The sequence below is a fragment of the Pholcus phalangioides genome, unplaced genomic scaffold (assembly GCF_987345545.1).
Source record: "Pholcus phalangioides strain wild (caught in Gottingen) unplaced genomic scaffold, Ppha-v1.0 ptg000014l_1, whole genome shotgun sequence".
NCBI lineage: Eukaryota > Metazoa > Arthropoda > Arachnida > Araneae > Pholcidae > Pholcus > Pholcus phalangioides.
The window spans coordinates 3727552-3839947 of NW_028301607.1; the positions used below are offsets into that span (position 1 = coordinate 3727552).

General features: G+C 41.8%; 2 protein-coding genes across 2 annotated transcripts; both read right to left on the bottom strand.

Moving 5' to 3' along the window:
* Positions 1–406: 406 nt before the first annotated feature.
* Positions 407–52678, bottom strand: LOC149077993 (uncharacterized). Its single transcript, XM_089241551.1, has 3 exons — positions 52526–52678; positions 2684–3102; positions 407–1181 (listed from the first exon to the last, which is right to left on the bottom strand). Exons 2-3 carry the CDS (start codon positions 3070–3072, stop codon positions 635–637), a joined length of 936 nt encoding a protein of 311 aa, XP_089097677.1. The 5' UTR covers positions 3073–3102; positions 52526–52678; the 3' UTR covers positions 407–634.
* An 11368-nt stretch (positions 52679–64046) lies between these two features.
* On the bottom strand, positions 64047–69912 carry LOC149077994 (uncharacterized). Its single transcript, XM_089241424.1, has 3 exons — positions 69514–69912; positions 69086–69143; positions 64047–64487 (listed from the first exon to the last, which is right to left on the bottom strand). Exons 1-3 carry the CDS (start codon positions 69910–69912, stop codon positions 64129–64131), a joined length of 816 nt encoding a protein of 271 aa, XP_089097550.1. The 3' UTR covers positions 64047–64128.
* Between the last annotated feature and the right edge of the window lie 42484 nt (positions 69913–112396).

Sequence of the window (112396 nt, forward strand, 5' to 3'; positions counted from 1 at the left end):
TGGGTATAATAACACCTTAATGTCTTCGATAGATAATTATAATAGTTCAAATGATGTAAAGGAATTAAATATATCAAAGTTCAGTTACAACTATCATTTTCTTTAAGGTGTTATTATCCATGATAAAGATATATAAATGGACTTGGTGTACTAAGGTTGTGAACCCCTCAAATCATGGCTCAAGGAGGAAAGCCCTAAATGGTTCTGGGTCCCAACCCAGGTCGCTGAAATCGTCAAGATGTCCCTGAAACCAGCGGCACAAAAAATGAATGCACTACCGGATTGTATTAGGATCTGCACGACCCATCTCAGAATCCCCTGCGTCCCAAGTTTGGGTCACGACCCATGGGTTAGGAACCCCTGATCTAGGCTAATGACTGAGAGAAGTAATTCCAATGTCCACAACTGTTATTTAATTTTTTTTTATTAATTATTGTACATGAATATAATAGAAAGAAATTTGTTTTATACTGTAGAATGTTCTTTTAGGCACGTATGTGAAAATACACAAAGAAACATCCATTGATTAGGCACATCATAAACCGCCTCCTAACAAAGGCAGTGAGTTCGAATCCGTCAAAAAGTGAAAAGTCACAACTTTGAGCATTTTGAGTCACGGTTTGTTTTCCGGATCCTAAGCGATGGTGACCCCGAGCACGATCCCTAATATGACACCGATCGTGACGACGGCCAGGATGATCCAAAGCACTATGAGATGTCCCTTGCAACACACCTGGTCGACGCTGTAAGGATCCTCTATGTTAGATCCGGCGTATCCGGAAGGCGGCGGCGTCCTCTTCTTGAACGGGTCCCGTACGGGCAAGGGTTCGACCCCGGCCGGGAAAACGAACGGCCTCGGCCTCATCATCGGCGGCAGGAAGTGTGGCGGGAAGGCCCCGTTTGGCGCGGTCAACATCTGCATGGAGCCGTGGAAGGACTTCTTGTCCATGAGCGGCGGCGGAGGCGGCGGGCCCATCAGCAGCGCCGGGTGGGGCGGCGGCATGAGCCCGCTGTGCGGGAAGAACGGGCTCCTCATATCGAACAGGGACCCGCCCCGCCTGAGCGAGCCCGGCGCGTACGGCATCGGCGGTTGGTGGTAGAATGGCACTCCGTGTCCGTGGACTGGGCAGGGCTCGCCGTCCCAAGTGGCCAGGGCCAGCGCTGGCACGCTTCTGGTAGACCTAGATGGTAAATGAGAAAACAAATTATGAAATCTGGAGGGGGAAAGCACAGGACACCATAATAAGTTAGAGCAGCGGTTCTCAACCTTAGCCCATATGGCTCCCCGAGGTCCTCTGATAATGTAGGAGGGGGGGGGGCATGGGGGAAAATCAGAGAAACAGGAAGAGTGGAAAAATAGGGGGGGGGGCGCAGAGAGCTGTGAATAGAGAGAGAAAGAAAAATAAAGTTTTTCACGTGACCTATGTTTGAGAAAATATGTGACTACTTTTTTCTTCCAGAACTGTCCGTGGAACCAGGGGGCTATCTCAACCCATGTCTCCATGTGGGCCTGCTCTCCCCCCCAATTCTGGGAAAGGGCCCTCCCCAGGGTACTTCACCACACACCAACTCCGGTCATACCGACATGCAGCAATTTTCAACCAGTGAATTTGGGTAGGAAATGAAGGCGTCATCTATCGGTGGTCACCCCAGGCTCGGTAGGTAAGGAACTTGTTTCCGTTGTTCTTTTCCCGGATTCAAATCCATGAACCTTGACATTCACTCATTCATTCAAACCGAGCACAACTCCGGTGTATCGCCATAGGCAATTTACTACCGATTGAGTTGTGCCGGAAGTATGAGTGTGTGTCCCCCCCCCCATCCCTCAAAGTCCAGCCGCTCATCCGGCATGGTTTCAAGGGAGCTGCCTCGCGACCTTTGCCTACAAGGAACAGCTTTCGCCCTTATTTAATTAAAGACTAATTCATGACTTCCTGCCTTCCTCCTTCTTCGCCTCGTCCTCATTGGAAGTCGGAGTCGGGATCGTCTGCCTCTCATGAACCTTGACAGTGGAAGACGATCATCTTACCACTGCACCACTCGAGTGCAGCACCCTAGGACCTATGGCGCGCCCACGAACATAAATTTTTACGGGCCCCCCTCTTCAGTGAATTTTCAGGGTGAAAAAAAAATTAGAATCGTCCCTGCTCCTAGGGCTGGAGTCCTGTCAGCCCCACCATAGTGGGGGCCATAGCCCTGGGGGCCTGATGTCCAATGGGGGGGGGGGCGTAAGTGATGAGATTTGGCTCGATGACTTTCGGGTATAAGTATGTAAACAAGTAAGCTGAGTAAGTATCAATCCAACTAAGTATGAGACCCGCAGAAAATCACTTTGCCCGGGAACCCATAATGGTGAGACGGTCATGCATGAAACTCCCACAAACAGAAAGCGGCACCTATGGGGGGGGGGAAATCTCCCCTTCTCTTCTGGATTCATGCCTTAACAGGGTCCCAGAAATCTATCTTATTTATGAAATTTTTGCTTATTATATAAATTTTGTTTTGCTAAATTCAATTCAGTAAGTAGAGAGTCTCACTCCTGGATGAGGGTAGGGGCCCTGGGTGAGACAGAAGGGCCACGAGAAGGAAATATGGTCCGAAGGGCCATTGGCTAAAAAAGTTTGAGATACGCTGTGTTAGATGCATCGTCTTATTGACAGTGTGTGTGTGTATGTCCTCTTACCTCAGTGTCCCACCATTCCTGTATGGTCCACCTTCGGCACCGGAAAACTGGGAATGCTCGTCCCTGGCTTGTTGGTGCGACGACGAATTTCTGGACCGGCTTCCGGGCCGCCCCCTCTGTTGATTATGGTGGTTGTGGTTATGATGGTTATGGTGATGGTGGTGGTGGTACGGCGTCCCGTGCCTGACCATCGGAACCTCCTCGCGCTCGTCGCCGGAGGTCGTCGTCGTCTCGGACGGCGTCGGGGGTCGACGGTGGTGGTGTTGGTGGTGGTGATGATGGTGCTGAGACGGGATCTGGCTGCCGCCCCTCGTCGGTGAAACGTGCAGAGTGGTGTCCCGGTGGCGCCATGCCAGTGGCGTGCGGTGATCGCTGTTGTACGATCTCATCACAGGATTCGCAGTGGACGACTTCGGAAACTGAAAAGGCACAAAAAAGGTACGATCCTATCAATAAAACTTTCTCTAACGTTCACTAAAATATTAACAGTTGGAACGGACATTCATAAGTCGAGGTCTCAGTTCAAGACCATCAGCAATGACCATCCGGAATGTACTTCGTGACTTCTCGCTCAAAACGTGACCGAGTCCCGACTGAAGGAAACATCAGTTTAGATAAACAGGTCCGTCTTTAAGAATCAGCCAGAGGAGGATTTACGATAAAATTTCTCACGCGGTGATGTCCCTTTCATTACCGTGATTCGTCCTTTCTGAATTCCTTACCAGGGAATACACATGTCTCGCACACTCTACGAGGAGTATACGTGCTTTGCGTACGCTTTACATGGAGTACATATATCTCGTACGCATTACAAGGAGTGCACATGCCTTGTTCGATTTGCATGGAGTACACATGCCTCGTACGCTTTACAAGGAGTACACATGTTTCTTACGAATTACAAGGAGTACACATGTTTCTTACGAATTACAAGGAGCACACATGCCTCGCACGCTTTACAAGGAGTACACATGTTTCTTACGAAATACAAGGAGCACATATGCATCGCACGCTTTACAAGGAGTACACATGCTTCGTACTGATTAAAAGGAGTACACATGTCTCGTACGCATTACAAGGAGTGCACATGCCTCGCACACGTTTCAGAAGGAGTACATACGCCTCGTACTCTTTAAACATGCTTCGCATGGATTACACGGAGTACACGTCTCTTACTCATTACAAGGAGCACACGTCTCTTACTCATTACAAGGAGCACACGTCTCTTACTCATTACAAGGAGTACACATGTTTTGTACGCTTTACAAGGAGTAAACAAATCTCGTTGTACTGTATGAGCGTAGTACTGCACACTATACGAGAGCAGAGTACGTGCTTTCGGAAGCACCAAGAGTGCTCAAAGTTTGTACCTGATTTCGCGATCGCGAGCACTTGATTAACTTTTCACTTGAACACCTTGTACAAATTGCATTCAAGGATTGAAATCATCTTGATTTCAGTCATCATTCATTCGTCTATCAAACTTGCCATGAGGGTGGCCCTCTTTTGATGATGGGTACAGGCAGTGCTCCCTAGAGAAAAGGGTTGGAGACATCTGTCGTACCCCTTACCAAGGGCACACAAGCCTCGTCGTACGCATGCGCGTCTAGTAATACTCTTACGCGTGGCCAGACGTACAGAAGCCTCGTACGGCTGTGCAGAGGATGAATAATTAGAAAGAATGAAACGGTAACTAGAGCCGTTTCTCACGTTCGAACATTAAAATGATGCTTTTAAAAAAAAGAACACGAGTCAACGAGTGGGTTAAGTGTGAAAGCTTTCATCCCATTCTTGAAAACGCATTTGAACCACCCACTGAAAGCCAAGAAACAAAATCATTTCACCATTCGGGTGGGCCAATTTGAAGCGATGCCAATATTCTACAACTTCCCGATAGGTAAGGTCAGCAAGCGTGGGCGGCAGAGTCCGTTTTGCATGCACGCTCACTTTCGTTGAGAATGAAATTACAACCTATTAAGTAAACTGAAAACATGGTCTGTGCAGTTGATATCAGATCAAAATGATGCCACTCGAAAGTCCGTCATCACCGACAAAGGATACGCTTCACCAGTATTTTGGTGCATTGTCACGACATAACCATTTCATCGTAAGCTTAAAACCGATTTCGATATGATGGTTGTACGCAGAGGCGGAATCCTGGTTCTGTCGCCTGAGGGCTGTACAAATTCAACCACTTTTCTCCCAATCTAGTCTAAATTTTTTAGCCACTCATTCCCCAAATTTTCTAACTTGGGTTACAGCCACTCAGTCTCTCTCCTCAGTCACTCACTCGCTAATTCATTCTTTTGGTCGCACCCATGTTTACACACTCTCTGGTTTACTCTCATGCTTACACGCTCTCTCGCTTACTCCCATGCTTACACACTCTCTGGTTTACTCTCATGCTTACACACTATGGTTTACTCTCATGCTTACACACTCTCTGGTTTACTCTCGTGCTTACACACTCTCTGGTTTATTCTCATGCTCACACACTATGGTTTACTCTCCATGATTACGCACTCTGTGGTTTACTCCCATGCTTACTCTCATGCTTACACACTGTGGCTTACTCCCCGTGATTACGCACTCTCTGGCTTACTCCCATGCTTACACATTCTCTGGTTTCCTCTCATGCTTACACACTATGGTTAGGCACAAGGTTAGGCACTCCCCATGATTAGGCACTCTCTGGTTTACTCCCATGCTTACACGCTCTCTCGCTAACTCCTATGCACACACACACTCTCTGGGTTTTTGGCCTTTCTCATTCCTCTTTTGGCCTATATATCATGCTTACACACTTTCTTCGGTCACTCTCATACTCATACACATTCTACAGATCACTCCGATGCTCGCACACTCATAGAGTATCACTCTGATGCTTGAACACTCATAGAGTCACTCTTTTGATCATACTTCCATGACCACACACTCTCTGTGTCACTCTTTTGGTCACAATCCGATATTACATACCCTTCAAATCACTCCTTTGGTTGCTCACCTACCTGGTTCCTCACTCTTTAGATCACTTTTTTTGGTCTTCTCCCATGCTTACACATTGATTTGATCACTCACATGCTTACACATTGATTTGATCACTCACATGCTTGCACATTACCCAAGTCACTCTTTCGGTCACACTCCTTTGCTTGCGCACTCTCTAAGTCACTCTTTTGGTGTACAGGTGTACATTTTCTGACCTGGTTACTGACTCCCGAGGTCGCTTATTGTTGATCTTTCCCGCGCTTACTACACATAGTTTTGGTCACACTCCCATACTGAGAATGTGATTTCATTTTTGGAATTTGTCTCCCTTCCAAATTAGCCACCCTGGGCATATAGCGGGCTTAGCTCCCTATTCCGTAAATAATCTTACTCCTCCTCCTATCTCTGATTGTACGCAGTGCCATCTTAACGCATGGGCCGTGCCCGGAGAAGAGGCTCGTTATAATGATATTTCGCTGAGATTTTTGAGATTTAGCATGTAAATAGGCAAGGAGTCATTCCTAGTCAGGTAGGGGCCTCGGGAAAAGCAGTTTGCCCGGAGACCCATCAGTGTCGTCTTAACCCGTGGGTTCACTCGGGCACTGCCTGGGGGCCTTGCAAAAATGTGAGTTGGTTGAAATTTTTGAGAACTAGACAATTAGGGCCTCAGAAAAATCACTTGACCCAGGAGTTTGAAACCACGCGAGAACGCCCCTTTGCCAAGATCTCTTCTAGTTCGGCTGTTTTGGCGATATCCAGGGAGAAAAACTTAAGAATCTGGCAGAACTCTTCTGGTTCAAAGGTCGGTTACCAGATGGCTTTCAACTGGGATATTCCTTCCACCAGTGTGAGACTACGGGTTATCATTCTTTCCTTGAAAGGATGCCTTTTTTTTTTGAATGATCGGCGCCCTTGGAGATTTGCTCGTCCTTCGACCTTCCTTTCCCTTTGTTCTGTTTGGTATTTCTTTTCTTTGTCTCTTAATGTACCGCAACATATAACGACAACAGCAGCAAGTCGACGACGATTGAGTGACCCCGATGGCAGCTAGTCCATTGTGTTTGGTAACTCACCTGAGAAGTAACCTCAGCGCTCCTTCAACACAATGTCTGAGCTAATTCAGGAAGACGCCACCAACACACACACACAACGCGTGTTTTTTCCCCCATCTCTTTCTCTGTCTTTAACACGCTGCATGATTTTGACAAAATCCTTTCTTTTATTGAATTTTCCATGCTTGTTTTATATTGTCTATATAAATAATGGGGCTTTTTTTGCATGTCCTTGCTGCTTGTTTGAGAGCCTCTCAAAGTCTCTCAGTATGTGAGTGTGGATCCAATCGAGGCCATTTCAACTGATTAACGATTTGTTCCTTATGGTTCATTCGATACTTTTAAGTGATTCTTATTCAGATGACTTTTATTCAGAAATTCTGAATCAAAATCTACGCGGCCGAAAGAAGGCGTCAACTGAAAGGGGCCGATTTTTTAGGGCGCTAACTGAAGGAAGGGGCAGTGCCGTCTTAACGCATGGGCCCCACCCGGGCGCCTCACAAACATGAGAACTAACTGAAATTTCCGATAATTTTCCAGATAGGGCCTCAGAAGAACCAATTGGCCCGGGGGCCCCATGATGCTCTTAAGACGGCCCTGGCGGGGGGAGGATTTTTTTTATCACCAAAACATCCTTCACTTACACTTGAAAAATGTCCAGAACCGGCCCTGATGGTTTTTAGTCGTTTTTATAGTTTGACAGGTTCGAAGTGTAAACCAGGGGCTCCCAATCTATTGGTCGTGACTTAGACTTGGGTTGCAGGGGCCTCCAATGCATGGGTCGTACAAATCAACTTAACGACAGGAATTCTTAAGCTATGAGTCACGACCCAAACTTGATTCGCACTGAGATGGGTTGTAAACATTTACTCGGGGATTTCTGAGCTATGGGTCGCGACCAACGCTTGATTCGCAGGGCCTTCCAACATGTGTCGTACAAATTTACTCACAGCCAGGGATTCCTAAGCTATGCGTCACCACCCAAACTTGATTAACAGAGCCCTTTTTTAGATGACTCGTACCTGGTCGTACAAATCCTCTTGCAGTCCTGTTATAAATGCACATATTGCGTTACTTGTTTCACTAATTCCGTAAAACAAACAGTCCCATGGGTCACGGAGCTGATCTTGTTGCTGTTTTTGGGTCACGGATGAAAAAGATTTAGAACCCCCATCACCAGCTGCAACAAAGTTCGTTAATCCTTTCAGACCCTGATGCCGCAAATGTGGGGGCTGCTTTTTCTCACTGTATAGTTTTGTTTTGACCTCAAAAATGTAAGCTCTGACTTAAAGGATTGTGTAAGTTTTGAGTTAGAGATATAGTGAATATGAACTTCGTGGGCTTTCGTCAGAGGGCAGCACTGTTGAAATTTCGGGGGTGGGGGAGGTTTAAGATGGCTTTCAGGAGAAAGTGCCTCCGGGAAAAGTATGATTTATTACATAAAATTTGATAATAAAATGATGGAAAAAATTGTACGTGGGGATGAATATACCCTCCATCATCTTGGTTGAAAAAAATTGAATGAAGTGAATTATTTCTTGACAAAAATAAATTTGAAAAAATAAAGATTTGCTGGCATTTTTGTTTTTAATGCATTTTTCGAGTATCAGAAATGCAAAAACATTTTGAAAATCCCAAAACATGAATTCTCGGGTCTGGAAGACCCGGCTTGGGGGTCGGGTCTGGTCCTCCCCCCCCCCCCCCTCGGAATGTGAGAAAATGACCGAAACAAGGGATTTGCATTGAACAATGCATTGTTCTGTCACTTTGGTTTCCCCTCCCGAACGTAATTTCCGGCTACGCCCCTGATAATTCCACATGGAACCATCACACCTTATAAGCAGACGGGATTCAAATACAAATACAACGCCACAACAGGCAAATTGCCCACCCAACGAGGTGGCTGACTTAAGAACATCATGGATCCCCCACGAGCCATTTTTTGGAGGCCCTACCTACTACTGCTACACCACACATGCACCCCCCCCCCCCCTACGCGGAACCCCCATCGAATCGGTACATGCGGGAATGTGCGTGTAGTGAAACCTGACGTGAAGTTTTTTTTGTTTCTCTGTAATGCTTGTTATGTGTAGTGCTGCCATCAGTTTCTCTAACTATGAGTGAAGTGTTATGATTGAATGATTTATCGTTGTAGGACTGTTGCTCTCTGTGGCGAGACTTTTTAACGGGGAGATCGGCTCGCATCGCGAGTCCGTCACTATAACTATTCACTTCCACTTAAACTAAATAAAATTATTAATATAGTTCAATTTACTTTTAATAACAATAAATTTACATTAAATCTCATATTTAGTAACAAATTTTAAAAAAATTACATTTTTTTTCATCATTTTATATGATATTGAGAATGATATACTAATTTTGGAATCAAATTTGAATTTAATTTTTGGAGTTTGTTTTATTGTGTATTAGATGGCGCTGCAAACAATCACGTAGAAAACATATTTCAATTGTGGATTTTGTCGTAACTCCGTGAATAGAGCATGCAATGCTTACTCCACGGCCCGCAGGCCAAATGTTTCCCTCAGAGCCATCTGATGTGGCTGACTGATACCTATTTTTAAAAAGTGAATCAAGCGACACATTACCAATATAAGTAAGGGCCGTATTCACCGACGGGGTTTAAACTTATCCCTCAAGGGACAGAGCCGGGGTGTTGTCTGGACTTCAGAGGTTTAAACTGTAGCCACAATTTTTTGGATAAGAGAGATCAACATCGATTGGTTAAAAACCTGGATTTAACCAATCCATGTCGATCTCTTATCAAAAAGTTGTGACTAGTTTAAGCCATGACGGTGAATACGGCCTTAAAAAAGGACCCACAGCGTCTCACAGACCACTTGAGCGATGCTCCATATCACTTCAGGGGGGTCAGCCATGGCTCCCACAAGGGGTGGGCTGACAAGGCTCCAGCCCTGGGGCCCGGAATGATTTTCATGATTTTTTTTTTGTTTTTTTCCACGCTATAAATTCATCATAAAGTCTGGTCCTTGGCCCATAAAAGATCCACGCCTAGGGGCGATGCTTCAGGATGTGGGGGCCATGGGGGGCCAGCAGTATTTCACAGATCGCTTGAGTGATCCGCGGCACAGTTACAGATTACTTGAGGACCCACACCATTTCATAGATCATTTCAGTGATCCTCGCGGTGCAATTCCAGATCATAATTCAAGCCCGTAGATGACCCCCAGAAGGGTGGGTCTAACAGGTGGGATGATTCTCATCATTTTTCGTTTTCTCGCGCTATAAATTCCCTATAGAAGGGCTCGTGGAAAGACTGGTCTCAGGGCCCGCCAAATGTCTCAACCTACTGGCACCTGGTCCAGGATGTAGGGAGGGGGCGCATGCCCTAAAGAGATCTTAAATTGAATAAGTGACCCACTGCGCAGTTTCACCGCATTTAACTTTAAGACCAGTCGAAGCCCAGGCTCTGTCCCTAGTGGGATGTAAGCCTTTCACCCCGAAAGGTTGGATCACGCTGGAAAGACCGCATTTAACTGGCAAAATCATCCCGGGCCCCAGGGCTGGAGCCTTGTCAGCCCACCCAGCTCATATCCAGATTATTTCAATAACTCGCACATATCCCGATCACTCAAGTGACCAGGCCAGTCATTTGGAGGGTCGGGGGGGGGGGCAACCACCCCCTATAGCTTTTGAAAATACACTAAAAATAGTATATATATATATATATATATAATTATAAATACATTGAGTACATGTACTTTGCCCCCTGGAAAAAGTTGAAATGACGGCCCTGCAAATGACCCAATTAAATTCAGTTCAATTCGCTGACAATAGCCCCGGCAAATCGTCTGGGGGCAATTTACGGCCGAAACCCTTTCGAGGGGAGCTAATGTGGGTTCTTTTATTGTATATGATAAATACATTTACAAAACAAAGAAAATTTGCACATGATATATGTACATAAAGATAGGACGCAGCTATGTAAACCGACGGTTTTTACGCACATCATTCAAAGTCACAGTTTGTCCCGGGGGGGGGGGGGATCTGGGGACGTGAGGTGGTCGCTCCCTTGTTGTTCTATGTGCCGCCTGTGCTGCCAGTCTGCTGGATGTTCTCGTAGGCTGCTGAGGTCTAGTCGTCTGGTGGCCTGGCACGTCCTTCTCCTGTGCAGTTTCTCGATGCCCTGAATGACGTCGCACCCAGTGCAGGCTGACATTTCTGTTGGTGGTCAGGCGGTTGCGGATCTGTCTGGCATTGTTGGTGTCGTGTGAGCGGGTCTCTTACCGCTTCGCCAGGCTAACTCTGCTGTCCGTGTTAGATCCTTACTCTGTCCTCTGTTTTGCTTAGAAGACACTGCAACCATCCTGCAGCCTCGTGGCCCATTGACTGGTAGTGATTCCATCAATCAGCCATATCTGGGCTGCTGCTGCTGCGCCGTCCGCTGTTTGGGAGACGTTTGTGTAAATTGCTTTGCCTTTGCAGTCCACAAGTTTGCTCATCATTAGCTATCTGGGCATCGATGGGCTTACTGGTAGGGTATTGGGTCCATCCTATCACATTTGTCTCATAATTGGTTAAGTCAAGATGCATTCCTGCAGACGTGATGTTTCTTCCCAGCCTGGTGAGTCTGGCAGTGCCGTCTTAACGCATGGGCCTACCCGGGCACGGCCTCAAGAGAAGATGGGCCTCACAAAATAAGATTTGGTTGAAATTTTCTGTAATTTACCCGGTAGGGCCTCAGAAAAACCACTTGGCCCCGGGGGCCCATGGTGCTCTTAAGACGGCCCTGGAGTCTGGCCGATTTTGCAACGAATTGCGTGAGCAAGGCTAACGGAGTAGCACCAGCCAACACCTACATTGCCATGGTAGACGTCGCGCGGTAACATCCAGATCATGTACAGGAGAAATCCTCTTTGCGCAGAATTCAGCATGCGCTGCGTTCTAACCGTCATAGTTCTGCGTTCTAACCGGTACGGCTGCTCCATATGTTATTATCTTAACCGCAACTTGTCTGTAGAGGATCCTTCGGTATTTTGGTTTGAGGCCCCACTACTACTACTAAACCAGACATGCACCTCGCCCATATTCCTCGCCCATTTTCCCGAACGAATTGGTACATGTCGGAATGTGTGTCTATGTATAGTGAACCTACCGTGAAGTTTGCTTCTGTGTAATGCCTTGTTATGTGCAGTTGTGCCATCTGCAATCAATTTTTTAAACTATGAGTTTTTTCTCAACTCATAGTGAGTGAAGTGTAATGAATGAATAATTGTAACGTTGTGTATATGCCTGTTGCTCTCTGCGGCGAGACTTTTTAACGGGGAGATCGCGAGGTCCCACTGCGGTCCCGCTGTAGGGTCCTCATTGCCTTTGCCTTTTGCTCCTTCATGTGTGCTAAAAAATTTAGTTGGCCATCGATGGTTAGGCTTAGGCACTTGAAGGTAGCTGTATGTTGGGTCCCCATTGGGTCTGAATTGTCGTACAATTGGTCCCCTGCAAATATTCCGCGGGTCACGCGGAATATTTACAGATCCATTGAGTGATCCGCGACACATTTCCTACCCCGTAAAGCTTGGCGGAGATAGACAGGAAAGAATGGGGAATCATGACGATGATGATGATGATGTGAATTCATATATATGCATATACATTAGATCAGTTGGGTCCGTCATTTTTGCTGGGGGGGGGGTGTCATTTCCTTCCGTATCTCCGCCCATGGGCTCAAGCGTCCCGAGGCACATTTACATATCACTTACAGGAACTGCGGCGCAGTTCTAGAGCACTTAAGCTGCTCGCGGTGCAGTTCCACATCATTTTGAGTTTTCGCGGTACATTTAAAAATCACTTAAGTGACCCTTCGGCGCTGCTCCACTTGAGTCGCCCGCGATTTAAGTTTCCAAACCAACGAAGAGTCCCACGCTCTATCTCTCTCAACGTTTGAGCACCCTCGCAATAAGGCAATTTCATAACATGAACTAATTAATGCATATATCTTTCAAGTTACATCTTAGATAAAGGCCAAATCTTTCCCAAACAGCAGGTCGCGGATATAACGGCATGTTACTGAGAAAAACAACTGACCTACAAACACAACCTAACACTTAGGATCCGAGATTTAACATGACTGAAATCGTCGAAGGCCTAGTTTCTAGATAACTTACTTGCATGATGAAATTTTTGGACCGCTTTCGTGTACGGTACCACACTTTCGCTGACCATAAGCAGTCGATGAAACCACGTTCCCACAGAGAGGAACGTTTCCCAAGGCTTAGTAACAAAAAAAAATAAAGCGGCTTCTTCTCACGGCTCGGATCGGGCTTTTGTGAAAGGGTAATTGTTTTTTCTAAAGGCGCATGAAAAAGAGGATAGGGATACATCATTATATAGGCGGCCTATGCTTTTACACGTACCGTCGACGAAACAAAGAAAAGGGTGGACGGAACTCGATGGGTTGAGGACCCGACCGGCTTGGAAAACACCAGAACGTGATGGGACTTGCAAATGGCGCTGACCTTTATATTACATACATAACGTGATATGTTTTATTGTTTCTCTTCTTGTCTCGCTGTTGATGGCGATTTGCTCACGTGATCCAGTCACACAATATCTTTCGAACAAGGGAATAAGTTATGACCATTCTAGAAACAGTCATGTTCTTTTTTTCTTTACTTATCTCTAACTTTGCAAGTCCTCCATTGTCGGAAAGATAGAGACAGTGGCGTATCCATAGTGGGCTTAGCGGGCTACAGTCCGGGGGTCAAGTTCGGAGGGGCGGCAAATTTGAGGCATGAGTGGCCAAGGAAATTAGTAGAATGGGCGAGAAGCGTCAAAATTTTTTATAACTCTCCATAAATCCACCTCTGCCTAGGCAGCTAGCGTCAGCGAGTAACCGAAAAAGTGACTTAGAGAGTTTGCAAGCCCGTGAGTGAGTAAAAGGGTGACTTAGATCGTGAGTAAGCGTATGAAGGACCCACAGAACGAGGGACCTAGTCAGTAAGAGTGACCTAGATAGCGTGGAAGCATATGAATGACCAAAAGAGTGATCCAGAGTGCGTGTAAGCATACGAATGAAAAACAAAAGTGACCTACAGCGCGTGCAATCATGTGAATGGCCAAAAGAGTGATCTAAAGCGTGAATGACCGAAACAGTGACTTAGAGAGTGTGAAAGCATGTGAATGACAAAAGAGTGGGTCTAGAGAGTGTGAAAGGAAAGACATGAATGACAAAAAGAGGGGGGGACTAGAGCGTGCGTTAGAGAGAATGTGAATAACCAAAAGAATGACTTAGAGCATGTGTAAACGTGTAATCAAAAGCGTGGCTATGTCAGTGAGCAACTAAAAGAGTGACCTACAGGGCAAAGGATCACATCAGGGAGTGACCAAAGAGTGACCCAAATTAGTCCAAAGCTATTGGAGACATTGGGAGGAGTCAGTTTCAATGAAAGACTTACCCAATCGATCATTGTAGTGGAATCGTCGCTATAACGGGGGGGGGGGGGGCAGCGCCGTCTTAACTCATGGGCCCACCCGGGCACAGCCCGGGGGCCTCACGAGGAGAGGGGTCTCAGAAAGATGAGGATTAGTATTTAAATTTTTTGCGAATTTCTAAGGTGGGGCCTCAGAAAAATCACTTGGCCAGGGGGCCCATGATGCTCTTAAGACGGCCTTGCCCGGGCCCTAGATTATTCTCATCGTTTTTGTTTTTCACACTATAAGTATATAATAGATAGAGCCCGTGAAAAGTATTACCTGAAAGCCCGCCAAAGATCTTAGCTTAGAGGCCCTAACGCATGGGCCTACCCGGGCACAGCCCGGGGGCCTCAAGAGAAAAAGGGCCTCACTAAAATTATAACTGGTTGAAATTTTCGAGAGTTTACCAGGTAGGGCCTCAGAAAAATCAGTTGGCCCGGGGGCCTCCGATGCTCTTAAGACGGCCCTTGCGGGGGGAGGGGGTCGTTGTACCGAGCGGCGACAGTATTTTTCACCGCTGTCCATCACCACAGTATTTCTCACAAAAGTTGACTACATACTGGGGGACATGCCCACCCCCCTCTACACCAAGGGTAGGGCTGACAGGGGCTCCAGTCTACAGGCCAGTAACGATTCTCATCTCGTTTTTTGTTTTGTTTTTCCACACAAATCTACTCTAGGAAGGCTCGTCAAAGATCTCAGCCTAGGGAAGCCTTGCCGCAAGATGTGGGGGGGGGGGGGCAGCTGTGTTTTGACAGAACCACGCAGGTATTTCCGCTCATGGGGGGTTTGGGGACACTTGCCCTGAAGTTATGAGCGGGGTCGTTCAACATGAAATTTTGCCACTGAAATCATCTTTCATGCATATTTGTGACTAAAATTGGGGGGAGGGTTTAAATAGGTTAAATTTAAAAAACTGCGATATTAATACCGCCCTTATATACAGTCGAATCCCGTTTTAACGAATACCGTTATAGCGAAAATCTCGTTTTAACGAATACCGTTATAGCGAAAATCTCGTTTTAACGAACACTTTTCTAATCTCCCAGATATAAGTTTACTTAAGATCAATGCTAGGTAACCTGTGGAATTCTTTTATAACGAAATTTCGTTTTAACGAAGTGATTTCTCCGGTGTCTTGGCGTTCGTTATAACGGGATTCGATTGTGTTCACTTTTATCGAGTTGAGGAAGGGGGAATAAAAGAAAGTACGGGTAGGATAGAAAGAAAAAAAAGAAGAAATTTAAGAAAAAGCTCTTGGTTGTGCGTAAATGTCTCCAAATTACGCTTGTGCGGAAATGACGTCGTGAGTATCTGCCGTCAAACTGTCCGGGGAAAAAGGCCATGCCCCCCCCCCCCACATCCTAGAGCAATGGTTCTCAACCTGGGGCCATATGGCCCCCTTGTGGTCCTGGGATATTCTAGGGGGCCACAGGAGGAAATCAGAAGAAAGTTGATCCACGACAGGTGGTGAAGGGAGTCATAGAGAGCTGTGAAGAGAAAAAGCTTTAAAAGTGAAACATAGTTGAAACATATTACTACTTTCAGAATTCATCAGCTCCGTCCATAGAACCAGGGGCATCTTAACCCTTGGGTCTATGTGGGCATGACCCGGGTCTTCATGTCTGTAGTGGAGGGAGGGGGACCGCTCTATATGGGATCTGGTACTATGATTTTCATACGTAAGCTGCTACTTCCAGCTAAGTATGGAGGGCCGCCAGAGCAACGGTTGATGTGTTGGAAGGGCAGATTTATCGTGCATGTTCGTTGGATCGTCCCGTATTTTACACTTACCATTTTTTAACTTAGAATTTGACTCCTGGGAGAGATGATAATCCACCATTTGAATCCGTGCTTAGCCAGGATTCCAGAGATTTATTTGATTTATTAAAATTCCTTATTCATAATAAAAAAATAGAAAGTATCTCACTCTTGGATGAGGGTAGAGGGGGCCCTGGATAGGACAGGGGGGCTACGAGAAAAAAATGTGATCCATAGGGGGCCATGAGCTTAAAAAGGTTAAGAAACACTGTCCTAGAGCATGACCCCTAGGCTGGAATCTTTTGCACTCCCCCCAGTCCTCCGATTAGACTTTTCACGGGCCTTTTTTAGCTAATTTATAGCGTTAAAAAGCAAAAAAATGGTGAGAATTGTTCCGCGGCTCAGGGCTAGAACCCAATCAGCCTCGTCCTTGTGTGTGTGTGGGGGGGGTATGCTTGGGAAATCTCACAGTTCCGCGGAACTTCGTTTGAGAAACACTAACGCGATCCATTTTCTATTGTTCATTGTACGAAATCGGTCACTGGACTGCAACCTTCATTCATCATGGAGAATAAAAATAGCAGTAGCAAAAGAATGATATAATCAACTCCATCTTTACATGGTCATTTGTTTACCCGAAAAAATAAATAAACAAAAATATTTTACTTGTGGGCTGTGGCCACCTTTATAACAACTTCAACAACAACCATAATACAAACCAGTTGCTGACCCGGTATTTTACGAACTTGAAATTTTTTTATTTCAGTTACATGAACTTCAAACGCACAAGAAGCCGGTGCAAAAAACAAAATGGTGGATAGGCCTAAAATGAAACAGGAAGGAGGAGAAAGAAAAGCAAAAAGAAATGGGGCCCCGTTTCGACGTTGACCCTCTTATTACGGCATTTTTTATTTTGTTCTTTTGTAGCAAATGGTCAGAAGCCCAGACAGAGAGAGAGATCTCTCAAGATCAGCTGGAACTTGAAAATCGAGTTTGTGCCCTGAGCAACCTCTCAATATACGCATTTTGCGTAAAAGGAAGAAGAAGAACAACTATTTCGGCATTTTTAAGAGGGGAAAATACGCGGATTCCAGGGTAAAACTGGAATTTTATACAATGATGTAAGGCGTACGAAATGAATTTACTCTTGCGTTTGATTGGCTGTCACCTACTTAATAAGCCCTTGTCGTCTTGGTGTATATTCCATGCGTTATGTCAGGGGTTCTCAACCGGTGCTCCGTGGGCACTTCCCCAGGGGCTCCGCGACGACTCTAGGAAAATAATATAAATCAGTAAATTTGGTAGATAAATAAATAAAACAGGCCTACAAGGTTCTGAGACAAGAATGGGCTCTTTGAGTCAAACAAGCCTCCGCCATAGAAATTACATTCTGGATGGGGCTCCGCCAGTGAAAAAAGGTTGAGAACCGCTGCGTTATGTCAGTGTTTTTAGCACATGGTCTACGAAAACTGGGACGAGAAAGGAATCGAAATAAGAGGAGAATTTCTCAACCATTCGCGTTTTGCCGACGGCATTGTTATTATCAACAGTAATCCAGACGAATTAGAAGAAATGATACAAGAACTGGCGGAGGCAAGTATTCAGGTGGGCTTGAAAAACGAATCTGCAAAAGACTAAAGTTATATTCAATCCCTTTGAGTTGAAGAGGACAATCTTGCTCAACGACACAGAGATAGAAGAAGTAGAAAGCTATGTATACCTGGGGGACTACGGAATCATTAATGAAATAAACAGAAGGATCAGGATCGGAATTTTGGCAAAAAACCTGTGTAATTCCGAAGAGTCACATGCCATTGTGCCTGAAAAGAAAAGTGTTTAACTAGTGTGTGCTCCCAGCACTGAGTTATGGAGCTGAAACATGGGCACTCACATACAAAGGCTACAGACAATACAAAGGAGATGTATGTTAGGCATCACAAGGAGGGGCGGAAAACAAATAACTTGGATAAGAAGCCACACAAAGGTATATGATATCAGAAAGAGAATTAAACTTTTAAAATGGAAATGGGTTAGACATATTGCAAGACGACAGGACACCAGATGGACCACAAGTATTCTGGATTGGTGAGTCCAAGAAGGCGTCCCCCACTCTAAAAAGTGGCTGGAGTCAACTGGATGGCTAAAGAGGGAACATTGCTACTTTTGCTAAATTTACCGTAGAAGTAAAAAACGTATTCCTCTCTGGAACACGTTTGCTTTGCAAAAGTAGAAAATATCCCAATAAGTAGCAGCATATAGGAATGGTAGAAGAATGTTCAAATACTACGTTTCTTGATCAAAATTAGAGGGAATTTGATCATTCATATGCATTTGAATTTTGGAAATGTTCCGTTTTGTAAGAAAATTTGTGGAAATGTTACCTTTTGATTAAAATTGGAGCCGGTCCAAGTCTTAAAAATTGGAAATTTCTACGTCCCCCCGTTGATTCCGGAAGGGTTTTACCTAGCTCAGAGAGGTGCCGTTATCGCCCTCTCGTCATCAACATCAGAAACAGGATCATTCTACAGTGGAACCTCCCTCACTCCCGTTAGCGGGCAACTCCACTAACGGACACTTTTTTTTGAATTACGTTGACGGGATTCAATGAATTTTAATGTTCATTAACGGACCACTCCTCGTAAGCGGACAAGTCCCCATGGTTATGGCCCATACCGAGAAGTTCTACCAAAAAATACCGAAGTGAATGGATGATGTGGATATGTTTGTTCCCTTTCGGTACAAATTCGTTGTACCAAAAGGGATTGTAATTTCTGCCAAAAATATTTCCGTTGGAATAATACCCGTTGCATAATAGGATGGAGCTTATCCTAAAGATTCAGAAACTGTTGAAAAATGAATTTCGAAAATGAGAATGTGTCCCCTTTTGAAAATGAGATCCTCACATGTCGAACACTGGTTTTACAGATAATTTGTGAGAAAAATGCACCCGGGTCGCCCGTATGTTGGACGAGTGCACTACCAACTAAGCTATAGAAACAGGTGGAATAACCCTTCCTTGGGATATTTTTCATTTCTCAGCCAGTTTTCCCTGTAGCAGGGGTGGCCAACTTCTTTCTGTTCGCGGGCCGACATAATGGTCAGCTATAGCGTCGCGGGCCGCATCAGTGGTGCAACTTCGTTGTATAAGCCGCTCCATTATTAATCGAATTAATTAGTTAGTTATTAAATTAACTTCGTCACTAGAAATAAGAAGTTTGGAAGCAGCTTGTTAATCAAGAAATCTTCTGTTGGAACCCGATGGTTCAAAGAATGATCACAAATTTAATTTTTCACGGTACTTTTACCTTGTCACGGGCCGGCCGTTGGCCATCACTGCCCTAGAGTATTAACAAGTGACGATTATATATTCTCTACATGTGTCGCCATCTGATGGCCTCGATATCATTTGCGAGCTTTAACTAATTACTGTCACGGTCCATCGCACGGTACCATTTAGTACAGGGGCGTAGCCAGAAATTTCGTTCGGGGGGGCGACCACTTTCATTTCGGGGGGGGGGACCAAAGTGACAGAACAATGGATTTGGCCGTCTTTTTCCCTTTTTTCGGTCATTTTCTCACATTTCGGGGGGGGGGAACTTGGGGGGTCTGGCCCCCCCCCTCGCTACGCCATTGATTTAGTATATACATATACTTCAAGGAAGAAATATTCTCTTATCTATCTGTTTCTATAGTTTAGTTGGTAGAACACTCGCCCTGCACCCGGGTTCGAGTTCCAGTAGCGGCGGGGATAAACCTGTATATATAACAAGATATTCGAATTCGAAAAATGGAGGAAAGTGGTGGGAAACAGCTCTAAAAATGCGGAGAAACCGTTTCACCCGCTTTTAACGCAGGTTTTTTTTTTCTCTTGCAAATTACCCCCGTTTTCCGAATTCGGTTATGCCAGTGAATATTGCACTTAGAAACGCGGAAATGTTTTTGATGGCATCAGGACAGACAGGGCAACAACTTTCTAATTGGGTTTCGGGGCACACGGGGACTGTATAACAAGATATTTTTTATTATATATATACATACAGGGTGATTCAGAAAAGATGGGAAAAACTTCAAGAGGTGATAGTACATACAAATACGAACAATTGTCATCGAATAATGCATGGTTTAACATGAAACGCAAATGCGGTAGCACGTTTCGAAACGGCCGCTCCGCAAACGTAAAAACAGCATTCCTGTTGAAATTTATCGGGGGGAAAAAGAACACCACATGCATGCAAATGTAACCTGGGGAAGAAGAAGAAACCACATGCAAATATGCGTCACAGTAAATGAAAGGTATGGACGCCAGCCCTGTGAAGTGTGTTATTCCAGCCCGCAACCGTTCTAACAGTTGTAACGTACGTGATAATGGCGCAGCACTTCAGTAATACTGAAGAAAGTAGACACGCGTTTTTCATGTACGAAGCTGCAAACGGAATTGGTGTGCTGTGCAAAACGCGCTCTTTTTTTGCTTCCTGGTCTTGATGCACTGTGACGCAGATTAGGGGCCGTTCAAGTATTACGTAAGCAAATTTTTAGCCATTTTTGACCCCTTCCTCCCCCTTGTCAGCAAAAGTCAGCAAAACGCTGACCAGACGTGAGAGGAAACTTGTGACTGACGTTGCATTTTTGCGCGTAACGCTTTGTAAATAAACGAATAATTTCAATCAATTTTCGTACCAATTTTTCTGGGAAATTAACGTTTTTTTGGAAATTGGAAGGTCTAATGAGAGCATGATTGTGTTTTTAAAAATTTGTTTGCGAAGAACAAGTTTGAAAACATGCTAAATTTATACCAATTTTTTGAAACTTCTCAAATGTGTTACTTTAACCATTAAAGCGGCAATGACGAGATATCTCGCCTCCATACAAAAAAACCTCTTATTCCAGCGTTGACGAGCCTAATTTCTCAATGGAAAACTTTCCCCCCCACCCCTTAGTTAGCACCAGCTGGAAATCGGATTTAGTGATTTCTAATTGCCGCTTATAGGGTTAAGAAACCAGTTACCACGCATAAAAAAAATTGCGCAATTTGGTCATGAATTGGTGGAGCAGTCCATAATGGGTTCAACGAACATGAAAGATAACGGGACAGTCATGCCAGTCTTAGAACATTCGAGTGTGCGTTCAAATCCAGATAAAGGTGCCAAATTGTTTTCCATCCGGGGAATACCAGTGACGTCAAGAAAATGTTGAAGAAAGCATGTCGAAAGAATTTTTCACCCTGAGCAACATCCAAGACCGGTCGGCCCCCATGTGCGGATAAAGCGAAGAGAGAGACTAGCTCTTCCTTTTCCCCCCCTCGTCTGTCTACGAAGAATGATTAGATGACCCATAGATTATATACGTACATATAAAAAGGGAAGATAATATATTGCGGCTATTATCTAAGGCCCTAAGGGCCATCCGAGAAAGAAAAGTTGTTGGCTTTTACCCCCTCCGTATTTGACCATGTTCAGAGAGTTTAAGCGGGAAAAAGAAGAAGCCGTTCCTTGGGCAATTTATGTAAGAATGGTTGGGGCGTCCAACCAATCCGGAGACAGAGGAAAGGAAAACGACATTCAACAACTTTTTAATGTCAGGGTTAGCGGGAACCGTAAGGGTCGATGACATCAGTTTTGCAAGTGGCGGGCACTTCCGGACATGTTATAATGGAGGACGTTTTTATCATCGATTGGCTCGATCTGTGTCTCTTGTAAAAACGATCGCGATTCTTCGGGTTACATTAGCATTCAATGGGAAGCTGGGGATTATGAGTGTCTAATCGAATTCTGTGGATATATCGGCTTATATACCCAATGAATATGTTACGGTAAATGTAACGAATCGCTTATTAGACATGATAACCGGTTATTATGCATACTTACCTTGGTCTTGGTAAGTTTGATAAATTAATCACTTTTGTGCCGGTGAATAAGAAAAATCAACCATTGCCGCTCACTGCTGGCAAGAGGGCCATAGATTCAAATTTCGGGAAGCGGAAGTCTGCGGCCGATTGAGATATTGTAACGAAGGCACGTACATTCGGGCTTTCAAAAGGGGCTTTTTATGGAAGCGAGATATCTCGTCATTGCCGATTAAAGGGTTAATGGGAAAGAGAGCCATGAAGGTGATTACGGAGGGGGGGGGGAGTGCACTGAGAGCTGTTAACCGCTTACACACTGTATCGGGAGGTGCCTATCACGATAATATTAAGAACTTAAATAACATCTATAATCGCATAAAACGTAAGGTAATGTTATTTAATAATCCAGTGGCTCCCGCCCTTTCTGCTTCTACTCCGCCTTTTCTTATGCATGACGTCAACTGATGACCTCTTGCGACAGTCATCGGAGAGCTATACACATGCAATGCAGTCTAGTGCCTGTAACTATAATTGCTGTAACGCCTTGAAATCTGTAGATATAAGGCAGAACGCATATTTGGTCTTATCAGTCCAATGCGTGAGCGAGACATATAATGTGAAGCATGTGAAAAAACGAATTTCTAGTTTTCCTCTGCTCGTCTAACTGAGAACTACACACACTCCCACGTTAACATTCTAACAGGAACCCCTAACGCAGTGTTTCCCATAGTGGGCAATATCACCCCCTGGCGGGCGATGGAAAGGTCCGGGGGGGGGGCAGTAGAAGATTTCGATTTAGTATAGGATCCTATGGGTTAGCTTGATTTGTGGGGCGATGAGAAGGAAAATTCTTTGAAGAAGGGGGCGATGGAACAAAAAGTTTTGGAAACTATTCTCTAACGTATAGGGATCATGTAGGAAAGTAGTCAAACGTCCCACGGAGGCGCAGAGCACCCCCATCTGCTCGTTTAACATGCGCTGCGTTCATCTGAAACAAAATTATTCACGTCTAACACCATCTGGTCGAAGCAGAGTTAATGCACGCGATACCGAAAGTTCCCGTCTCTCAGATCACTTATTCGAGTTTAAATGGGGCTTTCGGATAAAAATCAGTAAAGGGAGTTTGAAAACTTTAAAAAATAATAATGATAATGAATTCTTTCATTCTCAATGCTTGAAATATCCAAGTTTGGTAGATTATATTGCCTTTGAAATTCACTTATAAACTTAAAAGCCTGTCAAAATAGGCATTTTTGCAAAGCTTGAAAACAGGCAAGAAAAAAGGCACTTATGGCATTTTGCCTGAACTTCCGGGATCTAGTTATAGCTAGCCCTCGTTATAAAAGAACTTCAAGGGATCAAAAACTTAGTTCACTGTATCCAATCTAATAGGATAACATCCTGTTAGACGACACCAAGAATCTCGTTCGTTGCATCTGAAGTTTCACTATAATAGTGTTCGGCCGTATTTGCATTTGTTTGAGTCCCGTGTACGAATCGCGTAACGATCAAGGGTTTCGTGTGGATTTGAAACATTTGAAAACACCACTTCATTGATGCAAGGAGGGTGTGGAGGTGTTTCATTACGGCACAATTTGAACTTGCCCCAAAGCGGAACACGCCGGAAACCACGACAAAGAATCTGGAAGGATTTTAAGGAAAGTGTAGAGAGGGAAACACTATCTCGTGGGCATTTTTACCGCAGAACATTTCCAGTCAGCTTAGGGCTCGTTGCAGAACAATTCAAAACACTGTGCTTTGTGGGTTCCCTGCTACCGATGTTGATACCAGCGAAGTTCTACCGCTACTGTGGTGGTAGTGTAGTCACGGTGGCGGATTCTCAACGCGAGGACGCCGGGTTCGAACCCCACCAGGGCCACCGTGGTGGTCGACTGAAGTTGGTTTTCTGTTTTTTTCCAACTTTGAGGTGCGAATGTCTGACCTGACCTAAATAGGACGATTTTTGACTGTACCGTGGGAACTAGGAAGTTCTGCCGTACTTATTAAGCAGTCCAATAGGCGTGGCCTAATACAGGTGAGTCGATCTCCCAGTTAAAAATTCTCGCCCTAAAAATTCAACAGGCCTACAACGGTACAAATACTCAATCATTACACTTCACTCATGGTTCGAAAAATAGATAACAGCACTAAAACAAACATTACACAGAAACAAACTTCGCATTAGATTCATAACGCATTCCCGCACAGTCTAACACAGGGATTCTTAACCTATGGGTCACCGGGGCTTCCGAGATGGGTCGTTCAGATCAACTAACAGCCAGGGGCTTTTGAGTTATGTATCCCGATTCAGACTTCATTCAATTTATAGCTATTTATAGCCAGGGATTCTTGAGCAATCAGTCACGACCCCAGACTTGACTCGCAGGGGCTTCCGAGACGGGTCGTACAAATCTACTTACAGCCGGGGATTATTCAGCCATGATTCACAACCTAGACTTGATTCGCAGGGGCTTCCTAGATGAGTCGTACAAACTCACTCAGTCCTGTTAGAAATGCATTATTGCATCACTGGTTTTACCAATTTCGAAAAATAGTCCCATGGGTCGCGAAGCTGATTTTATTGTTGATTTTGGGTGGCGGCTGAAAAAAAAGGTTAAGAACCCCCTGGTCTAACACGTACTCATTCTTTGGAAATTCCATAGAGGAATATGGACGAGGTGCATTTAAGGGAATCTATTCATAATTCCATTACCGGGTGAATCGACCCGGAAATTAATAAAGCCCTCTCGAGGCGAACCACAAAAAGTTCATACAATTTGACTAAAGAGAAATCTATACATTTCTTATCTCTCTCTATTGAAAGGAAGTTTTTCTTGTAAATAGTTAATAATATCCGGACTGTTCAGGTACCGGGAACCCCTTTAATCCAATGGTGCATGTCTCAAACCTTGCGCGGAAATACTTTCCCAAAGTTCTGACATCGCCACCATCCGGACTTTGGGGTGGTTATAATCCGAGCAACGGAACACGATCCTCGGAAACAATTTCCGTGTTTCTGGAGGAGGTTTCCGTACTCCCCAAGAAAAGATAAATCTTGTAGGGGGAAAAGACGAAGAGGGTGCAGCAGCAGCAGCAGCATTCAGAAAAGACAAAGAAGAATGCTGTTCATTTTCTCACAAGCCGGAAAAACACTACGGTTCGGGGCCACTGAACCAAACTTTGTTTTTTGGCTCCACTCTCTCTCTCTTTCTGTCAATCTGGAAGTCATCCACGTCCTCCTCATCCGCATGGTTGGTCATCCGCATTCCGAAGAAGAAAATAATAAGAAAACTTCCATCACATCGTTCTTATAACCCCGGTGAACGGATCTTCTCGTTATCGTTCTTAAACGATTCCTGCTTGGATGTTGAAGCGACACACATACACCGTACGCATCAATCAATCGAGCCCGATCCCCATCCGGGCCTGTAATTTCGCAGACGGGCCTGTATACATTTCCCAACATTTTCATCACCGTTCGTGATCGAATACGTGAATACATGCTTTTTCGACGATTTTTTTTTTTGTTTATTTCGTTGTATAGCGTGCTTATGCGTGTTCGAGGAATTATATCGACTCTTACAAAACGGAATGTTACGTCGGTTCTCTACCTCGTTTCGTGACGATTTAGGAAACAGGTCACCTGATGAATGCAGTACGTACTTTGCAATGGAAAAATATATGTACGAAATAATAATGGTGAAGAATATATATATATAGATCTATTCAAACAACGGAGGTCTTTGGCAATAATGTCCGTTTGGAACTGGGATTGCTTGAATTAGTCCAATGTCCGCGTCGCATGTTGTCGCTGTATATTTTTCTGAGAATATTTTCGAGGATTCGGTGATGACAGCCGTTTGTCATTGTGAAACTGGACCGATGAATTTTCATTCTTTATGCTGATATACCACAGAGCTAATGGAATTAACGAATTGGTACGGAGCCGAAGGAAATCAAAATCAAGTGAAATTTCGTATTGGAATTTTCGGGAGAAATTCTCAATGAAAATAAACTTGATGAGTTTTTTGACTCGCTGAAATATCTGAAACAAACTTCGCGGTTTATGGAAACTTGATTCCCCGCCCCCGACATTTCGCCCCCTGGCACCGGTTCGTCCTCGACATTTCATCCTATCACGTTTCGTCTGCAGTACATTTGACCTCTAACTTTCCTCTCCGTCTTACTTTCACCCCTGACTATTCGCCCCCGTCTTGCTTTCACCCCTGAATATTCACCCCCGTCTTGCTTTCACCCCTGAATATTCGCCTCCTTCTTGCTTTCACCCCTGAATATTCGCCTCCTTCTTGCTTTCACCCCTGACTATTCACCCCCGTTTTACTTTCACCCCTGGCTATTCGCCCCGTTTCACTTTCACCCCTGAATATTCGCCCCGTCTTGCTTTCACCCCTGACTATTCACCCCCGTTTTGCTTTCACCCCTGGCTATTCGCCCCGTTTTACTTTCGCCCCTGAATATTCGCCCCCGTCTTGCTTTCACCCCTGAATATTCGCCTCCTTCTTGCTTTCACCCCTGACTATTCGCCCCCGCCTTGCTTTAAGCCCTGACTATTCGCCCACGTCTTGCTTTCACCACTGACTATTCACACCCCCGCTTTACTTTCACTTCTGACTATTCGCCCCGTCTTACTTTCACCGCTGACTATTTGCCCCCGACATTTCACCCCCTTACTTTTTCCGAATCATTCGTATGGCCATCCACTTGACCGCTCACTCAGTCGGTAACTCAAACCGAGAAATCTATCACCCAAGCTGATTTCAGGACATTGTCCCTTGGGAAATCGAGTGCCTCCGGAGATTTATTGAATCAAAACTCGACTCAACAATAATTTAACCACTGAATCACAGACTCGGTAATTCATGCTGTCTCCCACCCACTCACTGACCACCACCATCTATAGTGGAAGGCCTCCGCGCGAAGCTCATGACGTCACCGAAGAAGATCACCTCACCTATAGCCATTGGGTATTCTACAAAAAAAATGTAAAGATGGTGCAGGCGTCGGCCTGCTATATCCAAGGTGACCTCCTTCAGTGACGTCACGAGTTTCGCGCGGAGGTCTTCTGCTATAGATGGTGTTGTATTGACTCGCTCAATCATTCGGTCATTCAACCATTCACTGGTGCACTCATACAGTTATTCACTCAATCGATCCTAGCGAAATATTCAGGGCCAAATGCCGAAATATCAGGGGCGAAACATTGAGGCATGATGATGCTGATCATCATGACGATGATGATGATGATGATGATGATGATGTCAATTCATATATGCATATATACATTAGATCAGTCGACTTCACCTTTGACGCTGGTATCTCCGCCCATGCATTGAGGGTCAGATGTCAAAATGTCAGGGGCGGAAAGTACCAGAAGCGAAACGTCCGGGGTACGAAATAGCGAAGACGAAACATTGGGGGCGAAGTGTCGGAGTGGAATTTTCTGGATCCTCATTATTCACGGAAACTACATAGCAACCAAGCATGGGTACCAGTACCTGAGGAGTCAGTGTACCTGAGCACCCTCCCTGATATCATGAATATACAACTCACGAATTTCCTTGTGCACGCCCTTGAATCCCGTATATGGTGGACGTCTGGCAACCAGCGGCCCACCAACGCTTTTTTTTTTCGTATCGATGTTTTGCAATCGAGTTCAAATTCCAGCTGAAAGTTGGAAAGACCGAAGTTGATAGAAAACTGAACTGAAAAATGTTTTTTTTAAACTCATGTTTTCAACATGAAAACAGTGGAAAAACTGAAATTGACTAAAATTTAGAATTGACATTGAGTTGAACTTTGATTTCAAATTTTGAGGGGAACTCAGGATTAAAATTGAGGTTAAAATTATAATTAAATTCAGCAAAAATTTATATTAAATTCAGAAAAATTCGAGACTAAATTCAGAGAAAAATCTAGATTAATTCCAGAAAAATAGATATTAAGTTCAGAGAAATTTCATTCAAAATGGAAATTGAATTGCAAGGAAATTTCATTCAAAATGGAAATCGTATTGCAAGGAAATTTCATTCAAAATGGAAATCGAATTGCAAGGAAATTTCATTCAAAATTGAATTGCAAGGAAATTTCATTCAAAATTGAAATTGAATTGCAAGGAAATTTCATTCAAAATTGAAATTGAATTGCAAGGAAATTTCATTCAAAATTGAAATTGAATTGCAAGGAAATTTCATTCAAAATTGAAATGCAAGGAAATTTCATTCAAAATGGAAATCGTATTGCAAGGAAATTTCATTCAAAATTGAAATGCAAGGAAATTTCATTCAAAATTAAGTTTAAATTTACATAGATTCGAAAAGAAATAGAGGGAAATTTCACCCAGAACTCAGCAAAGTTCCATTGAAAATTGAGGATAATTTCATTCAAAATGTAAACAAATTCGAACTTGAATCCAAAGAAGTGTAATTGGAATAAGTAGAGATGTGAGAATATTCTCCTGGATGTAAAAATTGGAAAATAATCGAGAATATTCTCTGGAAGGACTATTATTTTAATAACTTCAGAATAATTCAGGATATTATATGTAACTGTATTATAAATCACAGGAGAAAATTCTCATCAAGAACTTATAAGAATATTCTCAAGTTATTTATAATAGTAGTCCTACCGGAGAATATTCTCGAATATTCTCCTTGATGAGAATATATATTCTCAAGAATATTCACCGAAAGATTATTCTCGAGAATTTTACATCTCTAGAAATGAGTGACATTATGACTAATATTCAGGAAATTTACCTTAAGTTCAGGAAAAAGTCTGAACTCAGATTCATAAAACGTTGAGTTCAAGTTGAAAAAATTTAAAACGATAACAAATAATGGAAATTGAATGAAATTGCAAATGAAATTCATAAAAAAATATGTTTAAAAAGTTTCAACTGATATTTATGAAAATTAAATTTAGGAAAGTTTCCACTAAAATTTATAAAAAATTAACTTTCGTAAAATTTTAACTAAAATTCATAAAAAAAAAATTAAATTTAGGAAAGTTTCAACTAAAATTCATAAAAAAATTAACTTTCGGAAAATTTCAACTAAAATTCAAAAAAAAATTAAATTTAGGGACTTTTCAACTGAAATTCATAAAAAATTAAACTCAGATTCACGAAAAATTGAGCTGAAGTTCAGAAAGATAAAGTTTTGAGTAAAAATTAGCAGAAACTTCAATCTTAAATTTTCGGATAAATTTCGAAAATTTGGGAAAACATCGAACAAATATTGATCGGAAACCCTGAATAAAGCTAAAATGCACATGCATTGAAAATATTTACATCCAACACACACACAAATAACACTGTCCATCCCACTGAACCATGGCAGAAAAAAAAAAAAACTGGCCATATTTTTTAACGGCTCCATTCGACATGGTTGGCATATGGCCTACGCGATATGTCTTGTTCAAAACATCCTCCTAACAAGCGTATCATTTGCACCGGGGTATTAGAACGGGTTTCCGGACATATGGAGTAAATATCCTCGTCGCCAGCTTTTCCAAGCTACAGGATAATAATAATGATGAAGATTATAATAATAATAACACCAACAAATGAACGGAACAAACGATATGGAAGTAAGTTTTCCGTCGTCTAGTGTTATTCGAAGCGTGTCTGGAGGCTTCCGTTAGCGTGGCTCAAACGCTAATGGTTTAGCGTATTATTACAATAACGCTAAAAAAAGAAAATGGCGCTGGAGATTGAGCACACGCTGGTTTCCAATAACGCGTAAGTCACGCTCGCATTGAAAAAAAGGACAGTAATATAGGAAAGTGAGGATCTTAGACGCAAAATGGCCGAAACACGAATGTAAATTTAGATAGGAAATAATGGCATAAGCTTTTGTGAAGGTGAGTAAAATATTGCTGGAACGACAAATTTGTCATTCTCAAGCTTTTTTTCGATTAACGTTTTGATAGATGCTATTTATATCCTTGAGAAAAGACACGAAACTGTAATATGTCACGTGGAAGACGGTCTCAAGAAACCAATGTAATAGATCTGTATAATACCGGAAATTTCATTGCTATATCCTGCCAGGAGACGAAATTCCACGATCACAAAAATTTCATTGTCGTATCTTGCCCGAAGACGAAACTCCCCCCCCCCATAGCAAATATTGCATTGCTATACATCCTGTCAGGGAATGAAACTCCCCCACAATAGTGAAAATTTCACTGGCGTATCCTGCCGGAAGACAAAAGTGCATAATAGCAAAAAACTTCACTGATGTATCCAGCCAGAAGACGAAACTCCGCGATAGCCAAAATTTCCTGCCAGAAGACCACGCTGCTGAAGAGCTTAGATATCTTGTCATTCGACGAAACTCTGTAAAAGCAAAAATATCCTATCAGAAGACAAAACCCTGTAAAAGCAAAAATATCCTATTAGAGGACGAAACCCTGTAAAAGCAAAAATATCCTATCAGAAGACGAAACCCTTCAATAGACAAAATGTGCGGCCAGAAGACTTAATTCCTCAATAGCCAAAATATCTTGTCATTAGACGAAACTCTGTAATAACCAAAATATCCTGTCAGTGGACTCTGAAATAGTCCACTTCTCTATAGCCAAAATATCCTGCAAGAAGACGACACTCCGCAATAACCAAAATATACTGCAAGAAGACGAAACTCCGCAATAGCCAAAATATCCTGCAAGAAGACGACACTCTGCAATAACCAAAATATCCTGCAAGAAGACGAAACTACGCAATAGCCAAAATATCCTGCAAGAAGACGGAACTCCGCAATAGCCAAAATATCCTGCAAGAAGACGACACTCTGCAATAACCAAAATATCCTGCAAGAAGACGAAACTACGCAATAGCCAAAATATCCTGCAAGAAGACGAAACTCCGCAATAACCAAAATATCCTGCAAGAAGACGAAACTACGCAATAACCAAAATATCCTGCAAGAAGACGAAACTCCGCAATAGCCAAAATACCCTACCAGGAGAGGAAACTCTGAAATAGCAAACATTTCATTGCTGCGACCTGTCAGTAGATAAAACTCTGCAATAGCAACTTGAAGATGTCCGGCATGAGATTCAGAGATCGACAGATCTAAGAAGAAATATCAAAGATTCTCGCTTAAGTCGAAGTCAACTACTATCGCTGATACATGCTACCCTAGGATACAAGAAATCCTATTAAGCATGGAATTAGAATGCGCTTCTAGAAGATTACTGGCGTCTCGTATGGTGAAAAACCTCGAAAAAAGGATGATCTTTAACCATTAAAATGCACAGTTCGGGAATCACTTCTCTATAGAAAACATAATATATGACGAATTCGGGAAAAAATCAAAACTCAACACATGCGTCTCTGATAGACATTTCTGTCAAGAAGCACTTACCAGAAACATCTGAAATCATCCAGGGATTGCTATAAACAAATATTGTCCTTTAAATGTCCGGAAAGGTAACTAATAGAAATCGACTATACAGGACAAAAACATTACATAACAATTTGCTTTCGTTTCCATCAATCATGCAAATTCATAACTTTTCACCGTAATGCTTGGATTAGAATCAAAGCTGTTCGATTAGACGTCAGATATTAAACCTATATTACTATAAACCAAGATTAATTGTTATCAAGAGGATTACTCAAGGATTCCATTAAGATAAACGTTCTCACAGAGCTTTCTAATTCAATAACCTTCTTCATTCAAGAAAAAAAAAAAAAGGAAAAATTTCACTACTATTCTATAGGAGAAATGGGTCATTGGAACGAGGATGACGCCATGTTTGTTTAGGCCAGACCTTTACACAAAAACCAGAGGATTTCCTTCGAGTAAATCTGGCCATAAATCTTTTTTTTCAATTTATAATATCTTTGAGAATGAAGTATATTCCCAACTTTTTCTTCTCGTGAAGTCAAGAAATTGAATCGATTCAAGCGTGAATCTTTGTGAAACCATTTCTTTTGCAAGATCTAAATATAACAAAATATTTTCAATTTACTTAAGAAATCGCATTAAAAATTCTTCAACTAATCGGATTTCGATTTTAAAAACTAAAAATAGCGTAAAAGCATCAATATTTTCTGTGTTGTATCACGTCAGATTACATCTTCTGACTGACATCACATTCATATTATCATGTATTTATTATATACATTTTTCCTGTTTCAAGATCGTCGAAATATTTTCCTTTTGCTGACAATATGCAGTATGGTAAAATGAAGAAATTACATCAAATATTATCATCACCTATGGATATTTCTGAACCAAATCCGCATTAACATGTGCACTTTTTTATTCAGATCATTAAATAGGATCTCCAAGGTCATGCAACTAAATGCCAAGGACTTCTCGTTCGTATTCGTTATGATAGAATCGGGATGGATGGTATACGTCGACAGTATTAGATAGTAAAACTTATATAACTGTCAAAAAAATGCCGATAGTGGAAAACATGCTGAAATATCAACTCAAATAGCGTCATACAAAATACTCGTATCCTCAGAAATGATATCAGTAAAGATTAAAAATCCATTGCTGAAATGTTTGTATACATGAACATCATCAGGGCAAGGGGCATCAAATAGATTTTTCCTTTGTACGTGTTATTGTGGTTTCCATATCAAGTACGAAACAACTACACTGGAATCTGAAATTTCGATGTACACAAAACTGAAGACAAAAATATCGAAGGGCATAGTACCGGCCTCGAAATGTTACTTAGCTTATAGATGTTGAGAAAGGAGCAACAGAAACACTGACATCAAAAACACTGATAGGTAAAACACTGACATCTGGAACTAAAACTCATATATTTCAGAAACACAGACATCTAAGACAAAATGCAGATATGTAAGACATCTCAGACAAAATGCAGACATCTCAGACAAAATGCAGATATCTAAGACATTTCAGACAAAATGCAGACATCTAAGATGGAATACAGATATCTCAGACATCGCTGACAAAATACAGTCGCCTAAGACATCGACAGACATGGTAATAATCAGTAACGGCATTGTACCGAACGGCATAAGCATGACATAAAATATTTACACTAGGGGCCTTCAACGCATGCTCCGCGGGACACAAGGGGCCCTCGAATTTCTTCTCAGTATCCCAACTGCGAACAGGGTTACAAAATTACACAGATTTTATAGAAAGAAATTCTGAAAAAAAAAAGAAAAATGTATTCCAGAATTAGTGAAAAAAAAAGAAGTATAATTTCAAAATTAGTTTTGAAACTTTTCAGAACTATTGAGGGAAATAATTTCATAATTATTGAGAGAAATAATTTTAGAATTATTTTAAGAAATGTTTTCAATATTTGTGAAGATTCATATGTGATGAAAAAATAATTTCAGAATATAAATGAAAAATTATATTCAGTGGGGAGAAAATAGTTTCAGAATTAATAAAAATTCGTATTCAATGAAAAAACAATCTTAGCACATGGTTAAGAATCTCAAATAATACAAGGCTCCCTGCTTATCTCGGAGCTGCTGTGGTTCGAAATGTGGAAAACTTGCTAGGTATAGTCTTAATGACGTTACAGATGAACTAGGCAACCCTTGCGGAGGAGGCCTTCTATCTCTAGGAGGTGCTGATTAGAAACAGAGTTCGACACGTGCGATTCCTTCCGGAGAATCACATCAGAGAATTCTTTTTCCACGCAAAAAAACTGCGAATAATCGTCTTTTTTCTTACGAATTGGTAAAAAGAAATAAAAGCCTTTCTTGTGTGCAAGCTTTCAGTCCGTAGTTACTCGGGCCCCATCAATGAAACTTTTACTAACAATCGCTAATCTTTAAGTTCTTCCAGCCATTTCATGGCCAGGCATCGAAGTTTCTTCGAGAACAAGCCTTTCCGATGACCAATAAATATGTTGTCTTTGGCATTTTCACAAAAAGAAAACAATGATTCAAATGATTTCTCTCACACACAGTGCATGACTAATCGGAATAGTCTCGGCTGTTACGCCAATATGAGAAAAATGGAAATTACTTTCTTCGAACGTCAGAAACAACAACAACAACCACGTGTGTGTGTGTGTGTGTGTGTGTGTGTGTGTGTGTGTGTGTGTGTGTGTGTGTTTACTTATACTTTTTTCACAGGTTCTTTTTACCTTTTTACTACAATTTCAACAATGTTTTCTTGAAAAGAGTGCAGCAACCATCGAGATTATATTTAGTGGTTAATGTGTTTTTAGTTCCACTTGTTTAGTCACTCTAAAATGTTGATGCACCTACAAGCAAAAGATGTAGCGGTTTTTTTTTTCTCGGTTGTCTTTAAACTTTATCCCAACACCTTGAGAGCATCGATGTTTTGTATTTTTCTGACCTCCGAAAGTTATAATGAAGTTGCCGTATTGCCATTTTCCATGGTATGTGTACGGGAAGTTACTTCACAGGGTGGAAGAACAACCTGAATTTTATCAAGAGATGGGTTTTCGACCCGAAATCCTTATAGCGGAGTGTGTTTCGCATTGTTCTGCAACGAACCCTGAACTGGAAATGTTTTGCAGATACAAATTTCTATATAATAGCGTTTTCCTGCATTTTTCTTAAAATTCTTCCGCAGTGGCACTAATTGTTCTACAACGTACGTCACAGATTTTGGCATATTATGCTTCGGGGCCCGAAATATACTGAGAAATAGGACTTTTTGCCGAAACGAATCTTTGAAAAAAAGCGATTTGTCCCCTTGTGTAACGAGCAAGTGCTCCGTTTGGGCCCATAATTCGTTTCGGCGTAACATCCAGAAAGTCCTATTTAACTTAATTTTATTCGTCAAGTAATTAATTAGAATTTCTTTTGCTGCAGAATAAATACTAATAAATGCATTTCACCGTGGTATAATAAGAACTCCTATTCAGAAATGACTCTAAAAAAGTAGAAATTTGGTGATATAACGCCAAATCTCGATAAAACGATAACCCCTCCGCAACGATATTTTTTTCTTGGTTGAGAGTATCGTTGTATCGAAGTTTCACTGTACACATGAGTGTAGAATAAATACTCGTTAAATTTATAGACCGTTATTCAAATTAACCAATGAAGATAACCAGGGCCGCAACTAGATGCTTGGTCACCCGGGGCAAGTGCATAATTCGCCACCCACTTGTAATGTTGAAGGAGAGGTTTGAGAATAAAACCAGCGCCCCGGGCACGAGACCCGCCTGCTCCTCCCCCCCAGTTGCGGCCCTGAAGATAATCGGCATTTTGAAACTCGAGATAATAACCGTCAATACTGCGCCATGAGGACAATTAAGAAATATTTTTCTCGTTAACAAATAGCACCTAATAATAATAATAATAATGACGCAATATTGTATTACGTCGATAACGAAAGGACCAAAGAAAATTCTTTTCTTAATTCCTTGACTTATTATTATCTTATTATCTTATTTTATTTTTCTTCGCAAGGGTCAAAATTCTCTTGATTCGGACCATTGGCCATGCGTGGCCATTCCATTCCTTACATTATTTATATACAGTATTTTATTTTTTTTTTTGCTCCTTCAATATTATCATTATTGAAGTGAAGATTATTATTAGCGGTAATACATAGAAAGTATAGAGGGAAAAAGTAAGACTCTCTCTCTCTTCGAGAACCTTTCTATGCACTGACCATTCCTTTGTTGATTTTAGTCTCCTTGACCTACGTAGGAGAAGAAAATCGGCATCAATGTAGAAAATGTACAAACTGGTTCGACTGGTCATTGAAATGTTTAAAACAAAAAAAACTGGCTGATTTATTTATTATTCAATTCATAAATTTCATTTGAAAATTTTTGTTGACGCGAAACATATATTATTACGCCCTATTCAAATTTTACCACACCCGAGTGTTCTCCGACTTCTCTTGGGGCATTTTTTTTAAAAGTTTAATAATGACAACACAATGGAAACTGCCCAAGGGCTATTCTTCGTAAATGACCTTCCTTCGTTTTCCTAGATCACTAAAATAGATAAGATTTGAGGGAGGTTTTTGGGCTTGACAAATCCCAGGTAACAAGTGACTATAGTGATTGAAAAAAAATGGCAATGACACCTAAAATTTTATTAGTGTGACTACTGAAGTCTTAGGACTACCTAAAATTTTTTACTAATTATTAGGGCTGGTCCGATTAATCGGGTCGGTTAATCGCAGTTAATAATTTTAGTTGAGTTAATCGACTCGATTGATTCGATTAAAATTATATTAAAATCTGTTTAAAAGTTTGAAATTTAACTGGGTTTCAAGGAAACAGTTATTTTCCGGATATTATGCTGAGGTGAGCTCGGAAAGAAAAGTCATCACGTCTCCGCCGGGACTCGAACCCAGGCCTCTTGCATACCGGGCAAGTGCCGGGTATGCTTGCCCGGTATGCAAGAGGGCCTGGGTTCGAGTCCCGGCGGAGACGTGATGACTTTTCTTTCCGAGCTCACCTCAGCATAATATCCGGAAAATAACTGTTTCCTTGATATCTCTGGCTGAGAAAAAAAGCCATCTATATCTCTCTTAACTTGGTTTGTTCAGCGAAACCGATCGCATGTGTCAAATTATGTACCTACGGATAGTATTTTGGAAACGTGGATCATATTTTTGACAAGGGAAAATGCAATTAAATTTCATGAAAGCTGATGACTTCAGTTTCGAATTCAGTTCAAGACTAAAATTTATGGTCTCCACTATGTGAACAGTAGTTTTTCCTATTTTCTTGGCAGCATCAGCTCACATGCAACGTTTGAGGAAGGTTCTATGTAATAAAACAAGTAACAGTATATATAATCGAAAGTAGTTTCGAAATTAGTTACCGATAAAAACGGCAAGATCCAAGGGAAGAAACACCAGAATTTGACAAAATATGTTAAGCATTTTAAATTACGTACTTCAAGTATGCAGTTAATTAATCTCTTAAGTTAATTTCTTAATCTACGTATTAACACATTTGCTTACATCTGGTGAATGGGTGCATGAAATCCATAAGAAAAATATTTTTTTATATCATCAATTAATATTATATAGTTACGACAAAAAATTCGATTAATCGATTACAATTTATTGATTAACCAGATTTAAAAATTTTAATCGATTCCCAGCCCTACTAATTATGTAGGTATGTCAATGGAAAAAGGCAAATACCGAAAAGTGAGTAAAAGCCGACAACTCAGTTATTTCCATACCTATTGCGTAAATTTTCAATAAAAGTCCACTTGTACCTTTTGCGTATTCCTAAGGCCGGTATCACACAGTAAAAGTTTGATAAAATCCCTTTTATAAAACTTGATAAATCTAACCAATAAAGTTATTGGTTACATTCTAGAAAATGCAACCGGTGACCTTAATGGCTGCATTTTTCAAATTTCATAAAAGTACTTTTACCAAACTTTTATAGTGTAATACGGGCCTAAGACAAGGGTGCTCAACTTTCAGGAGACTGCGAGGGGGGGGGGGGAGGCCTTCATAATTTTCGAAAACATGTAACGGGCCATTTCATTAGGTGATCCGAAGCAGCGCCGCGGGGCCACTTGGGTGACCTGCAAATGTGCCGCAGTCCACTTAAGTGATCTGCGAATGTGCCGTGATCCGCTTGAGTTATCTGGAACTGTGCCGTGGGTCCCTCAAGTGATCTATAAATGTGTCGCGGGACACTCAATTGATGCGTAAGATGATTAATTCACGAATTTCGGGTCATTTAAGTGAACTGCTACGTTTCCACTCTGGGCCGGTTCACTCCTCCTTAGAAATCGTATTAGGCCGGTTTTACATTGCAAAAGTTTGATAAAAATTGTTTTATAAAACTTGGAAAAATGTAACCAATAAGCACATCTGTTACATTTGAGCGAACTTGACTGATCCGCCTATTGGTTGCATTTTTCAAATTCTCTGGCAGTAGCTTCTTTCACCTCCCCCCCTGGACTATTCCATCGCCCACCAGGGGGCGATATTGCCCACTTTGGGAAACACTTGGTGTAGAGGAACTCAGTTATGTCTGCAAGTATCTGTACACACCGCGAGTTATTTCCGGTTACTAAATAGCACTCAACAGGGATTTACAAATTGAAGTCAGTTTAGTTGCCGGTTAGATCTTTTAGGAGCCAAAAAATCCCCCCTTCCTGAAGAAAATGGTAAAATAATTGTTTTCGTTTTTTCCGGGCTTATTGACCTTTTTCCACGTTAGTACAGTCAAACCTCGTTAGTGCGTCACCCGGTTAACACGTCATTCCGCTTACCGGGTCACTTTTTGGAAGCCCTAATTGTCCTCTGGTAGGAAATGGCACAGCTATGGCGTACTCCGTTTAATGAGTCACTCCGCTTACTAAGTCATATTTTTGCTCTCCCAAGAGTGACTCATTAACGAGGTTTCACTGTACATATGTTGACATAGAGTATAAAACTTTGTGTCGCCCAGCCCACAGAAACCAATTTAGTAACCACACATAGGGCCGTAACTAGGCAGGTGCAACAAGTGCACCGCAGGGGGCCCACTGGAAAGACCACTTGGAAGGGTGGGGGCCCAGAATGGGCCTAAATGCAAATTCTTGCACAGGGCACAGGAATGGCTTGCTACAGTCCTGACCACACATGGAAATTTTAGGTGCCAACCTTAGTTTTTTAATCGCAATTTTGACCCAGCGCCTGGGATTCGTCACAAGTCCTGGTACTCAGTTATGTACAGACTGCCGAAAAATTCAATCGAGTCTGCATAATTGAGCATTTTAGATTACTCAATTACTTTCTTACTTGAGGCAAATGTTGGTAGACAGTAGCCTTCAAAATGGTACTTATATGACATGAAAAGATTGAGATATTCATTGCCTCTATGCAGTCTAGTGGTCAAGGGCGCTCACCCGGAAAGCGAAAGGACGTGGGTTCGATTCCCCGCAGGGACAGACGAATTTTCCTCTCTTTCCTAAATATATCTTCGCATCAGCCAGCTGTTAAAAACCTTCGCATGGATACCCTGGAGCAGTGGTTCTCAACCGGTGCTCCGCGGTGCCCTTGTGGGGGGGGGGAACCTCGCACTTCCAAGGGGCTCCACGGCCACTCGAGGATAATGAAATAAATCAGTAAATTTGACCGAGAAAAAAAAAGAAGAGAGGCCTAAAGGCTCTGCCGCCATATAAATAATATGCTAAAAAGAGCTCCTCGACAGTTAAACGGGGCTCCGCCATAGAATTTATACACTGCAAAGGGCTCCGCAAGTCAGAAAAGGTTGAGAACCGCTGGGGGTGACATCATTATCGGATAGATCTTCTTACGAAGGCTTTTTAACAACTGGCTGTTGCGAAGATATATTTTGGAAAGAGAGAAAAAAATTCAACTGCCCCTGCGGGGAGAATCGAACCCACGTCCTTTCACTTTGCGGGTGAACGCCCTAGACCACTAGACTACAGAGGCAACGAATCTCTCAATCTTTCCTTGGAGCTCGTGTACACTGACAGGGACCGTACAACCAGTATCTTCGCAACAGCCAGTTGTTTAAAAAACCTCCGTATGGTAGCGGAGAGTGACGTCATCCTAGTATAGATCTTCTTAGCTGTGCGGGGTATTTACACCTACCGCGAATTATCTACGGGCACTGAATACAGTAAAAAAAAAAACAACCCTCTTTTATGGTCAAATAATAATAAGTATGCATTGCAAACACCGATTTCTGGTCACCCCTATTTAACGAACGAATTTTTTTTACCGTGACGTTGTCCGCACCAAGAACGGCTTTACTGTACTCAGTTATGCATAGACAGTCGAAAGATCTAATCGAGTGCATTCCCATCATTGTAGATGTAGATAAAAACACTTGTAAATCGAAATTCCTGTGGACAAGGAGAATCTTCTATCAGACATCTCCTTACCTTAAACTCCTCGACGGCCAAAAGCCTTCGATAAAACGGCCATTTTCGAGATTAACCTCACACGAATTATCAATGACATATCTCGACACACACACAAAAAGAGGAAATTCTTCAAAGCTAATCAATCTAAAATTGCGTAAACACAAGAACAAAATCACCAGAGGATAAACGGTGATTACTACTCGCGTCCATCACGACAAGCGATACGATTGTCAATTGCCCGTGGAGAGAAGACAAATAATGCAATAGTATAATAACAACAACGGCGCGATGCTCCAGCAATGCGGCAAAAACAAACATAGGCGTGTCTAAGATAAGAGTGCGGTGCAGAAAATTGCTTGGGAAAAAGTAAGAAAGAGACTTAATGATATTTTATCTTTCTTATATGCAGTATATTGTAGGATATATGTAAGAAAAACATATATAACAAACATTTCATGTTTTTTCGGGATATGCACCATTAACTTATACTCGGGGTGGCGATATGCTCGGCCAACCACTTCATACGAAATTGAATTTTCTCTCTGCCTGCAGACAAATTCTTCGCTGTGGTTATATATAATAATGATACGTAAATTCTCTATTTGGTCACTTCTGGTCACCCGTTGAGTACCGAAAAGAAAAATGACCGGATATCGGGGTTAGCGGGTCGAATGCGTTCGTGGTATTTATCTTCGCGTGAAACATGGATTCATTATATTCACCGTGGCATCTTTCCCGTAACCCTGCCCCGATTTTCAGAAATTGGAATATCCCGGCACACGTGTATCCTTCACATTCAGTCGGGGCCATTCGCTTAAACCGGTGACGTGAGAGTGAGGGGGCGCTTAATCTTCCGGAGAGTGCGGGGCCATTTCTTCAGTTTAAAAACGTGCCGCCGCGGGTCACACGGAACTGTCACTAGAATGATGTTTACTTGAGTGGTCTGGGAATGTGCCGCGGGTCATTTAAACGATATAGAAATGGTTTTGGATCACTTAAGTGCGGTAAGAATGCGCCGCGAGCCACTTAAGTGATCGAGAATAGCGCCGCGGGTCACTTAAATGATCTGTAAGCGTGCCGCGAGTCACTTAAGCTGCCCGAGAATGTGCCGGGGGTCACTCAAGTGGTTGGAAAATGTGTCGCGAAGCACTTGAGAAATCTGGTTATGCACTGATTGATTAATTTTTACAAAATTAAGTTTGGGGTCATGGGCCACATCAGATGACTCCAAGGACCATATTTGGCCCGCAGGCCATGGGTTGAGCATGTATGGATTAACGGATATCCCACTTGAATGTATAAAACCTTCTGGAAGCAAAGTTTTCCCACTTAAATAGTAAAATTTGAATTATAACTATACCATACGCTTAACCGAATACGACGATTCAAGCGACAACTGTAAACCTCTAACTTTTTATGGCATACTAATTATTATTATATTATCACTGTTATATATTATTATTATATCATCCTACATTAATCACTATGTATGCACAGCATTTTTATCAGATAAAATATTAAAAACTATGAAAATTGTTTACAGAAAATTTAGACTTCGGGGCTCGAAAGCGTTAATAAACTCTGTCTTCAGTACATGTAATTATTTTATTTCATTTTTGTTCATTGTTCAGCCAATAGAGGGCGCCAACTGTTTTGATGAAAGTAAAAATTCCCAAAAAATCAAAATTCGAAACATGTGACTTTGGAAGCAATAAAAACGAAACAAAATAAACTCGAACCCAAATTGCCGAAGAGTGTGGAATTTCTTAAGCTCAGGGTTCAAGCGTTATTAGGGGCAGGGCCGTCTTAAGAGCATCATGGGCCCCCGGGCCAAGTGGTTTTTCTGAGGACCTACCACGTAAATTACAGAAAATTTCAACCGAATCTAATTTTTGTGAGGCCCCTCTTCTCTCGAGGCCCCGGACCGTGCCCGGGTAGGCCCATGCGTTAAGACGGCACTGATTAGGGGGTCTCATACCTTTTAACATGGTGAAAAACTATGCTCCTAATAGAAATATCATTAAAAGTACTATTTAACCATCGATTCATTCCAAATTTTTTACACATGTTCTCGATTGTATGTGCTATCCTATGCTGGTATAAAATTTTACACATCTCAGATACTTAATTTTTTGTAAATTTTCAAAACAATGCATTAAAAACAGCTTGCGCATGATAAAATACCACGACATCAATGTAAATTGAATAGAAATTTATTAAAAATAAAGGAAACTGTTCAATTTATTAAATGAAGCAAAAAGGTTGAGATTTCATTGACTCAATTTTATTTAGAATTGAAATTTTAAAATTCCAAAAATTTTTTTAATTAAAATTTAATTTTAAAAAAAAGATTGAGTGTTAATGAAATCTCAACCTTTTGCTTTATTTCATGAACTGAACAGTTTCCTTTATTTTTAATCAATTTTTTCATTCAATTACATTGATGTCGTGGTATTTTATCATGCGCAAGCTGTTTTTAATGCATTGTTTTGAAAATTTACAAAAAATTAAGTATCTAAGATGTGTAAAATTTTATACCAGCATAGGATAGCACATACAATCGAGAACATGTGTAAAAAATTTGGAATAAATCGATGGTTAAATAGTATTTTTAATGATATTTCTATTAGGAGCATAGTTTTCCACCATGTTAAAAGGTATGAGACCCCTTAATAAAATTCCGATGAAATTGGAGAAGATTGGCGACGGAACTTGAGTTTGATCATAAAACTTGAAGCCTGATCAGAAGAGAAAATCTAAATTTAGCTGTGTGTCAAATAATTAGAAAACTGTGAAATTTTTTCTGCTTCAAAAGGTTGGTTATACCAAGGCTTGACGAAAAGAAAATTAGGAGCCAGAAAAATTTTCTCAGGAGCCAACAATAGCTTTTTCCTCACGGGAAATAGTCCTAAGTAAAGTTTCTTAGACTTTTGGATCGAGACGATGAGACCCCTTTTCATGATGGAAGACAGACACATCATTATGAGATCAGAAAATTTTGCGTCATTCTTAAAGTCCGAAACACACTATACTGACGTGACGTGATTATCAGATGACGTGTGAATTCAGATTCGTGAAAATTTTGTGACGGGGAAATAATGTGGCGTTGAAATTCCCACGGTATTCTAATTTCCACGAATCGGGGGTTCTTAACGTGTCTGATACGACGTGAAATCACGCCAAGTCAGTGTAGTGTGTTTTGGCTTTCGAACTCTGATTTGGCAACTAAATATAGAAAATTTTAGGCGCCAAATACCGATTTTATAGTCAAAATTGCGGCCGCTGTGGTGGTCGAGTGGTCATAGTGACGGACGTCGCGAGGTCCCGGGTTCGAGCCCGACCGTGTCACCACAGTGGTGGTCGGCGGAAGTTGGTTTTCTGTGGTTCCCAACTTCAAGGCGCGAATGCGAACCGATCTCCCCTTTGAAAAGTCTCGCCACAGACAGCAACAGACCTACAAACAGCACAAATTCAATCATAACACATCACTCACTTCACTTCTGAAATATAGATGGCGGCACTGAAAAATCAAACACAACACTACATACGCATTCAGACTGTTAGGTACACACACAGTTACTCTTCCGGCACAATTCACTAGGTAGTAAATCGCCCATAGATGGTGATAGACCTGAGTTGTGCTCGGTTTGAGAGAAAAAAAAAGAAAGTCGGAATTGCGGCTTGGCGCCTGGGATTTGTCAAGTTCTCGGTTACACAGACAGCAGCAAAGGAACAATTTGATGTGTTTGGTTGTACCAGGGCGGTTATGGAAGACATTGCAAACTACACAGGGTGTCCTGTAAGTGCTAATGAGGCCTTTATCTCATCAATTGTACGTCATAGAGGTATGATTCCCAATTTAAAAAATGCTTAAAAGATGTTAAAAACTCACCCTGTACCTGTTTTCGGAGTGAAAATACACAGTGCGTCAGAAAAAAAAAAATCTGAATATTTCTACGTTCCTCCTTTGCTGTAACTCTTAGTTAGAAAACTGTTGCCCTGCGTCACCTGAGGCTAAAAAATTTCACGTTTCTAAGTGAAATATTCATTGAAATATTTGAATTCAAAAATCGGAGAAAAGTTATGAAACTACACCATAAATGAAGGGGAAGAGCGTTGTCCGTTAATTTTTGCTGTTATTTTTCTCAACTTTTCTCCGATTTTTGAATTAAGCCGCCAAGCTGAGAGAGGTTATGTAGCCCAGCACCTGGGCTGGCGACAGTGACACGAAGAGCTCACCCGAGCCACCAAGCCGAGAAGAGTAGACGTAGTCCAGGACCTGGCCTGGCCACGGCAGAGGGCTCAGTAGAGCCACCAGACCGAGAGGGAGGAGATGAGTCCCAATACCTGGGCTGGCGACAGTGACACGAAGGGCTCACCCGAGCCACCAAGCGTAGACGTGGTCTAGAACTTGGCCTGGCAACAGTAAACAATAAAAAGAGCTCACTAGAACTACAAAGCCACGGATTTGTGAATTTTAAATATAGCGAATTTTTTGCTGTTTGTAACTTTTTTTGAAGTTCGTTTTACTATCGGGGCATGGAATACATTTATACAGTCAAACCTCGTTAGTGGGTCACCCGGTTAACACGTCACACCGCTTACCGGGTCACTTTTTGAAGTCCCAATTGTCTTCAGACAGGAATTGTGGCACAGCTATGGCTTACTCCGTTTAACGCGTCTCACTCCTCTTACTAAGCCATATTTTTGCTCTCCCAAGAGTGACTCATTAACGAGGTTTGACTGTATATGCATAATAAAGCACCCGACAATGCCGCATTGCCCCGGATGAGGGGATGCGCCCATTCCCCTCATCCGGGACAATGGCTAAAATTGACAATGGTCGGTAGAGCCTGGGCGGTGCACGGTCTGGAATGCAATAAAAATGAACCCCTGTGCAGCAAATATTTTACTCGCCTTTGGATTTTCGAACTATATTAGACTAAAACTTCTCTGATCCGAAATTTCGTCAACCCCCTGTACAGCCCCGCGTTATCGGTATTCAATTTTATCGCAATTAATTATTTTGACGGGCAGGCGTTCTTCCTTATGAATAATTGGTAAAAACCAACTTTGACACCCAGATGGATGCGACCTAATTAATTAAACCGGAAGAAATTAGTTAAGTGGGTCATGCTGGTTATGTATGAATCGGCGTGTGTGACATCTCAAGGATAATTGCGTGTTTTGTCTTCATTATCGGTACCTCCGTGCATGTCGGTTGCATGGACGCCACTGATTAAGTGTCTAATCTAGAGAGATTCCGGTTGCGGCATCGGTCAGGGACGGGTTCTGTAACTTTCAGAAGTCCAGCTTCTCAATGAAGCTCTATAGGCCGAGGAACTTCAGTAATGTACAATTGCTGACGGACGTGACGCTCTTTCTGGGAATCGATGGAGCCCGCGATAGCGGTATACCAGATCCGCAAACACGTGTTAAAGAGATGAAAATATTCAACCGTGACTGCGCGGTGTATCGCTTTGATTGTTTGATCGTGTTTGTCGCACCACGGGTCATTTTCTGCACATGAGGGCTAATTGAACCAGGGCCTACAATTTGGCAGCCTTTTTTTTTATATTCTCACCGAGAGGTTGGCGCTCTAACCCACTCGGTGTGGGACACATTGCGGTAGCAAATTTTCTTTCTGCAGTCATTCGCCAATTTCTGTTGTACCCCCTGTGTCAGGAAAATTTCTGACTAGGACGAACCGGGAATCGAAAAAACTCCCGATGCCTTCAAACATCGTTTAGTACTTAAGGCGAGTATCTCATCGACCTGGGCCACCGCGATGTATCGCTTTAAAGCAATTTTTGGGGGCAATAATGGTGCGATCGCTCCCTCCGTTCAGTGAAAGAATTATATTATTGGCATAGGCGGGAAATGGACATTCGTTCCCCGCTATAAGAGGAATTTGTATTCGCTTCGACCATTTCCAGGGTAAAATATGTATAACATGATAGAGTTGATTAAAATAACCTTAAAAATTGAGTTGATGACACTTATAAGAAATCTTTAGCATAAACTAAACGAAGTAAGCGGCATACACCTCAAGAACACACACATACCCGTACGGTGGTCTGAAGGTGTTAACCATAGTGACAAAGATAGACCGGGGCAAATGAAGGCAGTGGTACTTCTCTCGAACTGCTAAACGCTGATACTTTTTACAGGGTTCTGCCAACGTTATCTATGGCTAGATAAAGAGGAGGTATTGGCTCTGCCCGTCTCGCCCTCCCAGTCTCTACTGGTAGTATTTACAGCATCTGGTTTACTATTATTATTACTTGTATAGGCCTACTCTTACGGGTTGGTCGCATTCTACGGATAAACACCTTAGGTAGGACACCCGCCGCCCATATCGCAATATTGGCATAGAAGCTATAAAGAACAAACCCGATAATTGTCTCTCATGAGATAAGGATTCGATTTGTTTCATTTGTCGGTTTCTTAAATTTGGGGGGTCTCGAATCGTGGGCTTGGGTGATTGCCTCATTTTCATCAGGGACAAGACATGAACACCGACAATGTACCTCGCATGTGTCATCCATATTTGTTATGGGAATATTTTTCTCCGCCACCAGGTTAGGCATTTTGCCTGTTGCTGCTTTGCATTTTTATAATAATCAGACATTCATCAGATCCTCGAGTCTGATGAAATAGACCTAGAATTCACCAGTATTACGCGGATGTTTGATTACACATGGCAGTGATTCTCAACCTTTTTCCACCGACGGCTCTCTTGCTTTAGTCAAAGTTCTAACAAAGAACCACTTCACGAACGGGCATACAACAGGGATATCGCCAGCTCACCGCGACACCGTGGTGACGCACCTAGGAACCGCGACTCACACTTTGAGAACCAATTCGATTCAATTCAATTCGCCGACAATAGCCCCGGCAAATCGTCTAGAGACAATTTACTGCCCAATCTACTTTGAGAACCACGGTATTGAAAGGGGATTCTTGAATACTCATGTACGATCAAGACATTCAAAATCGATGGGTGCTCAATCCGGTTCCAGCGGACGATACGGCACCCGTTATGCTTCTATATTGTATATTGGTTTCCTCGTATATTGGTTTGAGTGAAAAAAGACGAGTAATGTAGTGGTCAACGAAGCGTCAGCGTATAGCAGGTATTATAACGTCATGCCTTCCGCATACTCATGCAGAGGTTGTTTTTAAAAATAGACAAAAAAAACCCGTTTCTTACACTTCCCATTTTCTAAGACAAATATTTAAGACTTATGTGAGACATTTTTCTCCGGCGAGAGAAAACGTCTACGCGAAAACACAACCGCGTGATGCGATTCGCGGGCATCCGCTCAACACGGAACACAATATGCTAATAATTTTTGTTATGAAATGAAATTTCAAGGGCTTTTAAGGCAGTGGTTCTCAAACTTTTGTCACCCGCGGCGTCCTTGCGTCGTCGTCGTTTATCTGAGGCTTCGAGGAAATTGTCCATTCACGTAGAAGAATCACTTCAAAGTGCAAAAGTAGGCACAAACGTCAATATTTCCAGTTTGTCGCGACGCCCATGACATAGGCCGGCGACGTGCCTAGGAGCCGCGAAGCATACTTTGAGGAAACACTGGCTTAAAAGGTATTTTTACGCCCGTGTATATGTTGAGAGTATTCCACTTCTTACGCTTGTGCATGTAACCTGGAGTGTTCGGGATGATCTTGGAAAGCACTTTTATACGCAGGGGGTTCTTAACCCTCATGCAAATTAAATTAAGTTCACGAACCCTTTTTTCAGTGTATAATTATATAAATTATGAGTTAATTGTTTTCTTATTACCCAAGCTCGCGGACCTGGTCCTTCATCAACGTCTCGTGTGGTGTTGGAGTCCGTGGAGTCTTGTTTTTGATAATTTTTGTCACACCGCAACCATTTTCTAAACACGAGGGTAAACTAGACAGGGACCTACAGTTTATTGCTGATTCCGAAAGGCAACGTTCGGCATTTTGCCATTTTTACATATCTCGCTGGGAGGTTGGTGTGCTAGTTACTCCCTTGGTGGAGGTAGAAATATTTGTGGTCAATTATTTAGTCATTTCTGTTGTACTCCTACATTAAGAAAGATTCTGACAAGGACGAACCGGGTATCGAACTCGCGACACCTCTAAACATCCTTTGGTACTTTAGGCTTGGCCCCTAGGTTAGGATCTTTGGTGAACCCTTCTGTAGTGAATTTATAGCGTGAAAAACCAAAAGAATCCTGGGCTAGAGCCCTGTCAGCCCCGCCCTCGTGGAGGAGGGGGGGGGGCGCCGTGGTTCATGACTTAGGCGAGTATCTTATCGACCAAGTCTTGCGTAATGAAAAAAAACCCGCAAATGTACACTGTTGTAAACTGAAATTTTATAATGATTCATGTCAACGCGTGTCCTCAACAGCCAATCGAATTTTTCCAAAATGCCCGGCATCTTCCAGAACGTTCGAAATCCAATGCCACTGAGATGTGGGACCTGCATTACAGCTCGTGGATGGCATTTTCAACACCTTTGACCTCTATTACCTTCTCGATGCACATTTATTATTGAACCGCGTGTCCACTCTAGTGGTGTCCTTTCACTTTTAAGCATTTCCAACCATACATTGCTATGTGACCCCCACAAGCCTGACAGGGCTCCAGTTCAGGATGATTCCCATAATTTTTTTGAATTTTCAAATTTACAAATTTACTATACAGGGGCTCGTCAAAGATTCGAGACTAGCTTCAGGATATGGGAGCCATTCTAGGTCCTAATGCTATTTAGATTTCTAACAGTAATTGTAATAAAAGGTGCGAAATATTGGGATGCGTGCTATAATGAGTTGAGGAATGACGCTAAGCTTTGAGCTTTGAAGACCGAACACACCCCGCTTCTCATCTCGGAAAGATATCGAAGCGTTGCAGTAGGATGGGTGTATCCGGAAAGATAGTCTCAGACGCTCAGTGCCAGTCTGCTTAGTATGTATGCAGTGTAAGTTGTTGTCGAGGTACAATATAATCCGCCGCACCCGGGCATTATGGATAGCCGCGGCTCACAAGGCTCTTCAAAACTCTTCTTATGAACCACAGTCGACCGTTCTCGGGGATAGCACCAAAATGAAATTTTCTTGTATATGGACAAGATGTCAGGTAATGCCATAAAGATCCAGTCTCACCACAAGCACACTTGGCATTGTCCGACTTCCTGAAACGTTGTAGATATGTCGGCAATGGGCTGTGTTCAGTTATCATGTCATCACTTTCCCTCTGGACCAAATGATACTATTCCAACGGAAGCCGTTTCTGTACCTTGCAGGCATCTTTATGAGCATTCTTGTCCCATAGACGCTGCCACTTTTGTAACAGATCACTTTTCAACACCTGTTCAATGTCAAGAGTTGTTCTTCCGTTGGGAGATTAAGAGCCTCTTTGGCCAATCTGCCAGAACTTTCATTCCCCACTATGGCCTTTGACCCATTTGATACTGATAGACGGATGGTTGCATAAATGCTTGTGTATTCGCCGAGTATTTTCACGTGCAGTGCGCTGATCACGAATCGCATTAATCCTAGACGCGCTGTCAGTATACGGTATATCGCCATCTGCTGACCTTGCTTAACCGCCCATTCCACGGCAGCTAGTATAGCCAGAAATCCATCTGCATTGGCAACTGCATACGCACAGGCCGTAGCTGTCTCTGTTTTAGATCCGTCCGTGAATATGCTGAATATGTGACGAGAGAAACTGCAGTAACAATGCATTTACGCGAATGCTAACGAAATTCGTAAACCCATAATTATTTGAAGCGAAATGTTCCAGAACGACTTTATGATTTGAACAGTGCGTGATATCGAAATTTAATTTCTTTTAACTTACATTGAAAGTTAGAAAAATGAACATAATAAGGATTAAAATTATATTTAAAATTTATTTTATAAATTTTTGTACGTCAAATATCTATTCACAGATACAAATTTTCCCACCGGTTGAAAATTTTAGTGATTTCTTATTAGGAGTTAATTTTTTACAGACAGGCCCCGGCACTTCTCCTGCAAAAAAAGCTGCCCGCTCAGTCAGATGACGAAGCCGAAAACTAGAAATAATTCCGTTCTTATGATAAAATTCAATGGATAATAAATTAGGGCATGTAGTTAGTCAGGTAATATCCAATTGGGCTCTATGTCTCAGGGATCTTCAACCCATAGCTCGCGGGTCCACAGTTAGCCCGCGGAGCGTTTTGTCGTGGACGGCCGATCATTTTCAGACAACAGTTGATTGAATTAATATTGAATTAACTCTTGAATGAATGAAAGAAATAATTTCCGAATTAATGATCGTTTGATCGTGTTTGTCGCACCACGGGTCATTTTGTGCACACGAGGGCTAATTAGACCGGGACCTAACGACAGCCTTTTTTTTTTATACTTACCGACCGGTCGGTGCGCTAACCCCTCCGTGTGAGACTCCCTGTGGTAGCAATCTTTTTATGTGGTCATGTCACCGTTTCTGATGGGCCCCAGTGTCAGGATAGTTTTCTGACAGTGACGAACCGGGTATCGAACTCGCGACACCTCTAACCATCCTTGGGTATTTGAGGCGAGTATCTTATCGACTTGGGCTACCGCACCATCCGAATTAATGAAAGAAATAACTTCCAAATTAATGAGAGAAATGATTTCCGAATTAATGAAAAAATCTCTGAAGAAATTCATAAAAATTCAGAATTAATGATAGATGTAATTTCAGAACTTCTGTAACAAATAATTTCAGAATAAGTGAAAAAAACTAACTTTAAATCAATTAGAGAAACAATTTCGTAATTTCTGATAAGTTATTTCAGAAATTATTTCAGAATTATTGAAAGAAATTATTTCAGAATTATTGAAAGAAATTATTTCAGAATTATTGAAAGAAATTATTTCAGAATTATTGAAAGAAATTATTTCAGAATTTATTTAGGAAATTAATTTCAGAATTATTTCAGAAATTATTTCAGAATTTATTTCAGAATTATTGAAAGAAATTATTTCAGAAATTATTTCAGAATTTATTTCAGAATTATTTCAGAAATTATTTCAGAATTTATTTCAGAATTATTGAAAGAAATTATTTCAGAAATTATTTCAGAATTATTGAAAGAAATTATTTCAAAATTATTGAGAAGGAAAATAATTTCAGAATTACTGAAACAAATAATTAACGAATCATTCACAGCGATCTCAGTTAAAAATTTATCTCAGAATTAATTACTTTAATCAGTAGTTAATCAAAATTTTTCAGAATCAGTGAACAAAATAATTTCAGAATTAGTCGAAATTCATAATTAATAAAAAAAATATAATTTCAGAATAAATAAAAGTCTCCAATTACTTTTGTCTTTGTTTAACTTGAGGGCCCCGTCGGCCCCTTCAATTGAGATGTCACTAAATTACATGAGTTGGTGGCCCGCCGGCTTCGTGGGACGTTTCAATTTGGCCCACCGCGACTGAAAGGTTGAAGACCCCTGCTCTATGCAATAAAATCCCGTGTCACCATTATGGCCCGCACAAGGGTGGGTTATTTTTTCTCAGCCCAAGTTATCAAGGAAATATCAAATATTAACTGTATATTATGCCAAGGTAAATTCATGGGCAGAAATACGGGGGACGACGACAGGGGGGGGGGACGCACTCCTCCCCCAGCGTTAAAGGTGGAGTCGGCCTAATCTAATGTATATGTGTGTATATATGAATTGATATTATCATCATCGTGCCCGCAAGCAATAATGACCGTGCCCTTTCCCCCAGACTTCCAAGTCTATCTCCGCCTATGGGTAAACTTGCAAAAAAAAGTCATTTGGTTCCCGCGCCCTCTTGCAAACAGGGCAGGAAATAATTCCTGAATTAATGAAAGAAGTCATTCCTGAATTAATGAAAGAAGTCATTCCTGAAGTGATGAAACAAATAATTCCGACGGGGTAAAAAAAATTCAGAATCAATGACAAAAATAATTCCTGAATTAATGAAAGAAATAATTCATGAATTAATGAAAGAAATGATTCCCGAATTAAGGAAAAAAAGTAATTCCAGAATTATTGAAAGATATAATTCCCGAATTAAGGAAAGAAATAATTCCTGAGTTAATGAAAGAAGTAATTCCTGAATTAATGCACGAAATGATTCAAGAATTAATGAAAGAAATAATTCCTGAATTAATGACGGAAATAATTCTCGAATTAAGGAAACAAATAATTCCTGAATTAATGAAAGAAATGATTCCCGAATTAAGGAAAAAGTAATTCCTGAATTATTGAAAGAAATAATTTCTGAATTAATCAAAGAAGTAATTCCTGAATTAATGAAAAAAATAATTCATGAATTAATGAAAGAAATGATTCCCGAATTAAGGAAAAAAAGTAATTCCTGAATTATTGAAAGATATAATTCCCGAATTAAGGAAAGAAATAATTCCTGAGTTAATGAAAGAAGTAATTCCTGAATTAATGCACGAAATGATTCCCGAATTAATGAAAGAAGTAATTCCTGAATTATTGAAAGGAATAATTCCTGAAGTGATGAGAGAAATAATTCCCGAATTAAGGAAAGAAATGATTCCCGAATTAATGAAATAATTCCAAAATTGTAAAGAAATTCAGAATCAATGAAAGAAATAATTTCCTGAATAACTTCTTTTTTCACCCTCGACACATTTGTAGCCGCGGCACAAACTCAAAAATTATAATAGTGACAACAAACTCGGACTACGTGAAAAGATTTTCGATGATTTGGGGGGGCCACGGGCCTCATGGGACCACCCATTCACACACAATTGCAGATTCCGGAAGATCTTAACAGTTTCGGACATTGATAATCATAATCCAAGAGAACGAATCAAATCACAAAATATAGCGATTATATTACAATTTCAAATCCGCGCTTCGACGCTGCAACGACAAAATGTACACTCACCTCCAAAAAGTACACGCCGGATATAACTTTTCACGTCATAATATCCAAATATAGAATCTCCAAGGTATGAAAGTGCCGCTATAATCCGTTCGTTAGGGGTTACGCCACTGTCTACGTGCGACGTGTTGTCCGTGGAGCGACGCTCGCTCGACTGATCCGTCGACCGTTTTGTGCCGTGTGTGGAGGCATCACAGGCAGTAACAACAACAGAATCAAAAACCTGTTCATGGCCTCCAAAGGCTAAACATGGGGGGGAAAGAGTGTTGTGTGGGGCAGCCTTGTCAAACACCTGCGCATGCGTAACCGGTAGTTATTCTTCTTTTGTGTCTTCTTTCTTTTCGGAACCCCAAGATCGTTGACACCACGGGGCCACATGCGTACGCATTTTTTTTTCTCGCGTGTGGGGGGGTAGAGTGACCACTACAAAGAACGTGCGTTAAAAAAAGCAGGGATGTTCAATCATTTCGGGGGGCCATTTCATTGGTTTGAAAATGTTCCGCGTGCCGCTTGTGTTACCTGATAATGTGCCGCGAGTCACTCGCGTGATTAGTGTGCTATAGGCCACTTGAGTGATGTGGGAAATGTGCCATGGGCAATTTATTGAGTGATCTGGTAGATTCGTAGGCAATTTGAGTGATCTCGGGATGAGCCGTGGGCAATTTGAGTGGTCTTGAAATGCGCTTCGGGTTACTTAAATGATCTAGAAATATGCCAAGAGCCGCTGCAAATGAGTCACGGACCACTTAAGTAATCTGCAAATGAACCGAGCCACTAGAGTGAGCCACCACTAGAGGTGGGTGTGCCATGAGTCGCTCAAGTCATTTGGAAATGTGCTTGAGATCGCTTAAGCGATCGCTAGCTGTGCGCCGTTGGCAGCATAAATGATCTGGAAATGTAGTGAGAAAACCACTGAAGAGTAATCTAAGTATATGCAACGGGGAACTCTTTGATAATATTTTGTGGGCCACTTGATCGGCCACTTGTTTAGTTGTCGCGGGGCCACATCACATAGCTCCGAGGATCACATTTAACCTGCGGACCATGCGTTGAGCGTGTATGAAGAATTTCTAAAGGTCATAACTAGGATTTTTGTGGGGGGGGGGCATAATTTAGCCGCCCCCAACCACTGTGAATATGATGCTTTTGTTACGAATTAAAATTTGTCGCGCCCCCATCCCCTAAATTTTGCGGCCAGGGCAGTTACTCCTTTCCCCTGCTCTGCTTTGGCCCCATACCCATAGAGCTCCATCGTCATAAGAGCATCATGTGCCCCCGGGCCAACTGGTCTTTCTGAGGGCCTAACAGGCGCATTCTCGAAAAATGCAACTACTTCTCATTTTTCTGAGGGCCCTCTTCTCTTGAGGCCCCTGCGCCGTACCCGGGTGGGCCCATGCGTTAAGACGACACTGTCCATATCCTGGAGCTGAGCATGGCCCCCACAAAGGGGGCTGACAGGGCTCTAGCCCTGGGGCCCGGGACAGTTCTCATCATTTTTTTGCTTTTCACGCTATAAATTAACTACAGAAGGGGCCAGTGAGAAGTATAACCGAGGGGTGGAACCCCCGCAAAAGATCCCAGCCTGGGGGCCCCGCTCCAGGATGTGGGGCCCATGCACTGAGCATACAGGTTTGTGTTTTTGACCGGCCTACAGGCAAGGATGTTTCACAGCGACGAACGGAATTGTAGTTTTCACGCCAATCTCCCCCTCCTCCAGGGCCGCCACTGTATATTTTGTCAGCCGGGGCAAACACGCATTTTTGTACCCCGTGTAATGCGGAAGCAGCAGTTCAAGGGTGGATTCGGTGTCTCCCAGTTGTGGCCCCCAACGATAAGTTTATAGTAAAAAAAAATACTGGTATTTATCCTGTATTCATTACAGGTGAGGACATGGCCCCCACAAAGAACATCTCTTTGACGGGCCCCAAGCCAGACTATTCACGGGTCCTTCTTTTCTGAATTTATAGCGTGAGAAAACAAAAAAATAGTAGTTGTCTCATGCCCTAGGGCTGGAGCCCCGCCAACGCACCCTTGTGCATTGTCCATGGTCATAAGTGGACAGAATTAGTGGCGGGACCTCTCACGTCAAATGTGGCCGGAGCTGTGTGCAGCGCCGTCTTAACGCATGGGCTCACCCGGGCACGGTCCGGGGGCCTCAAGGAAAGAGGGGCCTCAGAGATACGAGAAGTAGAATTTTTTTGAGAATTTTCCAGATAGGGCCTCAGAAAAATCGCTTGGTCGGAGGCCTATGATGCTCTTAAGACGGCCCTGTCTGTGTTTCAACCAAAGCTGCATTAAAAGACTTTTCAAGCGGCCTTGGTGTCAACTGCCGATTCACAGCTTCTCCATAAACAAACCAAAATTTATAATAGTCAGCATGAACTATTATATGAACCAAAAGAAAGTGGTTTGCAGTGCCATCTATTAGGCATAATTAAATTCAACAACGTTACGTCATTTTTATCAAATATTAAGGTCAAAATAAATTTCGTTTGATAGTCCTTTAAGTAATTTTCTTATGGATAATTACAAAATTAAAAATTTATATAGTGGTGGTGAGAACTTTGTAAGTCAATACAGGCAGCTTTATTGGCAATGCCTCAGTGAGAGTTGATGGTCGCTCCCTGGGTAAGTTGCAAAGTTGATATTTTTCTGGAGAAAGTGAATGCTCTCTTCGGGGAACCCCGTATTGCGAACTATGTTTGCCAGGGTTAGTGTCCCCCAGCGTGACCCAACACGCAAGGGTAAAAGGCTTTTATCCCGGGAGGGACAGAGCCTGGGTCTTGTCTCTTAGCCCCCCCCCCCCCCCCATGATGCTCTAAAGACGACCCTGCTCATTGCGCTGGGAAACGACGAAATAGGTTGTTATTATAATTATATTCACTGATAGATTTCCAATCATCTATTCTTAAGTATAAGGGGGGTCCTAGGATAATTCCGCCCCAACAACTTCAAAATATTAGACAACTATTCTTTGATTCTCTCCAAAAACTGTGTTGCCGGCATTCTAAATTTTCCCCCAAGGGACAGTTGCCCCCACTCTAGTTCAGTCCCTGTTTTAAACAACTATATTGCCTTTGGACTGATCTCTAAGTAGAGATTTTTTTCGAGGATTAGTTCGTCCTGGACTGGAGTATGCTGTAAGGTTTTGGAGACCATACCTACAGAGGGACATAGACTTGGTTGAAGGGGTGCAGAGAGTCCTTGTTGGCACACTGGGCTTGAGTTATGGAGATAGACTTCATTTTTTGAATATGTTTATGTTGGATGAACGCAGGTGTCGAGGAGATATGATCGAAGTGTTCAAAATTTTCAATGGGATGGATAGGATGGACCATGAACTTTTAGTACACCGCCAATCGACTGCTTTTACAAGGGGACACCAGTATCGATTGGTGAGGGACAATGCAAGGTTATGGTGTCGCAGGGAATTTTTCTCTAATAGGGTTGTTAATAAATGGAATAGCTTACCCCCGGAGGTGGTAAATTGTAACACAATTGACACGTTTAAAAAGAAACACGATAAACATGTTGGGGTAAATCGAGAAGCTCTGTCCATACTTAAAATAAGACAACCATAAGTATTCTTTATGGGCATTGTATAATATTTTATCATGTGTATGTATTGTTTATAATTTTTATTAATTGCATTTTTAATTGGGTTGCTGTATTTTTGAAATATCTGACATCCATATTTTTATGGGCATTTTGCCTGTTGTGGCGTTGTATTTGTATTTGTAGAGAATCCAAGACTAGAGCTCGGTGCTTCGCACCAACCAGTGCCGTCTTAACGCATGGGCCCACCCGGGCACGGCCCAGGGGCCTCAAGAGAAAAGGGGCCTCACGAAAATGAAATGTGGTTGAAATTTCCGAGAATTCATCACGTAGGGCCTCAGAAAAATCATTTGGCCCGGGGGCCCACGATGCTCTTAAGACGGCCCTGGCACCAACTAGCAACGGCTTTTATAAATAGTTAATAATTTTATAATAGTGATACCTCGGTTTTCGTCGGTAATCCGTCGGAAAACAATCGCCGAAGCCGAGGCAATTATTTCCATATGAATCAATGTAAACCCATATATTTCATTCTAGACTCAAAATAATACCAAAAACACATTTTATAGAGAATATAGTGTTTTATACTTATTAAAAGCAATAGGAATTTAGTATAGAATGACTATAAATGACTTTGAATGAACATTATTAGAACATTTACATTTTTATACATTCCTGAAGAATCTTCTAGGAGTATGGAAGACGGTGAGAAAGAGACAGTGCCGCTTAAGGCATGGGACCCGCATGGGCCGCTTCAGGCAAAGAGGGGCCTCAAAAATGAGATCTGGTTGAAATTTTCGAGAATTTGTTTGGTAGGACCTCAGAAAAATCAATTGCCCCGGGGTGCTCTTAAGACGGCCCTGGAAAGGGGTGCAGATATTATTGTTTGGAAGGGGGGAATCTCCCCTCCATTAAGACCTTGGGTATCGAGACATCATCTGGGGTCACTTCCCTTCCTGTTATTTTGACACGAGGACCAGCTTCAGGGTCAGTGCACCCATGGCGCTGAAGAAAACAATTCAAAGAAGTCAGTTTCAGCCGCCTCTTTAAGATTTGCCTAATATTTGCAATACACATTATCATTTAAAAAGTTGCGGACACGGTCTACTACTACTAACCAGACATGCAGCTCGTCCATATTCCTCTGCGGAACTTCTAACGAATTGGTACATGTTGGAATGTGCGTGTACGTATAGTACACTGCCTAAAAAAGGCATTTATAATTTTTGGAAGCAAGGAAATATAACTAAAAACGAAGGTATTAAGGGGGTCCAAAAACTTGCTGAAAAATTGGTTGCACGATTTCCATCTACCGATTTAATTATGGTTTATAATAACTGCATTATTATACAAATTAAATTCATTTCAAGAACAAAACAAAGTATTTGAGGTCCTTCAGGTCAATTTCGGGGCCACCATTACCAGAAGCAGGGCCCGAAGAGAAAATGATGTGTGGGGTTCTTTCGAGTTGGCAAGGGGCCCACTACTATTATTTTTTGCTAACTTTTCCAACACACCGCTGCCTCTTTTGAGGATCCGTAACACGACCTGCACTTGCACACAGGAAGAATATCCTTGTAGCAAGTTTTGTATATAATTTGTAATGTAGTTTTGGAAGTGGAAATGTAAATATTGTCACTGGATTTTGGTTGAAAATTTGCGCATTTAATTGGAATATCAATCAGTTTTGTCGAAGCCCATGTCCCACTAACTCTCCAATCTGCTCGTATAAAAGTCAATGAGAACCTCCACTTCCTTTGTATCCATACTTGCAACTCATTGCATAATCCACAGGTGCCTTTGAACCATGACCACATTTCCTAAATAATCTTTTTTGCTTTTCTGAGTTTTAGGTGTTGCTCACCAGGATCAGGTATCTAACTGGAGACCAACATGTCCCCTTGGTCAAGGGGGATCAATCATTGTTCCCAACTCTTTTGGAGGCCACTGGTGCCAGGTCGGGCACATCAGGAGGAAACACCGTTCCCCACTTCTAGAGGAAACCCTTGGTGTCTGGATGGGCCCACCAGGAGGAACCATCGCTCTCCAAACGTGCAGGAGACCCTTGGGGTGTCAGGCTGGGGGCCCACCGAGAGGAAGCACCGCTCCCCATCTCCAGAGGAAGACCCTCGGTGTCTGGATGGGCCCACCAAGAGAAATTATGTTCAACAACAAAATACTCCCCACAGTCAACACTTATATCCTTTGTAAATATCTACATATACTCTGAAATGTGCCTAGGGCGGGCGATGCGCTGTTTCCACAGCTCCCTCAGCTGGTGTCCATTTTTGTAAGTACTGATTGTAAATATCTTCATATAATCTGGAATTTGCGTAGGGCCTGCGATGTGCTGTTTCCACAGCTCCCGCAGCTGATGCCCATTTTTGTATGTACCGATTTTGAATTCATTAAACAGTCCTGGGAGACCATGGTCCAGCCGAGAGGTGAGCAGAGACCCACTGGGTTACCCTGATGGAATGGTCTGGGGGAGTCAGATGCTTGGAGGGGGCGTTGCCCATGCAGTTGTCTGAGTCTCCGGAGTGTGATTGGAAGCCTTTTTTACGCTTCAACCCACCCCCTCAGGGGTAGCAGGCAGTAAGTCGTCCTTTGACAAGCCTGGGTTGATGTCGGATGGAACTTCCTTTTTTGAGGTAACGGAAGTATGTTGCTTTGTATCAGTCCGGGTTGTGAGCGGTTCTATCTATCGATCATACTTCTGAGGGCGACTCTAGTCAATTAAATCAAATACCAAAAAATACAAAAAAAAAAAAAAAATAAAAAAAAAATAAATAGCTATGGTTGTTTGCAGTGCAATTCAAGTAGGCTTCGTGTAAAATACGGGAAAAACCAGGACACTTTTGACCGAAAGTCGGGACGGCCAAAAAAATATAAAATACCGGGACTGTCCCGGGAAATACAAGACGAATGGTCACCCTACTGCAAATTGTTTATTACAGCAGTATGTGTTCCACTTGACCACCACCACAAGGGAATAACACATTGCAGCTCTCTGAGTCACAAATCCAGCAACGTTTTGTTTGCGTGAAAGAGATGCGCTTTCTACCGTCACGTTTATGTGAGATGGAGCAACTATGACTATAGTCACACTGCTAATGGTCTGGACACACATATCCGCACAGAGCCCGACACGTGCGTCGGCCGAGGATAGGTCATCACACGGTCAAAGAATAATTCTTTGCTAAGCAATGCAGCCGTTCACCCACATCTCAGCACGGTAGCCGAGCACGGTCACCGCACCGCGTTCACACCATCACCTTATGTGAAAATATAGGAGACATTTTAAATTTGGTAAATTTTTTGGTACATTTTGGTACGTTTGGTACATTTGAAATCAGACGCAACATGTTAAGCCATAAATGCTCAACCCATGTCCTGTGCTCCAAATGCGGCCTTCGTAAGCATTTGATGTGGCCCGTGACAACAAAAAACAAAACAAACCTCTCAAGTGGCCTCAAGCGTATTTCAAAATCACTTGAGCGACTATCGGCTCACCTCCAGTTCGCATAAGTGGATCGTGATATATTTGCAGATTATCCTATTGAGTGAATGCTCCCATCGGGGAACCCCGTATGGCGAACTATGTTTGCCGGGCCGGGGGGTTAGTATCTCTTATCCTATTGAGTGGTTAGTGACACATTTCCAGATCTCTCGAATGGCCCGCGGCACGCTTGCAGATCACTTAAGCGGCACGTGCCACTTCTTTTTAGATAATTGTGGGGGGATCGAGTCTCATTTCTGGATAACTCAAGAAGCCCGCGAAATATTTCAAAACAATGAAGTGGCCCACACCTTCCAAAAATTTCAGCACCTTTATGCTAAATATCTGACAAAGCTGTTTCAGCGACTGGGACTTTGGCAATGAGTGCTTTAAATTATTATTGAATACTGGTGAGGCATTATCATTGAATCAAGCCCCGGCAGACTAAACACCCCGATTGTTATTGATTTAAATATCCATTCGCCATCAGCAGAGGAGCCAATTTTTAGTTTAGAAGATTCCGCGTTCACACACACAGAGTACGCTCTTTCGTACAATATGCTCAGCAATCGACACAGCTTCGTTAAGCTAGCAGTCAGCATACGGCAGCGACACGGGCAACACACGGAAAGGTGTGGTCTGAAGAGGAACGAGCCGAGCTACGGCCAAAACTGACGCCCAAGCTACGGTCCCGGCACGGTGCGGATATGTGTGCCCAGACCTTATTTCGGTCAAGGCATTCCCGACACAAACGTTCGGGGGAAGTCAAAATCATTAGCAGGCGTTGCAGGTTCCCATGGAATCCTCGGTCCCCCCCACCCCCCCAGATTTGACACCGGCAGACTTCTGGTTATGGGGATATTTGAAATCCCGGGTGAATCGATCCGGCCCATCCAATCTGTCGGAACTACTACTACTAAACCATACATGTACCTCGTTCATATTCCTCTGCGGAACCTCTAACGAATTGGTACATGCGGGAATGTGTGTACGTGTAGTGAAACCTGACGTAAAGTTTGTTTCTGTGTAATGCTTGTTATGTGTAGTGCTGCCATCTGTCACCAGTTTTTCCTAATACGAGTGAAGTGTAATGATTGAATAATTAATCGTTGTAGGCCTGTTGCTCTCTGTGGCGAGACTTTTTAATGGGGAGATTGGCTCGCATTTGCGCCTCGAAGTTGGGAACCACGGGAAACCAACTTCAGCCGACCACCACTATGGCGACGGTGGGGTTCGAACCCGGATCCTCGCGATGCGAGTCCGTCATTATGACCACTCGACCACCACAGCGGCAATCTGTCGGAACTGGAAGATGCGATCCGCCGAGAGGTGTCATGTATACATCCAAACCTGCTGCACTCTGCCGTTGCTAGATTGTGACTAGTAGTGGTGGTCATGTGGAACACATACTATTTGGAGGCATTCTGTTTGTTATTTGCGTATCTTTACTTCGACTTGAGTAGGCTAGCGCCACCTATCGGCTGTTTTTTTGAATCATTTATTTTCCTGTCCTAAAAAAATTCCCGTGACCTAGCGATGCTAACCTTGCAAACCGTTTTTTATTTCGGTTATTTTTTCCGGTTTTTAAAGTTTCTACGGATTTTTTGCCCACCTTGTATTTGTAATTACTACATATTTGGAGTTCAGGGTTATATATATTTTATAAAAAGAAATAATGTTATCATGCGTTCAAATTTCGTTCCTAATTCCCTGTCAGTGGAGGCGCTGTATTTGATCGTTTGATCATTTTTCGTCGCACCACTGTCATTTTCTGCACACGAGGGCTCATTTTAATCCGGGACCTACAATTTATTGCCGATTCCGAACGGCAGGATTGTTTTTTATACTCATCGATGGGTTGTCACGTCGTCGTTTCTGTTGTACCCCTGCGTCAGGAGTATTTCTGACAAGGACGAACCGTGTATCGAACTCGCGACACCTCTAAACACCCTTTGGTACTTTAGGCGAGTATCTTATCGACCTGGGCCACCGCGTCCAAGGACGCGCTGTATATATTTTGTCCTGTAGCTGCTAGCACGGCCTTTATCTCATCAACCGTCCGTCGTAGAGGTATAATTCTATTTTATGAAATGCTCAACCGGCGTTCAAAAATTACCCTGTACCAGTTTTGAGAGTGAAAGTACAGTGTGTAACAAAATGAAAAAAAATCTAAATTTTTATACGGTCCCCTTTTCCTCTAACGTCCAGCTAGAAAGTTGTTGCGCTGCATCTCTTGAAACTAACACAAAAAAATTCCATGTTTCTAAGCGCAATATTCACAGAGATATTCGAAAAACGGAGGAAGAAATTTGGGAAAGAACAGCGTTAAATGCGGGAAAGATCTTTTGTCCGCATTTAACGCTGTTTTTATCTCCGAATTTCCTGTTTTTCGAATTCGAATATTTTAGCCAATATTGCACTTAGAAACACGGAATTGTTTTTCGTTGGCATCAGGAGAGACAGCGCAACAACTTTCTAATTGGAAGTTAGAGGACAAGGGGACCGTATAAAAATTTAGATTTTTTATTTTTATTTTGTTACACACTGTACTTTCACTCTCAAAACTGGTACAGGGTAATTTTTGAACTCCTGTTGAGGATTTTATAAATTAGAATCATTGATTTAGGTAATTCATTAATTAGGTCATCATTAATTAAGTAATCGTCATACACCTCTGCGACGGGCGGTTGATGAGATAAAGGCTGTGCTAGCACTTACAGGACACACTGTATATTGTGTATTTAGACCATTCTGAAATTTCTCCCACTTCAACATGCCAACTTCTTCTTACTTGCCCCACAAGTCTTTTCCACACTTTTGAAATCCCAGGCTGCGGTCTCCGGCCTTTATGTGCCACTGGGCGGGCGCAAGTGCAATTTTTTCTCTCTAGTCATAGGGTTCAGCTAGACATTTTAGTAAAACGGCCTGTACTTTGCATCGAGTTGATCGATGTCTTCATGGGGAAAACGACGCGAGTGATTCGATACTTGCGAGCATGGGGAGCAGCCATTATAAATCTTTGCTAACTTTTCCCGACACAACCCTGCCCCATTTGAGGTAGCGGCAGTGCCACCCTAACGCGTGGGCCCATCCGGGCACGGCCCGGAGGCCTCAGGAGAAGAGGGCCTCACAAAAAATTAGATCCGGTTGAAATTTTCTAAAATTTACAAGGTGAGGCTTCAGGAAAACCACTTGGCCCAGGTACCCACGAAGCTCTTAAGACGGCCCTGGGAAACAATCGGAGTGGCCCCTGTATAGTCAACGGTTGCAACAACTGCCCTTATAGGTTAGCCATGAGCCTGGTCGGCTAATGTTCTAATACGATTGCAGGGCCGACACGGCCCTTCAACATGGGGCACAGACGCACATCACCTGTAGGCCACGAGTGGGGCGCGAGTTTTTTTTTATACACATATGAGCATATATACTCATATGTGTATAACGTTTTAAAAAATACCGTTATAGGAAAAATCTCGTTTTAACGAACACTTTTCCAATTCCCCCAGATAAATTTGCATAGGAACAACGAAAAGACCTGGAATTCCTTTATAACGAAATTTCGTTTTAGCGAAGTGATTTCTTCGGTCTGTAACTAGTTTTCGTGGGCCCCGCTCGTGGCCTGCAGGCGATGTGCGTCTCTGCACCTGCCCATGTTCCCCCCATATCTTTCTATTGATATATCATTTCATGTACAACAAGTGGGGAGGTGTATGAGGTCGTGCTGCTGGTTGGCTTGGTGTGGGTGGTTTGCTGGTCTTGGATTTCTCCACCGTGGCCCACGTCTCCTGAGACGGACCAGCTTATTTCCCCTAGTGGGACAGACAGAGCGGGGGTCACGGTTGGTCTGGTGGTGACCCTTCAGCAGTGATAAGCTTACTATTTGAATGAAGCTGTGAACCGGGCCGTTTCCGATTGGTTAAATAAACCATCTACAGTTTATAGATCTGCTATAAATAAAGCTAGGGCCACACTCATGTCCAGCCTGATCTAATAGTAAGTCGCAAATGTTTGCTTCCAATGGATGGGGGGAGGACTTTCTCTCCCCCTCCCCATCCCTCTACAATGAAGCACCAGTGGCATAGGCTGGCTGCACACTGGCCCAGCCTGGCTCAATGTTCGTTGGCGAATATTTGCTCCCGGAACAATTTACTACGCCAATGTGTGTTGTGACTATTGTCGTTCTTCGACCAATGTGTAGCCAGACCGATTGGAAGATCGGGAAGGAAGGCGGTTTTATATATATATATATACTTAGACACGGGCTGGAAGGTCACGGTCGTTCTATTCGACGAACGTTCAAATACTTCCCAGCCTCTAACATTTGACGATCATTGCCACACTAATCACCCATGATCAACCTTTGAACGTATTAGGCCAGACTGAACACGAGTGTGGGCTCAGCTATCAGGTATAAGCAACTAACAAAACAATTTTAGTTGTAAAAACGTGGAATTTACTTGATGCGTTGCTCATAAGCATCTACGGACACACGAAAAATGCTCAGTATGGATACTAAATTCACTAGAAAACGGGCCGAAACGCTTCTAACCAATCACCAAACATATTGACAAACGAAGCCGACGGGTCTTGCGCAGTCGAAATCGTTCCACATGTAGTCCATCTCGGACATGATCTGCACGCACTGCTGGGTTCCGCCGCTGTCGTTGGGCTGGTCGGGACCCCACATCTGGAACTTGTCCGCGTCGAAGAGGGTTCCGTCGTCGAAGAAGAATATCCCGTTCCTTTTCCTGAGCCCGATCCAGGCCTGGAGTATGTTGCCCTTCTTTATTATGTTGACCATGGTTTCGTGGTCTTTGAGTGTCTTCGGCATGGCCAGTACGGCCTGGTCGCTCCTGCACGCGTTGTAGGCTTCTTGCCAGGATAGCGGCGTCTTGTTCAGCTTGAATTTCACTATGGACAAAAAAAAAAAATTTGTAATGATTAACACGAAAGGATAATAATTGAATAAAAACTTCGGATGTTTCCCAACTTGTTCGACGTTGCCATTATCTTTCATATAAATTTCAGTCTTAAATATCAAACTCGAAGTACAGGGGTGGTTATAAATAAACTGACACTACTCAGACATATGTAGCGCCCATTCTGATAGAGGTATTTTGATGAAAATTGGTATATTGCATAGGCGTTGGAACCTAGGGGGTGTTAGGCCATTTGAGCCCCCCCCCCTCAATAATTTCTGAAGAAATAATGCGATGCCCCTTCTTCCTCCTGCGTACGTGCTTGAGTCCCGTACATACGGGACGATACTCTAATGTTTTTTTACATGTCGGCGCTTCTGGTATATAGGATGTATGGACCATGGAGGAAAAGAAAGATTCAATAAAACAAAAAGTTAAATTTTTTACCACCAGGTGAAAAAGTGGCACTGCTTCATCGCAGTTATAATTTTCCCGTGGTCTAAATAACGTATATACCAAGTTTCAATGAAATACGTTCACCACAACGGACACTATACAGGTGACAGGTCGGAGTAGTCACTATAAAACTAAGCTGAGTATAGTGACAGTTGAATTATACTGACACTAGTCCGACCTGCGTAGCGCCCGTTGGGGTGGACGTTGTTCGTTGAAACTTGGTGCATACGTTATTTAAGACCACGGGAAAAAGATAACTGTGATAAAAAAGCGTCTCTTTTTCACCTGGTGGTTAAAATTTGAACTATATTTTTATATATTGAATCTTTATTTTCCCCATGTGGTCCACATATCCCATATACGTACCAAGTTTCATCAAAAACTTGTCCAGTGGTGAAGGGGGAATACCTCCATCAGAATGGGAGCTACTTACGTCTGAGTGGTGTCAGTTTATTTATAATCATCCTGTATATGTATCAAACAGTTTAGCTATATCACCTGTCTTTACCAGGGCATGCCCCCAACAAGGGAGAAGTTGAGAAGGGGGCCTGTACAGGGACCCCGGACGATACTCTCTCTCTTACTTTTCGCACTATAAGTTTACTATGGCGAGGGAGTAAAAAATCTGATCTGAGGCCCACCATGATCATAGCATTGGGGGGGGGGGCATTCAAGTATTTCGTCAACAGATTTTTAACCATTTTTGACCCCCCTCCCTCCCCCTTGTCAGCAACACTCCAAACCCCTACCCTTTATCAGAAAAATTTCGTCAGCTCTGCCCCCCCTCCCCTTAACGCATATAGGGATCGAAGACGTATTCAGGGGGGGGGGCAAATATGGCTCTCGGCGGTTATCTGACGTGGCCCGCCACCTCAAACCAAATTTTGCAAAAAATGAACTGAGTGACACATTTCCAGATCACTCAAGTTATCCACAACAAATTTACAGATCACTTAAGTGGCCCGTGACGTAGTTCACAATCACTCAAGTGGTACGTAGTAGATTTTTAGATCACTCAAATATTCAAGTGGCACATTTACATATCACTTGAGTGACCCGCGGAACATTTACCGATCACGTGAGTGGCCCGTGGCACCGTTCCAGAACACTTAAGCGGCCCGCAGTGCAGTTCTACATCACTCAAGTTACCCGCAGCACATTTGCATATTATTAAGCTATATCCGCGGGCGGTAAATTCAAAGGGATGGAAAATGTGAGGAATTAATAGCCAAGAATGTTAGTATAATGGGGAAATGGCGGCAAAATTTGTATAAATCCCAATAAATCGGGCCACTTCCCAAGCAGCAAGGGCCTAGGTTAGTGAGTGACCAGAAGATTGGCCGAGATAGTTTGCAAGCTCGTGAGTGTGCAAAAGAGTGACTATGAGTGAGCAAGAACGTGAATGGCCGAAAGAGTGACGCACACAGCTAGGGTCCAGGGGCTATGGGAGGGTGCTGCCACACTTTCCCAACAGATACCCTTTATGTTAGAGGTTCCGTCAAGAATATTAACGTGGGTAAATCTGTCTGGTTCAAGCAAGGGACCAGGACCTACAGAGTGACATAGAGAAGGCAAAAGCATGCGAATGACCAAAAGAACGAACTAGGGCAGTGGTTCTAAAACCGGTGCTCCTCAGGGGGTTCCGTGTGCACTTTTGAGGGCCCCACGGCTGCTCAAGGAAAATGAAATGAATCAGTAAATTTTATTTTAAAAAAATCAGGCATACGGGCTCCGCCATAGAAATTATTTACTAAAAAGGGTTCCGCGAGTCAAAAAAGAAAAGTTGAAAACCGCTGACCTAGAGTATGTGTAAACGTGCAAATGATCGAAAGAGTGATCTAGGGGGTGTGTGCAAGATTGTGAATGACCAAAACAACTGCCTTGAGCACGTGCAAGCGTGCGAATAACCAAAACAATGACCTAGAGCTTGAGTAAACATGCAAATGATCAAAACGGTGACCCATAAAGCAAGGGACCGTGTCAGTGAGCGACCAAAAGAGTGACCTAGAGCAAGTAAAAGTATATGAGTGACCGAAACGATGCATAAGCGCGTGAGTGATGAAAAGAGTTACTTACAGAGTGTGTGAGCAGGGCCGTCTTAAGAGTATCATGGGCGCCCGGGCCAAGTGGTTTTTCGGAGGCCCTACCTGGTAAATCCCAGAAAATTTCACCCGCATCTCATTTTTGTGAGGCCCCTCTTCTCTTGAGGCCCCCGGGCCGTGCCCGGGTGGGCCCATGCGTTAAGACGGCACTGTGTGTGAGTAATCAAAAGGGTAACTCAGAGACGCAAGTGTACTTGCAGGAGTAGGGGGAGGGGAGGCCAAGCGAGTTCGCCACAGGTTGGAGAATTCGAGGAAAGAACAGTGAAGAAAATTAGACTAAAATGGGAGAAAGGCGGAAAAATTCGTACAGCCTACTGGTGGAAAAACCATAAATGCGCCTTTGTGTGGAACCTAACGTGAAGTTTTCCTCTGTGTAATACTTGCAATAGTGCTGCCATCTATATTTCGAACCATGGGTGAAGTGTTGTGACTTGTTTGTTGGTAATTATTGTCTATTCGAAGTCTTGAACATTGAAATCTAAAACAACCTGATACGACTTCTGCACATCAATTGAGATAATTACGAGATAATAAAAAAAAAGGTATCAAATATATCTGAAAAATACTGACTTCTGTACATCAATCGAAACAATTATAAGATAATGAAAGATATAAATTATATCTGATAGCAGTTGTGGTCGATTATCCATTGGTTTACTTTATCCATTGTATTTTTTTCACAGCTCGTACGAAGCTGTACAATCTAGGAGGTGAGCAAGTCCATCGTGTCACAGTCAGTCATGGCCAATTTTCTGAATTTTATTATTACATATTTCGAACGGAGTTTGTGAAATTTGATGTTGTTTTACACTGTGCAGAGCTACTGTCGGACCCCGTTTTAACGAACCGTAAGAAACCGACCATTTTATTCGTTAAATTGGGGGGGGGGGTAAAAATGGATCAGGAGCAATTTAGCTCCCGGAACAGCAAATTTTAAAAGCTACTTACCTTGAGGTTGTTATTACAACTTATTGCTGACGAAAAATTGAAAAATATCTACAGTAAAATTTGTCTTCAACGGAACCTGTATTAAGCGGAAACCTGTCTTTAAAGGGGGAAAAAATCGTGGTTCCGTGATTTCAATGCCAAAATACACATTAAAACCTGGATTAAACGGAACCTGTATAACTCGGGAACGGAAAGGAAAATTGCACACAAATACTTCGACTGTTTTGCTACCAATTGACCAAAAAGGGTCATACAAAATACTAGTTCTTCTATCGAAATTTTTAATGCAATGACTGCTTGATGCGAGTTCTACTTCACCCCCATTAGATTTGTAAAAACCTTTACTGTACTTGATGCTGTGGTTTTTGAAAAGCCACATTTTAGTGAAACAGTTGCTTTCTGAAATTGTAACAAAATTTCTCGGTAAAGCAGGCTTTTCTACGAGAGAGAGTGTAATGGTTAGATTTCTAAATGGTATACCATGACTCACACAAAATTGTGTGCAAGCTGCTTTCTGTGATCGCAAGTGCCGAGCGGGGCGAAATTAGAGGAAGGCGATGGGGGGAGGGGCAATTGCTCGGGTAGCAAAATTTAGGAGGCGACAAATTTTAAGTGGGATTTTCATCGAATTTTAGTTTTCGGAGCAGCGAAATCATGTCTTCCCCCCCCCCTCTCACTTTTACAAAAATCCTAGTTACGGCCCTGATTTGCTGCCATAAATATAGACGTTAGTGTACAAAATTGAACCTGACACGACAGATATTGACACCCTCATATAGAAATGTCCTCTCCACTTGTCAATACATTATTTATTGAAAGACTGGTTATTTGTGGAGATGAAGATTGCAAGGAAGAAAATTCATCGGAGGGCAGTGATGAAGTTAAGGGAGTCACGGGTGGGAAAAGTTTGGTGATCAGTGAAACCGGAGCAACTTTCTTTCTTTCAAACCGAACACGGTCCAAGCTCTATCGGCTTTAGCCATTGCCCTTGAAAACACCGGAGAAAGTGCCCCGAGTTTAACCAAAAAATATATATAATATATATATATATGTTTCAATATGAGTTTGTGTTAGTGTTACTTACAGCATTTCGATGAGCACCTCCCTTTGTTTTCACATTGTTTCGACCTTGCGTATTCAATCTGTGAGGAAATAATTAAGATGGCATCACAAACAAAGGCAACATCAAAATTATCCAGTAATTATCTAGGGTAGGTCTGTTTTCAGACCATAATTTAGCCCAATGACTGACTTGTCAGAGATATACATTGTGTTTCATGTGTGCCAGAGGCACCGACATGAAGAAAATATTGAAGGAATATACGGAATTAAGCCCGTACGCAGGGAAGGAGGGGGGTGCATTACATTGTTTTTCTTCAATTAATTGGAATCAGCCCCTCACGACATTTATTTTGGGGATGGGGGGAGTCAAAAAACCTCAGCTTCCAGGTTTCGGCACCAATGATGCGTGTGTATTTGAGAATTATTCTCGACCTCGTGGCATGTACTCACGTCGTCGTCGTGGTTGTCCACCATGTCAAAGTAAGTGTATCCAGGCGCCACCGTCAAGTTCTTGTCCCCGTCGCAGACGTAAGTGTTGAGTATCTGGCAACTCCCGTCGTGGCCGTAATTGACGGCCTTGCAGCGGTTCTTCTTGGGGCCCCTCATCCGCTGGAGGCACTGGCTTATGCACTGGACCTTGTTGGCCACGTTGACGACGACCATCGGCTTGGCGTCGAGCTTCTTGCCGTCCCGGTGCGACGCCCCACTGTAGGTGCTCGAGAACCTGGTCAGTATCGGCGGCGGAGTCGTCGGCGGGGTCGTCGCGGGTGTCGAGACGGTGGTCACCTCTCCGACCAGAACGGCCATCAGGGCCGGGAAAATTATCGACAACAACGACGTGGTAGCCATCCTTTTGAGTATTTATTTGTTGTGAATTTCCATTGCCCTCTCTTCAAGCTTGGGGTGAAGTAATTGTATTTGGCGTCACGTGAACGGTGTCAGAAGTGGGCGGTTTTTGTACTGACGCCACCCTCACTACCGTCCACGACAGCCACCCGATTCGAGCTGTCATTTTGCGCCTTTTCAGAAAAAACTCTCACGTTTCCAGCATAATTCCTGTGAGTGCTATGAGGATAATTCCATTAACTCTCTCCGGTGATAATTTCTGCACTGTGTGGAACCGATTATAATTACTTGAAACGTTACGTATAAGCTCCCCTTACCTTCTAATTCTGTAAATTGACCGGTGATCGGTGAAGCGTTCCACGTTTTTCATAGATTTTTGGAATATTTCTGAGGTTTCGGTCATTCTCTCAGACCGTCGCTGTTGATTGATGGGCTGTCCGTGCCTTTCGGGCCGATCCCGTCCATATTAATTAGAATTTCTATTGTTTGAGAAAACTTCTCCATACTCTTAGGCGAGAGTTATGGCGGATGCATAGCAGGGCTGGACACATCTTCAAAAATTTACATGCCCGGTCAGGCATGTGATTTAAGTGGGGTTTGTGCATGTAAATTTTCCAAAAATACACAATATTTTAGATTTTTTCAGTTTGCATGTACTATGAAATCTTCTGCGTCTCTAAATGTATTGAAGTTTTTGCACTACCTGTACTAGAAATATTTTTAAAATACAGGGTTATTATGATTAAAGCTCCCGTACTCTGAGTATTTTATCCTCAAAAACTGCTAATCCGAATACAGCCAAATTTTTAGGATACCTTAATGAGACCATGAGAGAGAGATTTATGAAATAAAAAATTAGTTCAATTTTCAACCACCAGGAGAAAAAGTGCCGCTTTTCTATTGCATTTTACATTTTTCCCATGGTTCATATAGTGTATATATTAGGCATCAACCTGTTGCTCGCGAGCACTCAGAGTGCTCGATTTGGTGCTCGCAAGCACTTGATCAACGTTCCAATTAAACACCTTGTAGAAATTGCATTCACGGATTGAAGCCATCCTAATTTTACGCATCTGTATGTCAAGCATGCCGTAAGGGTGCTCTTCTTTTCATAACGCGTACAGGCAGTGCTCGCGACTAGAAAAAAGGTTGAAGACCTCTGGTATATATACCAAGTTTCAACGGGCTACGTGTACCAGAACGGGCGCTATATAGATCTGAGCAGTTCCAGTATACTGACACAACTCCGATCTTTGCCCGTCCTGGGGGACGTATGACATTGAAACTTGGTATATACGTTATATGGTCCATAGAAAAAAATAAAATTTAATAAAAAGCGCCACTTTTTCACCTGCAGGTCAAAAATTGAACTATTTTTTTTAGTTCATAAATATCTCTTCCCATGGTCTCAATTAAGATATCCTAAAAGTTTGTCTGCATTCGGATAAGCAGTTTTTTGAGGAAAAAAAACTCAGAGTGTGGGAACGTCAATTATTATCACCCTTTATTTTTAATATAAACTGTTGGCAGGCTAACTGTTTAGCAATATATGCCAATATTTTCCACCAAAATGCTCTTTTCTCAAAATTTTTTTGTGTTAGATATAAGAGACATTTTTTCGAACGCCACTCATTCATGTCTTGAAACTTTGTCTCTCAACACTATGGCATTTCATACTTTGATTCGAGGATATGCTACTAAACTTATTTTAAAAAAAAATTATGGCACATAATATGAGTAAATTTTGGCGATTATTGAAAAAATTGAATGTTGAAGTCAAAATTCGAGAAAAAAAATAACCAATTATTAAAATCCTGAATGCTCGGGACTGATTGTATAAAAATATCCATAGTATTTGAGAGAGAAAAATTGAGTGCCCACTCAATTGATGCACTAGAACCACAAAGAATAACGGACACAACGCTCCTTCTCCTCATTTATGCTGTCCTCTCTCAACTTTTCTCCGATTTTTGAATTCGAATAGCTCTGCGAATATTTCAGTTAGAAACTCAATTTTTTTTTTTTTTTGGGCATGAGGAGAGATCGGGCAACAACTTTCTAGATGTAACTTAGAGGACAAAGGGACCGTATGCAAATTTAGTTTTTTTTTTTAATTTTGTGACACACTATATTTTCACTCTCGAAACTGGTAGAAAGTAATTCTTCAACACATTTTGAGCAATTTTTAAATTGAAACCACACCTCCACTACTAACGGTTGATGAGATAGAGGTCGCATTAGCACTTACAGGACACCCTGTATATTACAATTTTCTCTTTTTTTTTTTCGTATTCGCTTCCAATTTTTTTAAATGTTGCAGTTGCATTGGTAATATCGAACTTCCAGGCTCCTTTAAGCTACGCCCTAACGCAAATGAATACAGAAAGACAATAAAGTTCAAACAATAATTGAAATTATCGGTCTCGAGTTGGCTTCCAATTGACTAATTAACGTACGGGATTTAACTGAAATGGAACAGAGAGAGAGAGAGAGAAATATTTTCAGTGGAAGTTACCTCATAAGCAAATACTAAATTCATTCTTAACTCAAATGATACTAGTTTTTAGCAAAATAATATGGCAATGAGAAGTATCGATGCCGTCTAGAGCAGTGTTTCTTAACCTTTTTTTGCCCGTGGCCCCCTTTGAACCATTTTTTTTTTCTCGTGGCTCCCCTGTCTTACCCAGAGTTTTCAACCCTCATCTAGAAGCAAGACACTTTATACGTGTTGAAATGATTTTTTTCAGTGAATTTATACTGAACGAAAATTTTGCAAAGAAAATTGGCCTCCAGACCACTGGCCTAGAACTTATTGATCTCCCCGCTAGTCCGAGTTCTATCAGGACCGTCTCAATATCATGGCCCCCCCCCCCTCCTTAGGCAACGTGATGCTATGGTAGTCCCATACTTTAGCTGGAAATAACAGCCTACATATTCCCTACTTATTTTCAAAATTAATTGCACTATACAAAATATCATAAGGTCGGGTCACTTATGGGCATGAGGCCCCTCACAAGAGTGGGACTGACAGAGCTACAGCCCGGGGCCTAATATGGTTTTCATCTTTTTCTTTTTGTTTTTCATACAATAAATTTCATATAGGGAAGGGGGTCTGAAAAATTTAGCCCCCATCCTAGGGAACTTGTTGCAAAATGTAGGCGGTGAGGCCTGGGTGGGTCCATGCCCTAAAGAAGGTCCTGGTTTTGTTGGATTCTCTGTTTCACTGTATAAGTGTTAGTCACTAATATAAAATCTTTATTTCTTCACACCTTAATTTTTCTTCTCAGCTCTCAAAACCACCTGTCGTGGCCCCCTTGAAGTATCCCAGTACCACAAGGGGGCCATATGGCCACCGGTTGAGAACCACTGGCCTAGAATATTCTAAACCTTTACTTATTATATGAACAAAAAAACTCTTCACTTTACTAACCACAAGGAGTATCATAATATAGCTTTCCTTCTTTTTTACACTTTCTTCCACCCGGCAAAAATTCAGAATTAACGTGCTGCCATCTATCAGTAAAAATATCTAGCGAAGCTCGATTTTATGAACCTCCAATTTATATACGAACTGCATGTTTTTATGAACTAAAAATTTCTGGTCCTAAACACCATTCAATCGTCTTGCCGTTTATGAACTATTTTTCACGTCCGTACGGGTTCGTAAAAACGAGCGATGACTGTATTTAGTTTTAGAAAAACATTGCACAAAATTTAAACCAAAATTTGGTGCTTTGTTTGTTTGATAAACCTTCCAAAATTTCCCACAAACGCTCAGAAATTTCCCACATGGAGCAATTTAGCTAATTTTCCCCCCACGAATATTGAAAATTTCTCACGAGTTACCATCATTAATTCAGATAATCAAACTATTTACAGCCATGAAGTGTCCAAGAAAGACTACTACTAACCCACACACGCACCTCGTCCATATTCCTCGGCGTAATTTCCAACGAATTAGTACATGTTGGAACGTGCGTGTCCGTGTTGTGAACCTAATGTGAAGCTTGTTTCTGTATAATGCTTGTTATATAGTGTGCTGCCATCTGCCTTCTATTTTTCAAAACTATGTGTGAAGTGTAATGGTTGATGATTTTACCGTAGTAACCCGGTTGCTCTCTGCGACGAGACTTTTAATGGGGAGATCGGCTTGCATTCGAAGTTCGGAACCACAGAAAACCAACTTCAGCCGACCACCACTGCGGCGACGGTGGGGTCCAAACCCGGGACCTCGCGATGCGAGTCCGTCACTATGGCCCAGGTTGGCTAGGTTTTAGAGCATATGTGAATAACGGGAAGAAGAAAGAGCTCTCGTCAGAGGCGGGAACCCCTCCCCCCCCCCTAATAAAAAAAACCAATCTGAAGAGGGATTGCAATATTTAACGGGGAAAAAATGTACTTATTACCGAATATTATGAAATATGCAAAAAATGCCTTAAAATTTTGAAAATATGCTCTATGACGTAAAAATAGTGAAATGTGCATGAAAAATTTAAACGGTATGTGAAGACATAAGAAATCCGAGCCCTACCGATGACAATAATCGAAAAGATGATTTTGGAAAGAATTCAGTAAGATGGGCAGCACAGCGATTGCAAACTATCGTAATTAACGGGGGTAGCAAAGCGGGCGCACTCCGTTCTGTTTCAGCAATGACGTCACACAAGACGTTGACGCAAGGGGGAGGGGGGGGTTCTCAATTTTTTTTCTCCACCAGTGGCTTGCCTTACCTTGATCAAATCTTATCCGCGGCTCCAAAGAGAGCAGTTTAACAAGGAATCTCTTCGAAAATCTTAAAACTCTCCATTAAAGGTTGGAGGCTCACCAGGACACCGCGTCACACAGTTTGAGAACTCGTGACATAGGCGGGTCTACATAAAAAGTTTATTTTTTTACATTTTTTTATATATAAGCCCTTGCAAAAATTTATTACATTTTTAGCAACCGCACGTCACTTGGAAACATTTTCTAATTGAAGATATGTTTGCAGTCAACGTTTGAAGAGAGAGAGAGAGAGATCTACACCGGGGGGACCGCAACTGGAAATGAAAATGTATTATGTCGCCCCGATCCCCTGTCAGTTCGAATCGCCGCTGTGGTGGTCGTGTGGTCATAGTGACGGACTTGCATCGTGGGGATCCAGGTTCGAATCCCACCGGCGCCACAGTGGTGGTCGGCTGAAGTTGGTTTTCTGTGGTCCCCAACTTCAAGGCGCGAATGCGAGCCGATCACCCCGTTAAAAAGTCTCGCCACAGAGAGCAACAGACCTACAACGTTACAAATACTCAATCATTACACTTCACTCACAATTTGAAGTATAGATGGCAGCACTGAAATAGCAGACACAACACTAGCTACACACACAGACTGTTAGGTGCACTCACTTTGTTCCAGACTCTGCCACGAAGCTGGGCTGGAAGAGATCTCGGCAACGGGATAAGTCCGGTGGCAGAGACCCTGGCATTCATTCATGTCATTTCGAATCAGAAATATCAAACTCGGCGCATTAGACCAACACCACCTATAGAACAAGGCCTATAGAACGAAGTTTGTGACGTCAATGAAGAAGGCCATTTCACCTTATTGCCATTGGATATGCTGCAAAAAAAAAAAAGGTAAAGATATCGCATGCGTCGGCCTGCTGTATCCAATAGGTGAAATGGCCTTCTTCAGTGACGTCACGAGCTTCTGCTATTTGCACTGTTAAAATTTAAAAAAATTTGTTCCAGAAAAATATTGACATCCATGGATGCTTATGTTGCTGACAGATGGCAGCGTAATGGAAATCTGTTTTTCAGGGGGTATTTTAACATTGTTTTAAATGTTTCGTAGGAAAATCTCGACACGATGTGAATCTGAAAATCCTTTTGCGCGGGGACCAAACTCGACGGGGGGGGGGGGGGTCGATGTGTGCTAAAAGATATGAAAGTAGGGTTTACACATATTCCAGAGGTCCGAAATGAGGAGCGCATATTTGACAGTTTCATTCCCCCTGTGTATGTAATATTTTGCAAAGCTCTAAAATTGTTTTTTAAATTTTCGTTTAATAATGTCAGAAATCGGACACTGGCCGGCCAGTTTGCGAAGTGCCCGTTTATCCCTGGCCAAAGTCCGATAATAATAGACGGGATCATCGTCAAGTTAACGTATTTTTTCGTGATAATTATGTACAGGTTAGTTATGGCGACCCATCAAACCGCCGTCACGATGCGGTAATCATTTTTTCCCCTCCAAAATTTGGAAGGAAAAAAACTGTATGCTGATGTAATTATTTTTATAGTTTATTCCTCTGAAATATTTCTCTCGTCAATTGAATCTAATCCAATACAGCTTCTACATGTAGAGATACATCACACTTTGGCGATTAAGATATATATACATTTGGCTCTTTCTGGGCCGTCTTACTTCAGCCAGGGATCTCCTGCCACTTCGCAAAATTTCCGGCCAAAGTCCGAAACATTTCTACAATTCGAACTTTACCTAAAACACTTGGTTAATTCGCGAAGTGGCGGGCCCCGTCGCGAATTGGTCACACTTCGGGATGGATATGTTAATGTAGGGCAGCAACGTATACATCAGATGACGCCACCATTTTGACAAAGTCCAATAATAATTTTCCAACCTAAACAAATAGGTTCTACTATCTTCATTCGTTGCTTTATTGCTATATATTCGCTTTCTCACGGAAACGTCTCCCCATTTTCTATCTTTCAGCATAAATGGGGAGTCCATTCCTGAAAGTTCTGGGATTTTACCTGAATTGTACCCTCACCTCTCTGGAAAAAACATTTATTTTCCCTGCCTTTTCTTCAAACACATTCATCGCTCCATCTCCCGCTCATCCAGAAATATCCGTAGTAAATTTCTCAAGCCTGTACTCGTGAGTATTATTGGAGGCGCCAACGGCTACGGGGTAGTTGCCCGGTTTAACGCAGCCAAAGCATTATTTACCAACATCAACACTACCTATAACTCCTCGACGAGATCTATTTTACGGTTTCCTACCTCGACTCGTATCGATAAACTCAGAACCTTGCCTAAAAACCCTCATTCCAGGACTCTATTCTCTTCCGAATTAGTTTGGTTTATCTTGCATTTCTGCTACTGCCTCTTCCGCAAAGGGTAATTCAAATATCTTGTCGATTCAGGCTTTCGTATCTCCGTCGTTGGCGAAGAAACTGGAACATTTCAACAATACCATTGGTTTTTTTCCCATATGCCCATGGTGCACCCCCATGTATCCCTCTTTGGTCGTGGATACCCATGAATATACATTTTATATCTGAGGGTTTGTATTTTCAAAGATCTCATTCGAATATCCCTTATCAATCTATGTTCCAAGCGGGGATTCTCTGTCGCACCAAGCTCGAATGATCGCTACAGATGCATATAATCTTCCCAAGTAGATTGTGGGGGCCTTCTGCTCAGCTACCAAAGTTATCAGGTCTTGGTTTATCCATAAAGACAGGGCCGGATTAACCATTAAGCAAAATAAGCACGTGCTTATGGCATCAGTACAGAAGGGACACGACAAAAAGGTATCAAATGTACGATTCTTTTTCAGCATCGATCATCCGATAGAAGATCCTAAAATTTTAAGAACACTTGATTGTATAGTTGAAGATCATTATCACAAAGGATGGCACAAAAGATGAGAAACTAATAATATTGCTAACTAGACTTCACGTTATTGCTGAGTTTTTCTCGATTAGCTTTTCACAATTTTCAGAAAGTACGCCCAGGGCTGTCTTAACATTATCATACGCCCTCATACAAAGCGATTTTTCTGAGAGGCACTACTACCTAGCTAAAAATTCCTACCTACCTATTTGCATATTTACTCTTGAAAATCGGAACCAGATCTAATTGTCACTTGACACCCCGGAGAAATGCCCAGATAGACCCCATGCAGTAAACCAAGTTCTACAGAATAAGGACGTGATTTTTGTTGGTTATTAGTGGATCAACTGTGTAGTTTGATCTATAGAAGTAAAAGAAATGCTACCAGGTGTAAATTACAAACTTGAGAATCTATCTAAGAGAAAAAATACCCAATATAAGGGTGATTCATCAGAAATCGGATACCTATTGGCAGGGCCGCAACTCGATACTTGGTTAGCCAGGGCAACCACTCATTTAGGCACCTCCCTCGTAATGCTGAAGGATAGGTGAAATTTGCGCCCCCTTTTGTGATGCCCCTGGAACACCAGACCCGCCTGCCCCCCCCCCCTCACTAGTTGCGGCCCTGCCTATTGCTAATATTATGTCCATTCTAAGATTCAATGGATTCTCCTTGCAGTGTCGTTACAGCCTTTATCTCATCAACTGTTCGTCGTAGTGGTATGGTTCTAATTTTGAAAATTCTCAAAATGTGACCAGAAATCGCCCTGTATGAGTTTTGAGGATTAAAATACAGCGTACACAAAATAAAAAAAAAAGTGTAAATTTTTATATGACTTCCCCCCCCCCCCCGTCCTCCAACTTTCAATTTCGCCGGGATTACTGGAATTACTCAAGTACTGGAATTCCATGACCCCTATAAAGGTGAGCTGACAGGCAGGATCGTCATAATAGTATGATAGGCTCCCGAGCCAAGGGATTTTTTGGAAGCCCTACCCATAGGCGGAGATAGACTTGGAAGTCTGGGGTCATGATTATTATTGCTGGGTGGGTGGGGGGAGGGGGAACACGATGATGATGATGATATCAATTCATCTATACGTATATGCATTAGATCAGTCGACTTTACCTTTGATGATGATGCCCCCCCCCCCCCACGGCCCCTCCCGTATCTCAGCCGATGGTCCTACGTGAAAAATTCTCGAAAAATGCAATTACGTCTCGTTTTGCTGATTCACCTCTTCCCTTGAGGCACCTTTGTGCACGGCCCGGGGTCGGAGAGGCATGCGTTAAGACGGCACTACCAAAGGTTCGCACCAGGCATCCTCCTTTTTCAGGTTTGAATCTGGTAACGGTGGACGAAATTTTCGTCTCATAAAAAAATTTCATGCCAAAGAACTCTCTATCTCTCTTTCATCATCGCATGAGTTGCCTGAAATTTCGAGATTAAATGGCAGCACCAACAGTATATAAATCAAGCCTCCATCCAGCTTATATTACTGGAGGGAGTATGACGTCAGCGGTCTCCGCCTGAGAACGGTCCTCCAACATCTTTCGTCGGAAGATCACGTGACTCCGTCATGGGCGGAGATACGGGGGGGGGGGGGCGTGGGGGACGTTGTCCCCCCAGCGTCAAAGGGGGATTCGACTTATCTAATGTATATATGAATTGACATCATCATCATCGTGCCCCCCAGCAATGATGACGTTGCCCCCCCCCAGGACTTCCAAGTCAATCGCCGCCTATGGACTCTGTGAAAACAAACACAATCCCCCTTATTTTCTTACGGCATCCACAGAAATTTAAAACAATAAATGAAAGAAATAATTTCAGCATCGATGAGATAATTCCAAAAATTAATGAAAAAAATAGTTCCAGAATTAATGACAGAAAATATTCTAGAATTAATGTGTTATAGAGATGATTTGAGCATTGATAAAAGTGATAATTTCATCATTAATGAAAGAGATAATAATAAAATTAATGAAAGATAATAATAAAATTAATGAAAGATAATAATAAAATTAATGAAAGAGATAATAATAAAATTAATGAAAGATAATAATAAAATTAATGAAAGATAATAATAAAATTAATGAAAGATAATTCCAGAATGAAGGAAAGAGACAATTCCAAAATTAATGAAATATAATTTCAGTATTAATGAAAGCAATAATTTCAGTATTAATGAGATATAATTTCAGTATTAATGAAAGCAATAATTTCAGTATTAATGAAAGCAATAATTTCAGTATTAATGAAAGCAATAATTTCAGTATTAATGAAAGCAATAATTTCAGTATTAATGAGATATAATTTCAGTATTAATGAGATGTAATTTCAGAATCAATAAAAGAAATAATTTCAGTATTAATGAGATGTAATTTCAGAATCAATAAAAGAAATAATTTCAGTATTAATGAGATATAATTTCAGTATTAATGAAAGCAATAATTTCAGTATTAATGAAAGCAATAATTTCAGTATTAATGAGATATAATTTCAGTATTAATGAGATATAATTTCAGTATTAATGAAAGCAATAATTTCAGTATTAATGAAAGCAATAATTTCAGTATTAATGAAAGCAATAATTTCAGTATTAATGAGATATAATTTCAGTATTAATGAGATATAATTTCAGTATTAATGAAAGCAATAATTTCAGTATTAATGAAAGCAATAATTTCAGTATTAATGAAAGCAATAATTTCAGTATTAATGAAAGCAATAATTTCAGTATTAATGAGATATAATTTCAGTATTAATGAGATGTAATTTCAGAATCAATAAAAGAAATAATTTCAGTATTAATGAGATGTAATTTCAGAATCAATAAAAGAAATAATTTCAGTATTAATGAGATATAATTTCAGTATTAATGAAAGCAATAATTTCAGTATTAATGAAAGCAATAATTTCAGTATTAATGAGATATAATTTCAGTATTAATGAGATATAATTTCAGTATTAATGAGATATAATTTCAGTATTAATGAAAGCAATAATTTCAGTATTAATGAAAGCAATAATTTCAGTATTAATGAAAGCAATAATTTCAGTATTAATGAAAGCAATAATTTCAGTATTAATGATATATAATTTCAGTATTAATGAAAGCAATAATTTCAGTATTAATGAAAGCAATAATTTCAGTATTAATGAAAGCAATAATTTCAGCAGTAATTAAAGAAACAAATCCAGAATTGATGAAAGCAATTATTCCAGAAGTAATGAAAGAAATAATAATTAATAAAGGAAATAATTCCAGAATTAATGAAAGAAAATTCAAGAAATAATGAAAGAGAAATTTTTCCACATTAATGAAAGAAATTATTCCAGTATTAATGAAATAAATTAATTAATCTTTTTTCACCTTTAGATGAGTTCCGTATCCTTTTTTAATCTTTAAAACCCAGTGTTTAGAGACCGAACTGTACATTTCTATGGAAAAATTGCCAGGCGGGAACTTTGCTTTGACCGAGTCACGTAATTTCCTTGCATTTGATGTCGCTGCAGTCGCGGTGGCTGGATGCTCCCTCCAGTAATATAATCTCTGTCGTCTGCTTCTCTCCAGGTTACTTGTTTTGGATGTCTCCTTGTGTCCTGAAAAAATAACTGAACTGGCAGTTCAAACTTCCAGTTCTGTTTGTGAGCTTAGCATGTAGGGAACCGGACAAACCGACTTCTTTTCTGTCGTCTGCTCATTCAGAGGTTCTTCGTTTTGGACGTCTCCTTATGCTCAAATGAAATAACCGAACTTTCAGTTTGAATTTCCAGTTCAGTTTATGAGCTTCGTTTATAAGGAACTGAGCGGAATAAAGAATATAGTTTTTTTACTTTTAACTTCATCATCACCATATGAGTAATTTTTAAATTTGAAACTAGATGGCAGCACATTACTATAAAATGGAGCGTTGAAAAATTTACTTTTTACGATCTCAACCTGGCGTCTGCTTGGGTCTTGAAAAAATTACTGAACTGGAAGTTTATCTTCCAGGTCAGTTTGTAAGCTTTGCTCATAACAGTGATTCCCAACGTGGGCGTTAACGCCCTCGGGGGCGTTGGAATGTTTCAGGGGGGCGGCAGAAGAATCCTATGGATTAGATTGCTTTGGGAGAAAAACATTTCTTAGGAAGGGGGCGAATATATGGGGGACAGAAAAGGGTGGGAAACTATGGCTTATACGAAGCAAAGATGAATGAAGAGATTAGTTTTTTATACCTGAGCTTCTGATTTTGAAAGTAGGTAGCAGCACCAACAATATTTTAGAAAAGGAACGTCTTAAAGTATTCTAGAGTATTAAATTTTAATTTTAATTCCCTTAAAATTGTAAATGCCATTGTGAATTCGCGGCATATGCTACAAGGCAAAAAAGAACTGCTATTGGCGCAAGGCCGTCATTTCAACTTTTTCCGGGGGGGGGGGGGCAAAGAACATGTACTTAATTTATGTGTATATATATATTTGTATATATATACATACCATTTTTAGTGTATTTTCAAAAGCCGGGGGCAGGCACTTGCCCCCGACGCCCCAAATAACGGGCCTGTATTGGCAGACGGCGTAACGTTTGGAGTCACCCGGTATATACGGGACTCATTACTTCCCAGATACAATATTTATAGGACGTACTGGCTTAGTCGGAAGACTGGATGCATTTATCGCAACCATGTCCTGCAGCAGGTGTCGCTAGGCTAGGATCTTTGTCTGGACCTTAGAGGTCAGATTTTCCTATGGTCCCTCGATAAAAAATTTATAGCATGAAAAAACCAAAAATTATAAGAAACTATAGAGAAATTATAGAGACCCTTGTAGTATGGTGTTGGTTGAAAAAGTCATTTGTCGGAAGATGAACAAGAAATCCAAACGTATGGTGGGGATTCTCTAGATATGGGTGACGCTTTTTGGAAGTGCAAGAAAGGAGGTGTGTTGAGATGAATTAAGTATTCAATACCAAAGAGTGTTGAATAGATCATTTTTCAACACTGAAAAGTGCTTCATTTATGCACTGATTTACCCACTCGCACTTTTCCTTCAAAATTATTTCGATGTGTAAAAATTTGCGAAAGTGGAAACGTTGCCACATGTTAAATCTGTTATAAAATATGCCGCCCCTGCAATCCTGCCGCTCTAGGCGGCCGCATCGTCACCTCATACCTGCTTCTTTGTGAACACCAGCAATCTACGAATATCTGAGGATACGCAAGCTTTTACAACGCACTTATAGGGCTACGTATTTCTTCCAATCATGCCCCCCCCCCCCACATAGGGGACCTGACAGGGCTCTGGGGCTCGGGACTATTATCATTTTTTACTTTTTCACGCTATAAATTAACTACAGAAGGGGCTCGTTAAAAGTCTGACCGAGGGGCCCGCATAAGATCCCAGCCTAGGGGGCCCCGCTACAGGATGTGGGGGCCATGATTCCAATAGATATAGGTGCTTATTCTTTGAAGGGTCATAGGGGTCATTCAAGTATTACGTCATCGTCAATGGGGGGGGGGGGGGTTCCGATTTGCTGACTTTTGATGACGGGGGAGGAGAGGGGGGTTTGGATAATGCTTACGTCATCAACCACCCTTTATGAAGATATGAAATATTCTTAATGGAATCTTACTCGTTGCGCCCCAAACGAGGAAAACCTTTCGATAGTTTGTGGGCACTTTGAAGTAACACCCTCCCCCCAATTGATAAGTGCCCTACAGAGCCACTTTAGTGATCTCTAAGTGTTTCGCGGATTCCAAGTGGTCTGGAAATGTGTCCGGGCCGCTTAAGTGCTCTGGAACTGTGCCACGCATCACTCAAGTGATCCGTAATTACATATATGCCGCGGATCACCTGAATAATCTGAGAATGTGCCGCGGTGATGTAGAACCGCACTGGGGGGGGGGCCACTTAAGTTGTCTAAAACTACGTCACATATCACTCAAGGGATCTCTAAATGTGCCACGGATCGTTTAAGTGTTCTGGAACTGTGTCCTGGGTCATTTAAGTGATCTGAAAATATGCCACGGGCCGCTTAAATGTCCTGGAATTGTACCACGGGACACTTAAGCGATCTGTAATTGTGCCGCTTAGTTCATTTTTAGAAAATTAGAAAATTAGGTGTGAGGAGGCCGCACCAAATAACCCCCAGGGCCATATTTGGTCCGTGGGCCAAGGGGGCACGCGTGAGCCCTAATATGCGCCCCCCCCGTCTCTGATCCCACCGATATGCATTAGGATTCAAAGGGGCAGAGCTGATGACGAAATTTTGCTGACAAAGGGGGGGGGGCCGGTGAGAGTTTCGCTGACTTTTGCTGACATTGGGTGGGGGGTCAAAAATGGCTGAAAATTTGCTTACGTAATACTTGAACGGCCCCATAATGTGATTGCGAAAGGAGGAGTGTATATATATAATGCCATCTAATCAATCCTTATTGTTATTCCTACGTATACGGAACATATGCTGTAGCATATATCAGTGATAACGAATTAAGAAGGTAAAAAGATAACGCCTTCGCCAGTGATAACAGTAAATAGTGCAATACCCAATACCCACGCCATTACATACGTTAAAATAGATAATGGGAAATAACAATATTTTTCGAAGTACACTGACGAGCGATCGGGAAAAACATCCGGGATCAAATTTTTGGTATGAGGAGAATGTGCCTGAGCGATCTAATTTACCCATAAGTCCCATATTCTAGACTTTGGCTATATCTGCGACCCCTCCTGTTCTTCTTGTACTTTTCTTCTGTTTTTCTGCACCTGATTAGGTGCTCTGGGCCTCTGTGGGAGGTTTGACGGCTTTCCTACATGCTCCCTATACATTAGAGGTTCCTATTGGAATTTTTATGTGGGAGTGTGTGTCCGTGCCATCTTAACGCATGGGCCCACCCGGGCACGGCTAGGAGGCCTCAAGAGAAGAGGGGCCTCACAGAAATCAGATTTGGTTGAAATTTTCCTAGAATTTACCTGGTAGGGCCTCAAAAAAAACCGAGGGGCTCATGATGCTATGACGGCCTTGGGGTGTGTGTGTGGTTCTCAAGGTGTCTTTAGCATTTATCTACTCGCCGGCACTTCCTGCACCCATCATCAAAAAAGGGAACACCCTACGGCAGGTTTGACATACGTACGTACGTCTAAAATCAGAGCGATTTCAACCCTTGAAATGCAATTTGTGCAAGGGGTGTAGTTGAGGGGTTGATCAAGTGCTCGCGAGCACGAAATTAGACACGAACATGGAGCATTCTAGGTGCTTCAAGGAGCACTGTACTGATCGCGAGTAACAGGTTGAAGGTTCTTGGGCTTGATCGAAGGTACTCAGGGGACCATATGGCCTTTTATGTGTTCCTGGGATACTCTAAAAGGATTGGGGGGGGGGTGGCACAGGTGCAAATCAAATGAAAGTGGAGCCATGACAGGTGATTGAGAGGGCCAAAAAATCAGGTGTGAATCAGAGATTTCAAGGGAAACATGGGGAGAAAAGGTGTGACTATTTTCAGAATCAAACAGGTGCCTAAGTTTCAGAATTGTTAAGAGCAATCGTCAGACTGGTTAATAGCAATTTTCAGAATTTTTAATAGCAATTTTCAGAATTTTTAATAGCAATTTTCAGAATTTTTAATAGCAATTTTCAGAATTTTTAATAGCAATTTTCAGAATTTTTAATAGCAATTTTCAGAATTTTTAATAGCAATTTTCAGAATAGTTACGAGTTATTTCGCAGAATTGTTAAGAGCAATTTTCAGAATTGTTAAGAGCAATTTTTGAAATTGTTAATAGTAATTGTCAAGATGGTTAATAACAATTTTCGGAATTGTTAATATTAAAATAAGTTCATATGCAAATTGCTATTTAGCAATTTTTAGAATTGTTACGAGTAATTTCACAGAATTGTTAAGAGCATTTTCTGGAAATGTTAAGAGTAATTTCAGAATTGTTAAGAGTAATAATTCAGGAAAAATAATAATAATTTTCGAAAAAAAAAAATAGTTTCCTAATTAATGAGAATTCAAAAATCAATGAAAAAACACAAATTTAATGAAATAAATAAATTCAAAGTAAATGAAAATGTTCAATGAATTTGGGGAAACCTGTTTAATAAACCGAGAATATCACTCGGTGGGCCGCGGGCCCCTGTTTTATTTAACCCGCAATGTCTGAAAAAAGGTCGAAGACCCCCCTGCCCTACAACGATATTTTTCTTCTTCCACAGAGTATCGTTATATCGAGGTTTCACTGTACAAGAATCGGCATCATGCCTTCGGCTTTCATTATCGCGCCCCCCCTCTTTCAGCCTTTTATAACTATCCTCAATCATGCCCTGTAATAAATAAATAGATTAAAAATTTCACGTGAAAACAGAGAGGAGTTCTACAGGGCAGGTGAACTTTGACCAGTTTTCGGAAAATGACGCCAAAAAACGCGCCAAACGGCAACCCACTTTCAGTTTTGGTTTGGAAACGTACGCCACGCATCTTCTTCATGCAATGACATGAATGTTAAGTTATCTTTAGTTGCGGTTGGTGTTTGTCACTGGCGACGAATTCACTCACTGATAACAAAGACGCCTGCGGGTGGGGGGGGGGGAGGGGGACTATTTGAGTCCGGGGGCCCAGGGCCGTTATTTCAACTTTTTCCGGGGGGGGGGCAAAGCACATGTACTCAATGTAAGTATATATATATATATATATATACCATTTTTAGTGTATTTTCAAAAGCCAGGAGGGCAACGGCCCCTCCTAAATGACGGGCCTCCGGGGGCCCGTGAATGATTCTTATAATTTTTTTTTTCGTTCTGTAAATTTACTGTAATGTGGCCCGTAAAAAATCTGATCATGGCTCGCCAAAGATCCTAACCTACAGGGAACCTGCTGCAGTATGTGAGGCCAGGCGCGTAACTAGACTTAGGTAACAGGGGGCACTGCTCCAGGGCAACGAAAAGAATGGGCCCCCCCCCCACAAATATTTACACTTATTTGGCACAATAGTAACAGTTTCAGAAAGGTTCTCAAGGAAAAGTCTGCTCCGAAGCCCCGAGAAGGCACACTACACACTACGGCCTTGGGTTGGGGCCATAACCCCTCGCTATAACAACAAAAGTTGTTACTTTCACCAATAAATAATATAGCAGGCTTTGAATATAACAGGCAGTTCTTCGCATAGCCCTGTTGGGGGGTGGGGGGCTGGGGGGTGGGGAATCACCCGGGAATCCATGATGATTCTTATCACTTTTTTTTAAATTCCCGCTCTATAAATTTACTATAATGGGGCCGTGAAAAACCTAATCAGGGCCCCATCAATGGTCCCCATGGGCGGAGATATGGGGGGGGGGCATGGAGGGCATTGCCCTTCCGGTGGGGTCGACTGATCTAATGTATATATGAATTGACATCATCATCATCGTGCCCCCCCCCAAGGAAAAGTCTCCCCGAGAAGGCACACTACACACTACGGCCTTGCGTGGGGGCCACAAACATGCCCCCCCCAGACTTCCAAGTCTATCGCCGCCTATGATGGCCCAGCCTGGGGGAATTCCTGCAGTATGTGGGGCAACTGGGGCCCATTTCTTTTACATTTATTTTGCATATTAATAATCGTTTCGAGAAGGGTCTTCAAGCATGGCCCTCACAAGGGAGGGGCGCTAACAGGGCTCTAGTCCTTGGGCCCGCGCCGGGATGATCAAACCTTTTTTTTCACTATAAAGTGGACGGTCCGAGAAAGTCTGGTCTGGGAGCCCGCAAAAAAAAAAAAATATATATCCTAACCTAGGGGTCCTGCTCGAGGATATGGGGGGGGGGGGGCTATGGCACCAAGGAACAGTTTGTCCCGGGACCCCCGAGAAGTCACGCCACGGCTCTCTGTGTGTGAGCTGGGAATAACCTTTTCGCCATAGGGGGACATAGACTTGGAAGTATGGGGGGGGGGGGCACGGTCATTATTGCTGGGGGGGGGGGCCACGATGATATCAATTCATATATACATTTATACATTAGATCAGTCGATTCCACCTTTGATGCTGGGGGGGGCGGCACCCCCGTATCTCCGAGCCCATGCTTTTCGATCTCTGTCATTAAATCGAGGGATTTCCCCCCCCCCCCCCACAACAAAAAAAAAGTTTCTTTTTCACCAATAGAAACGCGATAAACAGCCGTATTATGGCAATCCCATACTCCATCATCGGAGCTTATCTCCTGACGTCATTACAGCTCCGTCCAATCAGAATCAACCGCTTGGCGGCGCGCGTGTAGCGTAGAGATTGGGAAACCGAGCAGACGGCGCGATTTCGAGTTTGACTGTCGGAAGCGAAACAGCTTTTTTTGTTATCAGGCATATCTCTTTCTGTCTTTCCGTCTCATTAATTAAGCGATGGATCAAGTGTGTTCGCTGGTGGACTTCGAAGGGTTCACCGTCCACCTGATCAACAAGGACACCGGCCGCTGGACGAAGAAGTTCCTGATCCGGGAACTGGCATATACCAAAATATCCAACTCCGTCGTGCACGACGTGTACGGGATCCGCTTCGACCTGAGCTCTTTCCGCCTCGACTCGTTCATAGAGGACGACCTGAAGACCATCAGACACCAGGAGAAGTACATCCACGGGCTCCCGTTCAGACCCACGACCAGGGAGAGGTCGTCCTCCACGTCGATGCTCCGCCCGCACCCGGAAGCGGCGTCCGTCATCAAGGACATCTACGCCGAGTGTCGGAGCGAGAACCGCCCCGTCGTCGCCTACAAGGGGGGATCCTTCGAGAAGACCATCCTCGACGAACTCGGGATCCCGAGCGTGAACCTGGAGAAACACGGCTGCCCGTCGTACGGGTCGCTGTACGAGAGCGACCCTTCCTACAAGGGTCTCGTTTGCGGGCACCACGACATGCTGGTCGGCAAGTCTCGCTCCAAGCCCATCCACTGCGCCAAGTCCGAGGTGGCCGCCTATAGGGACTGGATAATGTCATAGTGAAGAAAATTGATCTCGAAGAAGATAATTCTCCTCCTCGCCACATCCTCCATTGTTTTGTTGACTGTTGTGACAACAATAGGTAATTGTTGAGAAATATATATATTTTTTAATTATTTTAATTGATGGTTATAATTAGAGATTTATTTATCGCCCTCGTTGTCAGTGTCTCGAGAAATTTGTGTGTTGATCAGCGAGCGAACGAATGCTCTGAGAGTTGTTGTCCTATCAGGTTTTTTGACGAGCAGTTTATGTTTATCTGTGATTATCATTTATTTATTATTTGTGATTATCATGTGTTGTTATATACTGGTGAATATACGCTGTGTGTCAAACTCGCAGCCATGCGTGGATCCAGAGGCAGATTTATGGTTTTGCTGCCTTTCTCCAGGGGTTTAAAATCTATGGGTGCTTGCCTATAGCTTTATAGAGAACTTTATATTATTATCTATCTGAGGGTGCTCTAGCAGCACCTATACACCACCCGAGCTCTGATGGCGCTGCATTCTAATTTAGGTTTCTTGGCTGATCATTCCAAGAATTTCCAGCCCTGTGCTATAAGATGCTTGACGTCCTCCCTGTAAGTATACCTGTGTGTCTAAGCCATTCTTTAGATTATTCACATGCTTACATATATTTTTTTACTCGCTTGCGAGCTCTCTAGATCACTCACTGACCATTGCTCTCTAGGCAAAGACATTTATGGTGAGCCATAACCCCCAGTGGCTTCAGAGCTGGGTGGTGCAGCAGTGCTCGATCACTCCCAGTAATTTATATCGGATTCACCATTCTAGTATTAATTCAGAAATTGAAATCTCTGCAAAACTAAACTTAAGCACCTAATTTTCTAAAACACTGTATTTTTGGTGTATCAAATTTGCCGAATATTCTCCTAATTTGCTTGACACTCGTTTCTCAAATTTGCCATCCCTTGCTCTAAACTTGTTGCTCTAGGCTATAGTCCGCCAAGCCCACCCCAAGTAAATAAGCAACTGCATGGATCCAATAGTGCTCACGAACTAAATATTATGGGGGAAATTCTTTCCCTTTAAAGTGCAGGAACATAGGATTCTACACAACCCCCCCCCCCCCACCAACAGTTTTCCCTGGATTCACGCCTGGTCACATCACGACCTTACATGTCGGTGCACCACCGAAAGCCAAAATTGAATCCATGTGTAATTAATCACCCAGTAGGTGCAGGTTCTTGATACTTAAATGTTATCAGCTTATTGTTTTGCTAACGTGGTGAACGTCACCATGGTGACTAAAAATATTGTCATTGGTGCCAAAAATATATTGTGTGTGATTATTAAATGTCAAATTATGCCAGCATGTATACCAACACAGTAACTTTCCAAATCCGAGAAATTTAATTTTTTGAAATGCTTGGCTCCTAAGAAATTTGACTGCCGTTTGAATTGTTTCTAAATTGGTCAAGTCTTCATGAACAAGATGTAGGCTATCAAATCACACGATGGAGCTCTGTACTTGAACTTTATTTTTAGCCTATTTCTCTGTTTGTGGTTAATGACAAGTAGCGTTACTTGTCTGTGTGATGTTTATATATTGTGTGTTTTTAATTATAGATGAATATAAAAGTGTCAGAATTTCATGACCTTGCAAGTCATTGCGCCATTGACAGCCAAAATCCAGTAATATCTAATTATAAATCTGCCATTCCTCGATACTTTGAATATTTGTTAACATGGTGAAACACCAGAGCTTGATAAATCCCAGGTCGCCCTGGCGATTGAAAAAGAGGCCATTGGCACACATGATGGTTGTATGTGTGGGTGACTTTAGCCAAGTCCTAAAATTTGATCTTGGGAAAACAAATATGGTTGGCTTCTAAGAAATTTAGCTGGCACCTAAATTGTTTTCCAATTTGTCGATCCCCTGGTGAACATGCATGTGTGGCTATCAGATAGTGCTTGCAATACTTTATTTGCATTATACTTGCCTATGATACTTTATTTTCTTTACATTATTTCATTTGTATGTTATTTAAATGTGTTACTTCATATTAGTTGTGACAAGTGTTATCGTTACTTGTCTGCGATGGCCAGGGTTTTTGAAAATCAAAATTTGCACATTTTAATGTCGAGCGGTTTCATTGTTGTCCTGTGATACTGCTCGTAAAGCACTTTTTTAACATTGAACGTAGCAAAATCTGCAAAAATTAGTGCTAATAAGACTTTTTCATTCTCAGATTCATGTTCGGCAGGTCAAAATCATTCGGAATTGCACATTTTAATGTCTCACAGTTCCATTGTTGTCTTGTGATAGGGAAGTTAAAGCTCATGTTGGACAGTTTCGAATAAAAGTTTTTGGCTCTTAAGAGAAATTTTCACTGCTACGGAAATCTTTTTTTATTTGTCAAGCCTCGATATAGCCTATGATACGTACAGTCATTTTCAGTACTATGCACTATAAATATTATGAACATTATATATATGTACACAGTGATACCGTTTCAAAATTTGTTTCTGAAAGTTGTTGGTATATATCAAATGAATGCCTTACTTATACAGTTGAATCCTGTTTTAACGAATGCCGTTGTAGCGGAAAAATAAATCTCTGTTTGACAAACACTTTTTCCAATCCCCCCCCCCAAGGTAAGTTTGCATAGGAACAATGCAAAAACCTGGAATTCCTTTATAACAAAAATTTACTTTTAAATTAAGTGATTTCTCCGGTCTCTTGGAAGTTCGTTATAATGGGATTCCACTGTAGATCTCTTCGATCCATTCAACGATTAATGGCCACCCATCTTTTACAATCAAATATGTCGTAATTCACCTTGTGTAAAATCATGCATGGTAGTGTGTATCTGTTTTTTTGGTCAATCCTCTTTTTTTATGGGAATTTTTTTTTGTCCCGCTGGTGTCTGTAGAAGAGAGATTTTATTGTATATATCAATTAGTCCCCCCCCACCCCATCAGCGTTGTTGGAGCCAGGAATGTTGTGGGTGCCTGGGGCACCCCACTGTGATTTATGGCATGGGCCTGAGCACCCACGAAAATGATTAAGAAATCAAACTTACCTACGACTAGTACCCACAAGTTCAAAACATTTCTCTGACACTCCTGTTCCACACCACTGACACTGGGAGAATTGCTTTGTCTCGTGACGCACCACCTTCCACCGTTTCTTTGGTCGTGTGTATATTGAATCAGTCTGAAGACATTTTTTTTTTTCCACGTTATATGTCAGCGGTCTACCAACATGAAAAATGGTAGCCGACATCTTGAATAACCCCGGTATGAATATAAATATATGATTTCAATTGCATGCAGGGCCTCAACTAGATACTTTGCGACCAGGGGCAAGCCAGTATTTTATTGCTCTCTCCCCCCACCTTATAATGTAGAAGAACCAGGTTAAAGAAGTATTTGACGCCCCTTCTGGTCTAGCATTGGGTCACCAGACCCCCCCCAACCTCTAGTTGCAGCCCTGGGTGTATGTTATAGTATTTTTATGTGAGGGCCAGATGGCACCACTCTGGCAAAATGTAAGGGCCATATACTCAGAACACACATTCCGGCATGTACCGATTCCTTAGAAATTTCATAGAAGGAATGTGCACTAGGTTGTGGTTGTAGGTTAAATTTTTGTATAGTATTTTTTAGGTGTGCAATAAGTATTGTACATAGAGTGCTGCAAACATGCACATGAACATCTCGACATGTTAATGCCAAAAATTGTAAATTTTGAATACTATATCTAGTGAGAGCGAAAAAAAAGAATCGGTCAAAAAATGACCCTAACTTTGATTTAACATGTAATGCTGCTTTCATTCGGCGTTTAAGCAATGTTGTCCATGTTTCTTGTAGAAATTATATAGGAATGTGTTTTTTTTTTTTTTTTTTGTGGACGTCGCACATAGTGTGAATGTGTTTTAGTGTGCGAATGTGAAAAAAATGGAGGGGATAATTTTTTTGATTTTATATATGCAATATTGGACATATATGTAATTATCTATTTATGTTTCCGAACGGATGTGGTTATTCTCATTTCCACAATAAAAATTTGATCTGTCATCATGTGTATGGTTTCACTCATTGTGAAAATCTTTGATTCGTGTGGTTTCATTATCCCTAGAGATGTAAAATGTTTGGCACTAATAATCTTTTGGAGTTATTCCCTTGCATGGACCAACCAACGCCGTCTATAGCAGAAAGCCCGTGACGTGACTGAAGTCGTCCATTCCACCTGTAGCCGATAGGATATAGCACAGACAAGGCGTATGAGAAATCTTTTTTTTTCTGAGTTTTTGCTCTTTTTTTTGTTTTTACCAAAACTCATCAAATCTATGAAAGAATAGAAATCAATGTATAAACCACAGCTGCCAAAGTCTCCCGGATTATTTCTACTCTATCTTCCGCACTACTGAAAAATTCTTACATCTCCCGAATTTCGCCCGTGATTATAAAAAAAAAATTATTGCCCAAGAATTTTTATATTTAAAAAAAATGCGTAAATTGCCGCCATTTCGGAAATCACACACCAAAAAAAAAAAATAATTTTTGGGGAGAAAACACAAAATTCGCCAATCTCCGGCCTTCCGAAATCGGCGCATCTGCTTTATCCAGGAGTCCCGTTTCGGGTCTGACAGAGATTTTTTGGTTTGCGAGATATGGTTTTTTTTTTAGAGTTAATTTTTTTGACCCAAAAGGACTTTAACTTAATGGTTGGCGATGGTTTGGCACGGTGCCACAGTTTTTGCAACTTCCCTTCTCCACATATGTAAGCTCCTGCACCCCTCTGGATGAATACATCAAGATCATAACCTGATTTGCAGGCATTTTTTCCCAATTAAGTTTTCTTTATAGGCCGTTAAATGCGGGTAAAGTCGTTTCAGAATTCGTTTTATTCAGAGTCGTTTCATTCAAAATTTCGTAATACCATATTCCACACAGGGAAAAACAATTGATGTGAATATCTAACGAAATTCGCTCACATTCGATGCGGAATAGTTCGTGGGATTTCTATGGGAATCGTCATTAAGGCACGATTGCCCAACACCGAGAACAATTCTGAGAATCTTTGAAATTATGGAAAGGTTTTTTTTTCATAATTTCAAAGATTCTCAGAATTGTGGAAATTATGAAAATTAGTTTTCTCTCCAGATTGTGAAATTCAACTATTTGTTTCAACGGGAAATTCACAACCGTGCAATTTACCGATCAATAATGATTGTTGGTTGATCGACGGAAAAATTTACCACTGGGGGAAGTTCATCGACTAATAGGTCGACACGAGTGAGCGGGATAGTAAGCGATGATTGAGGGAGTGAGTAGTTAGTGAGTGTGCGTGAATGACTGAGTGAGATAGATGACCTAGTGAATTGAGTGGGAATAAGTAGAGTGAGTAGCTCTAGTCATATCATATTCAGGGTTTTTAAGCAGTCGCTGAATTGCTCATTCACTCATTTACCAACTCACATGCTCATTCACTCACTCACTTTGTCCCCTAACTGCTCATTTGGTCACTGACCTGGTCAATTGTTCATTATCTCACTCATCCATATACTCACTCAATTGTTCATTCAGTGACTCATTTGCTCATTCGCTCACTCTGATGTCGAACTGTCGATCACTGTGAATTTTCCAAGCGGCGAATTTTCCTTTCAATGAGTTTTTTGTCGGTCAGTTTTTACACTCAGGGAATTTTTCCAGCGGTGAATTGTTGTTGATCGGTACATTTTCACAACGGTGAATTTTCAAATACAAATACAACGCCACAACAGGCAAATTGCCCAACGAGGTGGCTGACTTAAGAACATCATGGATCCCCGAGCCATTTTTTTTTGGAGGCCCTACCTACTACTACTACACCACACATGTTCCCCGCCCACACCCCCCCCCAGAACCCCCCCAACGAATCGGTACATGCGGGAATGTGCGTGTACGTGTAGTGAAACCTGACGTGAAGTTTTTGTTGTTTCTCTGTAATGCTTGTTATGTGTAGTACTGCCATCTGCCACTAGTTTTTCTAACTATGAGTGAAGTGTTATGATTGAATGATTTATTGTTGTAGGACTGTTGCTCTCTGTGGCGAGACTTTTTAACGGGGAGATCGGCTCGCATTTGCGCCTTGAAGTTGGGAACCACAGAAAACCAACTTCAGCCGACCACCACTGTGGGGTTCGAACCCGGATCCTCCTTCCTTTCCTTCCAGTAAATTCCTTTCAGTAAATTTTCACAACGGGTGAATTTTCCTTTCAGTAAGTTGTTTGTTGGTGAATTTCCCTTTCATGAATGTTTGTCGGTAAATTTCCCTTTTTGAGTGAATTACACTCATTGCCATAAAAATTTGCGCACCAAGAAATAATTGTGGGATCGAAACGAAAGTTGGCCTGAAGGTACATGTCGGGCAGATATGCGAATGATTAGAAATGCAGCGTGATTGCGCACTGCGTAATGCCACTAGAGGGCGTTGAACTTCGTTCTCCTTGGAGTATAAAACAGGTAAGCAGAGCTTGCTGGAGTGTATTTAATCGTTTGCAAAGGAAATGCTGAGGAGACATGCCGTTACGCCGCCGTCGAAGACCATATGAGCAGTTGTCAGAGTTCGATAGGGGAAGAATCATCGGGATGATGGAAGCTGGGTGGTCAGCTCGGCGAGTAGCTCGTCAACTAGGCCGTTCTGATTTTACTGTGAGGAGGTGTTGGGACCAGTGGACAGAAGAGACGTCATTTACACGGCGACCAGGTTCAGGACGCCCTCGACAGACCAGTCGTCGAGAAGACTGTCACATCATCCGAAACGCACGCGTAGAGCCAACTGCCTCATTGGCCGCTATCCAGACACAGGCAGCAACTTCACTATGGGCCCCTGTGTCTTCCCGAACCATCGCAAGGCGCCTGGCTGAAGGACATCTGGTATCGCGGCGCCCATTACGTGTGCTGCCAATGACACCCACCCACCAACGCCTCCGTTTGGAGTGGTGTCGAGCACGACGGGATTGGACTGCAACGGAATGGAACCAGGTCGTCTTCAGCGACGAATCGAGATTCAACTTGAGCAGTGATGGCAATCGTGTTCGTGTGTGGAGGCCCCGTGGTGAACGCTTCAATCCTGCCTTCGCTTTACAGCGACACACCGCTCCCACAGCTGGTGTCATGGTGTGGGGTGCCATTGCTTACGATACACGGTCACCCCTAATATTGATCCATGGCACAATGACAGCCCAGCGGTACGTCCATAACATCCTTCAGCCACATGTGTTGTCACTCATGGCAGGGCTCCCAGGAGCCATTTTTCAACAAGACAATGCTAGGCCACACACAGCAAGGATGTTATAAGACTCCCTCCGCCACATTACCACCCTTCCCTGGCCTGCTCCATCCCCAGATTTGTCACCAATCGAGCATATCTGGGATCATTTGGGACGGCAAGTTGGACACCCTACGAGGTTGGTCGAACTAGAGGCGCATTTACAGCAACTGTGGAACGAGATGTCTCAGGACATCATACGGAACTTGTATGCCTCAATGCCCGCTCGTATCGCATCGTGCATTCGCGCTAGAGGGGGGTCCAACAGAGTACTAAAACTTCTGTTCATCTGTACTTTTTTCTGCAATAAATGATCCTTTTTCTTGGATTTTCTAATCACTTACTTATATCGACGTAGTACTTACATGTGTGAAATTTCGTTTCATTTTGACGACTTCTTCTGGGTGCGCAAATTTTTATGGCAATGAGTGTGTATTTGCCGGTGAACTTTTCCCTTTCAGTGAGAATTGTTTGTCACTGAATTTCCCCCAGCGGTGAATTCTCATTGCGGTAAACAAGGTGTCGGTTAATTTGCTGGCGGCAGATTTTCCCGAACACGAAATATTTGGAGTTCAAAATGCTTCGTCGTTCGTTACAAGGGACGTTGAAATATTCGCCGGTTATGGGGCTTAGCAGCTGCTATTGTAACAGCTGTTGATGACTAATTCACTTGTGGATTTTCCTCGTGAATTTCGCTATCAAATAAACAGCTGGAAATGCACTTTCCGAAGATGTGTCGACACGGATGTGTTAACCCACATCCTCTACAATCGCTGGATTGCACCAGAGAACAGTAATATCGTATCCGACTGGGAAATATGCATTTACTGAATGATTCTCACTTCTTTAAACGCTAATGATACCGTGAAAATATTTTATTACAGTCGAATATAATACCGTTATAGCGAAAATCTCGTTCTATCGCGAAAACGTTTCCAATCCCTCAGATAAATTTACATAGGAACAATGTTAGAAAATCTGGAATTTTCCTTTGTAACGGAATTTCGTTATAACGAAGTGATTCCTATGGTCTCTTGGAGTTCGTTATAACGGGATTCGACTGTATTAGGAGATCTTACCATGTTACTCGAAAAAAAAAGAAGTGCTATGCTGCATTTTATTGTCTAGTGCAAAACTAGAGATTTATGGCTTTGCCGCCTGTGGACGAAATTTTGGATTCAATTGTTCACTATATGTCTCACTTATCCATGTACTCACTTAATTGCTCTTTCAGTGACTCATTCGCTCACTCACTGATGTCGAACTGTCGATCACTGTGAATTTTCCAAGCGGCGAATTTTCCTTTCAGTGAGTTTTTTTCGGTCAGTTTTCCTTTCAGTGAATTTTTCCAGCGGTGATTCGCTTGTCGGTAAATTTTCACAACGGTGATTTCACAAAAAATGACAAGTTTTGCCGCCCTTCACCCATTTTAGTTAAATTTTCCTGACCACTCATTCCTCGAATTTGACATCCCGAGAGCCCCGCCCATGCAAATACGCCTCTGTCACTATTTGGTCACTTGCATGCATGCAAATTTTCTTGCTCTCAATCTTTTGGTCACTCTCACGCTTTCACATTTTTTTCGTCAATCACTGATCTGGTCTCTCAGTCTCCATGTCCTTCTTCTGGTCATTCCCATTCTCGCACTGTTTCTAGATCACTGTTTTGGTCACTCTCGGTTCCTATCACTATCACTCACATGCTTGGACACTGTTCAATCACACGTATGCTTGAACACTATTTAATTAAAATTGTGTAATCACTCGTACTCTTACACACTAGTTAAACAGTGTACTAGCATATGAGCGATTAATTCATAGTTTCTCAACCTTGTTATTCCATCGTCTCCTTCCTCTGAATATTTTTCTCGCCCCCCCCCCAACTCAAGTGAACCCATAGGATCCTATGTTAGATCCGTAGCTTCTATCGCACCCCCTTCCCCGGACCATTCCATCACCCACCAAGGGCGATATTGCCCACTTTGGGAAACATTTGTTTAACTACTCATATGTTCGCTGTTTAATTACATTGTTGAATCAGTCATATGCTTGCACACTCATATGCTTGGGAACTCTCTAGGTCACTCCCATTCTTAACAAAGCCTCCTAGAAGTACCTACTCCTAGTAGTATCTAGGAGAGGCTTTGTTCTTACCCACTGTTCCTGTCACTCCAATGATTGAACATTTTCTTCGTCACTCTTCTGGCCACTCCTGTGCTCTTGCCACAGATTATCATGGTTATATCTGTAGCTCTTGCACGTTCTCTTAGTCACTCCTATGCTTGCACATTTTCTTGGTCACTCCTATGCTTGCACATTTTCTTGGTCACTCCTATGCTAGCATGCTTTCTTTGCCGCTCACTGACCTTGACCCTCACTCTTTATGTCACACTTTTTGTCTCCCATGCTAACACACTTTCAAGGTCATTCTTTACGTCACTCCCCTGCTTTCACACCGTTTAATCATTCGTATGCTTGCGCAGTGGTTAATTACTCGTATGCGTGCATAATGTTCGATCGCATGCATGCACGCTGTTTCGCCAAGACAAAAAAGGTGCCAAGTACAGCAGTTGTAACAGAAGAGTTCCAAAACATGGGCATATTTTTTTGTTGAGCCTAGGAGAGACAGAACGACAACATTTAAATTGGGTTTTTTAGGACAGGGGTGTCCGAATAAATATGATATGATGTCCAAGACAAAGACAAAGAATGGGGATTTCTGGCAGTGCCTGTCATATGTGACACTAGCTGCCCTCATGTCGGCCCGCGGGGGGCCGTTGTGAAGAGTAAGGCAAGGGAGCAATTGAATGTGTAATTGTGTAGTGCGTGTAATTGGTCAGAGTCCGGGAATTTGGTCTACGTTAATTAAATTTAATTAATTAACCAGGAAAAATTTAACATGTCTTTCCGAACTTGTTAGTCATATTACTTATTAATATTTTCGGCAGGAAAAGTGAACTGCTTCTGCGGCGCCATCTTGGTTTCACCGTGCCTCATCCTCATTGGTCGGATTGAGTCGCTGGTCAGGGATTGGTTGAAAATAAGGACATACATAAAATACAATTTATTAATTCAAAATTAGTTTGAAGGTGAAGAAACAAAGGGGGATAGAATTAGTATTATGGCATGATGTCCAACTATGAGTTGAGGTCAGCTATTGGATAAATTCAGGTTCACACGTTATTTGGATCCTCTTCCAATAGGAAACATGCTTCTAGGATCAACCGTTCGCGAGTTATTAGGGTAAAAGGCCGGCTCCATACCTTTTAACATGGTGAAAAACAAGGCTCTGGTAGTAAACATCATTAAAAATGCTATTAAATTATTGATTTATTTCAATTTTTTTGCAAGTATTTTCGATTGCAATATGCTATTCTCTGCCAGTATCAAGTTTTAAATATCTCTAATACATAATATTTTTTTGCAAATTCTCAAAAAAATTTACATTATTTTACACCTGTAAATTTTTTGTATGCATGATAAAATTGCAGGAAATAAAAAAATAACGCATTATTTTGAAAATTTGCAAAAAAATTAAGTATTAAGAGATACTTAAAGCTTTATACTGGCATAGGATAACATATACATTCGAAAACGTGTAAAAAATGTGAAATAAATTAATGACTAATAGTATTTTTGATTACATTTCCACTAGAGCGTATGTTTCCACCGTGTTGAAAGGTAGGAAGCCCCCTTATATGTAAACAGAACCCCTTACCAGACGCAGGGCCAAGTGCATCTCAACTGTTTCGGGGCAACAAAAATGTTTAGGACCCCTTTGCCTCGATTTTACACGTTTTGGGGGGGGGGGGGTTTGGCTTCTATTATTTCAGAATGTTGAGAAATGTCTCCCTCCCCCTCTCCTCCTCTATCTTTCTCTCCCTCTCTCCTCTCTCCCCCTCCCTCTCTCTTCTCTCTCTCCCTCCCCCTCTCTCTCTCCCTCCCTCTCTCCCTCCCTCTCCCCCTCTCTCTCTCCCTCCCTCTCTCTCTCCCTCCCTCTCCCCCTCTCTCTCCCCCTCTCTCTCCTCTATCTTTCTCTCCCTCTCTCCGCCCTCTCCCTCCCCCCCTCTCTCTCTCGAGCTCCCTCCCCCCTCTCTCTCCTCTCTCTCTTTCTTCTCCCTCTCTCTCTTTCTTCTCCCTCTCTCTCCCTCTCCTCTCTCTCTCTCCTCCCTCTCCCCCTCTCTCTCTCAGCTTTGATCAAAATTCAGAAGTAACTGTATTCGAAAAAAATTTCAGAATTGTGAAAATTCAGAATTAACGGAAGAAATAATTCCCTAATTGATGAAAATTTTCAGAATAATTACAAGTGATACATCTAAAATGAATGAAAGTTTAGAATTTATGGAAGAAAAACGACAGAATATTGATGAAAATTCGGGATTAGTGTAAGTGAAAGTTCCAGAATTAACCGAAGAAACAATTCCAGAATTGATGAAAATCGAGGATAAATGAAAGCGATGAATCCATAATGGATGGAAATTCAATAAACCGAAGAAACAATTCCAGAACATTGATGAAAATGCAGAGTAAATTCAAAAAATAATTTGAAGAACTGGCGTGAGCCTCCAATAAAATTTACCGCGAGTGCGGGCCGAAAGAAGCGCGTGGCCCGGCGCGACCACACCTGTCGCACATCCCTATGGGCCTCTGCCTTTTTTTATGCACCCTGTATAAAAAAAAAATACGATTTTTCGTTTTGAATAACAAACACTTCAGCAAGGTTTTTCCCTCGGTGTAGAATATTTGCGCCGTGTGCAGCGTGAAAATGCTGATTGGTTAACAAACCAGAAATTCCGGTTTTTTGAAGGATCAGCGTTTTCGCGCTGCACGTGCTGTAGAAACCTGCTCCTAGGAAAATTATTGTTATTGATGGGATCTTACACTCACTTAATATGGGATTATTTATCAAACTAGGGCCATGTGTTAAACGTGTTGAGTCTGTGGTAACTCATAACGTATACAAACTGAATAGGCTCGAAGCTGCAGATAAATGGAGGCGATCGAGGCTTTAAGGAGTCAATCGGCTTCCGAGAATTGTTTGCAACACATTTAGCAAAAATAGTCTTTGAGATAAAACCTTAAATCATTTTTCGTCTATTAATAGGCATTTTATCGCAACGCCCTTCATTCACGTGAGGCCAGTTATTACATACTTTTTTTTAACGCCACCTAGTGGAAGAGTAGGCCGATTTAAAACGAGATTTAAATCACTAGATTTAAAAAAAAAATCATTGATTTAAATCACGAAATTTAAATTTTATTTTATAGTATGCGTAAAGAGGCGCCATCTATGGGTTTTCCCACCCTTCTCCCCATTCTAGTCTGATTTTCTCGACTTCATTTCTTCTTCATTTTTTTAGACATGAATATTTTTCAAAATTTTACTGGGACTACGAGATAGATATTTCGCAAATTTCCGTCCATCCCATTGCGCTTTTTGCATGGAACCCCCCCCCCCCCAATGAAACCCCCCAGAGAACCCCCTTCCCCAATTAATGAATAAATGAAGCGGGGCACTGCATCATTCTACATACGGGCTCGAGGCTCGTCACGGGACGACTGGCAACTTTCAGCCCTCTCAATGTTTTTTCATGCCCACGCCTTTGCCCTGGGCTGCAAAATGTAAAGGATGGCAAATTTCTGTCGGAAACTGGAAAACCACTATAAAATCGTAAGCTATATACCACTATAAATCATTATGCAGTCGTTGGGGCGGAAAAACCCTGTCCTCCCCACAAACACATCAAAAATCTTTTAGAAAGAAAACTTTATCTATCTAATACTGTCTATACCAGCGGTTCTCAACCAGTGCTCCACGTGCACTGGTTGAGGGGGCTCCACGTTCACTCAATTGAAGTACAGTGAATCAGTAAATTTTATGACCAAATGAGAAAAAAAACAACGTAGCTTACGGGGCTCCGTCGTAGAAATTGTATACTGAAAAGGGCTCCGTGACTCAGAAAAAAGGTTGAGAATTGCTGGTCGACACTAAGTTTCTAGTCAATACTGAACATGTTCTTGGAATTTCAACGAAAATTTGTAGAGATTTTTCCAGGAACGTCATTTCAACGTTTTCCAGGGGAGGGGGGGGGGCGAAGGCAAAGATAGAGAGAGAACATGAACTCAATGTATAAATTGTAGCATTTTAAATTTCTGCACAGGATTTCTTATGTGCAGTGCCAAGTTTTCCCTGAATTTCATGAAAATTTGTTGAAAATTCTGCATGTTATAAGGGGTCATTCATGAGGGGGGGGGGGGGTTGAAGGTTGCTTACGTCATCAACCACCCTTTTTGAAGATATGAAATATTCTAAGCTGCTGACGAAATTTTGCTGACGGGGGGGGGGGGGGGGGGGGAAGGTCAATGTTTTGCTGAGTTTTGCTGATGGGGGTGGGGAGGGGTCAAAACTGGCTAAAAATCTGCTTACGTAATACTTGAATGGCCCCTAACCAAAAATATATGCGACGAAAATTGCAATTTTTATAGCAAACATTTATATATTCGTGAATATACGTGCTATTCATACGAAAATGCGCACAAGTAGCGCACAAAGTTAGTATAATATTCTGTGGAAGTTAGAAATCTTTTGTAGTGTTTGGCAGCGCCGTCTCAACAGCATCGTGGGTACCCCGGGCCAAGTGATTTTTCTGAGGCCCTACCTCGAAAATTTCAACGAGATCTTATTTTTGTGAGGCCCTTTCTTCTCTTGAGGCGCCCGGGCCGTGCTAGGGGGAAGCCCATGAGTTAAGACGGCGCTGGTGTTTTATCATACCGGGTTGATCAAAATTCTTTTAGTTATCCAATTTTCTGTCGGTCGCCCCCTAAATGCACTCGTGACCGAACTTCCAATGGAAATTGTGAGTAGCTACAAGCATAGGGATTACGTGACCGAAATTTCAGAATGATTTGACCAGTATTTTTCTAGAAATTCGAAAAAAATGTCGAAATTCTCAAAAAGACACAGACTTTTGGACATATAGTGTATGTCCCGGTTGACCAAAAAGGTTTTCCGGGATTCCTATACGGGACAAACGTGATCGACGTTCAGATAAGAAAGAAAAGATAAGAAAAATTTAAATAAACAATAACTTAAATAAGTTGATTTCTTTTGCACTTTTTTAATGGTTTTTTTAATCGACGAAATTTTATTTAAAAAGTACCGTAATGAAAGTTAAAAAAAAAAAAATTAGTGCTGGAAGAGTAGTGAAAGTTTAGCTTTTTATGCCAACGCCATCTGTTGACGATAGAGAGAGACTGTAGCTAATTATCCCGACGTTACTATGCATGCTATGCCCCCCCGTATCTCCGTCCATGCCCTGACCTATAGCCAGCTTAGCTCCAAGTCCGGAAATATGCCCACTGTCAAAAGTCACGCTTTTGGTCTTTCACTCCCATTAATTAGCTCACTCGCATGTTTGTTCACTCACATGCTTGCTCACTGTTTTTCTTGGCCACTGATTCCTCATATTTTCCCCCTCTCTGAACTTGCCACCCCTGGTCCTATAGCTCCCTAAGTTCACCCCCCCCCCCCCGAAAATATGCTACTGAGTAGCTGTACTATCTGCAGTAGTTGATGAGAGAAAACTCACGCAATAGATGTAAGTATTTTTCCACAAGCTAGATGGCGACACTAGACCGAAGCAATTTTCAGAATTGGTCTCATTATGTTGTGGTATGCCATTATTGAGCTGACCATATTTCCTCGAGAGAAATACAGGAAATTGGAATTCCAAATACGGGACATTGCCAATTATCGCCAAGAATGATGCCATTAGAGAAAAAGTTGCCAAATATTGCTGATTTATTGGATAAAATCGCAATGGCGGGAAATGAAGCATTACAGCAAATTGCAGTGGATTAAAATGAATTCCACGAAATAAAACGTTCACCATGATAAATATGGGAAATTAATGTTCTTATTTATATTTGTAATCTAAGTGTATCCAAATATCTAATGTATCCAAGTAGGCGTCATGTAAGAAACGGGAAAAACCGGGACACTTTCACCGAAAAGTCGGGGGCGGTCAGAAAAAAGAAAAAAAACCATGACTGTCCTGGGAAATACGGGACGTATGGTCACCACAGCCATTCTGGTGACCACACGCCCAAAAACTATTGTCGTGGCTGGTTTTATTGATTGGAATAGGCACGCCATCTATTGTGCGAATTGGGATACAGTTCCATTGAATACCTGAATACGGGATGTATGGAGTGGCCATACGTCCCGTATTCAGGTATTCACTGGAACAGTCCTGGTTTTTCGTGTTTTTCTGGACGTTCCGACTTTTATCGAAAAATGCCCGGTTTCTCCCGATTAAAATTACTTTTCAGCTCATAAATTATATTACGATAATTACAACTATATATAAAATTATTAATGTCAGTTTTCGAATCTGGTAAGCCTTGACGCTTTCCTGTCCTTCAACAGCATTCTTCGAAGTGAGCAGCACGGATTCAGGCGGGGGCATTCTTGCGTCACTCAGCTGCACAGAGTTACCGAGTTCGTGATGACTGCGTTCAACTACAAGGAACATGTCTGTGCTCTCTGTCTGGATATATGTAAGGCCTTCGACAAAACGAATCACACGACCTTATTATCCAAACTAATTGACCTGGGTTTGCCTGACTATTTCATCATCTTTTTAAACAGTTACCTTTCCAATCGAAGATTCCAAGTCAAAAATGGCAACTGTCTCTCAACTGTTAGACCAATAAGAGCGTCTGTCCCGCAGGGTTCTTGTTTGGGACCACTGCTCTTTGCGCTATACATCAATGACTTCCCAGCTCCTCAGCGCGGAATGCTTGGTCTATTTGCTGACGATGCCATCCTGTTGACCAATCACAAAAAAGGGAAAAAATGTATTGAAAATTTACAAGAATCAACTGAAGACGTTGAGGACTGGTGCCAAGACAACGATATAAAGTTGAATCATCAAAAATGTCAATATATTCTCTTCACAAGACGGTACAAGTTTCCAAGAACTCCCATATACATCGGCAACACGGTGTTGACAAGAAAACTCCAAGTCAAGTATCTAGGTTGTATACTAGATAAGTCGCTCTCATTTTCTCCTCAGGTGATGTACGTAAGAAATAAGGCCTCACAAGCAGTTGGGATGCTATCCAGAATCACATTCCCACAGGCCAGGCTAACGTTGAGGAATAAAGTAATTCTTTTTAAAACTATTATTCGTCCTATTCTGACATATGCTGCCCCAGTGTGGGCTCATGCCAGTCTTGCAAATATGAAACGTTTACAGACACAGCAGAACATCATTCTTCGTCAGTTTACCAGAGCCCCCTGGTATGTGAGAGGAAAAAACATCCGTAAAGATCTTGACTTACCACTAATCTTGGACTATATCAAGGAGCTTGCAAATGCTCATTTTGACAGGCTACGATCTTCTGAACACCCGCATCTTAGAGAAATTGTCTATTATGACCCTAGAATAACCACAGTACACTCTAGGCCAATGGACTTGCTGAGCGTGGATTGGGTGACGAATTGATGTAATTTGCAGAACATTTTCATGATTTTGATTTTTTTTTTTTTTTTTTCAAAACAATTTATCAATCTAATGTCAGTTTTGTTTGATATTGCGGATGCTGTGATCGCAATTCAGAGGCTTTTATATGTTGTTGTTTTTTTCGCAATTAATAATTTTTCTCATTTATTCATAATTTGCGCTTGCATAAAATGGTGCATTGGGTTCGTGTCGTGTTGAAACTGATGTTATTACAATACAGAGATGGTATGTGTCATGTCTTCATTATAACTTTTTCTTTGACGTTCTTGCTTATGGTTAAATGACTGTTGACGGTTCAACAGTACCTCAGACATCTCTGGTTAGTGTCTCTCGATTATGTAAATATTTATAATGTTGGGGTTTTTGGGTAGCATATCATCAGCTGCTTCCCTTAAGGCATTTCCCCCTTGTTCTTCGATTGTGTTGTGTTTTATCTCGATGAGCATTCATTTCGCGAAGATTTGTAAACAATACTCTCCTGGCTCATTCATTCTCTACACACACACATACACTACATACCTTACACACATGCACAAACTTGTCTTTTTCCTTCTCATACCACCCCTGGTGATCTGTAAGTCGCCAGACAGCCTGCAAAGGCTGGGCAGCGACGGAAACGTTCAATTCTGGTCTGGTCTGGTCGAATCTGGTAAGCCTAGTTGGGCCCATGCGCCTCGTATTTTCCAGTGATTTGCATCACATCATGGCCGACACTGATGTCAATGATGAGTTGAGTCGGCCGTGGTCACGCCGTCTATTTAAGAAAAAAATATCCCGTTTTCTTTTCCCGTGTTTTCAACACAAACCCAGTCTATTCTTTTTGAAGACGTCACCTTGAGGACCCTCTTTGTGTTAGCGCTTTCAGTGGCTTTCTTTTGTGTTAAAATTGATTTCCCATCATCAGCTTATAGGCGCAAGATGCCCTATGGAATCAAAGGATAATGAATTAATGATCCATAGACATATTGCCAATTATAGGGCCCAGATTGGATCCTTGTATTATTCCTGTGGTTGTCTGTCAGGGCTGCAAAACCATTTCAGCCTACGGGCCAGATATGCGGTAATTCTGACATACGCTGGACAAAAACTGTTATACTCATGGCCGGATAAGGGCTCCTAGGCGAGGATATTTTCAGGCTTTAAGCCAGACTTTTCGCGGGCTTTCCTATAATAAATTTATTGCATGAAAAACAAAATATGGTGTTAATTCACCCCGGGTCCCCAGGGCTAGAACCCTGCCGCTGTGGTGGTCGAGTGGTCATAATGACGGACTCGCATCGCGGGGACTTACATTCCAACATGTACCAATTCGTTAGAGGTTCCGCAGAGGAATATGAACGAGGTAAATGTGTAAACCTGACGGGCACCAGAGTATCCATCTACACCCTGTGGCATTGGAAAACCCCTGTTCAGAGGGGGGCTGCAATTTTATTTTTTTGCACCGGGCCGCAATATACTTAAGCCCGTCCCTGTGTTTGGATACCTTGTTTTGCTATCTAAGTTGTGCCTGAAACGCGAATGTGTATCCCATGGCCCCACATGGGGGAGGGGGGGGGGCTGACAGGACTCTAGCCCTGGGGCCCGGCACGATTATCATCATTTTTTGCTTTTTCACGCTATAAATTAACAACAGAAGGGGCCCGTTAAAATTCTGACCGAGAGGCCCGCAAAAGATCCCAGCCTAGGGGTTCCGCTACAGGATGTGGGGGGCCCATGGAGTATCCCTATTGAAACACACGTTACAAAATATTTTCGGAAAATAACTTCCATGGAGTGACATCGACAGAGTAAATGAACATTCAAACGTCATTTTCCAAGTTGTTTTTTTGTTTTGCAAGGACATTGCTCATTCATGATTCTGACATGACGGAGCCAATAATATTAGCTGCTCTAGCCTCCAGGCGGCTCTTTTGATCACTCTCTCTTGCTTCCAAACTCTCTAGAGTCATAGGCGAAGATAGACTTTGAAGTCTGGGGGGGGGGGCGGCACGATGATGTCAATTCATATATACATTAGATCAGTCGACTCCACCTTTGACGCTAAAGGGGGGGGGGGGGTGCGCAATGCCCTCCTGTATCTCCGCCCATGTCTACAGGTCGCCCGTTTCGTCACTCACTGGCCTAGTCCCTCGCTCTCTAGGCAGAAACGGGTTTAAGGTTTTTATGCCCTGTGGTCTATAAAATACGTGCCACCCTTCCCCAATTTTCTTGATCCCCTAAGAATCTGTTACCCTGGGCTATAGCCCGCTAAGTCAGGGGGGCGTAGGCAGAAATTTTGTTCGGGGGGGGGGGGACCAAATTGATAGAACAATAGATTTGGCTATCTTTTTACCTTTTTTTGGTCATTTTCTCAAATTTCGGGGGGAAGAACCAGACCCCTACCACACCCTTGCGCTAAGTCACCCTTTAAATTCTCAACTGGGTCTGGTCCCCTTAGACCTAGAAGATCTAGGACAGTCGATATCCTTAAAGAACACAGTCTTACTATATTCTCTTATTAATGATTTTTTTATATGTACATAATTTTCGTTCCTAAATTTTAAACTTTATATTTTGTAACCATATATAATAATAAAACGACTATACATCATAAATAACTTAGAAGTAATTGCTTTTTATCCTGCTATGTAATGCATTTTCCCAAATATTTTGAATTTTCACTTATCAGCGGAAGATGGCGCTCCTCAAAACATAGATACGTACAGTACTACTTACACTCTATGATTAGGCTGACCATATTTCCTCGAGAGAAGTACGGAAATCATAATTCCAAATATGGGGAAATACGGGGCATCGCCAATTATCGCCAAAAGTGAACAAAGTTACCAAATATTGTTGAAATTACAGAAAAATTACAATGACGAGAAATTAATCATTACATCATTAAAATCAGTTCCACTGAGTAAAACGTTCGCCAAAACAAATGTGTGGGTGATTAATGTTCTTATTTATAGTTGTAATATTATCATAATATAATTTACGAGGTGAAAAATAATTACAATCTTTGATTTCAATAAACAATAAAAATTCGAATAGGCGTCGTGTAAAAAACGGGACACTTTTGCCAAATAGTCGGGATGGTCAGAAAAAAAAACCAAAAAAAACAAACTGGGACTGTCCCGGGAAATACGGTACGTTTGGTCACTCTATCTATGACAATGTTCATGTTGGGAGGAATCATGTGCGGTAAATTCGTCGCCGGAAAACTCACCGACAACATGACAGTTCACCGCTAGGGACCGTTTCGGTCTCATTCACCGACAAACAATTCATCTACAAAGTGACTGACTGCATGAGTAGTTGAGTGAGGAAGTGAGCAATTGATCAAGTGATTCACGAGTTGATGAGCGGATGAGCGAATGGGCGGGTGAATGAGCAGGGGAGCAAATGAGTGATTGACTGAGCCCCCCTCATAGTCACTTAATTAATCACTCATCCACTCACTTGGTCACTTGAGCCAGAATCCGTTTTTTTAAATTGGAAATTGTGAGAGTTTTAATTGAACTGTCTAATCATTAGACTAATGCAAGGGTGCTCAAACTTTTGAAGACAGCGGGCCACTTTCGTTTAGTTGAAAACGTACAGTGGGCCGCTTGATTGATCTGGAAGAGCGCCGCAGGGGTAATTGGGGGTTCTGTATGTGTGCAACGGGCAACTTAAGTGATGTGGAATTGCGCTGCGGGCCAATTAAGTGCTCTGGAACTGTGCCGTAGGTCACCTAAGTGATCTGTAAATTTGCGGTGGGCCATCTAAGTGATCTTGAAATGCACCGCCGGTCACTTAATTGACTTCATGCATATTTAGGCCTACTCATAACCAAGTGAGTGATCCGGAAATGTGTCGCGGGTGAGTTAAGTGAAATGGAAATGGGTTTCTCGTGTTCCTTAAGGGATCTTTCACTCACTTGGGAATTCGTACGGTCTCTTACAGGGTTATTCCCTCACTCGATTACTCTTACGGTCACTCATAGGGCTATTCATTCACTCGGGTACTCATGATAGGCCGAATTTGGCCAGCGGGCTCTGGCTGGAGATTGCAAACCAATAAAGTTTAATAAGTTCTTTTTCTCCACCAAATCTGAAAAATTATCTTAAAGTCCAAAAATTATTTCCCTTTCAGTAATACTGAAATAATTTCTTTAAAAAATTGGGAAATTCTAGAATTATTTCCTTCATTAATTCTAGAATTGTTTCATTCGTTTATTTTGGAATTCATTCCTTCATTCATTTATTTTGGAATTCATTCCTTCATTCATTTATTTTGTATTCATTCCTTCATTCATTTATTCTGGAATTGTTTCATTAATTTATTCTGGAATTATTTCTTTCGTTCATTCTAGAATTGATTCCTTCATTAATTCTAGAATTGTTTCATTCATTTATTCTGGAATTGTTTCATTCATTTATTCTGGAATTGTTTCATTCATTAATTCTGACATTGTTTCATTCATTAATTCTGACATTGTTTCATTCATTTATTCTGGAATTGTTTCATTCATTAATTCTAGAATTGTTTCATTCATTTATTCTAGAATTGTTTCATTCATTTATTCTGGAATTGTTTCATTCATTTATTCTGGAATTGTTTCATTCATTTATTCTGGAATTGTTTCATTCATTTATTCTGGAATTGTTTCATTCATTTATTCTGGAATTGTTTCATTCATTTATTCTAGAATTGTTTCATTCATTTATTCTGACATTGTTTCATTCATTTATTCTGGAATTGTTTCATTCATTTATTCTGACATTGTTTCATTCATTTATTCTGGAATTGTTTCATTCATTAATTCTAGAATTGTTTCATTCATTAATTCTAGAATTGTTTCATTCATTTATTCTAGAATTGTTTCATTCATTAATTCTGGATTTGTTTCATTCATTAATTCTAGAATTGTTCATTCATTTATTCTAGAATTGTTTCATTCATTAATTCTGACATTGTTTCATTCATTTATTCTGGAATTGTTTCCTTTATTAATTCTAGAATTCTTTGTTTCGTTCATTTCGAAATTATTTCTTTCATTAATTTTAGAATTAATCATCCTTCAATGTTTTCAACCATTCTCTAAAAACCATCGGCGTGAAACGACACGAAGCTCTAAGAGCCAAATGGAGCCCGTGGACCATGCGGTGAAGACCTCTCTGTAGGCATTCCATCTTTCGACATTTTTCATCAGCTCCTGGAGGCTACTTGGTCAAGGGTTGGCTTCCTGTCTGCCAAATTATTAAAACATCATCCGTCAGCGCATGAACGTAGGACGCCCTTCACTGCCTTAGGATAATTATTCATAAAAATACTAATACGAATAGTAATTCGATATCAAAGATGTACCTTATTACAGACGAATCCCGTTGTAACGAACTCCAAGGGACCGGAGAAATCACTGCGTTATAACGAAATTCCAGGTTTTCGCGTTGCTCTTGTTGAAGAGGTACGCCGGACGCGGCCGGAGATGTAAACGAACTAGTTTCGTAGCACGACATATTATATATTACTAGGCATTATGAACAGGACATTGCGAAAATGATAATAATAACCTTTTCAATTAGCGAATTACAATTTAATTTTATTCATTCATTGAAAATACTTCGACACCGTGAATATTACTCGATACAATTTACATGAAACATTGGACACTCTCACTCCACCAAATTAAACACAAAATAATTATTTATATAATTTGAATCACTCACCGTCATCTCGGGCAAGGTTTTCCTGCGTCCCCTACATTGAGGGATCTCGACCCGGGGTTAGGATAAATTCACGACTCTTCAAGCGCGACATGTTGGTCGTCCGGCCTTCAGCAATACCTCTCTCTCTGGCTAAAGCCTCGTGTGTTCCCAAACCAAGTTGGTGAAGACCACTGCTATTGGTCAAAGGCAATCGCCTGATTTCTGTGAGGGGTTTCATTGGCCCAGAGGCACAATGTCTGTCTGCAGAGTTGTGATGGTGTTATGTAATACGTACTTATTCGGTGCTCAAGTGCGTCTTAGAAATACCTGGTGAGGGAAAGGAGAGCACACGTGTTGCATCCCATGTATGTATGTATGTATGATGTGTGGTTTGCGGTTTCTCTATGAGAAGGCGAGAGGGTGAGAGTGTGTGTCCCGTATTTCCCGGGACATTCCTTGTTTTTCCTCTTTTTTCTGACCGTCCCGACATTTTGGCGAAAGTGTCCCGGTTTTTCCCGTTTTTTATATGACGCCTACTTGGATTTTTATTCTTTATTGAAGTCAAAGATTGAAATTATTTTTCAACTAATAAATTATATTATGACGATTACAAATATAAATAAGACATTAATCTCCCATATTTATGCTTACTTTTGGCGTCATTTTTACCGATAGCTGGTGATTATTTGGAATCCAAAGTTCCCGTATTTCTCACGAGAAAATATGGTCACCTCAGTTATAACGGCCGTTTCATTATAACGACCGCTACGACAGGCCCCAAATATTTTCATGTTTTTGAGCATTATTTTGTATATTGCAGCAGAACAAGATGGAGGGACCCCCCCCCCCCCGTTTTCAAGCTCACTCTTCACTAGAGCATCATTTCCCACATTGGCAATTTTACGACGATATCAGCAGTAATTGAAAATTTTACTTTGACATCGGTTTTGGCAATGATTGGCGATTTTCCGGTGATATTAGCAACAATTGGCAATTTCATTTGTGCGCCTTTTGTCCGTGGAGCGATGAATCACATACAACAAAACCTCGTTAATGAGTCACTCTTGGGAGTGCAAAAATATGACTTGATAAGCGGAGTGACTCGTTAAACGGAGTAAGCCATAGCTGTGTCAATTCCTGTCTGAAGATAATTGGGACTTCCAAAAAGTGATCCTGTAAGCGGAGTGACGTGTTAACCGGGTGACGCACTAACGAGGTTTGACTGTATATTGTTTCATAGGCGGTAGGAGACCGCCTATGATTTCGAACGCTGGGTGTAAGGTTTATTCTCTTGTTCAGCTAAAGTTCGGGCCAGAGGCGGATTTACAGTTTTGCCGCCTGTGTGATATATACGATTGTTACCGCCCTTCCATTCTAGAGTAATTTTCTTGACCTCTCATCCGTCGCCCCTGTGTGCTATAACCCGCTAGC

Bases quoted from the DNA above. Each gene is read 5' to 3' on its own strand.
- LOC149077993 (XM_089241551.1), bottom strand. From the start codon at position 3,072: ATGAGATCGTACAACAGCGATCACCGCACGCCACTGGCATGGCGCCAC. The intron at 1,182-2,683 runs GTAAGAGGACAT...TTTACCATCTAG, and splicing joins AGGAATGGTGGGACACTGAG to GTCTACCAGAAGCGTGCCAG.
- LOC149077994 (XM_089241424.1), bottom strand. From the start codon at position 69,912: ATGGCTACCACGTCGTTGTTGTCGATAATTTTCCCGGCCCTGATGGCC. The intron at 69,144-69,513 runs GTGAGTACATGC...ATTTCCTCACAG, and splicing joins TGGACAACCACGACGACGAC to ATTGAATACGCAAGGTCGAA. The intron at 64,488-69,085 runs GTAAGTAACACT...TTTTGTCCATAG, and splicing joins GAGGTGCTCATCGAAATGCT to TGAAATTCAAGCTGAACAAG.